At 30.1% G+C, this 108,659-nt stretch overlaps 5 protein-coding genes and 1 pseudogene across 7 annotated transcripts; 5 read left to right on the top strand and 1 right to left on the bottom strand.

Annotated features, from left to right (window-relative positions):
- Positions 1-3,504: 3,504 nt before the first annotated feature.
- Positions 3,505-12,128, bottom strand: LOC111031569 (dnaJ homolog subfamily B member 13-like). Its single transcript, XM_022311580.1, has 7 exons — positions 12,061-12,128; positions 11,667-11,888; positions 10,921-11,047; positions 9,934-10,072; positions 6,647-6,809; positions 4,948-5,287; positions 3,505-3,612 (listed from the first exon to the last, which is right to left on the bottom strand). The coding sequence occupies exons 1-6, from the start codon at positions 12,126-12,128 to the stop codon at positions 5,116-5,118; spliced, it is 891 nt and encodes a 296-aa protein (XP_022167272.1). The 3' UTR covers positions 3,505-3,612; positions 4,948-5,115.
- Positions 5,677-26,460, top strand: LOC111031568. Its single transcript, XM_022311579.1, has 9 exons — positions 5,677-5,792; positions 16,821-16,907; positions 17,037-17,267; positions 22,658-22,841; positions 23,920-24,079; positions 24,858-25,113; positions 25,529-25,639; positions 25,733-25,835; positions 26,036-26,460. Exons 4-9 carry the CDS (start codon positions 22,709-22,711, stop codon positions 26,188-26,190), a joined length of 918 nt encoding a protein of 305 aa, XP_022167271.1. The 5' UTR covers positions 5,677-5,792; positions 16,821-16,907; positions 17,037-17,267; positions 22,658-22,708; the 3' UTR covers positions 26,191-26,460.
- A 1,153-nt stretch (positions 26,461-27,613) lies between these two features.
- Positions 27,614-33,583, top strand: LOC111031555. The gene is made up of 13 exons (XM_022311558.1): positions 27,614-27,670; positions 27,732-27,842; positions 29,470-29,533; positions 29,802-29,854; positions 29,913-29,997; positions 30,368-30,455; positions 30,531-30,633; positions 30,706-30,813; positions 30,912-31,100; positions 31,461-31,639; positions 32,550-32,648; positions 32,846-32,995; positions 33,532-33,583. The coding sequence occupies exons 1-13, from the start codon at positions 27,614-27,616 to the stop codon at positions 33,581-33,583; spliced, it is 1,338 nt and encodes a 445-aa protein (XP_022167250.1).
- A 21,067-nt stretch (positions 33,584-54,650) lies between these two features.
- On the top strand, positions 54,651-65,467 carry LOC111031567 (alpha-tocopherol transfer protein-like). The gene is made up of 7 exons (XM_022311578.1): positions 54,651-54,783; positions 60,491-60,640; positions 61,688-61,847; positions 63,091-63,358; positions 64,345-64,455; positions 64,610-64,712; positions 64,794-65,467. The coding sequence occupies exons 2-7, from the start codon at positions 60,502-60,504 to the stop codon at positions 64,943-64,945; spliced, it is 933 nt and encodes a 310-aa protein (XP_022167270.1). The 5' UTR covers positions 54,651-54,783; positions 60,491-60,501; the 3' UTR covers positions 64,946-65,467.
- A 12,235-nt stretch (positions 65,468-77,702) lies between these two features.
- LOC111031565 (endoglucanase A-like) lies at positions 77,703-97,202 on the top strand. 3 transcript variants are annotated; one of them, XM_022311575.1, is made up of 9 exons: positions 77,703-78,195; positions 89,682-89,889; positions 92,776-92,871; positions 93,123-93,305; positions 93,447-93,624; positions 93,715-93,877; positions 94,467-94,631; positions 94,733-94,872; positions 95,534-97,202. In XM_022311575.1, exons 1-9 carry the CDS (start codon positions 78,175-78,177, stop codon positions 95,808-95,810), a joined length of 1,431 nt encoding a protein of 476 aa, XP_022167267.1. In that variant the 5' UTR covers positions 77,703-78,174; the 3' UTR covers positions 95,811-97,202. The 3 variants fall into 3 exon arrangements, with proteins under 3 accessions (XP_022167267.1, XP_022167269.1, XP_022167268.1); XM_022311577.1 differs by lacking the exon at positions 77,703-78,195 and adding an exon at positions 82,332-82,443; XM_022311576.1 differs by lacking the exon at positions 77,703-78,195 and adding an exon at positions 85,006-85,076.
- Positions 97,203-98,430: 1,228 nt separating this feature from the next.
- LOC111031554 lies at positions 98,431-107,333 on the top strand (annotated as a pseudogene).
- The last annotated feature ends 1,326 nt before the right edge of the window (positions 107,334-108,659 follow it).

The following is a 108,659-nucleotide window of genomic DNA, read 5'->3' as shown; positions in this document are numbered from 1 at the left end:
AGCTTAACAATTTATTATTAACAGGAGAGTAGGGAGATTCTCATTTCAATAAAATGAGCTTGTACTACCACAAGGATACAATGACGCTGTTCTTAAATTATATAATAAATCGAAGTATCTATTTGAAAATATGTTCCTTAAGATATACAAAGTGATTCATCAAACATGCTCGCTCCCTTTTTTCTTCAATAATGCAGTTATTCAATATTTGAGTTTTAAATTTTTAAATATACTTTAAGTCCATATTTTAAAATAATTGAGATTTTTTTATGCTACTTAAGGAGTGTCTTGTAGGTACAAAGTTGTGTTTCTATAATGAGAACACCACTTTTCAACTATAAATTATGCAGTAGATAATTTTTCTGAAATGTTTGAAGTACAAAATCAAAATTCGTAAGATCAATAGGTATTTTCGTACATTTAAAAATATTGTTTTGATAAATAATCCATTATTAAAGGAAATATTGGGATGAAGATAATTGATCCCCTTGCAGTTGTACATTTCAAGCAATTATATCGTTCTGTAAAATCTACTTTATTTATCTTCTTGTCTGATAACACTTCTAATTACATATTTTGCTTACTGCACGCAACACGGAGACATAAATACATTTTTTTAGTAGATATACGTTTCTAATGGAAAAATCTATTATCAGAGTTAATTTAATGCACGTAATCCGCGTTATAGACTATTATTATCTTATTGTTTTTATTTTATTCGTCTGAAAATTTCACCATATTTATAAAAATACAATGAAAATACAAAATTGTATAAAAGAGAGAACTGCCTTTATGTAGGTATAGGTAAGTTAATATCTTCCTTAGTTAATTTTAAACAATACCTATACACACACCCATGCAGTACACCTTTATGAACGAAAGCATACAAGAACAACAATTAACAACAAATTACAAACCACTAATATGACGTAATTAATAGTAAAATGTCTTGTTAATTAAGGTTTGTCGGAAGTAATAAATATAGATACCTACCTTCACAATTCGCAAAATTCTCAATAACAGAATAGGTTGAATTAAATTAATCAAGTATCAATTTATGTCTTAATATAAATATATAATAATTAATGTTATGTGTATCTATAAATAAAACTAAGTAGGTATATTATCATAAAACTGTAAAACAATATTGTAAGAGAACATGTAGATAATGATGAATAATATAATATTTATAGCCTATAGGTTACCTACCTAATTATTTTTTTTTTTAATTTATTAATTTAATTGTTCATTGACTGCTGTATCAACATAGGTAATTAAGTTGATGTTTTTAATGTAACTTAAAATGCAAATAAGGTGGCATAGTAACCACTCTGACGAGTCTGATGTACGACTAGTGTCGAGTGTTCCTCGAAAATTTGTCATCGAGTAATGTGTATGTAGATCTCAGGCGACTCAGTAATGACTAATGGATGTGGTCAGATTTGATTATTTGAATTCAATGATAAATCTGAATTATGGCATACAATAAACGATTGTAAGTCAGTCGAATTATATTTCATGTCTTTATGATGTACTAATGCTGTATTACCCGGCGTTATCCAGATTCCGGGGTCCGGGGATGTATATGTATAGTTAATCCGAGACGTCAATCCTCCTACGACGATGGGTGACTATTTTCTTATGGAACCAATTACAACTTACAAGCAGAAGTATACGAATAGGTATGCTGTTATGTATTTAATATTTTTAATAGTGGGTAAGCCACCCTAAAATGACTGGTTCAATTTATTTTCTAATATCTATAAACATTCCTTGAATCGTCAAAATCAGTCTAGTATTTTTTGATTCATTAGCCTTGTCAATATACTTACTGCCTTTTATATTATATTATCTGCATTTTATATAGATAAATGCCATATGGCCATATTTGCTTTTGTGTGTATTTTAACCGTTGCTTCTATTTTAATAGTCTCTATGAAGACGAGCATATGAGACATTTAGATATAACATGACTTATAATAAATAATAATATCTGTATTAGCTTACTATCTATTATAGTCGACCCACCTATCGTTTCCGTTTTGCTTCAGTTGAAATGCTTTCTCAATAATTGTTTTTAGTCAAAATCCGTCAGTTTATTTTTAGTATACATACAAACATTTTATCTACCCATACATATAGGTAGTATCTATATAATATATTATATAAGCAAAAATGTATTTCATTTTTATAAGTTGAAACCAAATTCATGGTTGGTTAATGGTTAATAATAATATAATATAGTACCATGACACATACCTATTGTCATAATGGATATACAGTTTCGTGTGTAAAGTTACGAGGTAAGAATATTATACGATAACCATAATTAATTATTATATGAAGGTTTGTACCTAGTATTAGTACCTTAGAACACAGGTTCTTAACCTTTTCTGAGTCGTGGACCCATTTGAAGCATAAATTAAAATCACAGACCACAAAAAAAAAAATCTCGTAAAAATAACAAATCAATATTCTTTATAAGTTTTTGTTAAAACCAAGTGCCCAACACATAAATATTACTGACTATTTTAATACCTTTTTATATTAAATATTAGTTTTCCGGAATAATAATTTTTTAATCGATGAATGCATCAAATTTTTATCTCTCATCCTTTTTTCCAAAAAATTGGTTTTATAGGCACCTACTGAAAAAAACACCGTTACCAGTATTACTCCTACAGTCGGCGCTCATTTATTGAATACCAAATATTTACGACTTTAACATAGACATTTGAAATTTTAGATGAAATATCTAACCGAGTGTGTAATAATAATCATAAACCCATGTAATTTGTATCAACAAAAAACGACATATTATAGTGATATTGTACTCATTTAATTTTTATTAAAAAGTTGTCTGCCCTAACCATTTTATCGAATTTGTCACAAACGCCTTGAATACCAACCATATGTTCACTCGGCTAGTAGTTGTATGAACTTGGGCTGAGTATCACATATGATATTCACTTTCATTAGACATTTGAAATTTTTTTTTGACATTTGAAATTTCCTAGATATAAATAAATCAATAATCTCAAACAATTTTGAGTATTATTTTTATAATATTTAAGACGAAATGGGTAAGTATAAGTAAAATGATAAAATATATAGTCATTTTTAATGAAGTGTTTTTCCAAAAGTATGTTGGTAAACAAACAAATAATAATATTTTAACATTTACCTAATGTTTAATTCATTATACTTTAATGAGTATCAGAGTGTGTATAACTGACGTACATGTGTCTATGACATTATGTTTCCCGTACGAAAATAAATGAGCAACAATAATATTTTACAACATAATTATTAGTGAACTATTCTATTATTAACCAATTTTTAATCTGATATTGTGCAACTAATCTTGAGCAGGAATCTATAGGTAAGATTAGGAAAGAAATCTGATTTTTTTAAGAACAGTAAGTTATATTATATACTAATATAATTATTATTTTAATTATGTTAATGATTACAGAATTCCTAAAGACATTTTTACTGTTTAGCCTTATTTTATCTCTAACGTATCAGCAAAACGACAGTGTTTGTGAACATTTGTATGAAAACTACTTGAGATCGACTTCCAACTATTTACGATTTGTTTGATTTGAGAAACTAAAAAACAAATAATATGTACAATTAAAAGTTAATTTTAATAATACCAATAAATATCAAGATTAAATCACATAAGCTAAAATGGTTTTAAAAAAAATCTTATTGTGCCTCTTAATTTATTAGTGGATTAAGTAATTGGTGTAACGACTTGCCCCCAAATACTGAACAAAGTATATTTTATATGGTATCTAATGTAATTTTTTTTTCTAGTAATTAATAATTTGGAACAATATTGAGAAAACCAATAGGATGAAGGCTTCAAAAGCAGATATGAATGCTGCAGCGGAAGAAGTGATTTCCAGTTTTTTATCAGAAAAGCAGTATATAATTATTGCAACTTTATGTCCCTTCATAGGTTTATAAAAAATGTAAAGATAAACACAAAAGGGTGGCCCACAATTAGGTATTAAAATTGAGCGTGTAAAACCACTGCAGATATTTTCTGAAGACCGACAAGAACAAGAATTGGCTGAGTATTTGAAACAATTAGCTAAAATATTGTTTATGGTCTTTCTAGAATGGATACTAAATGATTAGCATAATATTAAGGTTATTCAAAAGCAAATCATGTTTCTGTGCCTGATAAATGGCGTACAATAAATGAGAAAGCATCAATACAGATTGGTTCATCGGGTTTTCAAAAAGGAATCCATCTTTGTCAATTAAGACCCCATAAGCTACTAGCTACAAGATAGATCGGGACGAATGACTAGTATGAATAAACAAAAGTGTTTTATATTTTTTTTTCCAAAAATTTGTCTCAGGCGTATGAGCATTATGTTATGTTTTGTTGCCAAGATACCAGGGATATAGATGAAACAGGAGTTACTACAATGGAAATGCAACTAGATATACCCACGTCCTACATATTATATTAAACGTGACAGAATTCCTATGTTGCGTGTCTCGTGTTTGGATAATATATAGACAGCTCACCATCACTTCTTATTATAGTGCCTCAAGGAATCAAAAACAAATATTTTTACTAATTAATAATAATTTATTTATAATAAGGTGGTTTTGATTTAAAGCTAAAAAACACCAAAGAATATTTTGCTCTGATGTATAATATAGGTTTCGAGTATACCATTCGTCATTGAGCAGATCACTGAAATGAATGTGTTCAATTTTAATTCAAGAGGACGCTGTACAAACAACTTCCTCTTACAAGTGCGTAACAAAGCAAATTTTACCCTCAGGAGATCAGGTTTAACTCAACAAAGAAATGAGTATTTTAAAGTTGTAAATTGTTTGTACATCTTCAAGTATTCATAACTCACTTAAAAAATAAAATATAATAAAAAGCCCATGAGATACTCTAGATAATTATCTTACCTTTACATTTTATAGGTGGTCAATTCATTTTGATTTTTAAGCTTACGGAGCTAAAAGTGATCTTCTGAGCCTAAAAAACTAGTTGGAATTTGTTTATTATGAAAAATATTCTTAATAATCGGAGATATCTCGTAAATGCACTCTATATTTTTTTCACTGACATTTTTGTTAACATCCAAAATCTTCCATTTCCGACGGGGTCTTGCAAATCATTTTTTTTATTAACGAGTGATCACGTGGAATCTGAATTTTAAATTGCAGTATAATGTCACCCCTCTTTTTAGAATTGTCTCCGTAAACTGGCATTCCTTCACCTCGTATTATCTTTTGATATGATGGCCTATCAATAAGTATGACAATAATATCAGTTTTTTTCTTTTATAATATGTATTCTAAATAAAGTTTAATGAAATGTGATGCTCTATAATTGTATAGCTTTAATTTGTATGTAACAGCTATAGATATAGGTAGATAACCATTGTATCCGAAATATTATTGTTAGCAAAAAAAAAAAAGAATAACCGTATTAAATAGTCATTTCTATGATGATTAATACATTATATAATCAAAATCTAACAATATTAGGTGTCATGTATAAGTGTTCATTCCATAAATTCTATTGCACGTAGTATACAACGTCAATTCGTCCTTCGTCACAACTTGTAAAATAAAAACAGATAGGTAAATATTTGTTATATATTAAAACATGATTTTACTAACTATAATTATTATCAAAAATAAAATATTATGCCAACTCACGGGTCTGTCATTAACATATTTTAAATAAGTCAGTTAACTTGAATTTCATTTTAGTAATTGCCGAGAACAAATTCTATCGTTCGTACGTGAGTATTACAATTATAATATTAGTATATAGGCTATAGTGCACGGATTTCTATGTATTTTTATTATATTATAATTATTTTTCAACTCATAATTTATGAATTGTACTTCTAAAAGTTCTACATAATATTTTTAAATCTTAATATTTATTTAGTTTTTTTTTTTAAGTTTTTTTATAGGTTCATAAGAATAACAAATATTGACATATTTATTTAATGTTTTATATATTTTTTAATAACGTTTGATAAAACTTAATTTAATAATGACCCTGTATTTCAATATTTACCAAACTGCTCTGAATCTAAAATTACTATTTTTTTCAATATCCAAAGTTATTAATTATAGTGTAACCTGCTATAGAGATAGTAAATTATTCGCACATCACAACTGATTGTTAAATAATTTGTACTTAGATTTAAATTATTAGGAAATAGATTATGTTAATTTCAATATTAATGATTTATTTTATTTAGAATTATTGAGCATAATAACTCAAACATACATAAAACAGTTATTTTTTTTACTCTGATTTATTGAAACAGCTTGATAGAAATGAAAAGTAATGATAATAATGATATTATGGAATTCAATGAATTCAATTGTTCTGATCTAATAAGAGGCCATGTCAAGAAATATTATTGGTATTGAAACAATTTATAGCATCAACAATATCGTTGTAGATATTAAATACATAGGTACGGGTAATAAATTAGATTATCTACTTCTCGAGTATTATTAACTATCCAAAGTGTATGCTTAAATAAATCATGCTCCACATAATAAAGTAGACAAAAATAATTTATTTGAATCAAAACTAGCAAAAAAACTTTTTAGATAATGATATATAGGTACTTACGTTATCACTTGTGTGATATTCACTCTCAGTTGTTTGTTATCTAACGTGTGTACTACGAACTGAACGCCATACAGCATTTCTTCGATAGTTACAGTATAAGTGCTTATCAAATCGTGTCCTCTCCTCACAAAATGTTTGTGTGGTAAATCATTGGTGATAAAAACTATCGAACAATTTTAATTTATAATATCAAGATGATAACATAAATAAACAATTTATAATATTATAGGAAAACTATAGGTTTTGACATTTTAGGAATAGGTGTGTGCTATAATTTAATAAGTAATATAACTAGTAACGCATACACGTGTATACAGATGTAATAAATCGTTTTTATTTGTACATATATTTACCATTCGATTTCATGCTTCAAGTATTATTTTGTTAAATTACATTACTATCTGTCGTAGAAAAATGTTTAGAATCATGCCTTAGCTATTAAAGACTGCCACATGGGAGATAAAATTATAGATTAATGCAAAATAACAATATAAATATATTATTATGGTGTATATTCTTAAAATAAAAGTTGGTACTAGGTAGGTAGGTACATGCATAGTTATCGCTTATCATTTACTTACAACAATATTATATTAGTCTTGAGCTTTTTTTTTTGTTTGATTGAATAAATAAAACATAAAATAGGTTGTTGTAATAACTTATAAGCAAGGCTCGGGACTTTTGTTTATTTGACATTTGTTTATTTTTATAGTTTGACATAAAATCTAGCACAGTGCTATGGAAATGTATGTCATATTACAACACGTTAAATTATGAAATTTGAAAAGGCTTCTTTTTTTTTACAAATATTTTTTTAAAGAAATGCTTGTTTACAGTTTTCTGATTATTTTTGCTTTAATACATATCTATTTCTTCTTAACTATGATTTATGATGACACGTGTGACGTGTTACTGACCAAAACTGAGAAATTTGAGTTAATTTCTGTCTTTTTTTTGTTCAATTTAAAGCTATCACTAAAATTAATTTTTCTCCTTTATATCATATTTCTTAGAAATAATCACCGAATTCGTATTTGCTTGCCTATCTACTAATCGGCTAAATTAATACAATTGTTTTACTGTTAGAACATTTTTTCAGAAAATCTATAAGAAGTATAATATTGAGAAGTTAAAACGTTTTAAAAAACTCAAAAAGACTAGGTTTTTGATTTTTTTTAAGGACTAATTTTTTTATGTTTCTATTATTAAACTATAATATAGAAAAAAAATGATGTTGATAGTTTCTTTGATTATTTTAATATATTTAAGTGCATATTCGAGTGCTTATAATTTATAATTAAGTATTTAAGCACCTACTTTGATGATTTTAAGTGCTATAAACCCTGAGTCCTGCTAATAAGTAGCAACAAATGCCCATACAAGTATTTAGTACTATTTACCTACTTCATCCTCATAAATGTTTATATTTAAAAAAAAAATGATTTGATCATTTTACTAATTAACGATATCTACGAAAAATCATCATCGTTGTTTCTTTCTTTAAAAATCATGTTTAGATCTTAGTTTGATAATAGGGAAAATTCGTTTTTATGTGCCAATATATTTATAATGTAATTTTTAACCTTGATTTAAAAACGTGTTATTGAAGGATTCAACATCTTCTTAGCGAGTAGACTAAATTGTTATACTTTTTTTTCTGAAATTTCTAACAGGCAAACATATACCAACAACTATCATAATTGTTCAGTATTCATACATTACATCATACTGAAATATTTATCTTATTGAAGATTTATTGTCTTAAGCTCCTAATTATTTTATATACTGTTATAAAATAATTAAGAGCTAGTTATGTGAATCATTTCTTGGATATTGAATTCTTTATTTAAATGTCATATAGTAAAAAGGAAACTTTAAATTATGTGCCTACCCATTAAAATTTACATCAGTGCATGTGAATATTCCAAATACAATACCCGTTAAAGAGAAGTGGGTCCCAAATAGATGTAAAAATCCTTTCTTTAGATATCTTACAGAATTGGGCATCAAAAATTCGTTTAACATACTGATTACCATAATAACAATAAAAAAATAAATTCTAGAAATTGCATAATTAAATTATAAAATTTCCTTAGAAATTAAGAATCATTTTTCGTATAATTTGTTATTGAATTCAAATTTAACACTCCGAACTCACTCATTTCCTCAATTGATAGAGATCACTCAAAACATACAATATAAAAGAACAACTTTCCCAGTTAATAATTTAAAAAATAATTTCAAATATTTGTTTATACCATTTAAGAAGTATTATATGGCAACATAAAATTCCATTTTTCTGCAAATAAGAATTAAGAACCATCCATTTTTATTGTAAATTGTTAAGAGGACGATTTTATATAGTCTTCGTTATTTTACATTTAACCAAATTTTTTAACATTTGAAATTAAATGGTTTAAAAAAATGGTGAATATTATGTATTTTTGGCAGTTTCTTAAGTACCATAATATTGTGATGATCTTTGTTTTAATTTTTAATTTTTTTTACTAGAAACATAAATATCATAAACATTTTACTGTCCATCTATACGTAATGTATTCCTTAAAATGTATAAAAACTAAAAAGTCTAAATAAATAAATTTACACAACACATAACAAATAAATGAATTTGAAAATAATATGGTCTTTACACCTATACTTAATAATTCCGAAAATAGACATTTGAATAAATATTATTATATTATTTTATATAAATATAATAGTTTAGTGGAAGGGTGTATATGCTTGACGGAGATGTACCATGATACATATAATTTATAAAATGTAAAAAAAAATCATGGTTCATATTTAAGTACCTATATTAAAACTTTCAAAAGTAAGTAGGAAACGTATCATTCACTAATTTGAAAATTATGTGTTAACGATTTAGGTACTCAATTAAATTGTTTGCCTACTTTAATATTAGAAAAATATCATATAGATTTATTGCTAACCATCTATTTCTGTTTTATATTCTTTTGTACAGTTAATAAAACGTTAATCTATATTATAATCTTAAATTATATTTCCACTTGTAACGATTTTTCTATAATCATAGATTAAGTCACATACATGATACATAGATGCTAAATATATATACAGGTGTCATAGAAATACCAGACAACAAAACAAATGATGTTAACTAAATGTATGACAAAAATAATGAAGATTTTAAGGAGACCAAATAATTTAAGAGCTTATTGGTTTATTATTATTTAGTTTAATAATACAATACTACAATACTACAGGAACTTAAGTATCAGGTATCACTTACTTAATGAACTTACTTACGGTTCTTCCATCTGTTAAGTTGTGAACAATCTCACTGTTAACCGGTAAACCTTTAGCTATTTTTAGACTAGTAATACACTGTGTTCTTCCATCACTTTCGGGGATATTAATTTTTTTTAATGCTCCATAAAATATCTACCAAATAAATTGCACAATATTATTAAAATTTTTTTTTTTTTTTTTTTATTGATCTTCAGCTTCGGCAACTGAGGCCATTAGCTGTAGGTTGTGGTACTGTAGGGTTTTTGGGACTGTTGGGTTACTGTAGGGTTATGGAACACGTGTGTGTTTGTTTGGCAGAATTTCTAGTGGGCACCCGTAGGTTTCTGCCATACCCGGTTGGGGGATGGCGGCCTCTCTCTCCAGACACCGTGACTGCCCGGAGAGAAGTGCCACCCGTGACCGAGATTCGAACCGGCGACGGTGCGCGTTGCGACCGACGCGTTATCCACTCGGCCACTCCGTCCCCCATTATTAAAATTATCTTAATTGCAAAGACTAAAACTTTAATAATTTTTACACGATTGGTTGGCTTTGGATGATATGTAATAGGTATATCTATTACATTTATTTATGTATACAGTAGAGTATTGATAATTCAACCCTTGATAACTCGAATTTTTTGTTGCCCATTGAAGTGTTTTTAAGTTGTGTTTGAGCCTTTGAAGTTTAACTCGAAAAATAAATAAGTTGAATTTATTTTTATCCCTCTTGAGTTTTGAGTCATCTCTAGCATATACGAAATATAGGTAATAATAAATGTATTATATTGTTAGAAATATCTCAAAGCAATTTGAATCTGATATACCTAAAACCTTAATTATATGGGAGTTATGTACCAACCATATCATATAACTTCAGGCCCATACGGTATTAAATAAAGTGTTTCAATTTTTTAAATAATTTGTTACGAATTTGTACAACACCCTCGTACAATTTAAAAATGACGCAAAATCTACTTAATAATATTTTATTACACTTACTTCGTTCAATGTTAAGTTAATTGGAATCTTTTTAACCTCTAATTTAATACCAACATTTATAGTTGCCTTCCTGCTTGATAACGTGGATATTATATGAGTATACGGATTTGTGGATCCATAAATTGACCTTAAATCATAAAAAAAAGTAATATTTTATTATGTATAATATAGAAATACACAGAATCGTAAAAAAATATTAATTTTTATATAATTAATATACAACATTATTTTTTTCATAAAAACTATTATAGTGCTTCCTAAATATTTTAAAGAGTAAAAGCTACAGATTGTATATGTCTTGTCACTAAAATTAGACCCATAAATTGAAAGAAAAATTAATTCCATTATTTTTGAACAAGGTGGTTAAGCTTATTATTTTAAATATATCAATCTTTTGTACAGATTACTGTAAATAAATACTCCTTTGATCGAACTTTGAGTAAACATTTATTATTTAGTATAACATTGATTATAAAATATAAATACTATAATTATAATCACTTATATTATGTAAGTGCATAAAAGATTTTAGTTTCTATGAAATATTCTTTGTACCTAAAAATACTTTACTTGATTTAATATAAATCGTAAACACATGTTAATGCTGTTATTTATTTTTAACAATATGTTTGTTATAAACGAAAATACAACAAACTTAGGGGCTTAACGCAGTTAACACCAATCACCATGATAGTTATTAATTATTATAATTGTAGCATGTAGGTAGGTATGCTTGTTTTTCTTACTTGTACGTTAAAAAAATATCACCATGATACAAATACCGTCTAAGATCTTTTTTTTTATCATCAAACACGCCAAATTTTATGGCCTCAACCCCAAATTGATCATGCATTGCACGCCAAAAAGGATCACTAAGAACGTCATAAGCTTCTAATGCAATAAGCCTACAATTTGTTTCATCTTCGTTCAATTTTTCCATACCAAATTTATGTATGATTTTTCGAAATCTATACGTCATATATAATCAATATTAAATGTATTGGAATATTTAAACACATTTAAAAAAAGGCAATATAAATTGTGAATAACGAGGAGTTAATCCGTTTGCATTATTGTAATATTTTATAAATCGAAATTAGTCAATATAAATTACAATTATTATATAGGTAAGGTACATACGCGTTTAGTATATCAAAATTGGAAGAGGTTCTTTTTATGCCTAATACACTATAGTAATCAATATCCATGATAAAGTGTTACTTCATACAAAAAAAACAATGTATTTTTTCAAAATAATATATCAAAATGTTTGTTATTGATGTTTGTTATTAATATGGTATCTAAGCATATATTATATTATAAAATTTTAATAAACACGCATTTATACCAGAAATTCAGTTGTATAACTATAATTAGGAAAATAGGAATCTAAAAAGAATAGTACACAGACGAATATTAAATCTAGATTTATCTTAGATGCTAAGTATTCATTTATTGGCAAGACTAAATTCTGTATCTATGTAATTCATAAAACGTTCAGCCTTAATTATTATTAATATTTATCAAAATATTTATTTCAAGAATAGTATAAAATTGTGTATATTCAAATAGCACACGAAAGTAACAGATGTGAGAGTACCTGTGTTTGGAAAAATTATCCAAATGCGTTGCCTCAAGTACACCATTACACTATTGGCAGAGATTATAAATATATATTGTTTAACAATATATTTGCATGGAAGTATCAATAATTTTGGATATAGGTACACAATGTGTAACATGTCATGTAGGAGAAATGAATAATGATCGCTTATCGTTAGCTATTGATTCGAATTTTATATCGTTTTAGCCCTTAGATGTCATCGAAATCATGTAGTGGATTGGCTCTACGGCAATTTCGTTTGAGGGGTTGTGTGTTTATAGGTTTAAATTAGTCGCTGCAGATGATATGTTCATTATTGTATTGAACAATTAATAGGAAGGTTACAACTACACCGTATTTGTATTATTGCACTAAAAAAAATTTTAACTTATCATAATATGTTTTGGAGGAAAGAACACTTACAAGCAAGGAAAACTGCGTCTGGAAGTACACTGGAAACTAATTCCTGGATAAATACCATTTTTTTACGAAAACGTTCTTTTATAATAATTCTTATTGAAAGTCCTCGAAATAAACGTGCTCAATATTATGATCGTTAGCTTTTCTGCAAGTCGTAGTCAATTTATCAAATTTATTATATTTAAGATTTCTTAAAAACATAATATATGTGTTAACACTTAATGATGTTTTTGTCATTGCATTGTCTGTCATTACATTCTTTGCCTTATATAGTAAAGTAGTTTACAATACTATTATTCATTTTATAAAAATATATTTGTAGATTATAATTTTCATTAAATATTAGTTTTTTCATTGGAGTATTTTAATATAATATGATGAATGAATCGATTTCTATAATAAATTTATTCGTAAAATAAGTAGATAGTAAAGATGATAATAATAATGGAAATGTAATTGTATACCATGATCTATCGATAAATACGTTTTGGGTCAAACAACGCATAACCTATTTAGATACGCACAAAATATCGTAGGTTTGTAACATGCGTAATATCTAAATAAAACAATTGTTAACAAACTGTACGTTTTTTTCAAAATGTTGGTAATTTTAGAATCAGAACAGAGCGATGAAGATATATCGTCTAATTTTTTTATGGGGGTTTTTTATGAACCTACATAATAATATTATATTTTTCATATTTTGATAATACTTTTTTTGTTTGTGTATATATATTTTATATCACTGATCACCCCACTCTTTAAACGTAAAATATTAGAAAAAACATTTTTTTTTTTTATTAGCTATGCTCTCCTATTTCAATAAATTTATTAAATATTTAACTATGATTTTAACCCAAGATCCATTTATGACTGAGATTCATGAACAATCACTAAATATTTTAATGAATCAATATAGTGGTCGCTTAAGGCTTAAACGCTTAAATACGATTTAGTGGCCTATTATTTGTCTATTCAACTTAAGTAATAATTTCATTAATCATTTTTTTATGCAACTCAGCAATAATGACGTAAAAAAGGAACAATAGTTATTCTATGTGTCCCGTTTAAGAGACGATTAGACGAATATAGACAATTTCAGTGTAGCTTTCTGTTAGGCAATGAAGATAATTTTTAAATTAATTACTTTATGCATTATTATAATGGACGTGTAATATATTGACAAGGTTGACCGTGAAATGTGAATATAAATTAATTTTAGTCTAATGTTCAAAACTAGAGAAACACGTTTGAGCATGCATGTATTAGCAGAATTATTATCCTATACCATATAAGATTAAAAATAAATCCATTTACCTGATGACTTATAATGAGTAAAATGCTATGACGTGAATTAATGTTTAAATACAAGTTTATTAGTAATTAAGTATTACAATCGTTCAAGCTCAAGTATTCATTAAACATAGTATTACATTTATAAGTATGAGTAGTATTATAAAAAGCAATTTTTTTTGTAATTTAAAATGTATGAAATGTTAAATTGGTATGTTTTAAACTTAAAAATTTAGTATTATAAGGTTCCCCCATAAGCAGCTTATGCTGAAACCAAAAATCTAAAAAATATATTAACACATTTATTTTTATAGTTACCTATATTTAAAGTTTAAATTCAGACAAAATTATATATTTTTTTAACAATTTATAACGATTTTAGTTATTTTGTATTGTAATTCAAAAATATTATGCGTTGGGACTTGAAAAATTTACTTATATTATTTTATTTTATGTACACAACGATATTTTGAAAACATTTAGCAATTGCTTATTTATACCGTTTTATAATTTACGATAAGGCGGTATATTGACTCATAAGTTAATGACAGTAATACTTGATATAAATATATTATACTACTAGAACAGGTAACTAAAGATTGATGATATAATTAATACAGTGTTTTTGGAAAAATTAATTCAACTTACCCTGATACTCATATCGAAATAAATTACTTTAATAGCAGTAGCAAAAAAAAACATATAAATCATTATATTTAAATAGTAGTATAGACGGACAGCCGACACGCCGTCTTCGCTCTGAATAGTTTTTTGTATCCCATGATTTATCATTGAATTCAAATTTAACACATACACAATTACTTACTCAATGACGAAGTAATCTTGACACCTACTGTACACTGTATAGCAGAGAGGTTACCTACTTTCCCCTGTTTGTTTATTTATTTTGTCAGTATAAATAAAATATTTTCATACAAATATTAAATAATTATTAAGAGTAGTAGACCTAATTATTTTAAATACAAATTTAACTATGTTTGTTGCACTTATTGAAGTTATTGTACAAATTTAACATTATTATAATTTAGTATACCTATTATACCTAAATACTGATACCGATATATTATGTATGATGTGTGGTGTAGACTGTTTACCGGTAGAAATATACAATGCAATTCTTTTAGATAAACACCCATTTTATATAAGACCGTTTATTTTTGAAGTATATTTGGTTTATATTTTGAAGACAATTTTGAAAAGAATTATATTTATTTTTATCGTTATCAGTTTTTTAAAGTTTTCACCTATACGAAAAACAATACATATTTTATTAGATATTAATTCACTGCCTAGAAAATTATTTTTTTTTAAATTTAAAATCAAATTTCAAGATTTTTCTAAATTTATTTAGAAGAAACTCTTGCTGTTTTTGTAGAATTAAAAAAAAACATATTCAAAATATATTTATATTGTAAAAATCCTTGTTCTTATGTCTTACAAGTTATCAGGTGACACTGCTGAGCGCCTTCCTATTTCAATCGTAAATGTTATTAATCTTTAGTAGCTATTAAACTTATCAGACCATATTTTAGTATTGTAGGTATGGAGTGTAAATATATTTTTCTTTAATATAAATTGTTGTTTTTGTAATGACATACAGTCTTACAAAATGAGTGCATTCGAATTTATTGAGAAAATTACTATTTACGTTTGTCTATAGAAAAAAACCTGTTGCCTGTGTAATATCAACGTAGGTATAATGATTATAAATAAGCCTACAAACATAATAATTGATCCTTAAAATATAGCGCTGTGCATGCAACCCATTCGATTGGTAACAACAATTACAATCAATTGAATCCGAGTTTACCTCACAGCACATTTTGCGGTTTCTACGCCTATAGTCTTATGTGGGACACGGCCCATGAGGGGTCCACCAAAATAATATAATACGCACCAGCCGCAAATCAATACGCTTCGATCATAAAACCGTAGGTATCCATTTGACCACGCAATCTCGTGAAATATCTAGTTGTTATATGTTTCAGTGTTGAGAAAATTTGACTTACGCCCAACGAATACTTCTCACGGGAGACTCTTACCCACTTGCATAAAACAAATAGGTACGAGCATATATTATACTGTGCAGTAAATATTGTCAAGAGGGGATGATTGTTTGTTATTAAATCAAATGCACTTACGTTTATTATTTGGAGGTTTATTTGTTGAAAACTAGGTACGCGGCCGTGGTTATTATATTATATTATATTGCTGAAATACCTACCTATCAATGTTTTGTGTCCGTTCCTGCTTCTGCAATAGAGTGCGATGTAAAGCACTGCATGATGTGTGCGGGAACTTACGCGTGTGTTTGGAGTTTATTTCTTTTCGCAATAGTAAACCATACAATCTTCGCCAGGGTTATAACTTATAATGATACATTTGTTTGGCTGTTGACGCTCTCGGCATTTGGTATTACGAGACATGTTCTATTTAAACGATCGGACATTATAATACACATCGAAATATACGCACTTGCGAGTTCATACTATATAATAATATGATACATATTCAATAATTTTGTATAAAAATTAGTCAAAATTATTGTTCAATAACGTTTCAGAATTGCGGAACACCGGGATAAATAAGACAATAATGTGATAATATGAAAGTGACCCGAGGGCGACTGTGTGCGCGGAATAAAGTATAGGTAGCAGCATTATTAATTCTAATATTCTAATAATAATAATAATAATAATATAATGATACCACGAAGGTGGCCTGCGATTGAAATATCTATAATTGATCTAAATGATATTATTATGTATTTTTCGTCTAGCCTGTCGTCCCAAATCACGCGAAATATTATTTACGTACGATATTCTGCTGGGTCAACAACATTAGTCGTCCGACTTCCGAACCGGTCAATTATTATTGTTTTTGCGATCGGGGGGGCAGTAGAAACAGCAGCAGCAGGAGACACGCGAGGCGATGCTAGTGGCAGTCCTCTGTTATCAGCCGTACGTACATAGTCAACAGACCGAGCACTTTCAGAGAACATCGCGCTCAGGTTAGTACCGATATTATATCTTCTAATAAATAAAAATGAATGAACCTTTGTTTGTTTGTTCGTCCTAGCTCTATATAGACCCAACACCTATTAGACCATTTCCAATAAAAGTTATATCATAGTATTATGCAGAGAATTAGTGGCGAGCTTCAGTGAGGGTTTATAGCTTCGTTTCATATAAGTAGTTTATATAATATAAGGTGGTTCACACATGAATTTTGTTTTTTCTCATAAAAAATTCAATACTTTTTTGTTTTTATAGTCCCCACCATTAGGAAGTCTTAGAATTTTTAAATAATAGATCAAACTGGTCACTCTAGGGTGGTTTACCGCTATAAATAATACTACAATCATAACAACGGCATATTCGTTTATTTCGGCAGATCGCAATTATTATTGGTTTGAATAAAAAAAAAAGTTACTATCCGTCCCAGGTGGATTGCTCGTCTCGGATTCATCATCCCCCGCCTGCAATACAGCTATAAGTAGTAATGTAATTTAATATGCAGATATAATGATAAAGTATAATATTTTCAATTGTCTATATACGATATAGACGTCAATTTGTCATCAATATTACTTATCATAATAATATGACGTGGTGTGTATGGGTGCGTGTAATCATTTTTTCACATAGTTTGTTTGTCGCTTATACGCGTCATGTCAAAATCGCTGTGATTCTTTTTTGCTTGGACATAGCGGTGCCCCGCGCGTTCGTATGTGTTTTTTTTCTAAACAAGAGCAAAAAGGAATCGTCTATGTTTACAAACTCGATAAAACAAGACGTATGAAATGAAAATAATAAGTGCCATTTATTCACCAACAGACAATAATAATATAGTACTCATGTTTTATTCTCTGCGTTACCTACTTGCATTATGTTATCGAAGTAGGCTGTAACATATTGTTATACCGATGCATCCCGTCAGTATTTATAATACGCCTATCGTGATTCATGGAGTTGAAGAAGAATGATGTTTTTATGTCATCCCGCGTATACTTCACGTAAAACAGTATTTGGTGATATTATGCTTTTTTTAAAATAAATGTTTCAAACAAAAACCTATTGAGCGGTTAAAAAAGACGACAACGATTTTGATACGATCTAGCATCTAAGTTTTCAAAGAACATCAGTGTACCTCCTATTTAAAGGACAAATATTTTCATATAAATGTGATTTTTTTTACATTTTACATCCAAAACATTTGAAGTTTATATTCAATTTGGATCGTGATCAGATATGTATACATTGTGTAAATGATTATCACCCACAGGCCACAATACAGTAATGAATATGGCGTATGAAAACATTGAATACTAACAAGAACTAACAAGATGTTTAAAAATATGACCAATTTGCTTAATACAATATACAACCAATTAAATAATATAACGTGATGTTTTTCACTTCCATTGAGTTCATGATCGATTACAGAGTTTATTTGTTCTGAACAATCGAAAATAATACAATATTGCGTTTTTACAATATTATTATATTATGCTGGAGGAGTGTATAATTAAAATAACACGGATGCTGTGTCAAATTAATCAAATCTTATTGTTGCCTAAGAATAATACATTTAGTCATTATTAAGTAGGTAGCTACCTACCTACATTATATTTGCAAACATTTTTAAGTTAGGTATTTAATAAAATTCATCTTTACTCCTCAAACTTCGATTAAATTCTAGTAAAATAATATAAAATTCTTAGTGTAAGACACGATGATTTATTTTTTGGTACAGACTTCTTAAAGAGTTAAAATGCTTCAAAAGTTTCATACACTAAATCTGAAATACTGTTTTGAAACATGGCCAGGTCATTTATTGTAGATAAAAATTAAAATTTTAAAATTGTATTGAAAATTACCTTAATTATATTTCATTTTAAAGATCAGACAATTGAAAATTGATTCATTAAAATAGTTTTATGAAATATTTTAGTAATATATTGTTTTAAAACGTAAATGGTATAAATTATTGTAATAATACTTACATCTACACATTTTTGTCCAAGTTCCTCACGAATAATGAATGTCAAATTGTTTTTTGAAATTAATATGCTTATCTCAAAAATGAGTGATAAATAAAGAGCATCCACGAAATTGTCATCCCTTGATGCGAATATACTATATTAATATTATTTTATAATACTATATAATATTTACTATATGTTATATGTATATAATAATATATGTATAATATGGAAAATATACACAAAAAAAATGTATAACCATACAACATTTTATTAACTAGGTACTTTCATGATTGAGTTCAAAGCGATAACTCAAAATTACTATTGTGTAGGTAGTAGATTCGATACTTATAAAATAATACAAATAGATTTTAATGAATCATTTTTATGGGTATTATTTTAATTTTTGTAATACTAGTGCATTTAATCGTATTTTTTAAATTTATTTTTCTGTATTTTAGGAACTTTAAATCCGCATCTCCAATATAATTGCTCATTATACTTTAATACATGTTTTCACAGTTTATAATACAATGATAGATAATTGGATTATTATCAAATTATAGAAATATAGTTGTACGATATAGACATGAATATATACTTAAGTACCTAACTTAATAATAATAATAATTATTATTTATTGTTTAGGAAGTGCGCTTATTTTTATTAATTATTGTGCATAATATGAAAATTGTAGGTTAGTAGAGTAATAATATATGTTATAAATTAAAATGAATGAATTAAATCTTTTATGGGTAGGTTAACCTATGGCCGCGGACGCATTTGAGATTTATCCTGTATGGCTACATATCCACCCTTCTTATCGATTTTATAACTTTTAAACAAATTTTGTAGACTAAGACAAAGAAGACAAATAAGTTAACATTAAACCATATTCATTAATAGACGTAGCGTTTAGGATACCAAGCAATCAAATAAATTATAAAAAAAATCATTGAAAATGTGAAATTATACATAAAAAATCATTTTTACTAAAAAATAAAGCAAATTTTAACATATTATATATGTTTTAGAGCTGGTTAAGTTTTGTTCGGACTTACAATTTCCACCGAATTTCTTAAAAATACCATTGGTATTCTGCAGTTATATCAATATTAATCTTTATTTTATTGTATCGATCAATTTTTTAACGATATCAGGTAACTTATTTCGCGTTACAGTTTTGACCACTAAACACATATTATATACATTATTCTAATGATTTAATGTTTTTCCGTGCAACTGAAAAAAAAAATATCAATTTTTTTCTGTCATTACTAAATGACATGGCCTTATTATAATAATTGGAACTTTGATGAACTCTCTTATACCTATAACACTGACTTATACGAACCTTTTATCGGTCTTTCCCAATTATTTATAACTTATCGTCAGCATAGTTATACATTTTGGGCGTTTCGGCACCGTTGCAATTTTTATGAATTGATTATAAATTGATAATTTGAAAAAGTCAAATTATGTTAAATCGAATACGAAGAATATTTGCTTTCAAATCTTAACCATACATTAATAGCGAACACTAAACACGATATTTTTGTTTAACATTGTTCAAAATATACAAAATACATGGTAAATACATAAAAATATACGAACATTTTAGTTTATACCTATTGTAAAATACAAGTTTAGGTACTTTTAACTGGAAAAAATATTACGACTTTGCGGAGGAAGTAATACGACAGCAAGGTACCTAAATATAGTATATTATACTATATAGGTGTGTTGTATTTTAAGGTCACTGTCGACCTTTCCATGTGATTCAGGGTCAGTGTTGAGACGAGCATAATATTGGGCGCGTCACCATCAGAGACTATCGGATATTATGTTTCCCTTATGCCGAGAGTGGCGACCGTCAGCGAGAGCTGGTCACGGCTGCTCTGCCGTTGACGTTTGATCCACTTTCGCCCCCTCACTGTAGCAGCCTCTGACGTCGCTCACATCCATCACGGTGTGATCGCGACCCTGGTACTTCCATGTGGTTTGAAGTGGTGACGTCGTTACCACGGTTGTTGTCGCTAATCTGAAGTCCCAAGAACTCCGTCTAATGCCGCACGCCACGGACGTTTCTCGTAGACTCACGGTTTATCTCCATCTGGTTCCAAGTCAGTTACAGCTGACGACTCACCTATATGAAACGCAGCCGTTGCTATCGATGTGTCTAAAAATGCTTACAATACTTTCTGTTCAGTGCAATTGATGAGTTCAAGTCAATCGTGGACAAGTCACGCAGAGTGTCGTCTTTTCTTATAACGATTTACTTTTTCAAAAAAAAAAAAAATTTTTAAAAACAATTGTGCTGTACTGATAATTACTAGGTTATTGGCCTGTTCATTGTTTAATCGAAAGCTTATTATTTTATAAGTACGTTCGACTCCAGATCTGAAATGAAAATGACGACGTTTCTATTGTTTTCTCATGAATCTGAATTGTTTGCCAAATAAAGACACCGAACATAACATAAAATACCACGAGAAGTACCTGCTGGTTCAAAATAAGATATGACATTTTTTTCAAATAGTGGCGTTGTAGATTATAATATATTTAAATTAGAATTTATTCAGTTATTATAATATTTGCATATTTTTGCACTGGTATCCGGGGTATCACCATCCGGAAAATCATAACAATTTTCAAAATTAGATAGGTCCATGAATATTAGATGAAGATTTTATAGGTAATAATTATTATTGCCATTGAGAGCCAAGGGAACTGAACTTGATATTCATAAACTAATGATTTGGTATAAAAAAATAATTACAATACCACTTTTTAATGTTTATTTTCGGAGAAATAATCGATCGCAGCTATCTGCGTGTAGGCTTGATGTCACACTAGGTAGTTTATAATACACCAAAGTCACATTGAATAGTGTATAATTTACATGCAACAGACATTCAGATAACTATTTTTCCATTTTTTTTATCCCATTTATTGACATTATTTATCTGTTTGTATTTCATGATATTATATACCTAGTCATATAGGTATACATTACGGTTTTCATAATATGGTGTATAATTTATGTATAAATACGAATTATATTGTTTAATTAAAAACAACGTTCTTTTATATCTATTATTGGGCCCTGGGCTTATGAATTGTATAAACAAAAATATTAAACACATTTGCTATCCACCTATCCATCAAGGACAAATGCGACGATTAACCAAGTTTTCTTTAATACCAAAATCAACAATATTATTTAACATACACTGTACTAAATGTTGTGTAGTGTTATGGTCGTATAATACTTCTCCACACAAAGCTATTGTATACATTTCGTATAATAATATTATAGGCTACAGCATTAGCTAAATTACTAAAAAAAACATAATTTATTATATGACATACGATAAAAGTATATAACTATCGTTAATTTAATGGTGTATTCGCAGGGACAATTATTTACAAACTTTTTGGCGAATTCGAAATCACGTGTAATCATAATGATTGTACCACTCACCGATGCTCAGCTGAAAGCGATTCAAAACTCTTGTCCAAGATCAAAGGCCGAGATAGATCAGGATTTATCCATCGTCAGACACTGGTTGGATAAGCAGCCGCATCTGCCCAAAACAAGTAAGTACCAAGTTTACAACTATACATCTCGTTTTTCATTTATTGAACCTCTCATAACGTCTAATTAATGGGTGACAAACAGACTGCAAGACATTTAAAAGGCTAGCTGATAATATGTCAAGTGGAGAGATTATGGGGAAACTGCAATACCAAACTTATTGTTGATCACCGAAAGAAGAACGTCTTATTGTATCTCACGCTTATAGAGATTCCGTATTTTATTTTACCTAAGCAACCGTCGTAATAATTTAATATGTTGAATTACGCATTTAGTTTCGAGTTTGGTAACTACTGTTCGGTATAGGTACCTAATAGTAGGTATATTTCAAAAACACGGAATATTTATCTCCAACATAATTATATTATTACGGTCATCATAGTTTATATTGTCAGGATATTATCAAGGTGGCCAATATAACAAAATATGTGCATAAATTATTAATTAATCGATGGTGGTAAGTTATAGTATAAGTTACGACTCACAATAGATGTTTAATAGATACGTACTACGCAGAACTCGATTTAACACGAATCCACATATTTTATAAGATCGACAGCCGAATTGTATTTATAGAATTTAATTAGCATATATTTTTTATCGCTAATATATAGGTTTAAAATAACAAATATAATATATAAAAAAGACTCAAAAATGAAGGTCATTCCTGAATACTGCTGGTATCGCCTTCGACAATAAGTATACCCAGTGATTCTAAATGATAAATATAACATTACACTTTGTGTATTAACTTACATAAGTCATCATTAAACATATGGTATGGATTATCAATTTTACAAGAAATGTATCACTCCTGTTACGAAACCAATTGGGTGTGAAATAATTATTATTAATGATATTTCGGTGGAAGGTCGGATCAAACATAACATTATGGTCCATTCAGCGTGTACGCTATTCCAATTATTCCCTCTCGGATGAATAATAATATTATAATTTGATATCGAAAGTTTAACGCTTGAAGACAAAGTTGATAATAGGAATTAAAAAATCCTAAATAATAGGTATTTGTGTTACTAATTATTATGAATAATAAATTGAGTTCTTTATTTTTTATTTTAGGTGATGAATTCATAAAAAAAGTTTTGTTTAGCTTAAAATACCGCACGGACAAAGTCAAACTCGTGATTGATAATTACTATACAGTTAAAGAAGTATTTCCTCAAATTTATGGAGATCTAGATCCAACAACAGACACATTTCGAAAACACGTGGAAGCAGTGTAAGTATAGAAAGATTGATGTTTCAAAATAATAAATTAACATCAACTACATATAATTATATTATAAATTATATAATTATTATTTGTTTATAATAAATTATTAACTACCAAATATATTATGTAGCATGACTTTTGTGTATTTCAATCGGCATAGGTATGCAGTATACTATTTTAGTATAGTATTGTTAATTATGTTAAATGGTGTGAACTAAAAACGTTAATCACCTCAGTAATTTGTGTTTTGAATAAGCGTTAAAAGAATAATACAAATACCGGCTTATGGGTTTTCTGGTCATTTTCATTATTGTACGAAATGTATTATTTTAGTTCGTAACAACGAATTCATACTCCAGTTAAATGAACTCGAGCAGAACTTCTTTTGTTTTTATTTTTATTTTTTGATGCACATATGAGTCACGATTTATGCGTGTTTATTCCAAACACCGAAAGGAACGTTAATAATCGTGGCCCAAGGTAAAAGCAAGAACTGACAAACAAAGATGGACTCACAACTTGGTTCATCTGTGTATGCTTATAAGTTATGTTATATTATTATAAAGTATACAAAAATGTTAGGTAACTCTCTCGATTTTCTCGTTTAACACAAAAAAATTAACTTAGACAATACTAAAATAGTATATACAGAACATTGCTGATAAAATTAATTAATTTTTAAATTTTTTGATTTTTGATGGATTGTATAATTTGTTTAAAATCAAAAGCATTTTAATTTGTGAAAAGTATAACTTTTTCATTAGTCGTTTTGTATATATTTTAGTCACATGTTTCCACTGCCCAAACTCACCCCGGACTTCTACAGAGTGCTTTGTTACCGGATGGCGACAACAGATGCGAAAGCTTTTTTTCCTGATAGTCAATTGAAACGCAACGAATTAATGTGGAATTGGTTGTTTGATGAAGACACATTGACGTTAGGGGATGTTTGGATATTTGATCTAACGAATATGGATACGATGGCTCAATGGGCTCATTTCAATCTCAGTTTTATGAAAAAAATTCTCAAAATAAATATGGTAATTTTAATTCTATTGATCATTAAATCATAGATATAACATATAAATAAATAGTAGATAATTTCGTTTGCTAATACAAAATAAACATCCGAATAATAGCTTAGTTTTTTAGATTAAGCTATTGCTAACAAGATTTTAAACAGGGAAAACATTTTTATAACTACCCCGCTATCACAATATAATGTTTTTTTTTACAATATACTTAGTGTCAAATAAAGTAAATTAAAAAATACTTATTATGCTTAGTAAAATACTTTATAATAATATTACATGATAATGTTTTTTGTTTGATTAAAATATAATATTGTATGGATAATATGAACATAATATTTTAAAATATTACTAGACAAAATTGGTGGTCTCATTATGGTGCTATAACTTATATTTTTATACCTATTATCGGATTTTATTTCAGGAAGCGAAACCAGTGAGGATCAAGCGAGTTCATTTTGTAAACATAGCGCCAATAGCCGAAACCTCACTTAATTTTATCAAACACTTTTTCCCACAAAAATATAAGAACAGAGTGAGTAAATATAAGTAATATTATTACACATTTGTTCCAGTGATTTGACGTTATGAACAATTTAGGAGGACTATCGTTTTACATTTATTTCAGATCTTATTTAACTCGACTTTCGAAAGTTTGCAAGACCAATACCCAATTGATATGTTTCCAAACGAATGGGGTGGTAAAGCTGGAAGTATGGCTGAACTGAGTCGTAAGTGTTTTTCAAACCTTGAACAGTACTATTTTTGTCGTTTTACATTCGAATTAAATTTCTCTGAGCACCTATGGTACTTACCTGTACAGTACCTATTATATTATACAGTGTGGTTTTTTTTTGAAAATGTTGATGATATTTGATTTTTTAATAAATATCATATAATCATAGATACCTACGTTTATATTTTATTGCAGAACGAATGCACGAAGAACTCATAAAACGTAGAACTTGGTGCGTGACAATGGAAGAGTTGAAAGCCGATTCTAGTAAACGGATTGGTCAATCTAAGACCGCGGATCTGTCGATATTGGGCGTCGAAGGAAACTTCAAGAAACTATGTTTCGATTAAACGTATCGAGTCGAAGACAAACAAATGATTTTACCTATATACAGTGTGCATTATGATGTTGTTAAAAAATTTAATTTTAATTGTGTGATTATTTTTTGTACAATGACGCAATTAGATGCGATATTATGGTTTATGGTTAGAGAATCAGTGATCTGTAATTCGAAAAAATCTCTCTGTACTTACTTAAAGATAAGGTATAATATTATATAATGTGATCAATCTAATTTCTCCTCCCTTGTATCATAGATTGAACTATACTATTGTACCTAAATGTATAATATACTGTACATTATTATAGTTGCGTTTCTGATTTTGTTCTATACAGAGTTGTAAAATATTTAATTTAAAGTACTAATGAAATGATGTTTGTGACAAAATGTAACCTTTACGCCTTCTGTAATCTACGCACTAATATTTATGCCTGTTTCTATATGATATCATTATTGTTTCTTATTTTATTTTATTCAAATCCTAAGAAATTAGACTATTTAACAATTTTTCATTAAAAATGTTACTAAATTTGTTTTGTAAAAAGGTCTTAATTATTGCTTTATAAATAAAATAAATTCTTGAAAAATAAATAAATTATTGAAATAGAATAAATTTATTTTTAATTTAATTTACTTAGCATTAATTCATGATATCACATCTTTAAAATGCTTAAGTTTTATAAATTACTATTTTTTTTTGACATAACTATTTTTTACACGGAGTTGGACGGAGTATTTTTGTTGGGATATATATTTTATACCTACCTATAATATTATATACATATTAGTACATTTTAGTATTTTAATTAATACTAATTAATAATTTATGTTATTATAATATCTATGAATTCCATACATTAAAATATTAAAGATTTATTATCATCCATAATCTCTTATATTTTACTATATAACTTCCACAGGACTCAATGGAACTGTCAAATCTAGCGTTACTATTTTCTAACAGTATATAATATATATTATATGAGTCCATTGCGGCTGTTCAATTAAATCGATAAATCGAAATTGTTTTTAATTAATCGATTTTTTTGTTTAATTGTGTACACCTAATCATAATCGATTACTAAAAAAAATTATAATCCAACAACTCTTGATTTTTTACCTAATGATTGTGCCGTAGGTACACCTCTATAGGCCGTATAACATATATTATATAGAGTATTATAATAAACATAATATTATAATACACATTATAATTATAAATGTATATAATATAATATATTATTATTAAATGTATTCTATTATGATAAATCTATATATTACTTTGCTGGCCAAAAAAATTTTATTAAAGCATTTAAAAATGTGTTGACAACGTAATAAAAATCATTTAAAACCATTTTCGTTTCTTGGAAAACATTATTAAAATAAAGTTAATAATACAGTTTTTTCAATTAGTTTTTAATTACATCTCGAACATGACAGTCACGATTAAATTTGAACAGTTGATACATGTGGCAATAGATGCCGAGAATGTGAGTACTTTTTAAAAATATATGAGCATTAAATATTAAATAATGATCAACAATTTTTCAGGGATCTATTAACCAACATTTGTTAATCAAACTCCTCGAGTTTATCGCGAAGAAGTCCAACATCAATTCTCTGAGCGTCAATTTCAATGAAAATGACAAAACTGAGGCCCAGGTACTTAACATCCTAATGTACAATATGCTCGCCTATATTATAGTATCGTTAAAAAGGGTGTCATTTGGTGTGACGGGGTGTACTTTGGCACTCCTATTTTTTTGCGTTTTTGGCCTGTCATACTGTTTTTTTAATGATGATCACAGGGGCGTACCAAAGAGTTTATAGGCGGGTCCTATAGACAATGGATGGAGCTACTTTGATAATTTTCTGTGTCTAACATAACCCCCCCCCCACACTTGTTAGTTATTTTATAGTGATTGTGGTTACCTGAAATCGAATGAGTGATGGGGGATATGTTGAACACAGTTCAGTAACAAACAATATACACGTAGCTCCAAAGTATATGATCTAAGGGCAGGCCTGTAATGTTTGACCAACCCTAAAAATTGATCCAGGACAACTTTTTTTGTTATCTTGTCTGAGCTGTTTATCATTAGGCTGTTAATATTATGTTTTTATTATAAAATAAGTAAATAACATATTCGTGTTGCAATACCGATTAAAAAAAAAAATTCCATTTCCATTAATTACATAAAAGATGGTCAACTGGGTACCACTCCACCGGTGGTGACTATCCTATTGTCAAGGTGTTCCTCAATAAACACCTTTATACTAGAATAGGGATGGCAAATCCATGGCGCGCGTTCCCGAGGTGGCATGTGAAATGATTTTGTGGGCACGCGAAAACTAACATTTTTATACTAATACATTAATTTTACAATAAAATTATAGTATAACAAAATATAATATTTTTAATATTTTTTTCATGGCACGCTCTAAAAAAAAATTAGGTTATTATTAATTTTGGGCACGCAGTGTTCAAAAGGTTTGTCATCCCTGTACTAGAAGATACCCCTCTCCTCTCAGGGCTAGGCCAAGGGAGTTGTAGGCTAGTCACTACTGTGATTACAACTTTGCACATCGTGTACAGTTAATTGCAAGTGCATCATTAGTAACTAATACGATTACATTTGTCATAGGTTATACTTATACTGTTATGCATAACCACAGTCTACAGGAAACGTTGTCTTAGTTGGTGTAATATTTACATTTTTGTCGTTATAATTGCATCATCTGCATTAATAATTCTTCAGTCTTCTGTCGGTTACTTGTGTAGGTACTCATGGTTTTACCCATGTACCTTGTCTACAATTCTTTCATAATATCGTCATTATTGTCAGTCTATATTACGAAGTATGATATGCTTATGATATTATTGTGATAAAAGTAGTTTATTTTACTATTAGGCGTTAGTACTACAGTAGGTTGAATTAATGTTTGTCGAAAAAAATGCATTTGAAAATATCATTGTGTGTATAAAATATGATAGTATATATTAAAGTTTCATGTAGGTACCACGAATAATATTTTTAAATCACAAAAAAATAACTAAAAATATTATTCTTCATTTAACTTTATAGGTATATCTTATAATTTCCTCCAAATTTGAACTTCAAATATTCATAAAAAAAACTGTGTTTATACCTATATATTTTATATTTTTGGTGAAAGTATGATTTTTTTATGAAAAATCTTCTTTGGAATTTTGAAATGTTTAATCCTTAGCTAAATAAAATTGTGCATTTTATAATTAAAGTGTTTTATTTGTTTTTTCTTTACTTAGTGTTGCAAATTTATTGAGGCGTGTAATTATAAGAATAAAGAAGAAATTATACCGGGAAAAAATGGTAATATTAATAAATAATTCATTTTCAAGTTTTTTGAGCTAAAAAATTTCTTATGCCTATAAATAGTTTTAAAAAAGTAAAAATATTTTTAAAATTGTTTGGTACAATGAAAACGCCAATGTAGACATTCGGTTAAAATCGTATGCACTTATTTACAGTTATTATTTAAAAATAGTTTTGAATAAAAATTTTAGTGGTTCTTTATTTTTTATTTGTTTTTACTGATTTTTTTAATCTTATTAAATTACTAATACAATTTGTTTATTAGAAGCGGAGTCTGTTGAAGAGATAGATAATAATGAAGACAATAATTCTGCATTGGTAAAATATTGTTCAGTCTGTTAAATCATATAAATCACTATGTTTTTTTTTTGTTTAGGGTTGCGATTTTGAAGCATTGTCAGAGAGAGATGAGATAGAGAGCATTTACAGACTGCCTTCGGAAGGAATAATTTCGGAACATGGTAATATTAAATATATATATATTTTTTCTTTACTATTGTGATCAGGCATCCAATTGATGGCACCTTGCTGAAATTTCTTATTCAGCTTAACATGCAGATATGTAGCCTGGGAAGCTGGTCCCGCCTCATTGGATGTATTAAAAAATAATAGAAAAAATATTACTTATATATATTCATGGCTGGGTTAGTTGACTAGATTTTTAGGTTAGAACCTAATCTTACACAGTTTGTGGAACTTATTTATTAAGTATGTTATTTTACTGAATACAAATTAGTTTCCTAGATACATTTTAAACGCAAGAAATAGTATTTATTTGTTTGTTCTTCAAATATTTTAAATGCTTTATATGTATGTGTTATTTTTTAATAGATTCAATAGAAGAGGAAAAAATTTCAGTTCCTTCAACTTTGAATTTGGACCAGTTTTTAGAAGAAAAACACGAATATAATATTCAGACGTCTGTTTAACAAAATTAATTTATATTTTATTTACAATATTATACTTGTGATATATAATAAAAAATGTTTTATAGTAACGATCTACATGTGATAGCTACTCTTATTGAACAATTGTATGGTAAAATCAGAAAAATCAAAAGCGTGATTAAAGTACTGCAAAAAAGCATTAAGACATGTGTAAATAATTTTGTTTTTGAATTTAATATTCGGAAGTAATAAAGTATATTGAGTATATTGTCTTACTTTCAGAATGTAACTGATTCGGATGGATCTCCGGAAAGTGAAATGGATGTATTTAAAGAAATCGCTTTATCAGACCTGGGTTCGGCGTTTGAGATTCAAAAATATGGTTACGATGTAAATCATTATAACATTTAATTAGCATAACTGTTATTTGTTATTAGGATCATCACTATATACCGTTCTTAATCTCAAGTATTTTCGATTTGTTACAGCGGTCAAAACTAGACGAAAATTTGAATAAGTTGGATATCAGTGCTAAAGGAGATATGTTTAGAGAAATATTTGGAAGAACACAAAAGAGAAAGGATTTGTATTTAGGGTTGTCAGTTGGAAATTTTAGGGAATTCGACTTAGAATACAGAACGAATTTCCTAACTATCCACTCTTTTTTGGAAAAACACGTAATTTTTTTTTTTTTGATTTAAGCTTCGGCAACTGGGCCATTAGCTGTAGGTTGTGGTACTGTAGGGTTTGGGACTTTTGTGAGGGAAACACGTGTGTGTTTTTGTTTGGCAGCATTTCTATTGGGTACCCGTAGGTTTCTGCCATGCCCGGTTGGGGGATGGCGGCACTTGTTCTTCGGTCACCGCGACTTGTCCGGAGAAAAATGCCGCCCGGTGGCCGAGGATCGAAGAGCGACCGGCTGCGTCGCAGCGGACGGGTCAGACCACTCGGTCACCTCGTCCCCCTATTGTTTTTTATTTCTTTGTATCTATACAAAAATAAATCACATAATATAATGTTTGTGTTGTTAAATGTAGAGAGATATGTTTAAGAAGATTAAATCAGAAGTTAAAAAAATTAAGATGCATTATTTAGATAAAGAGGACTTTTTCGTATTTAAAAAAGCGATATCAGTGTCGCATAATAAAATGAAAAATGATATCAAAGAATACATTTTAAAGGATCCTGAAGCAATGGGTATCGTTAGATTTTTCAAGTAAGTAATACGTATTATAACTTATAAGATATTCAAATAATTATTTAATTTATTACCATTTTTTCATGCTTTAAATATAATGTTTTGAACAAACTAGGAATTAATATGTACAATGCACAAATCATGACATTACAAGTTAATTGATTTAGGAAAAAACATTAAATAATATTTTTTGTAACGAATAATAATCAAAAACTAAGATGGGTGTACATAAAATTAAATTATTTATTTGTTAATTAACACATACTTGTTTTATTCAAAAATTATAATTTTAAATTCTTAAAACAGATTATACCACCATCATTGATTTAAATTATAGATTCTAAAATGTTAATTTAAGATAATTAATTATTATTCATTTGATAGAGTACTAAATTGAAATATATGGTACTCGTGTAGTATACAACCTTTTTCCTACCTACCTATGTATAATATTTTGTTTACCCTTATAACTCAAGTCACAGGGTACTTTCTCGTAATAAAACTAAACAAAAATATAACATAATATATCGAAATATTTGTTATATTTTGAAATGTATGGTATGTAACATACTACAGGAGGACCAAATTGTTCCCTTTTGTAGTCAACAATCCATATTAATATTATTAATTATAAAAATATAAATTTTCAATGAGTCTTCTACAGTGCATAAAATAAATACCAAACTTATTGCCTAGTCTGAAAATTAAAAGCCCGCTGTCTAACGTAGTAACATACTTAGGTTAAGACCAAATCATGGGCGATGGGCGATGCATTTAATGTTCCGTGAATGTTTACGAGACGGTACATTAGTACATTAGTTTATATTTAATACTATGAAATGGACTTAGTAAATGTATTTCCATATTGAGTGTATCAATTTAAAATATTACAAGTTGTGGCTGAACTTTCATTGTTTTGTTTTTATAGGGACGGATCGTGTATGTCATGTGGGAAACCAGCCATGATGAAAATTACAAACACAGCTCCACTTTCAGCGAGGAAAGTAACACCCAAAAAAAGTTACAGGTAGACAAATTCAACCGTTTCCTATTTATATGAAATTTTAAACAGAAAATAATTTGTTAATTTTCACGAAAAAATTTTGTCTTACAAAGGCTTTATTAACATTTTTCTATTAAATTATAAATGTTTGATTTTTTTTGTGTGATGGTGATTTTTAAAATAACACATCTTTTATCGTCATTATAATAAATCCATTTTAGCCGTAAATCACGCAAGATTAGAACATCATATTTAAACCGGGCAACTCCCACTGGTCCAAAATGTGATGAGCCAACTGGGGAGGAAGAAGACACCCCTAAGAAAATCGATTGGGAATACAGATTAAAGAGGCTGCAAATAATTCATAAAGGGTATAAAATATATAACATGATATTCTTAACATTTCATCAAATACATTTACGATTACGTCATTAAGATGCTTGTAGTAGGTATAATAGTCATTGCTATAATAGTCAACTAATTTTAATTCAAAAAAATATATTTGAACTCTGATGTTAGGAATTTTTAAGTAGTTATGCTTTAAGACCATATTTTCAAATATTAGATTATCATTGTGGCGATACAGAATCTACCTATTACACTATAAATTATTATTATTTTTCTAGTACTTTGAGCCACCTATATACGTACTCAACTGTTTTATCCCGGTGTGCTCAGGATTTAATTACCTATAAACTTAAGTTAACTAAATTTAACACTTAACTTCATATTTTTATCATAAAAGTCATTATTCATTAAAAAATATGATAAAACACAAGCTAAAATATAAAATAATTTATTTTACCAAGATAAAAAGATACTGAATAGTAAGACGGTTACACTATATTTAACTACTAGAAACAAAATGTAATATAAAAATAATGTGATGCAATGAAATTGATTTCAGAAAGCCAAACATACTAGAGGCAGAAAAGGAATTAAGAAATATGCATATGTAAGTAAACATTATATATGTTAAGTACCAATATGTATTTATATATATTATATACACTATAATACACTGATGTAGGTATACGAATGCCTATAAACTAAATTTAGGTACTAACTACACTCGACGTCATCAGAACCAATCATCGGACATAATAATTAAATACATAATAGCATTTTCCTATATTTTGGAAATGTTGGATAACGTATTTATCTTTTAATATGAAAACATAGGCATGTCTGTGGCAGTAGCACTGTGGGCAGTTTTCTCTGTAGAGAGAGAAAATTAAATTTGAACTTATTAAGCATATAACAAAAGTATGCAAATATAATATTTATGACTGGATTTAATATGATTTTGAATTGCAAAGAGAACCACATTGAAAAACCTTGTGTGTGTATAAGAAAAAAAATATAAGGTTAATAATAACTAGTGTCTAAAACTCTAAACTCTGAGGACAATGATTTTTAATTTAATTGTTACAACACCTCACACGATGGTCTAGACTCTAGAAACGTATATACTATAAATAAAAATAATATAAATGTGCGAGTTAACTAGTACCTAGTTAGTATTTATAGTTGTTTTTTATACACAAAACTACAGTAATAACATTTTATATAGGGTTTTATTAAATGGCTAGTCACATATAGATCAATTAATTATATATATCATATGTATATTGGTGTATATATTATGTGTATGAGGTAGGTATTGTATTTACTTCATATTACAGTGGATACAATTTTTATGATTAATTATATTCTTATATTATATTTTCAGAAAACCAAAGAAAATATGGAGATGTTGACATATTAACTTGCAACCTATGATTATGTTCTATCCACATATACTAGTTAAAATATAAAAGAAATATACCTTTAATTTAAAAAAAAAAATTGTGATAATGCCAACGCATTTTTTCTCTCTCTTTGACCCTCACGCATACAGTAAATTTTAAGTTTTAAATAACGAATATAATCATAATAATTTCTAAAATTAAAGTGCACTAACCTTTTATGAAATTAATTTTGAGTAAGACTATTATCTTGCTCTAGCTAGGCTTTTATATTTTCATTTTAAAGCGAGTTATGATTATTTGAAAAATGTAAATTCCTTGTACATCTTAAAATGTTCATAACTCGTTTTAAAATTAAAAGACAATAAAAAACCTACGAGTTACCCTAGGTAATAATCTTACATTAAACTTAATAAGAGGTCATTCTACTCTAATTTTAGAATGTATTTTGATTACAATAATTATTGCGAACCTAAAATTTGCTATATTGCGAGTGGTCAAAGAGAGAAAAAAGCGTTGACGACACCTAACATATATAGAAAAACATTTGATTTCAATAAATTGTTGTCACAATCGCATTGTTCAATACATGTTGTTAATACATTTCTCTTCTATAGTCAATAACGAACTTATCGTCACATAATAATGCCACAATACGAGTGAAGTATATATTCCCATGTAAATGGCTCAATTCGAGAGACTCTTGATGTCAGTGAAGTTGGCCCCCCCCCCAACTTTTTCCGATTAATTTCAAACCTGAACAAATACTTTGCAAATACTTTGCAATAATTTGAAAATCTATTTTTAGAATTTGAAAGTTTCAAATTTAGCTGTGGCAATCATTTCAAAATTGGGGGCGGGGCAACTTCAAGTAGCTCCCACCCCACATCGTCAGATCGATCTCAATCCGGTGCCAATATTTTGTAACAATTTGCAATTTCTCTTTTAGAATTAGCAAATCAATTTTTTTTTTATTGGCGAACATTACGAGTTTTTTGTCAAGACTTTGAATTGTTCGATTGATTCAAAAATTATGCCAGTTTTTTGAAAATTCATTCAAATCGGTTTTTAGATAAATAAATCTAATTTAAATAAATTTAATATATTTATATATATATATATATATATATTATATTATATACTCCTTTATTTAAATATCCAATTTATAAATTCTTATTCAAATTGACTACGCTAAAAATCTAATAAAACTTTATTATATTAGTGTAGGGTTGACTTATATTAAAGAATACACATTTTTGCTACTGTAAAAAAAGCAACCGCGATGAAAAAAATGTAAAGTAATTAGTTATTTACGACTTTAATAATAAATCATAATAATAATATTTATTTTGATGGCTGCTGTATGTCAAAATTAAAATAATGAATTATGTTTGCTTTCAATTTTGAACTCATTTGTTTATCTAAAAGTTGATTTGGAATGCTTTTCAACTATTTTTTGAATCGATCGAACAAAGTCAAGATCCTGCTAAAAAACTTATAATATTCGCCAATGAAAAAATATTAGTTTCAAATTCTAAAAATGAGTTTGCAAATTATTGCAAATTATTTACAAAATATTGACACCAGTCCAAGATTGATCAGACAATATGGGGGAGATACGTGAAGTTGCCCCCCTGCTGAGTTTTCTGATATTTTATTTCTAGGCCTAGGGTACTAGGCTATAGCGGGTATAGTTTAATATTTCTTGGGCGAAGGCTTAAAAAAAGCCTTAAGTTTAAAACCCTTGCCCCGGCGAGCGCACTTTAATCGCTCATTATAACAGCGTTATAAAAAAAAAATAACTTTTTAAAATAAAAACACTTTAAATAAATGTAGACTCAGCGAAAGCGGAATATGTGTACAAAGATTTAGGACTGCAGACACACTGAATAATTGCTGGATCTTGAAAAGGCAAGATTCCATGTCAATGCAGTAGTTAGTGCACGCTGTTATAATGAGGGATCAAAGTGCACTAGCCGGGGGAAGGGTTTCAAACTTAAGAGGACGTAATACCCGCATGTGTTGTCTCCGTCTTACAAGTGCGTAACATGGCAAATTGTACACTCAGCGGAATACGTGTAACTCCGTTAGTTTAAAAATTAAAGTGAATTGACCTCTTATAAAATCTAAAGGATTATTAACTATTCAACCTCATAGGCTTTTTCTTTTATTTTTATTTTAAAGCGAGTTATAAGTATTTTAAAATTGTAAATTTTTTATACATCTTAAAATACTTATAACTCGCTTTAAAATAAAAATAAAAGAAAAAGCCTATGAGGTTGAATAGTTAATAATCCTTTAGATTTTATAAGAGGTCAATTCACTTTAATTTTTAAACTAACGGAGTTACACGTATTCCGCTGAGTGTACAATTTGCCATGTTACGCACTTGTAAGACGGAGACAACACATGCGGGTATTACGTCCTCTTAAGTTTGAAACCCTTCCCCCGGCTAGTGCACTTTGATCCCTCATTATAACAGCGTGCACTAACTACTGCATTGACATGGAATCTTGCCTTTTCAAGATCCAGCAATTATTCAGTGTGTCTGCAGTCCTAAATCTTTGTACACATATTCCGCTTTCGCTGAGTCTACATTTATTTAAAGTGTTTTTATTTTAAAAAGTTATTTTTTTTTTATAACGCTGTTATAATGAGCGATTAAAGTGCGCTCGCCGGGGCAAGGGTTTTAAACTTAAGGCTTTTTTTAAGCCTTCGCCCAAGAAATATTAAACTATACCCGCTATAGCCTAGTACCCTAGGCCTAGAAATAAAATATCAGAAAACTCAGCAGGGGGGCAACTTCACGTATCTCCCCCATATTGTCTGATCAATCTTGGACTGGTGTCAATATTTTGTAAATAATTTGCAATAATTTGCAAACTCATTTTTAGAATTTGAAACTAATATTTTTTCATTGGCGAATATTATAAGTTTTTTAGCAGGATCTTGACTTTGTTCGATCGATTCAAAAAATAGTTGAAAAGCATTCCAAATCAACTTTTAGATAAACAAATGAGTTCAAAATTGAAAGCAAACATAATTCATTATTTTAATTTTGACATACAGCAGCCATCAAAATAAATATTATTATTATGATTTATTATTAATGTCGTAAATAACTAATTACTTTACATTTTTTTCATCGCGGTTGCTTTTTTTACAGTAGCAAAAATGTGTATTCTTTAATATAAGTCAACCCTACACTAATATAATAAAGTTTTATTAGATTTTTAGCGTAGTCAATTTGAATAAGAATTTATAAATTGGATATTTAAATAAAGGAGTATATAATATAATATATATATATATATATATATAAATATATTAAATTTATTTAAATTAGATTTATTTATCTAAAAACCGATTTGAATGAATTTTCAAAAAACTGGCATAATTTTTGAATCAATCGAACAATTCAAAGTCTTGACAAAAAACTCGTAATGTTCGCCAATAAAAAAAAAATTGATTTGCTAATTCTAAAAGTGAAATTGCAAATTGTTACAAAATATTGGCACCGGCTTGAGATCGATCTGACGATGTGGGGTGGGAGCTACTTGAAGTTGCCCCGCCCCCAATTTTGAAATGATTGCCACAGCTAAATTTGAAACTTTCAAATTCTAAAAATAGATTTTCAAATTATTGCAAAGTATTTGCAAAGTATTTGTTCAGGTTTGAAATTAATCGGAAAAAGTTGGGGGGGCCAACTTCACTGACATCAAGAGTCTCTCGAATTGAGCCATTTATATGGGAATATATACTTCACTCGTATTGTGGCATTATTATGTGGCGATAAGTTCGTTATTGACTATAGAAGAGAAATGTATTAACAACATGTATTGAACAATGCGATTGTGACAACAATTTATTGAAATCAAATGTTTTTCTATATATGTTAAGAGACGTCAACGCTTTTTTTTCTCTCTTTGACCACTCGCAATATAGCAAATTTTAGGTTCGCAATAATTATTGTAATCAAAATACATTCTAAAATTAGAGTAGAATGACGTCTTATTAAGTTTAATGTAAGATTATTACCTAGGGTAACTCGTAGGTTTTTTATTGTCTTTTAATTTTAAAACGAGTTATGAACATTTTAAGATGTACAAGGAATTTACATTTTTCAAATAATCATAACTCGCTTTAAAATGAAAATATAAAAGCCTAGCTAGAGCAAGATAATAGTCTTACTCAAAATTTATTTCATAAAAGGTTAGTGCACTTTAATTTTAGAAATTATTATGATTATATTCGTTATTTAAAACTTAAAATTTACTGTATGCCTGAGGGTCATAGAGAGAGAAAAAATGCGTTGACATTATCACAATTTTTTTTGAAAATTAAAGGTATGTTTCTTTTTTATCTTAACTAGTATATGTATTATGTATGATAAAAAATATTCCCATACGAACACGACTGTCTAAAATAGAAAATAGAAATACCATCTTTGAGTATATCTTTCTTAAATATTCTAGTGTTATTTTTACATTGAGTGGATACATTATTTCGCTGCTATTTTGAAACAGCCTGCCAGATCTAGACTTACTCTGATAAACTGATGGTTGGGAAAGTGTAGATAGTATATAGTTTGAAGATTCAGGTTGTACTGATGGAACATAATCATAGCGGACCCGGACTTTTCGCCGCCGCCCGTTTCGCCGCCAAATAATTTTGAGTGTTTACGAAGAGGATGTTCGAAGGTAAATCTGGCCGGCTTCTCTGATATTGTCGACGGGTGCCGTTGCCGATCGGTTTTTTCAAAACACATTATCAAACGTTTTTTGTTAATGCTCAAATACATATGTTTAAATTGTTAACGATCTGTGTATCATATTATAATATTATATAAGCCTCATTTGCATTGCTTGCGCCTTTGTACATAAGTATTGTTCCGGCACCGTCTTTTGTGTACGGTGCTGTATCGTACAAGACGTCGTGACCCCCTCCCTGTCCCACGTCGTCGCACATGTAATGCAACAACCACTAGTCTCAAACCTATATAAATTGTTGCTGTACCCGTGCCGCCCACGTTTTTCTTTCGCCTCGTGACTCCGTTCGATTTTTGAGTCCTCCATAGCTTGTAGTCCTGAAAAACAGGTGCCCCGCTGTGCGCACACTAGTCGTCACGTGGCCGTACTCGCGCCGCCTCGTTTCCGGTGTCGTGTGACCGTGATTACCACCGGATTGATTAATTTGAGTGCTGTTACGTGCCCGTTCTTGGTGAGTTCACGTGATTGTGGTGTCACTTTCGCCTTGTCAACGTCACGTGGCGCCTTTTCTTGATTTGTTCTCACTTGCATCCGTCGCCCCGCTTTAGCAAGCATTTTGTTCCTTGGGCTCTCATGATTTCCACCAGTTAGGTTAATATTAATGTTAGGATAGTATGGACTGGAAACGAACAGGCGCGGGTAGGTGACGGTTAGCCGGAGTTTGTGAGCAGGCTTGTGTGTGTGTGGGGGGTTGCTGTGAGTGTGAATCTAGCACTACCTATATTTACCATATAAACTAGATGATGAATTTAGGAAGCACTATATTCGCACTTGCACCATAGACATTATAAGGCATATTAACTTGCACCGATTTCCTCCCACACGAGCCTACTGATAAGTCTTAATAAGCGGCCCGGTGATTAGGCTTTCATTTCCAGTCCATCCTATCTCAGTCCGGAATGTTCTTATTTACATTATAATATTGTGTATTATTGAAATCTCTGTTGGGACTGAGATACAGCGATCCACGAAGTGTGACACATATTATGATACGTCTTAAGATATTATATAATACTCAATATGAGTTGTTCAGCACATGGTGCGATCAAAGATAGTATGGACAGTATTGTTGCATAACAAATCTTGAACCGTGTGTACCGAAATGAAACGCTATAAGTAAACAGCTGGAAATTGAAGCACTTATTTGTGGGGGTGACTATAAATTTAGTTACCATTCAAATGTACATCTTACTTGTGCGATGTTCATTGTCAAATGTACCTCAATTTCCCTAGTACCTCCTCCACCTTTGAATTTTGGAGCCAGGGCTTCGATTGGTCTTCGCTTATTTTCAATCGTCCCGAAAATCTCGTCGTTTGTTCCATCTCTATTACCAACTTATAGCTTATTTACGGCGAGGGTGCCGAGGAAATGCCGACACCCCCACATTTGGTTAATGATCAAGGACCAATGCTTTCGATACTTCTTCAATCGTTCTCGTTTGTTCCGATTAGTTCGTATTTTGCTCCATAGGTACCTGTTTTCGACTTATAGCCTATTGCATGGCCATCACCCTTACTTTTCAGTGAAAATTCAAAATTTGGGGTGCCAGGTAAATGTACTTATAACATGTTAATTTTAGTAGTTTAGTGTGAAAATTTTCAACTGTTTAATACTTTTCAAGTATGGGAATTATGGGTGGATGGGCCACCATAATTCATGTACTATCCATGTATTTCTGTGGGTATCATCAATTCATCATATATATTATAATATGTATAGATGTTTATATTTAAGTGATTTTTTTTCATACAATTTGTCATTTATATTATTGATTAAGAATACCTCTTTTCCTGCTACTATTCTTTCAATTATTTAATCAATTGTAATAATAATAACGTTTCTAGGCCCAAATATTGTAATCCTATATAAGAAATCATAACTAAGTAAAAAATACGAGATTTTTTATGAAAATTTAAATGCCCATCAAAACTATTAATCTTATTTTCAACTATCTATGTACTATTATTTTAATATTTGATATCATTCATGGAGCACTAAAAATGATAGTTCAATCATAATACGTAAATATTTTTTTCATTGTGAATCATATAAATATGCATGATTATAATTAAATTTAGATGCTGTATCCAACATAGTTTAAAATCAATGTAAGCACCTAAATGGTAATTACTTTATCTTTTTAGGAAAAGTATATAAGACCGTATTTTCTAAGAACTTATTAATAGTTTAGTTTAAGAAGTTCAGGAGTAGCACCGGGTCTAAGTTTTGGTATTTTCAAACACATATTTTAACATACATTTGATGAATAATTATGTATTTTAAATATTTTATTTTATTTATATATTTAAATTTATCGACAGTTGTATAGCTTTTAATAAATCAAAATTCTTATTTTTTTGGAGTACTAAATTTTCTTTTATTAAGTTCGTTCAAAGTACAACTTAACACAACTTAACTATTTTGTAAGTAGCTATTAACAAATCGTGAGTTTTCACCAAGTCTAATCGCTAAGCTATCAAGCTAAGCATTCAATTAAATAGAATCTTAAATAGTTAAATTGGAAGCTACATACAATTTACCAAACGTCAACATTTGTGCCAAGAATAGGGCATTTAAAGATATACAACCTTTTTCGTTTCTTACAATTTTTCGGTGCAATTGACATGTACCTAAGCAGACGCCTTTTAATATTTTAAACCTGTGCCTATTAACCACAATATTAACGCATATACTGAACATATTATATTATTATGTAAGTGGTGAAATTCCGCCAGCCCTCCTCTCACCTTTGTTAATTACTGTTATTATTAAAACATTTTTTTTTTGTTATAGTCTAATTATTATATTTGTATTATTATTATTACCGTCGTGTGGGTTATAATATAATAATATAGTTATAATTGTTACCTAACGCACCTGCAAACATTCCAGATTTCGTCACTGCTTACCACCGTCGCGTAAATTACTACAATGCTATATTAATATTATTATTATCATCACCGTTGTCGTAATTGAACGGAATCACAATATTATTATTATCATTATAATGTGCACAAGTATAAAGAGATTCGTATCTCGTGTCTGACAAGCTCGCGGGGTGTGACCAATTATTATCGTTTTACGAATGTTACAGTTTTCTTTTTTTGTGGTTGGCGTGAAACGCACTTTGTATGTAATAAGTAATAACTACAATAATAATAATATAGTTTTAATGCGGGAAATAAGTTGCGTATTGTAACAATAATAATGATATAATATAGGAGCAGTATCAGCTCCGACTTCACGAATCCACGGCATCGCAGTGATGATAGATATACTCATACATAAATAAGAGTTTGTATATTTGATGACTTGGTGTTAATATAAAGTCTCCAGTTAGAGAACGGGAAACTCAGACTTAGAGAAGATCCTATTTAAAAAAAAAGTTCCGCTGGCAGGATTGTAATTGCCTGTTCATTTCTCGTCACCTTTTGTTTTTGTATGAAAATACTAAAAATATATTATTTATTAATTAGTCGTTATAAATTCAAAACAACGATTGAAATATTAATAAAAAAGATCAATTAACAATACAGCCTCCCATACGTCAGTGCGTCACCGATTGTGTTATTTAAAGGGTGTAGCGACATCGTTTATTCTAAAGAGTAAAAATTCGAGAGTCTATAAGGGTTATTAGTTATTATTTATTCCTGAACATGTACAAAATATTTATTGTTTATTAGCATTGGTACTTTTCTGTTATCATAACTACCACCCGAAGCAAGGTGAGTTGTGTCAATAGAATTCCGATATCTCAAACTGTCATATTGTGCTATTCATTTGATTTCCACGATGCCGAAGTTAATCTTTTGTTTATTTTCCGTGCATTTGAATAAAATTGTAATGTTTAAAAATTAATTTTATTATTTTAAAATTATTTTTAATTACTATAATAATTATAAAATATGAAAGTGAGAAATTTACCAAGTACTAAAAAACAACTATCTTAAAATTTTATCAAGTAGGTAAAAAGATAACTTTTTATATAACTACTTGCGAACAGTATATTTGGTTGGTATGGTGAAATTTAATAATGAAAAACTCGGAGACTCAGAAAAATATGTTGAAATTGGTGAGAGGTATATGTACCTATGTTTTCGAAAAGAAACCACAATAGACATTCGGGTATTTTATCTCCACAGCTAACACATTTTATTCCATGGTTTTGTAACATAAACGAAATTCTACCTCAATAGGAAAAACATTTTATTTTCAAGTGATGTCATGAAAATATAGAATTGTGAATTGCTATAAGATATTTAATACTTCCATTAATGAATATTGTGAATAACTAAAAAATAAAACAAAAATGTTATTGTGTTTAGCGATGGTAGTAGAGATGGCAGAAAAACGTACCTCATTATTTTAAGTAATTTTCATTTTTTTAACAACGTTTATGGCATCTTTATATTTAAATATTATTATGTACATTTTATAGCTAATAACCGAGCAATACGCAGCATTTTTTTATTTTAGAAAAGGTCATACAAATCACTCGTTTTTTCTTCAATTTCTCGTCGATTCAAAAACATAGTCTTGATGCATAATATAGGGTTTGAATATTTGCTCGACGCACTTTCGGATTTGTGAAAAAGTCTTTTATATTAAATGTCGATTACATACTATGTATTATTCAAACCTGTTTTTTAAAATTTATTTATAATATGGTACTGTGCAATAAATCACTACGGCTGTCAAGGCATCTATGGATTAATTTTAGTAGATTATTTAAGAAATTTCATCGGCATTGTGGTGACTCACAAGTCACTAGTGCGGCGCACACACGTACTGGAGTTGTATCAATTCATAAAAAATGAAATAAAAAAACCAACAAAAAAATGTTTAATCATAAATCAGAGGCGTCCTTTAAACAAACATAAAGAAAAAAATTCTTTTTATATTATCGAATCTAGCGTAATTAGGGCAACGACAGAGTATTGCATCGAGATCGTGTGTTTCGATAAATATTCTTAACCAGTGACACGGATTAGTTAACGCAAGAATAGGTACGAGACCTTGACCTGCAAGAGGATTCGTAACACTGAAGTCTGGCAAAGTACGTATGTTATCTCATTACAATAATTTACACATCGCTACAACGTGCTGTAATGTGGTTATAGATCCAGCCGGTATATTGGTAGGTGTAATAGTATATTAATATAGCTGTTCTTAGTAGTTGTTTTTATCTTTGGATCGATGTTGTTGTGTAAACCACGTGTTTAGCGTATGCGATAATGTTTCTGTAATATTAATTATTGGTCCAGTTTTTGACATTTTATGTAGAACACATTAATAATATTATGATCTTTTAACACCACCGAAATCTTTGATACCTACCTCTTCTTATTTCAATAATATACGTGTTTGAAGAAATGTAATATATAGTATATTGGATGTAAAGTAGGCTCAACGACTTCACTTGAAACTGAACCCTTTTTAATGATAAATTATATTTTGGTCAAGGCCTGTTTTATATTTATATATTTACCCCCTGACTACTGTATAATCGTTACCACTTTTCAAAAAAAAAATCCATAATTTTTATGCATTGCTAATTGTATAGCTATTATAAACCATTACAGTTCGATAAGTGTAAGCATTGCCTATGTACGCAAATTCTAGTTGGCCATTGATAGGTATAATATCTAACGAACCCCGATGATGCGAGTGTTTCCTTACGGGCCCCTTACACCGAGCATATCGTTATTGTCATGCATGATGTGTAGTCAAATTTCAACATTAATAAATGATAAAAATATAATAATATTATGCTGCACAATATTATATAAATTGTATTTGAATAATAAACATTTGTTATTTTAGGCTAAAATATTAGGTGCCCAGGTTGAAAATAAATTGTCAGAAAAAATAAAAAAATGTACACAGCTTCAGTAAAATATACACACTCATAATGGATACAATGATTTGGTTTCATTCATTTCTATGCAAATAATTATGTACTTGAAAGTACTTATATTTGAGTTTACTGTCAATATAAATTAGTTGGTACTTATTTAGCCTAGGCATTAAAATCGCTTTTGTTTGTTGTACTATAACTATTAGTTTATCTTTTACCCGAGGATTATAGTTAACAATTAGCAATAATTCAATATAATCTAAGGACATAGAAAATCGAGTTTTAAATTATTTTTATTCTATAATGATGTTAAGTGTTATTTATTTTTTTTTTTTTACAAAAAAAAAAAACATTAAGACGAATTTTAGTTTAAAAGCAGTGAAACTTTAAACGAAAAAAATAAAATTAATACGGAACGTACGCTTATAAAGTACCTACGTATGTACACAGTTTTCATGTTCAAATGTTTAGAATTTTTATTTCTAGTTGAGCGATATGGTTTAAATATGAATATTAAATTTGCCTATTTATTTAGGTATACGTGCCATATTATACGATATACCGTATAAAAATTACAAACAAATGATGTTTCTTTAATTTACGCTATAAATTATAGGAAATATCGTTGTTATTGCATACATTTATATCGTTCTAATAATTTTTATTAATATAAATTATATTATAATTACTCGAGCACAAATTATACATTTATACAAAATTATTGAATAACTCATGTTTATGAAATTGTATTTATATAATAATTTTATAATATCACCATGATAATCTGCTTTGAAATATCAATGTTTGTTTATGTATAATGTGAGTATATAATAGGATAATTATCTTACCTTACGCTGGTATAGTTTATTTATTAATAAAATGGCATTTACATAATAATATGCAGGTACTAACAGTTGACTCAAAATTTAAGATGATCTAAAAAACATCAGAATACAGTCAATGATTTAGATACCGACTGCCAAAGTAACTTTGCATAATTTTCAAATCAATCCAATAAAAACGTATTTATTGCTATACTGATGCAAAAATTAGAAAATATCAACTTTTATATTCGACTCAAGCCCGGGATGATGCAGATGTACTTATCGCAAAAACAGCAATCTAAGAGGTTATTATTATATACAATACACTAAGATAACAGTGATTATAATTGTAGGAGCATATTGTCTTAATTCTACTAATACCACGCACTCGATCGCATAAACAAATTATTTTTTAGAGATCCACTCTAGTGTTTGGCAATGTATACATCTGAAGACGACTATGTGTATATCTAATGTTTACCGAAACCAAAAAGATGTAGAAGAAGATATTAAAGATTTGCTATTATATGATGACGAAGACGAGGTCGAAGTTATTAGTTGAATAGTTGAAATATAATAGTTAATTACTTTGTTTTTACGAATAGATAATATACTATGAGATGAAAATTACCATCTATAGGTACATGGACTAGGCCTACCGGAAAAACCATGAAAAAAACGCGTCATGATTCTCATCAATGGTGGTGTGGAAACGAACGCTTATTTTTATGTGGGTACTCATCATTTTCTATGAACAATATTACAATTCGTAAACCGCAAGAATGGTTAATTGTACATACAAAAAAATACATTAATTTTGGAGATGAATGTATCCTTTACAATATTGATTGAAACTTTTTATCGGACAAACATTAAAAAAACTGTGTATTCAAAAAAAGGTAAATTTCGTAACCTTTGACGCACACATAGTCGAGACTTTCACACATTGTTTACCATGTCGTAATAAAGGTGTGTATCGAAATCCAGCTGAATGGGAATTTTTCCGAGCTGAAGCCTAATTTTCGTCTAATTTTACTGGGCTAGGAAGTACAGCAGAACTCATTCGTAATGCCGTTCTAGGGACCAGGACAAGTAGGTCATAATAACCGACTGTCATAACTACCGAAATTAATAAAAAAGTTGTACAAGACTCTTTAATATTATATTTAAATTCAAAAATGTTAACTTTATTAATAAATATAAAAAGTGTATTTTTTTCATTTTTTCATTTTCCTATGTAACATGTTTTTGATCTTCTTATTATTATTAATTGCCATATTACGCTTATATTATTAGTTCTAGCTGGTCGTTTAATATTTTGCCTCTCACGGGGACGCTTCACCGTCTACGTTCATTTACAAAAGCATATCACATAATATAAAATTGCGCCTACGTTCTGAATAACCCATTTTTGACTCGGCTATGTTTAATATTACAGTGAATTAATATAATGATCTATTGTCGACTTTAGAAGTAAGAAAATTATTATCTGGCGATCTCATAGGATTTTATTTGCTGTACATTCAATTTTAAAACGAGCTATGATCATACTAAAATCTTATAAACTCTTTGTACATTATAAAATTCTCGTAACTCAGGCAGTTCACTATAATATTAAACATGACAAGAGTTTAATGGATTATTGAAAATGTACAATATTTTACGTGTTATGCACTCATGCGTTTGTAAGACGGAGACAACGCTGCGGATGTAGAGTCGTCTTATCTTGACGTATTTATTGCTGTCATAATAACCATCGATAATATGTCCGGTATATCGCATGGTAATTATAGGTGATATATCGGCCTAAATTCACCAAAAATAAACGTCATTACGTCGTGACAACCGATAAAAATCAGCATAATATAAATTATAAAACATAGCTCGGGACCTTTAATTTCGGGTCAATAAACCCGATATGTCACTGCGACCGATGTCAACATAAACGGTTTCTAATATTGTATGTTATTTTATTAACCAGTATAGGGAATAATATATTAATATGCACGGAATACCTAAAAGAGTGAAATCAAAATTGCTCGGAACCCTGCGATCTACAACCACATGATTCTCGGCAACAATATTATTATTATAGGTATATCATCAATATTTTTATAATAATATTCTCAACTTCTGAACGCGTTTTACTAATTCTGGTAGGTTTTAAATATCACCAATACGTTCTAGGGCGTTATTTTATTAGCTTTTACTTTTTTATTATATCAGTGTTTATAATCTCAACGGTTCACTTGTCTTACACATTATTGTGTGTGAAGTACCTGTTATATTATACTGAAGCAATTTTTCTTTTTATGTGTAGGTACCTACCTCTTAGATTTTATTTAATTCTCAGAAGCGGTCCAATCTATAAAAAAAAGTTTTATCTTCTTACATAATTATTGTGGTAGGAAGTATGTAATGAGTGTAATTTGTAATATACATTTGTACATTTTTTCTAACTTGACTCATAAACAAAATACCTTTCATAAAATAGTTTAAGATGAAATTTAACCTTAGAATCGGTTAAATATTAAGTATACACTTGATAAATATTTAGACATTTCCATGTTTCAAGTTGTAGGCATTATTAAATTATTATTTTATTATTGATGATATTTTTTTTATAACTTCAGCAACAATGGCCGAATTAGTTACAATAGTTACATTATATTTACAGGTTATTTAAAACTAGCTTAGGTTAATTAGTGATATGAATGATATGATAAAAAAGTATATTAATTATTAAATAATTGTCATTTGAAGAACTAGATATTGCATTTTGCAAATTGTATTAAATTAATAGTTTGATTATAAAATAAATAAGAAATAAATGTTTTTGAACTGGATTTGGCCCAAAAGACGAGGCGAGGTCTTCGTGCACGTTTAGGTTAATATTATGATATTGTTGGGATTCAGTAATAATATGTTTTATTGTTATAGCCCAATATCTGCACAATCCACGGGCTTCATATAATCACATATTATGAATGTTTCATCCATAAGGAATCCATATTATGTTTGTCAGGTGTATTTTGTTTGTAGATGATTAATTTATTATAGAAACAATTTTTCATTTCAGTTAGGGTTTGGGTTTTTGAGTGAAGATTTTTATTGATTTGAACCAGTTTAGTTTTTCGCTCTTTTGAGAATATGTGCAATTTGTCGTACTTGTCTAAGTGAATGTGGATTTTTATAGAGATTTTTTATATATTCATAGGTTAATTGAACTAATAGTATTATATTTGTGTTGGATTTAGCTATGTTTGCATATATTTCATCTGCGGCCATAGTTTGCGTATGAATCAAATATAATTATTTTTAATCCAAATTTGTGATTTAAAATGACAATAACCATTGGTCGCATTGGACATTGCCAGTTATATATATTATATTATTTTAGATTAATAGATAATTATAATTTAGTTATTTTATAGATCGCCACCCAATTCGTATTCTATGTTTTTCGTATTGGATTATTATATATTGCTTAAGGAGTATGCAGTTAAGTATTTTCTAATTATCAATTTAGTAAAAGTGGTGTTAGAAGCCATAAAAACATAAAACAATAAAGATACCTAACTCGGCCAGGTTTTAAAAATACAATTATTAATGTTCTGATAATTCTATTAATTATGTAAGATGTATCTTATAATTTTATTCATTACACAATTTCCGTTAAAATTAATATGATACATATGTCTTGTTAAAGTCATATTCGTGAATGAGACTTTTCTTTTCTTTTTTCATGTACATTAATCAAGACGGTCGTAATTATAATTTTTTGTTCACAAGAATCGAGAGAGATTAAGGAGATTTCGAAATAGACCATTTATAACTGGTCACTACATATCTTAATGCGGCCGTGAAGAGAAATCATAATCATCAGATATTTTCCTCAAGTAATGTTCAACTCAATGTTGTTATAGGTACTTTAGTACCTTTTATATTATTTATATTATTATTTTCTACTGTATAAAACTATACATTTACGTTAAACTACAACACAAATGTAAAGAATTCCCTAGGAAAAGAACTCATCATCAATAATGTTTTAATTTTTTTGATTTTCCCATTTTAAGTGGTTTTTAATGATATTATTTTAACAATATATATTCTCATTAACAATAATCACAGATAGGTGTAGACACAATGTCATAATTTCTTAATGTATTGTTTATGTTGCTAAATTACCCCAAGTTCAAAATGTTAAATCATTGTCGAGTAATAAATATGATTTATAGACGAAAAATGACATGGTTGAATATTTTAAATGTACTCAAAACATGAGGACATAACATCATTAGGTACTAACATCGGAGATTAGAGTGCACTATATAAAATTATTTTGTCTCGTTAAGAATAATCGTATAGTTAAATTATATTATTATAAATTATAATATTTGAATAATATAGATATTATAAATTATAAATGCAGGCAAAAGGTTAGATTTAAGAGCTATTTTTGACTTTTCAACAATAGTCACTCCATTGTGTCATATATTTATTTGTCAAACCAATTCATTTAAAAATTAAATACAGTCAAACCGTTCAATGTTGCAGTAGACCAATCGTAGAATATAATACGGAACATACATGGTCACATTGAACTAGTATAAGGCAGGGGCTATACACGGCGAATATCGCTGTCGTTGAAAACCTATATGTTTAAATCATGGTGGCTATACGATATCGCCGCGATATTCGTTGCCGGGCGACGATTTTTTTCAAAATCGCACAATCCATAAAACCGCGTGACGGTCAATTTCCATTGCTTTTAATGGTAGCGGCTATACGGGTATTTTGGTGATGCGACGATTTTTATTACCATACGGTATTTTGATACAAAATTATTGTACTTATATTATATGATATTATTGTAAAATTGTAAATATCGTATTGTACTATTAAACATATTATTATTATTATTTTTTTTTTAATTAGCTTTTAGTAATAAACTATAATAGCTCAACAATTAATACTTATAGTGCAGAAACATATTATTATATTATTATTAGTTTTAAGCTATATTTAGTTTTCATCGGGTACGGAAAAGGTATAACATACATACTTATTTAAAACTGAATTATTATTGTCTCACGTGTCTTACCGTCAACATGGCTAATTTTGACAACGAGAGACTCTTTATGGAAATTCATATGAAGCCGTCTATTTGGGAAATTTCAAGTAAAGAGTACAAAGAAAGGGATAGAAAAATTCAAGACTGACAAGCTGTAGCTGTTGCTTTGAATGATAATTGGGATATAATAAGTGAAACTGAAAAAGATGACTTTGGTGAGTACCTAAATATTTAAAACCTTATAAATAATGTTTACACCACAGTTTTCACATTATTTTTACGAAACTTTAAATTCTATATATGCATATTTTGATTTAATTTAATGTTGGTGAATTAAAACAACAATAACTGTAATTTAAGATACCTATATTTTCGGTGTTATATAACTGGTGGCTCTACTGGAGCGATGGACACAACAAAAGTGACTGAAGAATGAATACGTGCATGTCCATGTGAATGTTCTCGAACTCACCCCTCAAGTTATTTTATAAAATTTTAACCATAGAATTACCTAACTATGGAATTATATTTATAACTTCGGAATAGTTTTGGAACCTATTATTGTATTAATATATTACTATTATTGTATTATTGTATCAAAATCGCGACGAATATATTGACCGAATTCGTCTCGCGAATTCGTTGTGTATAGCAGCACAGAACGATATTCGCCGTGTATAGCCCCAGTCTAAGGCGTAAGAATCTTACAATCGTCAATTTAAATATATACATTACGTACAATGTGTTTGGAAATTAATCGGCTATGTATTAAATTTTCAGTACTGAACAATATTATAATATTATATTTTGTTGTCATGGATATTAGTTTGAATATTTATTCATATAGGCCCCATTATTCATTTTGTGTTGGTTTAAATTTCACGACAAAACATTTATTTATTATTTTTTCGTCGCATAATATAATGTTCAATTTTTGAATTGAAATCATCTAAAATCAAAATCATGGAAAGTTTCACGGAAAAAATAACGTTACTAAGCGAGAACGCGATTGTATATTCCGGCTGTCGGGATCTTGCAACAGTGCGAGCATAGCACCCATAGCGGATACAGTAACTCGTCGGAAGACGACGAATACAGGGTGGATGTTGTATCATGCAAGACAGAAAACAACGAATACAAGGTGGAAGACGTAGCATGGATGTCAGAAGATAATGAATTCATGGCGGGCAACCCTACCACTGACTACGAGGCCGAGAATTGTGTGTGCAATCAGTATGAGCTTCGTGACCAACAACCAACGACGACGACGACGACGACATTGACTCCGGCAGATTTCAAGGTATTGGACGACCTAACAGAAGACTTACTAGTGGCTGCCGTTCGTGGGTCATATTGTAAATTATATGTCATGTGGTAAATTTACCACCCGTCTCTCGAGTCCTAACGACTAACAGTCGTTGTCGACTTCACGTGATGATATCAGTATTGCATCATCAGAAATGAATGTACCGTGGATTATTATACCGACGGTTTTGGACAAGTCGATAGACTTTGACGAAGTTTCATCAGAAATTCGAAACGCAAATACGGATTACGGTAAGCACATTCCGCCGTTACCGTCGTGTCTCAGCAGTGCGTCGGTTGTTGAACACTTGCCACTGATTGCACGGCATACTGAAGATAGTAATTGTGTGACATCTGGTAATTTGGCCAATAATGTGCAACCTTTGACAACGACGGACAGCCAGCGACCGTTGGATGTAGATTGTGAACCAAGTGTCCTGAGGGTCAAGAGACCGACGCTGCCTGAAAAATTTAGGAAATTTGAAAAACTTTGGCCAGAAATAACTGAGGAAGATTATAAATATTTGCCTGAGCATTTGTCACCGGTTATACAACTTGTCGAAGAGAAGACGCAATTACAGCCATGCGCGTCTTCTGACGTTGTTCAGATATCGACGTGAATAGTGAAAAGTGCGGTGACCGAACATGGCCAATTTCTGCTGGATGTACTGGTCGATCAGTACATAGTTCCGGATCAGACAGTAGGAAGCACGAACATAGTCGTGGCAAAAAGTGACTTCGACGGGCTGGAACCGGCTGCGACGGCTACGGCAAAGTCGGCAGTAGAAGCAACGGAACAACCGCGGCAAGGCCGCCGAGGGTCGTCCATGTCATCACTGGGGAGGCGACTACTCGAGGTCGGCAGGATATTGTGCTGCTACTGTTGTTGTCCAAAAAGTAATTATATTGGTCACTGGCGAGACTCCTGAGAGATGCTTTGACTGTTGACTCGTCGATCAAAGGAGCTTAGGTGGACACCGTCTAACCGTCATTCTCTTATATCGCTTCGGGCATCGAACAGTACCGAAGTTCAACCCCGTCCACTCCCACCCTCGTCAATCCTGTATGATTGTATGAACCTCTCTGCCGCCGGAAGTCGCCGCCAGTCAAAAAGTTTTTCTCACATCGGACCTTTGTCCCACCGCTGCAATGTTCACGTCTCCCCTATACCAATACGCGGTTGGAGAATGTTTGAATGCATATTTTTTTACCTGATCTATATAACAGTTTGGTAAATTTTGTTTGTATTGTGTGCTAGTGCTTTATTCTGGGTTGATTAATTTATTTTATGTAATAATTTCAAAATTATTTATGTGTTTCAATTTCTAATTTATTAATAGTATCTTCCATTTTTAATATTGATATTTCTTTAACTCTAAATTGTATACATCGTTACTGTATAAACTTGTTATTTCACTTAAAATGTAATAAACTTAACAATGTTAAAAAAAGGGTAATTTTATATCATTAAGATCCCGAACAGCAAGTGGTGTGGTCTACGTCATGATTCACCGACACGATATTCAAACTCACTTATTCTCACGTATATTTCATTTAAAGTATGTAAAGGTATTATAGTTAGGTACTCCTGCTCGAAACGGTAGATATACGAACCGTTTATACCACTGAATACCATATAATATATTTTGTGCTTGTACCATAAACATATACAACGTATTGGTGATTATAAATATTTATAATATAATATTATTGCATCTGTGTTTGATTTTAAGAGTTGACACTGAACGTGTTTTGGAAATTGGAATGAACTGTGATGAAATAAATAATAATATACAAAAACGCACAAAATAATATTTATTATTTCCATGGTAAATATTGAAACATTCTATATTGGACAGAAACTTAATAAAAAAAACTTAATATTAAAAACAATAAAAAAAAAACCACAAATAATCTAAAAATATTATCATAAGCGCATACTATATTTGGCCGACCGCTTTGTATTTATAACGACAACGACATACATAATATTTTTTTATTTCAAATATTACAGGTCAAGTTTATCGAAACGGTGAGCTTGTGATTATCAATGATACCGGTCTGGTCAATCGGACTACAGTATCTCGAGCCAAATTTCGCAGTTCCGAAGATTTGATCGGACCTCTCGTGCGACACAGACCTGTCGTGGAATTTTTATTTATTGTCATTAATGCACTCTATTATTAATATTCTATACATATTATATATTATTTCGTTTTCGTCCTCGGTTTGTGTTAAATGTTTGGTACCTATTCAATTATTTATCAATAGACGGAATTCCTCGCAATCGTGGTAAAAAGTCTATATGCCGTCGCTGCCCCCAAGGCGAGTGAAAGTCATCGATATCATATATATTAGTATTATGCATCGTTCCCCCCGTGGGCACTAATAATATTATACTTTTCCCTACTCCGTCGCACCATCGGCCTGAACCGCCGTGGCATATACCTTCGTACCGATCGACACTTCGCAGTCGTCCTCACACGGTGACCAACACGTTGGAAAACCACCGTCAGTATCCGGTAAACAGACAGTGCAGAAACTCGCTGATTTACGTCCAAGAAGTTATTCATAAAAGGTAATAATTATTAGTCGAGTTAAATTATAATAGTTTTAAGCGCATATTATTACCGTGACAGCAGTCCGTTAATCATTGTGCAATGTGCAATAGACAGCAAAATTGAAAAGATTTTATCGTTTCGTCGACGCGGGCACTGTCAAATCGTAATTCGATGTAAATTTTACATATTCGTTTAAAAATTATCCTAATTAAATTTAAGGGCCTCAATCGAACACAAACCATCGGTAAAGTGAAAGGTTTAGACGCGCGTCTATTCGATAGATTTTAATTCGGTAGCGAAAAACTCGATTCCGACTTGCGCGCAATATCATTATTATTTATTACACTACCTATATATAGTTGCATTACAATAAGTAACCTAACCTACCTGTTATTGTTATAATTGGTGCGCAACAATTGCTATAATGTTAACTTTTATTTCGGTTATTATACCTGTGAGAGCAAACTCACCCACCTGTTATTATGTTGTGCGTAACTTCCCGACAAATTTATTTACTCGTCGTTTTTTCGTTTATTTCCGAAAACGTTTTTTAATAATAATTGTTCTCCGTAAATCATGTGCCTATTATTATGTACGTCACGAGACATCACGCGGGGCGAACACGACGCGCCTGTACGGAGAGTATAACAACGTCATAGTTACATACGATAAAAAAGACACGAACGGAATAATCACGATAGCACCGAGTTTCTCTTTCTGCGTTCACACGGAAGCGGTACCTTCGATGGAGTAACATTTTTTAAATTGTTTGCATTTTAATTATTTTCGGTATATACTTACTCATACGCAGCGCATTACCTGACGCGAGCGAGTGTGTGTGTGTGTGTGTGTGTGTGTGTGTGCAGTGTGCGTATACACGCGATTTCGTACGGATTAATAATAATTATTTATTGTATTTCGTAATTGAAACTGGCGATGCGGTAATGACGAGCCTTCTAGTCTGTTATTATACAATGCGGTGGTATACTACAGAAGAAATACGTCATTCGGTTTTTGATAAACACTGTCGTCTTCAATAGGCCATCAAAAATGGAGACCGCCAAAGTGTGCCGAACGTTACAAAGTTCAAGATCAAACTCCATTGGACGGCTAAAAATTATGAGTCCAGGGCTCTGGGTGAATTGATGACATGCGTGCTATATTATTATCACGCTTTAAACAGCCTAAACCTGCGAGTTGAGGAATTTGCTCAAGAAAAAATTAAGATTAAAAAAAAAACTGTCAGGCTTAGACCAACTGCAGTAATAATTCTGAGCCGAAAAAACTCCGAGGTACCTCCCTACTGAAAAAAATTGGAAAAACATAAAATTTATAAACACTCGCCGCATTAGTACAATTATAATTGTCTATGGACAAGCATTTATAAGCATAACATAATAGTAATTATTATTTCCACTGAATGCGTTTTTAGTATTCATCAAATATACAATAATAATTATTGAGATAAAGGACACGATGTCTAATATATTTTATTAGAGAATATTTTTATTCATTGACAATGAATCGTTTCAATAATCGTACCGATTTAAATTGTCCCGGATTCATCAATTCCACCGACACGTGCCAGTCGGAATTTTTCTTTTCACGCGTGAAAGTGTATGTTTCCGCATTAATTGGCAATACATTGATATAAATAACAAAATAATGACAAAAAAAAACCCTAAAATATACAAAATATTTTTACTAAAAAGCAAAAACATTCGGTATTTGAATTACTATTAGTAATTAGCATAGGCATACAACGGATGTATAATGTAAACATTAGCGCTGTTGATCATTCCACACAACAAACAGCAAAAACAAAATAATATATGCATTTACCCGGTAAGTTTCGTGACACGATAATAATATATTGTTATTTTACTTGTTCGTACCGCAGTACGGTTCGTCTCGGTTATTACCGAGGTACCATACATAACTAGGTGTTATAAGGTATAGTATAATTACCTATATACCTATATATCGCTGTAGTTGAAGTGTCTTCCGAACTCCGTTGTTATCGATGTGCACCTAAAATAGCGTACGACGGGAGTCGAAATCGTAATTCACCGTATTATTATAAAATTATGTTCTTATTTTTCGTATTGAAAGCACATAAACTGTTTTCGTTTTCCCTGCTCCTTCGTTTTTCGCCATCGAAATCTATTTCTTCGATTGGCGGTTCATTTCGACACTACCTAATACGTGTTGATCCGTTCCAACGTATGGTTCATGATTGTATAGAAGACACTAAAGTTTTCGAAGATATTTAACATAATTTAAAGTCATTTTCTTAATCAAATTTATGACAAGTAGTTTATTTGTTGAAAATATTTAACATTTAGATGCAGGGAGAAGTGGAAAAATATCGATTTCTATGTATAAAATACTCATAAAATATTCTGCTTTAAAATAAGGAACTAAAACTGTACTTTGTCTTAAAAAATAAAACAATTGAAAATTTATAAAGTTACAATAGTAAACGTATTTTTTTTTTTAGAAAAATGTATTGTTTATCAACGTCTAAAAATTATGTAAAAAATATTTACAAAAACGTAAATAGTTTCTAAAATAATGAATGTCTCGCGTTAAATAGATCACCCGGAATAATAATAGTAATAATATATTGTTATAATTGCCTTTACATAATTTTCAATTATGCACGTCAAAGTTTTCGTTGCGATGTGCCCACTATCACTGACGATTCCGGTTCGTTCATATTATTACGAGTTGCTACACCGTACCTACACGTAGGCAGTGGGTACCTACTATAATAATAATGATAATAACGGTATTACATATCATTATTCTTCAATATTACGAGTATAATAATATGCATTCGGTGTGTTCTGCCAGTAAACCCCAAGCGTCTAAAATCGTATAGAAAGCTGCGCCCGCCACGGTGTGCACGCGGTCAGACTTTATAGTTACGTTTTGCACCCGTCGGGCGTCAGCGTTGGTCGTTAATTTTACACCTTCGGACAAGTTGCACAAACGTCGGATCGTCAGCGCCATCCCCACGATGTTGAAGTTTTTAAGTTTTAATTTTTAGTGTCGAATTCGAATTCGGGAGGTCTTCTGACCGCGGATGACTTCAATCGTCGTATGAATTCCGACGAGAAAGGAAAACGTCTCAAAAGACGGTACCCTCCCTGCGAGGACGAGCAAAATACTTTTGACAAATAAAATCGGAATACAAGACACGCATTAGCTACTTCAATTTTCACCGAATAAAATACAAGATATAAACGAGATATAAAATACATTTGATAACCTATAAATACAAAATCCGAGATTTCAAAGCATATTGAAAGTTCAAACCGGTCTTCGAAAACATTCGTTTAACCGCGGGGCAGCGAGTAGCACAAACTCATTGTATTGAAACGAATGCATGAAACCTTTTTTTTTTATTAATAATGCAGGTGACGGGAGAGTTGAAAATTTAAAAGTGTTTAGCATTTACTCGGCCAGTAATATCTCGATATCGAAAATACGGAGTACTTAAATGTAATTATGCACACCGAGTATAGAAATATAGTATACAGGACTCAAAACACTTAAAAAAATTATCACTCGGCGACGCAAAAATAAATAAACAAAATGATATTGCCTACAGTGCAATTGTGTATTTGAAATATTGACTGTGATGATATTGTACTAACGTCCGTCGATAACCCACACGTCCGTTCGTCCTTGGACAATGCAGTCTTCCGGCTAGACAATCTCTCGCGTGCCTATAATATAAATATTGCCGATGTTTCGACGACGTACGTTGGGCGCTAAAAAACTATTGACACAGGTCGGCTCTCGCGGACCATCGTGAAAAGCACATTTCCGCGCGAACCACTACCGAAGGACAACACATTATCGTATTAGACCATTGCCGTCGGTTTCGGCCATTTATAGGTACACACCACTTACGACCTACACATCGGTGTCGCGGTATAGGTATACAAACGCGCTCGAAACGTGCGCAATACAAATATAACAATACAGTAAAACCTCGCTAAAACGGAACTTCGGTAAGACGGAAACCCCGGTATTACGGAAAATTTTTTTGGTCCCGTTTCAAATTGCATATAATTTTATCCCGCTAAGACGGAAACCTCGCCAAGCCGGAAACGGACACGTTTTTGTAATGAAAGTTGATGAAAACCCTCGCTAAGACGGAAATATAACACGATTTTCGTGTAATAAATTTATTTTCGTACTGTCGTTACCCATAGATTATCGATATACGAGCGCGTACGATGACATTAAAAACTAATAAAATTGATACGTACCTATACACTATACAACATTATCTGAGTTGCTTGGACGCTTGGTTCAGTATCAAATCATATATCGTTACGTTCGTGTCGCTGCGTTTTTCCGTCTATCGTTTACATTTAAAATGTCGAAATATAAAAATAAATGAATAAATATAAATGAATAAGTATAAATATAAGTATAAATTGTATGTAATATGTACCAACTGGTTTAAAATAAATATGTATGTAATCTTTAATTATATTAAATTAACTTTTTTAAACCCCGTCAAGACGGAAACCCCGTCAAGACGGAAAAATGTCATGGTCCCATGCGATTCCGTCTTATCGAGGTTTTACTGTATTATTATTGCGTTGTTGATGTCATTATATTGTTATTCGGACGCTTAGCGTCGTGTGGCGATTTCGTCGATGGGACCATGCGATATCGAACAGGACCGCGACGAAGGAACGGTCGTCTGGATGAAAATTATTTGAACGCCCGCGGAAGGTCACCCGCCGCCGCGGACGTCGTCATCGGCAATAGTTTACGGCGATAACGTCTTGTACGTCGTACGACCTATACGTCACATCGGCTGCTTCAGGGTCGGTGCGATACAAAATATGTTCATCAGGCACACCGTGTGCAATAAAAAATATAACAATATTACTATATATTGTTAATATCACGTTATTATGATGGCTTAATGATTAGCGTCGTGTTGCGATTTCGTCGGTTCGGCGGTAATTAATTATCGAACAGGACAAAAAAAGGCCGCCTGGATGAAATTTCGGAGTCCTCCGAGGAAGGTCGTCCCCCGCGGACGCCGTCGTCGGTAGTCTGATCGCACCTATAATACTGTACGCATTTATCTGCCTATAATGGGTCGTATTAGGTGTACGTAAAATATTATTTTATTACACCGAAGCGTTGCCCAACGGGTCGGCGGCGGACGGTTGTGTGGGTACTCGATGATGGCCGTGGCGACCTATAGTCGGTTTTGTGGTCACTATGTTATGCAACGGACGATTACTATTACATATTTTTTTTCGTACGTATACACACACACACACACACACACACACACAACACGTCATACCTACCGTATTCCCGAGCGCATATTATGTACCTATCTAATGTATCCGCGAGCGCGAGACTTTCTCTTTCGTTTTATTATTATTATTATTATCTAAGACGTGTACTCGTGATTCAGTCGCGTAGTATCAGCTGGCAGTGCATTATTCGTGGACCGGATTTACTTTTGTAATAATTGTCGTTCTTTCACACCGCCACAGCGATTTTTATTCTCTCTCGTTCGTGCGCCGCGGAAGAGACGATATAGGTTACCATAGTTTAATATTGTATTTGCGCGCCTATACATAACAAAATATATTTACTGCTTCATCGCGGACGAACGACATCATCACTGAAGTTCGAAGCGGTTCGTATAATCTCGTTATCGGTTTATCTGTACAGCCGACCTCAAGATGACTCTCGTACAACCCACCGTGGAGATGCAACAGCACATCCGCACCGAGCTCAACGAAGACGTGTCCACCAGGGAGAAGGATCTGGAACACATCAAGGAATGGCTACGTCTGCAACCACACTTGCCGCAATTTCAAGGTAAGCTCCTCCGTTCACCCCTGGGTGTAATACAATAATACTTGGGTAATTTATGTGACAAAAAAAAAAAAATCTTCATAAATGTCGTTTTGCAATGACACAAAAATATGCAAAATTAGATTTTTTTAAAAAGTGAAAACGTTTTTAAACAATGAGTATAGACACTCAAATCGCCCACCTTATCAACTTTCAATTTCTTTTAAATAATGGTCACAAACTAATGATTTTGTTGAAAATGCTTCCTATGTATTTGCTATTCCTTTTTACTGAACAGTGGATAGTGAACACTATATCTGTAATGGTTAAGGCAATTACACGTTTGCGTCTAACAGAATTATTATATCAAGGAGGATTGATTATTTGTTTATTTTTATTTAAAACCATATTTTATACAACTTGATTAAAAAAATAAAAAATAAATTAGTCTAAATTATAATTATAAATAATATAGTTAGTTACAATTAATATGATTTTAACTTGACGTATTATTTTTTGAATTAACTAGAAGAAGTTAAGTTGTTAGTAATTATACGATGGCCATATTATATTAACTAGTCAAGCTATATTTAGTTGATTAGACAAACAATAAATTATCAAACTAGTTTAGTTCAAAAGTTAATTTATATCAACATTCTATATCAAAATATGTATTATATATATTATAATGTAATATGAACTGTAAGTTTAGATTTATTCAGATTTAAATTAGAATGAGTATCATATTTAATTAAACACCATGGTATGTAAAATATACTTCATGCAATCATGCGTATAGACAATAAATCAACAAACGCGTATGATGTAATAAAAATTAACGTAGCTAATCGATTCTCCGATATTGTATGTAAGGTGAATAATATATGGTTCCCTAATTATGGTATGTGCCAGAAAAATATTATTATGGATACCTGCAACTTTTTTCATCATTATATAAATTTTTTAAGTCTTTTTTTTCGCCCTTAATACCACTGAACGTTTTTTTTTCTTAATAATTAGACAGACATAGTGAGAAACTAAGTATTAAACCGTGATTTGTCTATTTTATAGATGATGCCCGCATCATGACGTTTCTCCGAGGATGTAAGTTCTCTTTGGAGAAGACAAAGAGGAAGTTGGACATGTACTTCACGATGAGAGCGGCTGTACCGGAGTTCTTCAGTAACAGAGACCCAACGTTACCTGAGATCAAAGAAGTGATGAGAGTCGCGTATGTACCTATATTTTAATACGTCGAACTTCTGCTTAAGGTATTCGAAAACTACGACGAGTTTTCCATTTTAATGCGAATAAAAAATTTAATGTATAGGCGAAAAGGTAATTTTAAGGTATAACAGTAGGTATATGCAGTAAAAAATATATATTTTGTATGGTGTTTATTGTTCGTCTAGCAATTACAATTAAATTCAACAAAACTTCTATTATAAATACAGATATTATAACTACAACGTATGTATAGTTACTACTTACTAATATAAGATTCAATTACCATGACATAATATTATATGGTTGACACATTGTACCGAGGTAGGTGTCATAATAATTAAATCTGTTATCGTTGCGGTCATTATATCGTTATTTCCTAACTACCTACTTTAAAAGTACAAGACACGGTTTTTTTCTTAATTCGTTTTTAAAACGCCTATTGTCATATTTTAGACTATTGGTTTTCGTTAAGTTTTATTATTTAAGTAATTACCAACAACACGCACTACTGTTATGTTATTTTTTGTCTATACACTCTCTGTTCCACATTTTTATTTTATATATTATTTAATGAGCGTTTCGATAGCATTACATCATATACATCTACAAACTATCTAACTCGACTCTATATTTTATTATATCGATGTACCAACACTATTCAATCTATTTTACTGATATACTTTGTGTCATCACGTTATATTATATAAGATCTTATTTATTGTGTATTTACAGTTATTGTCGTCGAATTAATGATGGTGTGTGGTTATTTTTGCAGTTCTATTGAATTGTTCGTATTTACAGAATTTGAGTCAATTGAAGTTGGCTCCATCCCACTTTTGACCTTTGTCAAAATTACACCTGAAATTATTGTTAAAACTTGTAGAGCTTATAATATTCAAGTAACTATTGTAAGTTGGTTTCCGGCCTAGTTGGCCAAATTAGAGTCCTTATATGAAATTAGTCCCTCAGTTAATTTTACCAATAATTTATTAGCCTAAAATAAATATACTTATAAAAATGAACTTTCAATTACTTAGAAATTGATTTATGCGATTTACAGTTTATTGGTAAGTAAACGTATATACTCCACAGTATATGTGGGCAAAATGGGCACATTATGACACTCGTGTATTTTGGGTCACTCGAGCTAGAGGAGTTCATATTATTCATTACTTCAACGCGCTTTATCTAAATGTCATTATTCAAGTATTGTGGAATTATATATTTTATAATTCGTCATTTTTCAGAAACGTACCACCACTTCCGGGTTTGACGCCGAATGGACGCCGTGTGGTCATGATGAGCGGTGTAGATTTGGAACAAATGGCCGCGACCGTGGCCGAAGGTATGAAAGTAGTGTTGATGATCGGTGACATAAGATTAAAGGAGGAAAACGTTGGCGTGGCCGGAGACGTATACATTCTGGACGCCAGCGTGGCCACACCGCAGAATTTTGCCAACCACTTTGCCAAGTTCACACCATCTCTGATCAAAAAGTTCCTCATCTGTGTACAGGTATGATATATCTTATATTATGTGTGATACGTAATAATAACATTTTGTGAAAATCTTGAACTTTAAAAAGGTCCATATAGATTTAGTTTGTAGAGAAACATATTTTGTCTATTAAAATATTAACACATTAGATTGTCTTCTGGTATTCGAAGGAAAGAGAAATCCGTTCATTTTAGAACCGAAATAAACACAATCATGATGTAAACTGCCGACCTTGTAGCTCAATAATAGCGATGATCCGATTCAGAAGAGAATTGTTTTTTTATGTTATATAATAATAATCCAATGAATTATTGTTTGTTTCGTAGTAAACAATATCATGCGTCGAAATGTTTGTAACGAAATTAATTTTATGAACTTATAATTTGAGGTCAAAATAGTGAAACAAAAATGTTTGAGTTTATAATTCTTAATGTTTCAAACATTTGTTCTAAATTCCACTGACACTCATTAACTTTACAAAGTATTGACCTAAGGTGATAATATACCAATAATTCTATTAGATAAAAAGGAGAGTTCGTAAATTTGGTCATAACTTTGAATATACTTATGACTTTCTAGACTTTAAGATGTTTCTGTAAAATGTGGTCTTCTTTAGTTTGATCGAGACTAGCAATGCTTAACGATTTCTATTACTTTTTCATCATACTGCCCTATTGTATTGCTGAGTCGTTGCATGGTACAACATTTATAAATTATTATAACAAATATTAAGTCATGATTTTTTTAATATGTATATTACGAGAACATCATTAACATCCATGAGTTGCATTGTTAGTCCTTGTTAACCCATTTTTAGCCAACTGATTACAATTCCTTAATCGTGCTGAATAAACGGCTAGATGATCCACTATAGATTACTACAATATACTACTTTGTTGTATTATTTTCTTATCAACCATGTACTTAATCGTTGTAAATAAGTTTGTTTTAAATAATTTCAATGCCGCCTATTTACCGATTTTCGACTTTTGTACATATTATAGGAAGCATATCCGGTTAAATTGAAGGAAGTGCACGTCATAAACGTTTCACCACTTGTCGATACAATCATCAACTTTGTGAAGCCATTCCTCAAAGAAAAAATACGTACCAGGGTAAGTAACTGTACTCACTACAGTCTAAAGTACATGTAATAGTCATTTTTATTTTATATAGATTTGTTTTCTTTATTGAATAAATCAATGAAATATGATATTGTTATATTATAAATTGTATTCATGATCTATTTTTTTTCTGATCTCCACATAGATTCACGTGCATTCTTCGTTAGATTCATTAAACGAATTTGTACCAAGGGACATGCTTCCAGAAGAATATGGGGGAAAAGCTGGACCGATTGCTGAAATTAACCGTAACTATAAAATAATCATTCATTAAATTGCTATGTAGAACATGATAATGATATATAATCATTTTTTTTTTTACTTTATAGGCCAATGGTACGAAAAAATGGTGACTTACAAGGATTGGTTCAAGGATCAAGAAAAAATTAAAGCTGATGAGTCCCGGCGCCCTGGAAAGCCGAAGACACACGACGATCTATTCGGAATGGAAGGTTCCTTCAAACAACTTTCTATCGATTGAATGCATCAACATCGTTCTTAAAAAATAAATTTTTATACTCATTCACCCATATTTTTACTTTGTTCAAAAATATGAACACTTCACAAACTGGGTGGTAGCCTAGACAATTTTTTTTTATATATAGATTTCACATAATTTGGACTATATTTGATGCAATTTCCTTGAAACCAAAGCAATTAAACAATTTGTTTTTGTACGAGTAATAGGTCTTAGAATTTTGAAATAATCCTACAAGTGATTTTGTTTTTATAATAAATGTTTACTTTATACATATGTGTTTGCAGAATAATGCACTTCTCTTCACAATATTAACGTCAACATATTTTAATTTTTGTTATTAATGTAAGGATATCTAGTTTATTTTTTAGTTAACTGTTTTTTGTATTCAATTTCAAATAAGAGAAAATATGTAAACATATTTTTATTATTGTTTTATACCTACAAACATGTTTTATATGTATTTTTTTTTTTTCATAAGACTAAATGTAATGAAACTAAATAAATCGACAACTTTCTTTCTATGATTGCATACTATAAAAATATATTTGATAATCTAAATTATTACAGTATTTATGTAGTTGAATAGCATAACGCTTGGTTCAATTGAGGTGAATAGAATAATATTATATTCAAAACACTACGTGTTTCACAACAGTGATTAAGTCCATGTAACAATAACAAATTACAGAGATGAATATTTTGTATCACCCTAAAATTTTATACAAATATTAATGCATTCGTGCAGAAGTATCTGACCTTCCACACGATTTAGAATGTAATATGTGATTTATCGTGTTCGTGTAGGTACTTACGTTTATTTTACTATTTTAATGACTGGGTGGGCTTATCATTACAATGAGATGTACCTATCCTGCCTTTGTATCGTGTGTTCCTAGTACGAAAAGATGATATTGCTATTGAATTGTATTCAATAATTAATTCTGAAAGCTTTACTTCGGTAGAAAAAAATGTAAAGCATGAATTAGTGCCTGATACTAACAAATTTGCTAAATTTCATCAAGTTCAACAACAATAACAAGATGTACGTATGGAAAAAATATTAGCTTAAGAGAAATACGTGAAACTAATAGTATAATGTGCGGAAAAAAGTGTGCCAGAAATATTAGTCTGTTTGAAAAGCCATTGGCTTAGCGGAGCCAACAAATTGTTCACATAATATTATACAGAAACAAAACTGAATAATTCAAATTTAAAACATCTCTAATACTTCAGTTTTTTGTTTTATTGGTCTGAAGACTTTCCAATCATATTATTACCATTTAAAATTAGTTTTATATTACTTTTTTTTCAACATTTTTTAATAGTATAGGTACCAATTACTTTATTTCAAAGCATTATTGACAAGCAATTAAATAATAATATTTCGTACCAACTTGTATTATGAATAATAACCGTTTTATAAAGTTTGTAAAATATAATATATGGTAGCTGATCACAAGTTAATCATGAAAAGATTTTTCAATGGCAATTCGATGGCAATATGCGCAAATGCCAATCTTATTAGATAGTAATACATAGAAACCAATAGAAACATTTTCACTATGCTAGATTGAGCATTGAAGTTGTTTTGTTTGTGAAAATTGTTTTAATAGAATATTGCTTTCGAGCTTCAAATAAATAATCATGTGCCTATTTTTTGAAAATTATTTACGATATAATAGTACAAGTTTGAGTACAAATTTAAATAATATTTGAATTTGTTATTTAAGTGGATTTGCCCGTTTTAAACAATATTTTTTTTTAAGTTTAAATATTTTAAACAATACATGCTTAAAGTTACTGGATTTCTAATATTTTTTTGTAAGCTATATTATTAGTTTTTTAATCAGGTGCATAAATTTATCATTTTTTTCTCAGTTTACACGGTAGCAATCAACATAAAAATGACCTAGAGTAAAACAGACTCACTTTATGAAATAATTCGGACGTTTAGTTTTTGATCGAATACCATAGACCATTAAAATAATTTTTAAATTTTATTAACATTTCGGGGGGGGGGGGGGGCTGCAGCCCTTTCAGCCTTCCCCCTGGCTACGCCACTGTTCAAACCTGTTCCAAAATATCTTCTGTAAATTAAAAAAAACTACATGACGATTTGAACGAGTAGTTCCTGCAGAGCTAAACACTAAAAATAAAATAATCATTTCATTTTTATATTATATTATATTATATTATATTATATTAATCCCCTGACTTTTTTCTACTGATAGGATCAATGATTTCAACGGCTTAAAACCTGTGACTGACAACGTGGACCATTTTACAAAAAGCAACGTAAAAATCTGCCAAGTAGTTTTTGAGCTTATAAATCTCAGATATAAAAACATCCATTTTGGTATATCTAGATAAATAAATAGTTAATAGATCATTACTCTATACAGTAAAAAAATATTTTTTTATGAAGATTAATAAAATAAAATTTTTATAAGACAATCACTATTATTAATTCCTGTTTGTGTTCAGAGTTATTTTTCGTTTTGAAACTATGCATATTAAGTTATTATTATTTCTACTTCCCACAAACGGTGAATATTTTAAGTTTGCACGATTGCACAGGTTCTACAATGAAAAATGTCTTCGATAGTTTAATTTTATGAGATATAAGGAATATATTTTTTTTCGGTTCAAATAAAATAGTATAATTTTATCGAATTAGTAAAATACAATACGAAAATACAATCAATATTTATCCCATAAATTGCCAAAGCTACTTATTACTAGTAATTGTAATTAATATTTATTTTTAATTTACTAGTAATTAAAAATGTAAATAACATTAAAGTTTCAATTTTGTCTTGATAAGTTTTAATACAGCTATTGAATTAATACGCACTAAAACACAAACATAGAAGCACATTCGTAGCTAGAAATTACATCAGGGTAACCAAGAGTATTTTAAAATTGTTACTCGAATTAAAAATGTCCATGAACATTAATGTATTTATTAGCTATGTGAAGGGGGGAGGGCGCTGAGAAATTATGTTCCTACAACATACAGATATCTTAGTCAACTCAACTAAATATACATATTGTTAAAGCAAACTAAATTAAAAAGTATTAACGCTAGATAAATACAGCAAAATAGCCTGCATATTTCAGTTCGAATAACTGTAATAACTTGACGACAATATTTTAGTTAATCTGACTAACCTTAGCTATCCCTATAGTAATTATAAAATACAGCCAATCTTACTATTTTTGTAGTATAAATAACTGTTTTGTTTTTTCAGTTTACCTACCTATATAGGTAACATTTATGTGCGAATAATTTAAAATAACAGATTTACGCTTTTTTTGAGATTTTTCATAACTATATTATACTGTAAAAATAATATTGTTTTTGTTTTTACATTCAAATATTATTAACATTTGGTAAATAGTTATGACGAATATTATACATCTCATAGGTGCAATTATTTGAAAAATCAGAAAAATTGATTCATATTAAGTCATCCTGATTCCTAATATTACACGCATATAATTAAAACGTAGGTACACATTTCGGTTTAAGAAATTGTTATCGTTTGAAAGTGCACATTTTGTTCGTTTAACGAAAAACCTAAATCTAAGTTTTGTATAACTCCCATATAGACAAAAGATCGCGTGCTTTAGCCATATAATGTTATATTGTACAGTATAGAGCATACACCTATGAAATGTGAAATGATTACTTTTGCTAATCGACCACAATAAAAGCAAGTAGATATTTAAATATTTTTGTTATACATATTCATAATTTTTAAGTTCTTAAAACCGTGTTAAAAAATGTAGTTTTTAAATACAAGACGTTGGAATAATCGGTGTGTTGTTACTTGTTATAGGTACCTAGATAAAATAGTTGCCGCGTCAGGGAAAGAGTTACGAACCTATTTTGAGACACTCGATACTCTTTAATGTTAACCTTGAACATTTTTATGATATCGCTTTTTTTTGTTTGAAAACTAACCTTCCTCACTAGTCACTACCCATATTTTTATTTTGGTTCCTTTTTAGAGTACCTATATTTTGTATGAATATCAGATGGTATTATGTGAACTATTTTGTTGAAACTAAAATGTAAATTGAGTTTATATGGAATGAACTTTTATTTTCAAAGTTCAAAATATTTCTAGAAGTGAGTCCCAACTACTATCAAAATATTATAATTAGTATCAATACTATTACATTCAAAATAATAAAGAATTTTTTTTCACAGTTAATTTGTATGAAATACAAAATGTAACAATGATATAAAAATATTTTCGTCTTACATGGGTTAGCCTCCTCGAGCTGGGGTAACCGGCCATCACCATACCCGCAACGGCCATAATACTAGACTGCACCAACCAGAGGTTAATTTAGTTTACTACGATTCGAGGAAAAAAATAATAGTGGTTAGGATGACCACTGACAACGGTGATTTCATTTTAAGATCATTTGACATTTCAATATTATAACACCTAAAACAACATAGTATAGTAATACGCAATGTATTATGTAAACGGTCTGTATATTCGTATAGTTTATGGTATTTTCTGAGTATACAGGGTGAATCAACAATCATGCTCACCTCTTTGTTCATCAATGATACAGTTATTTAAAATCTGATTTTTGGAATTTTTAAATATACTTGAAGACTATGTTTTCAAACTCTTGTCATGTTTTGTACTACTTAAGGAGTGTCTTGTGCGGATACAAACTTTTGTTTTTCAAGCGTCAGCCCTCCTTTCAGCTGTAAGTTATTCACTGGATATTTTTTCGTATTTAAATCAAATTCGTACCAGAAGTTTTGAGTTATTTAACTTAGTGTTCTAAGGTTAAAAGGTGCCTGGTAAAGTGTTTATACGGGTATGGTGATTTTAAAATTTTAGTAATTAGTATTAATCTATCAACAATTTGTAAAAATGATCTAAGTATAATAAATAATAATTCCAATATTTTATATTTTTGTAAAACCATTTTTAAGGACTATATTATCCTTAGTACAAACATTTTAATAACCAAAAAAAAACTACTTATTCAAATTTTGAATCAAGTAAATCAAATTTTTCAAAAAAATATCCACTAAATAATTAACAGTAAAAAAGGAGGAGTGGTTCTCATTGGGAAAACAGAAGTTTATATCGTCATTGAATACTTCTTAATAAGTAGTACAAAAAAAAAAAAACCGAGAATTTGAAAAAATTGTCTTTCAGTATATTTAAAAATCGGAACAAGTTAAATATTGAAGAAAAACATTAGGGAAAACATTGCTCGGTGAATCACACTGTATATCAAATAATAATATGTTTAACTTGAGCATTACTTTATTACCAATAGACGTGCATCAACTTGAACATATTGCCCAAACGTACGGTAGTTTTATATGTGCGCACGTAAGCATGCAAGTAGGTACCCAAAGTGCAATCAATTTTATCTCCTAAACGGGTTGTCATCGTCATTATTTTCGTCAGGCGAATCGGTAGCCTGCCCGCTGTCGGTTGTCGAGTTGTTGGCGCATTCGACGAGACGTCAGCCTTAATGCCCTGTCGTGCAACGGGCGGTCGACACTATTTCCAAGAATCCAGCTGATGGTTTTTGATTGCTTTTTGGTCGGCTGACATAACGAAAACCGGCACCGATAACAGTGTATAATAATAATAATAATAATAATATAATATATTGTTGCGCGTCTTAGTATAATATAATTTTTTTCAGTCGTGACTTAAGGTTTTTTGACCGTTTGTTTTTTTACGATTATTATTACGCACTATTAATAGGAAACGCTGCTGGCTGGCACAACGAATTCGTTGACTCCTCTATCTTTTGACACGGTGATGGATCGAGATTGACTTATATAAAACCTATCTCTATAAAAAGGTCAAGTTCTATAATTTTAATTATCGCCTTCCTAGCAAAGTTCCGCGAATCCGGTAGTGTCGGATTTGGTCGGAAACATCGTCGCCACACTACCCGACGCCGACCACTAATCATTCTTCCCGTAGACACCGTCCCGACGTATACACAACGCCGGATAGGTTAGTCTTAAGGATGCAATACAATAATATATTTTCATATTATGTTACTCATAGCCTTGGGCAGTCTGCAACCGGGCAACCCGATCTAACCTATCGTGGAACCGTTCTCGAGCAACTTTTTTGCCTGTGATATGATAATTTTTCAATAGAACACCGTGATTTGTTGCCCAGAACATGGACCATTTGCGCTTAAACCAAAATTTGTATTTTAAAGTCAGTATAACAATTGCGTTAGGTAAATTAGGTATGTTTATGAATATTAGGTATATTATAAATATACTAACTATTATTGACGTTAATTTTATAACGATTGAAAAAATTGAACGAACAAATCGTTTTTGTTAAATCTCAAATAATCTTTTTATTTATATTTCAAATGTTATGAATCATTTTTAATTATTCACCAAAAATATACTTTAATATATAACAATATTATTATAATAGTGATTTCTTTAATTGTAGTATGTATTATTATTAATGTTCATGTTCGTTATAATATTCTAATGAAAATATTGTTATGTATTGTACCATTGAATGAAATTAATATTACTCTGAAAATTACCTGGTGCAATAATTGGTAAATCGACCAGAAAATGGCCGAGTGCAATATTGATATAATATGAAAAGGTCATTTTAACCGCAGTATAGTCAATATATATTTTTGGCAAGCGATAAACAAAAACACGAAAATTAGGAAACACATGGGTTATATTGTGTTTTCGAACAGGTTGCAGGACGATCAATAAATGCACTGGTGATATTTATCATTATCTCTACATCTATATGTATGATACTTTCACACATCCATTTAACCGACGTGGTCAGGATATGAACTGTTTATTATACGTTTAAATTTGATAATCGTTCAATTAATATCAATAGAGGTATTACTGCAGTTAACAAATAACAATACATAAAATGAGTTTTACTAGTGAACCAAAATGTGCTAGGTATATTATGCGTTTGTAAAAACAACACGTCATGTGGGTATGGAGCTCTCTAAATATAATAAAATGTTATTGGTGTAGTTATAATAATATAATGTTGTATCAAAAATAAGTAACGTGTAATGATAAAACAGTTAAAAAGGATTTCGCAGGGGCTACGAAAGATTTTGGAAGATAAGCCCTCCTCCGCCGAGCTTTCTCCCCTAATGTAAGCCTGTTATGTGTAATACCATAATTTAATATGAAATCTAGTCCATCGTCTGAATTTAAAATTACTTCGATGACGACGGGTACCTGAATACTTTGGTCAAAACCTTTACGACGTTCTTGGGTTAACCGCATTCAATCGATCGGCTTGCTCGGATACATATCCGCCTTCCGAGTGGCGGAGAATCGAAAAGTTACGCATAGGTGCCGGATAATAATAATGATAATAAAAGGTAATATAATAATTTATTAATAACAACAATGAATTAAAAAATGTACTATTGCGTTCGTGAACTGCATAAACGATGAGTGCGTTAGGCAATCGCGATTTAGACGTGAATGATAATTCGCTGCTTTGTTTGTGAAAGTATACGTATTATAATCATCTATAATCTTTTGAATTTTCTTGTGAGCTCCTTGTTCTGAGAACTCTACGGGCTCCTGCCTGCGTTTGCCTTAAACCTATACGTACTGTGCACACGTCTAATGCATATTATGTGTGTAATGTGTTTAGTCGGTAGTAGCTCTTGCTCTCTCACTCTCTCTCTCTCTCTTTCTCTCCCTCTCTCTCTCTCTCTCTCTCTCTCTCACTCTCTCTCTCTCTCACACACACACACTTACTCCCTGGTTCTCACCAGGTAAATGTTATACATAAGTACATATAGGATAAAGGTAACTTAATCGATCCGAAATTAAATTCCTTCGTACCGAGCGTTCTCGATTTGTCTCGAATTTTATAGTATATTTTATTATGTTAAGTATATACAGTGTGATACTCCGAGCATGCCCAATCATTTTTATATATATATATACATGGACACAACAGTATAATTATTAAAATTCATATTTTTGGAAATTTTGGTTAAGCTTGAGAGTTATATTTTCAAATTCTTAGTATCTGTATACAAGAGTTAAGACTTAAGGATTGTCGTGAAATAAACTTCTTTGTTCAAATGAAAACTTTTTATTGGTAAATTATTTTTTTCTAAAATGTTGACACATTTTAATTGATTTTCGAAGGATTAATTTTTGAGTTATTATACTTATATTGAACAAAAGGACAATAGTCTGTAATAACGATTTTACATACATTTTAGATATCATATCTATATGCAATATTTAGACAACAATAGTTATTGTTCTTGGGCAATTTTAACAAATTATAAAATATCGTAAAAAATAATATTAGTTACTGTAATTTTCAAATCATCATAACCACCATATTATTATGTTGTAACCACCCTATTAAAATAGACTATATTACATTATTGCCTCAGTACGATAACTTGAATTTTAACAACTCGGAAATTACTCATTTGAATGTCGATTTATTGGTAAAAAACGTGACACGTATTATATCCTTAACCATTCTAAATAAAAAAGGGTGGTTCTCATTTCAGTTTTCAGTTTGTATCGCCTCATCATATTATTATGGGGTGCTCCTCAAATTTCATAAAAAAAAAACCCGAAATAAAATTTTGAAAACTTGGTCTTTGGTTGGGTATAGGTACTTAACATTTCCAAAAATCAGAATTTTAACAAATTCACATTATTGAAGGGAAAACAGGGGTGATGAGCTTGCTTGGTGGATCACCCTGTATAATATAACACATCAGGTTCTACAATAATACGTAGATATAATGTATATATACGTAAACAAATTAAATTAATAATTATCTCGACCCGGAATGCCCCGGAGGACGCACGGCGATTCGAAGACCACTGCAGCGGCGTTGCGTCGGACCGAGTGAACACGACCGTTCCCCACCCCGCTTTCGAAAACCATCATCTCTCGGACGGAGTGATGCGGAACGAAAAATACCGGCTGTGCTAAGCTGGCGGTATAAGTACGGGTATAGTGCGCGGATAATGGACGACAGAATAAAATAAATCGTGTACCATATAATATAATAATATAAGACGTAATTATTTCTACATATATATATATGTATATAATATACCATGAATAGCGTAATAAGGTCAAATCGACAAGAGCTGGTGTTTGTAGTTGTCGTCGCTCGCATTATTCGTATTCAAAATATCGTGCATTATATTTATATCGTCAAAATATAATTATATTTCTACTGGACGAATTCAAAATTGAAACGCTTTTTATTTTCAACCCGAGTTTTCGTCCATTTTCTCGACAGGTTGTAGTATAATATTAGTGTCACTAAACGAGAACTATAAAACGATTGTTGCTAGATAGTACAATATTATGTGTTTGCGCCAGATCAAAATGTATTTATTATATTTTATTATTATAACATGTATATTTTATGGTCATAGAATATGTTGTACGTTCCCGCTCTGGCCGTAGAAAAACGAAACGAAATGGAGTGGGGGCGCATCGTATATAATAATATTATAATATATTTAAAAAAATACTATGAAGATATTAATATTTATTATCATCGTGTGACGTATAGACACATTGTGCGTTTATAGTGTCCAGGTTTCCACTCGTGCAACGTATAAGTAATAATAATAATAATAATAATATTGAATCGGAGTGCCGACCTCGGTAGTCGCGGGACTCGAGCCAATCATCGATTACCGTGGTATATAATAGGTCTCAATATATAGTTATATATATAATAAGACATAATATTAATGCTACCGTAATACCCCATGACGTGAATAATTGGTAGGTTTATCGCATGTACAATGTGTAATTATACCTATTACCGTGCATCGCTTCTCGGCAAAAAATGAAAACAATATCCAATCACAGCACTCCGTTAATACATACATCTCAGCGTGTAGACATATCATTGTACAATATAAGGCACACCGCTTTACAATGAATATCGCAGGGTCGAACGATTTTGACACATGTCTTGGCATGATTTTTTGTGAAATACTGTTTGAAATCAGAAAATGACTGTATAGCCCGAAATTATATTGTAGTCAATGTATATGGTGATTTCGGGTATACATGGCTATTAAAATTGACAGTTAGAATGTGATTTTTAAAATATTTCTACGTCTCCTAACTATGATTGATGCGCGACCTGCAGATGACCAATATTCCAATATAATACATCGTATTACAGGTATAAATGGTGATTAAATGGAAAAATTGAGATGTGATTTTTAAAGCTGCATACTAATTTCGTCCAAAGATAACACTAGAAAAAATGTCTGATCCGAATTTAGGCTCGATTAATGTTTTCTCTGAGATTCCTCTTAATATTTGTCATATGTGTCATACCTATGTATAATATTATTATTGTTATCCATTCGATTGTAAATACAGCAAGCAGTAATAATTTAGGCTTATAACAATATATCATATTCATTTGAATTAGTTAAAGATAATTTTTTATCTTGGCTGGTAATATTGACAATTTAACGTAAATACAACACCAAAATACCAAAAACCTTAGTTGTCACTTTTCCACCGCTAAGAACGTTTCATCGCTGACAGATTTATTTTCTGAGTTTAGGTTATAAGTGCTAAATATATTTTTAGTCGGTACTATGAAACAGTTAAAAGAAAACCAAATTGACAAACTTGAATTTATAAAAATAATATCATACAAGTTTGTATACCAGTGCAATAATATTAATTAAACTATTTAATACAACCAACTTTTCAAATTAAATCAAAATTAAACTTTTAACATAAAGAATATCACATATGTTTTTACCTTTTACCAGTGTCATAATATTAATTTGAAAAAAAAAACATTTTTAACCTACTTGCAGTTGTAGTACCGATGCTACAGGCAGTCCTAAGGCTGTACGAAAGTGGAAAGGAACATACGTTTAGAATGTGTATGTGTAATTTTATATTTCAAAAACTGTTGATTACCTACCAGTAGTATTATGCAGTATTATATATACTAAAAAACAATTAGTATTTACCCCGAAAGATAAACTAGAAGAAATTTGTACAGCGGGAAGAAATCTGCCGCCCATTTTTAAAATACCTTTACAAATGGAACCCTATACTCACCCATGTCTCTGAACTATGATTGATGCACGACTTGCAGATGATCAAATGTAAAATACGCAAAGGACGTCACTATACTATTATAATATAGTCAAATGTGCGCCAAATCATCAGGTACTGTTAATATATTGCTTACTGCTATTTGCCAAGACCGATGGATACATATTATTTTTAATATTAATAGTATAACGATTTAAGCACATGTGTAATCATCATAATATAATAGCATACGTAGCCCTGAGGGGTCGATAATAATATAATTTATTATTGTTGGCTGACAAGTGAACGACCCAAGATCGATGATCCACGGCAAAATTTTCTTCTGTTTTATCGACAGCACTCGAGTTTGCTTTGTATACTTGAATACCTACACGCTACATAGTAACATTGGTGGTTTTCATAAGCCCTATTGACTTTCGAACGTTTTTATATATAGCGCATACACAATTATTTTAGGACGTTTTTTAAAAAAAAATTCTCATTTCAGTGATTTTCGAATGAAAAATAAATCAAGATAGCCTAATTATACCTAACAATGAGCCTCAGCTTAAAAAATGTTATGTAGTGGGTGAGACGGAGACGCTATTCTCAAAGTAAAAAAAAAATGTAAATGGTTCACTTATAGGTAATTTAGATAATAATTTATTATGCCTGATTCAAAATCAAATACGACATATTATTATAACTGTTTGTTGACAATTACCAATGAATAACCTAATGTCTATGACATTGTACCCACAGGATGTTTCACCAAGCGTTCTCACCGCTTTTTTTTTCATAATAACGAATTTATTAAAGTTCTGATTTTTTAAAATTGTTAAGTAAATTTAAGGACAGTGTTTTACTGTGTAAGTCCAGCGGCGATTCAAACTCATTTTTTCTTGAATAACCTTTTTAAGCAGAAGATTTTTTTTAAAACGTCGATGTACCTAAATCAAAATTTGAAGTTGTAGTTTAATATGGTAATTATTTTATAAATATTAAGTGCCAATATTCCGAGGATAATATAGCGCTTTAGAAGAGTTGAAAGATATATAAATAGAACAAATATTGGATGTAGTATTTATTATTAAGATTTGTTATTTGATTCAGATACATCAATATTTTGCGTAATATTTTACGTCACAAACCGTACGATTTACAATCAACAAATCTTTTACGATTTTTTTACCACCTCTCCTCCAAACAATAATATAACATTGCAATAATAACATTTTAATAAAGCGCACATCGTTGCAAGTGTAATGACGTGATACTACTATTATAGTAAAGTTATCCGCTCAAAGTCTGCAGAAATCGTGACTTATAATAAATTATGTCTTGATTCTAACGTGCGATTTACAGCGGGTAATATACGATAATTGTACGCAATAATCGGTGATATTAAATTGTTCACATTTTCGGTGTGGTTTATGACCCGATAATATATTATATTATATATATTGTAATAATCGATCGTCTCGATCTCGCCGCCGAACCACCGTTTGCGTTTGCCGATTTGCCCGTTTCACCGCCCCGTTCTATAAAAATAGTCAAATACCTACCTACCTACCCACCTACCAATCTACCTACCTACCTACCTTTCCTACCTTACCTAACGTTCTGCAGGCGAACGGACTGCTTTGTGTTTGACAGTTCCGACGCCGCCACCGCAGCCGCCGCGTCTATTATTTTTTCTCCCGTCGCCGCCGCCGCAACAGCGTTCGATTATATTTTACTCGTCCGTCTTCTCGACGATACTTAAACGCTCGTCGTCGTCATAATCATTTGGTCGGGTCTATCTCCGTCGTCGTTCGCGATTTTTCTATTTTTTTCATTTCATTTAATCCTCTCCCCGACCGACCGTCTTCATCGCCGTTTTTCTAAAAATCATATTAATAATATCGAACGGACCGCCGCGCCGTATGTTATTTCCGCGCGTCATGCAGCCAGTAATTGTATCGCCTTGTTCGCTACAGCTGTCTTCGTCTACAAACAGCCGCGTTAGTGACTAATTATTTACTGGGACAACGCATTGTTTTCAAAGTTTACGTCAAAGTTGATTCTGTATTGTTATTGTTTCGAGAACGTCACACCGCGCACCAGCCACCACTCGCTGTCATGCGGTACGCTACGAGCGCGGTAAGTCGTATTTCAATCATCTTATCATCATGTAAATAACACATCAATAACGTGCAATAGACGTATTATAACAGAATCATATTATAATCATATAAGATTTGGGACAACTTTAATCATACAAGTATAAAATGTATTGGAAAATATCAATATCAATTATCTTTTGGCGTGTATTAAAATATTAATGGTATTCCATGCTAATTTGTTTGGTCGTTAAATGAATACACTTTTGATAAAGCACATTGTCTCTTGTCAATAATATATTATGTACATACCGTAATTCTCATGCCATTAACATATTATTATTAAACAACTCTTTGAATATACACTTTTCTCCTGTCGCGATTTTGATTACATTTTTTTATCATCGAGGATGCAATAAATTTATATTTGTGGAAAATTCGTGGAAACGTTTTTGTTGAACATTAAATTGACTTTTAAAAATCGTTATTAAACGTAGATACAAGTCATATAGTTACATTCCTTTTTTAAATATTGTATTATAAGTAACCTAAATATGACCTTCGAAGTTGTATTGGAAGACTAAAAAATAAATAAAATTATAATAACAAACTCGATAATACGTTTTTATCAACTGAAAAATACTTTCATAGGACTTCAATTCTACACTAGTTGAAATGTGCAAACGTGTGTACTTATTTTTTTTTTTGATATTAGTTCAAATTATAAACTTGAATCGAATGTACTATTTACTATATAGAATACATCATTGAATTTTTTTTTATAGGTCAGGTATAATATACATATTTAAATATTGTTATCAAAAAAACTACATTATATTGTAAAAACTTCAAAAATATTGTATTCTTTAAATGATTGAAAATAAATTGTAATTTATTTATTTAAATTGACTGTCACGAGCAATATTCGATAATGAATTCAATAATTTTTAACAAGGAAGTTTGCAAAGAGGGATAAAAGCTAAATTTATTGTAAACAGCCACAAAATATTTCTGTCACATTCGTCGTCATGAAGTTATGTTGCTTAAGCCCGTAAAAAGTAAATACATGTATGAGAATATATTTTACAAAAAAAAAATATTTAGGTATTATCAGTACTAAAACAATAACGATTGAATAATCAAAATTATTTTCTACTTTCCCATTTGGCATTAACATTAAAGTTATATCTTAAAAAAACATACAATGTAGTTATAGGTGAACTGACCATTTAATGACATTCTTAAACCTGTGATAACATTCTGTAATAACTATAAGATTCATATCACAATATAACAAATAGAAGTTTTCTCCATCAACGGTTTGATAGGTAGATTAAATTATTTTTGTATCATCGGTCGGACATTTCAAAAATCACCTCTGCGAGGTTAATATGCTAAATATTTTGTTTACTATTATTTCATAACAATTTCCGAGAATTGTTTGCCATGTACGTCTCAGACAGTCAGACGAGTTTCGATAATCTTTTATACTTTTACTACTCTCGTACAGCCAACTAATTTATATTACCTACGTTATTACGACCTAAAATCGAAATAGGAAAGAAATTAATGAATATATTTTTTTTAAATAATCTATGTAAACTGTGTAAATAATGCCTCGTACGTTTTGACGATGATCTTGAACACTTTTACTATAGTTGTTGTGTGGCCGGATAATAATTATATTAATATACCAATATGAAATTATGTAAAAGTTTACACATTTACTTTAAGAATATTCAAAGCCATGATGATAGTAAACCAATTTTCCTGCTGAAATGGCTTATCAAAAAAATTATAAATTTATAACGGAAGTTGTCATCAATACATCAATACAAATTAGTAATCGTAAAGCACTTTAATTTCCTTCAGTAAGTATAATTCTGTATAGTAGTAAAATATAAAAAAAAAAACACGTGACTAAGAGAAAAAAGATTTGAAGGTTTTGAGAATGGTTTGTTATTTTTTTAATTAACAGTAAACGGGTTGTTAAAGCTCAAAATCAAAACGTTGATACATTTTTTAAATTTCTGGATCAGCTAACGAAAATAATAAGTAGAAAATAAACTGTAGGAAGTATTTAGGAATTTCCAGAGGAATTTAAGTTTCATAAAATTTAATAATTAGAATTTGTTATACATTTAATGCTATGTAATATAATATAATTTCGTTTCTCGTATTTTATTTTTCAACAAAGAAGTTAAATATTAAATTGTATTCATTTTTTATGAATAAAAATAAAGAATTCATCAAAAAAATGGATCTGATAATATTTTAAGTTTTTAATAGTATACAAATATATAATGGACAACCACGCAATCTTAAAACGACTTAAGAAATGGGAAAATAACAGTAACGCGTTTGCAGTTATTCTCCTTATAGCACTTTATTTGTATGACATTTTTGTATAAAAGAAAACTAAAAACATTTTCTTTTCATTATAAGTGAAACTGTCTATACTTTTATAGTATGCCTCTGATCTCAGTCACATCAAAAATAAAAGTTAGAGTGCTCATAGAGTTGATAATTTGTGTTTCAGATATAGGTTATTGCAATTTTCTCACTCAGTGGTCACTGCATATTAAAATATTATTTATTGGTTGTATTCAGAATGTATGACAGTACATAATCGATATTATACTGAATTCTTTTTCATCTACCTCCAATATAGTTTCTGGAAAAAATCTTCTAGTCAGTTTTTTAAGACACGATTCACAATGCCCAATTGTCAATCAACTAGAACTAGAAAGAAATGAAAATACATCATTAATTGAATCATAAACTCACGGACTTAATAAAAACAAAATTACGTTCTGATTCCGTAGACATTTTATCTGGATACTATATAATACACTATTTGATAATATTAATTATCGACATGACAAAATATACCATCGTCAAACGATGATTAGGACGCGATATAAAAAACAAATATTATTTTAAAGGGTTTTTCGTAAACTAGACTTAACAAAACATTCGGAAATATTGAACGTTTCGAGTACTTTCACGAGACATGTAGATTGTAGCCTGTAGGTATATACTTATGTATATGTTATTATTTTTTGTTATTGTTTTGCATTGCTGGTTCTAAAAATGTAAGTAATTTAGTGAGATGATATTCATAACTGTTCAATACATTTCAAGTTTTAAAAGTATCCTCAAAATGTTTACACAAAAATACTTTCATTGTAGCACATTTACAATTATAAGACATAACTTATAAGTACATTACTACCTACTATAATACTAGGGAAGAATAGTGTATAGCAGTTTATTTGTTTGTCTATAGTTTTTACTTAAAAAAAAAAAAGTAATACCATTTTTTTTAGCTATTGACAGGTTTTTAAATTTCAGTTTTTTGGTACTTGTTGACGAGGTAAGGAAATGTTACTCGTAGGTATTCAAACTGTTGTTAGAAATAAACTGTGGTTAAATTATTAAAAAAATAATAATTAAGCCTGTGCAAGAAGACTTATCTTTTAAATTATAGTATTATTTACTTACAATAATGCTTGCTTACTTTATCGCTCCCGGTATTTAAACAGTTGCATAGTTTTTAAAACAAATTAATTTTTTATTTGCCGAAAGTAAAAAACAAAAACTGTACAAATAAAAGAAGTATCATGTTTCTAATATCACGATTTCCGTGAATTTTTAATATTGACGTGAAATACGAACATCGTATAAGGTATAATGTATAGCGAACCTAGTGAAACTAGAACGGCGATAACTAGATCTCCTATCTTCGTCCGTAGTATCAATTTCTTTGAAATGTAGTCAAATACACGAATCAGTTGTTTATTTCTGGTTTTGTTCATTTTACGTTCCTACACCTCAGCTGCATACAGCATAGCTATAATAACTATTAAGTAACTTTCATAATTGAACTGTTCGTTATAATAATATGTGAAATCGAATAACTATGTACATAAATAAATATTAATATACAGTATGAATATAATATTGTATTTTACCACTTACGATGAAACCTAAAAGTTGCAACGTAAATGTGATATGACATAATATTATACAAGTTCACGTGTAGGTGTTGAACTGGAATCTGCTGCAATTATTATTGTAACACAATTGGTGCGGATAATAATTAATTAATATTTCCTCTCGACTTCTCCAGAAATGGCAAATATTCATCATTCGCGACTGTACGACTGCAGTGCACAAGCGTTTATTAATGTTTCTAACATTAAACGTTAAACTCAATCACTTTCGTCGCAACATCGCGAACAAGTAAACAACAACAATAATAAAAGTTACTGTAGTTCTAAATTAGGTAAGTACAAACAATTTTTGTTCTGTGTAGATAATGTTAATATATTATGAGACCACCATGATGTTGTTAGGATCTATGATACCTTGACACACTAGAACTTCGACGTTCGCGTTTAGCTATATATTTTTTATATAAGCTCTTCGCGGGAAATATTTATGTCCTGAATTTTTAAATCGTTTTTCCTTCCATTCTCCTGTTCGTAATACTAAGTCTCCTAATAAATTTGATCTTAGCACAGAAGAATGTTAAAATAAAGAATTAATTTAATTGTACGAACAATACCCCTTCCCCACACAATAGAATTATGGAAACCATTGGAGGATAAAAAATCGATTTATTCATGACACCAAACTTTGACTCATTAAAAATATATTATAACTTTAAACGTGTCAATTAATAGCTATATAAGTAACTACTATAAATTACTTGTACATTGTATTTCATTTTTTTTCACACACGATTGTTATCTTATCTTATTTATATAAGTCTTGGTTTCAAAATAGCTGAGATGATTCTTTTATCAATAAACACTCATCACTATCTCGAAAAGAACTAAAGTTTTGGAAAATAATAATTACATAATACACTTGAAATTCTACCGAAACAACATTTTCGAAACACAATTAAATTGTATTATTATTTCTGTTTAATGACAACTTATCTGAAGCAGAATATTTTTTCTGATAATTGTTGTAGTTTATAGTATACAAATTTAATTTTAAAAGGCTAATAAACACATTTGATATCTTATATTATAATATATTATTTAAGTTTTACGTTTTTAAAGTTAAGATGATCGGACAACACGTATCTCGAAATAAACATCAGCAATATTTAGCTGGTATCCCTTTAGTTAGTATTATACTTGGCGATGTGCTCAGCAAACCGTATTTACCGTCACTCAAAATTCAGATAAGTAGGTAGTTAATGTAGACATTATTTTAATGTAAATAATTGAAAGCATTTAATGCATTCAATCAAATCAATTTTTTAAAAATCATTTAAGATTGCTTAAAGATCTTAATACTTCATTTTTTTACGAGTTGTTGAGAACATTGCACTGATGTAGATAAGTGGTATTATTAGAAAACACATATTTTAATGTTAAGTTAAAACTGTACTGCGTTTTATACTTAATGCATATAAAATGATTTATAATTTACATGAAATGCTTAACAGTTTGATACGGTCAATGCTAGAGGTAGCGAAAAATATATCATAAAATATATCCTGCTGCTGCCTGCTGATATTAAACTTACAAGACAAGATATTATGACAGCTGATTTTATTTATTTAGAACCATCCCTAAGTATAGAAGAATTTTTGCCACTTAAACCAAATGCGCAATGTGATGATAAAATCACATTTCATCCTAATCATATTTAAGACTTTCAGGAGAAAACATTGCTAATATTGCCTAATATTGTTAAAAAAAATATTTAAAAATTGAAATAAATAATGATATTAGTAAAAAAAAATTAACTTGACAAAGATCCACTTGTTGTGACTATTATTCATTCTTCATTTTCTGACGACAATGAAAATAATGCTATTAATTATTGATCAGATGGGGAAATATTTATAAAAGAATATCTAGTAAACTATAAAATGAAACCTAATAAAAACAATTTTAAAAATAATAAAATATTTCTTAAATAATTTAAAGATAAATCGTAAAGAAAAAAAAATGATTTCTAAGAAACAGTAGTTACTTACTTGGGCTATAAATTAAAATAGACAAATTAACAAAAAAAGTTAGCCCTAAAAAGCTTAGAAAAAAAAAGATTTACAAAATAAATTCATCGCATGTAATATGTATGACGTATGTATAAAACTATATTACTTGTATTCGAATATCATGCTATAAAGATATAAATAATGTTTGATTTGTAGTCGTATAAAACTTTTACTATTCATTCTGAAAATCACATCAAAAAATTGTATTTAGTTTAATTTTATGTTAGTTTATGATAAGCAAAAAAATAAAATTTTGAAATAAGAATTAATCTTATTATCAAGGGAAATGAGAAAATAGCACTTATCTTATAACTTGTCTTCATGAAGAATTTCATGTATTTCGAAAACATTTAACCAGTAAGACGTAAAAGTAGATACCGGATAAATTGAAATTTTTACAAAAATCGATTTTTCAAAAATGTGTAAAATGAATATACGTCGTGTAAGCAACACGTTATGTTATGTTACAACTTACATGGATGAAACGAAATCAAAATTCTTAGAAAAATATTCTGCTTAAGCATTCCTATTTAAGAATACGAAATTAATAATATATGTTGTTCAAAAAATAAGAAACTTAAAAAATGACAAAGATAAAAAAATATTGTTTCATAAAAACTTAAAAGTACATAAAAAATATATTTCAAAAAATGTAAATACATAATAACTAATTAGTGTTTATACGGTCAAAAGAATCTCCCCGTACACAATGTACGCGCTTCGGTGTGATTATCTATAACATAATATAAAGACCACGTCATAGTACCGTCGTCATTATTATTTTTTTAAACACACTTCGTTCCAAAAACAGATAAATAAGAATCACAATTTCTCTCCGTCATTTTAAATCACTAGTACAATATTCACCTCGTTAGCACGTCGAATGAACACATTGGGTAATATTATAATATTTTTATTTTATTGTCATACGCCACACCATGCTCTAAACACCGGAATTTCTTTTAAGTTTTTTTGCTTTATATTGCGGTAAACCATGTACATATAATATAATGTAATATATATGTAATACAATATGTGAACGGTTATTATATGAGTACGATTATAAAAAATAAAATAAATAAATACCTATAATGTCGTGTACTTTGTGCGTGAGTTTTTTTCTTCTTCTCAAGTCTTGTGCTACGATGGTCGGCGTTATTGACAATGCGGCGCCCATCTCAGTAAAATTAATCGTATATTTAATAGAGGTAGGTAATAGAGTAGGTATATGTTAGGTGCGCGTAAAACGTGGAACTCGAGCAGAGCCCGGTCGATGTTCGACTGATTTCTAACAGCAATTGTTACTCAATTAAAAATTGTAAATATCATAAAAACCAACGGCAGGACAGCGATAATAATATATTCTTTCATTTAAGTTTGATAATAGATTAATTCATTCTAATATTAAAATTAAGACACAATACTGGAACTCTTGAAAGATTATTTTGATATGTTTAACGATCGTAGTATAGATAAAAAAAAATTGCAAATGTGATTCTTTTTCCAGTCATTTTCAGACTCTCCAAAAGTATTGACTTTTTTGGTAGTTTTCTTTTGTGTATGATTTTAAATTTGTACAAAACAATATTTTGACTTTTGATCGTTATAATTATTTGTAAGAACATTTTCGATTTCGTAATCCCCTCGTTGGATTTTTTAAAATTTTTTTTATATATTATGAGAAACTTAATATGTACTTACGTAAAATGTATGCTGGCATTCAAAACAGGAAAATACTTCAAACAAATAACGATAAAAATAGTATAAATTTAATTTTTTAAAAACGCTGTTTCATTATAATTTAAAATCATGTGAAAATTGTTTCAATAATTTCAATACTTTTCGAGAAAATAAAATTAGCTAGGTAGGTGAACCTTTAGGCTAAAAATATCACCTTGTATATAATGGGATAGCATTCAAATTGCCCGTTCCCTGGACATATTATTATACTAGTCTAGCTATACTTAGCTATTGAGAATTAATCTTCGTACCTATATTATGTGATGTCTCGACAATGTATACTTTTGCCATTTCCCTATTTAACTAACATTGTGAGATGATCGAATTCAGCTGTGTGTTGGCACTTATACAATTATTAAGCGCCGTAGTTTGGGGCACATTTAAAACCTACTCGTGTTAAATCTGACGAGCACATGCCACTGGGCGATCAGAAATCATCCACTTTAAACGCAAATAATTACATCCCGATTTAATAAGCATGTGCCGAGTCTGTAAGGTTAGGCGATTAGGGTATACAATTATTATTATGCCATGCTAATTGATGGGCGATTTCCATATTATGTTATTACTTATTATCATAGCGATCGTCACATATCCACCGAAATGGTTTTTGGTTTATAATGTTTTGAAGACTTATTTGAAAATTCTACAATTCCATTTTCAATAAATTGAAGTTTTCGAACCAATCAGACAAAGTTGGAGGCCAATTTCACAGACATAAATCATTTTTAAAAAACTTTAAAAACTTTAAAAAACTAGGCTACAATATTATACTTAGCTAACGATCGAGTAATTATTATTCAATTATATGTGTGAAAATGTCTGTAGGTGAATTAAAATGTCGAATACAATTAAAAGAAAATCTTTCTAATTTTTTTTAAATTTTACTTATAGTAATATTATTATATTCTTTCAGATATACGAGTAGCTATACCTATATAAAGTCCCATCCGAAAAATTACTTAATTATGCATATTATAAAATTTCACTACATAAAATGTGTCTTAATATGTTGATTTAATTTTGAAGTAGCACATTTTCTGAATCCTCGTTAGTTTATGCAGTAATGTTATAAGCATATATTATATAACTTATTATTAATTAAACCTACGTGCTTATATCAGCTTCGGTATGTACGTATTACGATTTATTTTTAAATTTAAAAACGTGCGCACTATTATTACGTACAGATATCTATTTAATATTTCTCGAATATACTTTTGCTGTATCGCAAATAATTAATTTTAGATTCACTTTTGTTGTTTTCGTATCAACGATGGAGTCAATGACATTTGTAAATGCGTACTTATTGTATGAAACAGAGGTTTACCGTCGGGGTTACACGGAAAGGTCATAGATGGTATTATACTGGTATGCAACTTAAGATGAAAAATATATTGGAACTATAAATAGTATCAAGAGGATGTCAGTGCACCAAAATGTTTTCTCTCTCTCCGACCCACGCACAGCAAGTAGCAAATTTTCGTTCAGCAGAGTCTATGTTGTATATATGGTTTACTTTAATATAATAGTGAATATTAACATATGAGTATTCAAATTAGTAGGTATACAAGTTAAATGGCACAAGCTTTTATTGATGTTTTAATTTTAAAGCGAGATTATTTCGAGTAAATTAACTATATATGTATCGTGCTGATTATTTATACATAACGAAAATTCGCTGTGTCGCGAGTGGGTCAGAGAGAGAAACCAAATAGTGTACCGAGTTCTCACATCCTCTTAAATATTAAGGCGATCTCGGATTAAGGGGGGAGGCAAATTCCCCTAAAACGTTTAGAACGTCATAATCATAATATGGTGTTCGTTAATTTTGTTCGTATTCAACACAATATTTCAGTGCAAAACACTGCGTGTAAGTTGTAGTTGTACGGCGTTGACAAAATACAATGTTATATTATTATTTTACTCGAGAGTTCGAGACATGGAAGCAAAAGTGTTGTAAATCATCATGAATCATGATTGTTAGTCGTTATGTCACATTTTATGGTAGTAACATTCCATCGCAATAATTAATCCTATTGGGTTTTATTGATGTGTCTCTTATTTTCTTACCGTGTAGGTGATTAACACTTTACTAGGAAAACGTATAGTTTCGGTCAACGGGCCATGTACGATTTTTGTTTGTGACCATTGTAGCTATCGACCATCGAGTGCCAGCGAGGGACACGAATGAGAAAAAAAATATTAAACGATAATTAATCACTGCGCGCTCCGAACGTTTTCGTATTTGTTTTACGTTTACCTGATATATTTGTAATTAAGACACTCGTACATTAATCATTGCGTTAGGTTCAATAACGTTCCGTGAATCATTAGTTTGGTGATCTTTAAGAAAAATTCTGTATCGGTCATGTAGGTGGTACTCACTGGCATGCGTCTAACAACAAATACTATTTCACGAGAATCACAGAGGTCCGTGACACTTACGATAATTTCTATAGTGTGACATAAATATGTTTTAATTTTTAAATTAAATTAAATTTAGTAGTGACTTGAACAATCGTCGAATTTAACCAGAAATTGATATTTCCTATGTCATTGGAATGTATTATTCTGTATTATATAATATTTTTATTCTTTATCTCATTCTAACCAAATATTGGATTAAGTAAATAAGAGTGAAAGCCATAATAATAATCGTAATGTTTATATCTTAATTTTTCTTTTTTGTACATAGACTATACATTTCAACATGTAGGTAAATATTACAATAAATGAATAGTAATAAAAAGATATAATTATGATAATACTAGTTCGTAAATATTTGTAACCCTCTGAGTAGCTGAAACTTGTGATAGAGGGTTTTTAGATTAGTTTATACAATTTCAACATCATTTAAGAAAAAAAATATTAAATTATTATTAATTATATATTAAATTAAATATAGCTTAAAATGTCTTAAATTATGAAAATCAAGTTTATTCATTTCAAGAATTTTACATAAAATTTATACAACAAATGGAATATAATTTTTTACACCAAAGTGTATGAGTGTTTGTGGAATTCAGGAATTCTTATGTTGATACTTTTTGCTTTTTGCTTTTGTTAGTTATAGTGCTAAACAAAGTCATTTGGAAAGGCCTTAAAATAATTAATTCAGAAATGTTTTTTGACATTTAGTATAAGTACCTAAGGGTAAAATTAATTTTCTTCTAAAAATTACAATACATGAAAAAACTCTGAACGTAGTAATTTTACAACCTACTGTTTCCATAGTAGAAAATATACTCAAATTATCAACTTCGATACAGGTTTTTGGTAGCAAACTCTATCTGGTTAATACCTTTAGTTGGTTATGATCGAAAACGTTGAGTATTTACTTTTTATAATAATCGAGGATAAAAATACGAACATTTTTTAAATTTTAATATTATTTAACAAAAAATATTTTTTTGGTAACCTTGGTTAAAAAGCTTAAAAATTGAATACACGGTTCCTGATAAGCTGTGATGTTGTTGTATAGTTATTAATACTATTAAATATACAAAGGCACGGGTTTTTTTATTAGCATATAATTAAAATTAAAATTAAAATCGCTTGCAATTACAAAACTATTTATTAAATGAGATTAAACAAATGGCATTTGTTTTACAACTTTAACGATACTGCAGAAGGTCTATTATAGGTCTACAGATATCTATATAACATTGTGTTCCTTTTTATTTTAGCCATAACTTATTTGACAGTAACTTACCCATGATTGTTCAGCATTATTATTCATATCAAATCATGTTCTACAGATGAATCGCGTTATTTTGGCATCGTTCCTCTTAGCCGGTGTAGCGAGGTGTTACGATTACGATGAGGTATTGCGGTTGTCACTCATGTTCTACGAAGCCCAGAGGTCGGGTCATCTGCCTGCCAACAACCGCATCCCGTGGCGGGGCGACTCTGCGACCACAGACAAAGGGCAAAACGGTGAAGACCTGTCCGGAGGATATTATGACGGTAAATTTACAACTACAGTATGACGATCACAGCGAAACGTACTAAATATTAAAAAACAAATGAATGCTATATCTAAATAACGCTATACGAATAACCATTTATTTCAATTATTGCAGATTGCGACACGACGCAATTCCGTTTGATAAACCACAATTTATTGTTAAAATACTAATATGTTAAAATATCGACACGGTGCAGGTGAATTAATAGGTATGAGGTATCGCAATGCCGTAATTAAAAAACATTTTCGGGTGGAGGGTCTAACATTTTTTTTGATTTCAAACGAAAACGTCATAATCACAATAATATATTATTATATTAACGGTAAAGAATTTAGACTTCAAAAAAAAAATCCCCCATAGACCCTTCGGGTTTACGGCCTTATTATATCATAATAACGTCTCGTAGGTCGTATCCACCAACCATAGCCCGAGTTAGATATTGAATGAAAGTGCATATTATTTGTATGCTGTTATTGTTAATACACCGCAGTTTCGCCCAAGTTTTGCTTTGGGACATTATTGAAGTAAACATAATATTTCATATGCAAATTTTCATTGAACATTGGCATTTTAATGATTAAATTATGGTGTATATTCTTACCGTAGTAAACGTGAGATAACTCTAGCATTTCATTCGTTCTTATAGAAATATGAAAATCGCATATTCGCATGAGAAATCTTTGACCAGGAAGAATGTCAAGGACTTGATCAGTAAAATATAATCGCTATTATAGGAGTATAAAACATCAGAATGCACAATAATAATAATAATAATTATTGTTTTTTATTTGCAATCGTGTTATTATATTCTTGCGTTATTATTGAGGATGCGTTCATGACATCGTGTTGTTTACGGAGAAGACGTTCGCTTTTTACACAATTCAATTATTATTTCATCAAAATGTTTTCAATCTAATTTTTTACCGACATACTTCATTATAAATAATAATATATATTATACAGATGAATGAGGTGGAGAATATCAACACATATAGAACACAATATAAACACATTTATTAATAATTAATATATTCATTTAATAATAATAATAATATTCTATAATTTATACTAATTAATTAACGCCATTGTTTAACATTAAACACATATTATTAAAGGCAGGCAGGCAGCATACACAGTACAATTAATTTTATAAAACAACGGTTTAGGCACGTGAAATATGCACTTGCGTCGTAGTACTTAACCGTCCTTACCATAATTTTATATATCCGATTAAATTGTTGATTTATCTAACTCAGTGCAATAATTTTTTTTCTGTAAATCCAATTTAAATATCAATGATGAGGTCTAGCTATTACTTATTGAATTAATTGTTCGTATTCAAATAATTAAGCTTTGAAGATTTAACAATGGATAAAAGACGCAACATTTAAGGTATCTAAACTATTGAAGTTATATTGTAGTTTGTACGTGTGAATATAATACCTTATAAATATTGTTAAGTAATTTTCTTTGTGATTTAATGTGATACACAATAATAATAATTTACTCTTATTTTTTTCATGAGTATTTGCACTATTTTAAGACGATATGCAGATAATAGCATGATAATATAGTAGGTAGTAGGTATACCGCAGTTACAGGAATAATCTACAGCTACTGCTGCACATTTTGCATCTTTTTCTAATGCATCGTTTATAAAATATTATTATATCCATAGACTAAAATGAACATGAGGCACGTCGAAATATTTCACGATATATTGGTATTCGATTGTCGCTAATAGTGGCTGGTGATTCCCTCCGTGTGCGTTTATTGAATTTACTCGATGAATTAACATTTCTATTAGAAGATGCGTACCACCATTCCACGAATATAATGTTTATTGTATAGCTACCTATATTTATAATATACAGGGTGTAACATAAATAACTGATAGATAATTAACCAACTAAATGTAAAAACTTTTATTTTTTTTTCACTTTAGTAATCTTCGATTTTAAAATTATAGTATACTAATAAATAATAATAAAAAAAAACATATTAGGAAAGATCACTCTGTGACCGTTCTAAATTCCTGGATGCTATAAATGTATTTTAATACGGTGCAATAAATTATAATTCCATACACTATGTATGTACAGTATCGTCAGTATCTACAGATTATAAATAAATGAAAATCAACAATATATTAGTATATTACATCAACAGTCATAACTATGCACTGGTAGCTAACGGGCGGACGGGCAGACTAACGAACACAACGGGGATATAAGATGTTCTAAAACATATGTTTTCTCCGGAAGAAATTATTTTTTTATAATTTAATTTAAAAACATAAAACTATTTTTTGGTTATACAAATAATACAACGATTATAAAATAAAAAAAAGAAAAAAAAAAACAGACACAGTTATCGGTGGATATATTAAAATAATTGGTAATTAGTTAATTATTATTATTATTATAATGAGGGTTCAAAACCGGTTTCCTTCGTCTCCAAAATCAAGTTAGATTCTTATATATATAGATTAGATTGGCCTCGCTGGCCGAATCTCCTAATGTTGAGGGAAATTTAAAAAAAACTTTCTGTATACTGTGAAGTGTGAACATATTAAGTAAGATGTTATCCCTCCCTCCTCAATGTATAATCCTGGCGCCTCTACTCGTTTATTATAATTTATAATTATTAATAATTACAATAATAATGATTATAGATATTGTTAACTTAAAATAATAATTGCATAGGTATTATGTAGTGCTCATCCACCAATTAATTAGAGTTAGTATTATTTATGAACAGTATACCTTTATTAGGAAGAAATCTTAATCGCAAACGGCTAAATATTTGTTTCGAAATGTATTATATTTCATATGAATAATGAACGAAAACAAACTAATATATTATTCAACTATTATTTTTTTAGCTGGCGATTTTGTGAAATTTGGCTTCACAATGGCAAGCACTACAACTATTTTGGCATGGGGATACTTGAGTTATAAAGACGCATACGAGGAAGTTAGTAAGTATAATGTTTTTGTATTCCCACATAATATACTACCTTCATAGTATATTTGTGCACAAACTACATAGGACCTTCCATTGAGGATATTATTCAGACATTTTACGTGTCGAATCATAATACATCAATTTTCACGACTACTTTAATGAAATACTATAGTCTATAACATTAGAACCAAACAAATAACTTCTTAAAACTTTATTATTAACAGTTTTTTTTTAATTTTTAATTTTTTAATTTCATATAATTAGACGAATGGGAAAACGCATTAGGCTCGATACGCTGGGCCGCAGAGTACTTTATTAAGTGTCACGTTAGCGACTACGAGTTCTACGGACAGGTGGGTGACTTCAGCCTGGACCAAGGTTTCTGGGGTCGACCAGAAGACATGAACATGTCTAGGCCGTCGTACAAAATCGACAAAAATCGACCAGGTATAGACACCGAACGTGTGTTAGAATTTGTCCGAGGGTCACCATTTGGTGACTCCTGTATTATACTCTATAATATATATAGTCTATATAATATAATTTTTCGTGGTTGATATCCATTGCGACTTACCCAATTATCTATAGGTTCCGATTTGGCCGGTGAGACGTCCGCCGCTCTCTCCGCCGTATCGATAGTGTTCACCAAAATCGATTCCAATTTTTCGGCCAGTTGCCTGAGTCACGCTAAGCAACTGTACTTATTCGCCACTCAGTACAGAGGGCTGTACCACGACGCCATCAAAGGGGCTGCCCAATACTACGAGTAAATAATTTATTACACGTTCTCGGTTTATATTATTCGATCGGATGTGATATACCAACTCAAACGTGAAATTCTGTTGTTTTTTACCAGATCGACAGATTATGGTGATGAACTGACGTGGGCCGCAGCTTGGCTATACAAAGCCACAAAGGAATCACAGTATTTGGACGACGCAGAATACATGTACATGAAGTACAGACTCAAAGAACGGCCTAACGAATTTTACTACAACAAAAAAGTCGCTGGCGTACAGGTGCGAAATTCACACGGCCGTATAATAATGTATTTTAAAATATTGCATGTTATACGACACGCAATTTTCGTGCCGTAGATTGATCGATACGTTTTAAAATATTATTAAATTTTACGAGAGAAAAAGAAACAACGATCGTTGATCCTATAATCGTAAACATGATGGATGTAACTATTTGTGTAATTGGTGGTGATGAGCCTCCTTAGAATATTTTCATAGCTTCCCGGATATATTACAATATCATGGTATTTGATAGTGACATATTAATAAGTTTCTTCAATATGACAAAACAATGGTCAAGAAAAAAGTTCAAACATCTTACTTTTTTATTTTCATTTTTTTTCGATTCCGTATATAATCAACATTGAAAAATCCTTTAATTGTTACTTTAATAACGTAACGTTATAAAATTACATTTAAGGGGACGCAAAAATCGAAATTCCAAACAGTGATTGAGTATAATTGGTCTAAAGAAACCGTCAGTATCGAATCCCCGCAGCACATAAATAATATCAATAATAATATGATATATTGATAATACTCAATTACCGATGACTAAATAAGTCTAATTTTATACAATTTATTCCAGGCACTTCTAGCCGAGTTAACTAATCAATCTGAGTACACTGAAGCAATTCAAAATTTCTGTAACTACAATTTATACGTACAGAAGAAAACACCAAAAGGACTGTTGTACATTGAAAAATCCGGCACACTGTGTCACGCAGCGAACATCGTTTTCTTGTGCTTGCAGGTATGATACACTCTTTCTAGGATGAAAAGAATTAATATCGCTCTATATAATATATTTATATATGTTTGGTATTCATTTTTTTTCGTATTTCTATTACGTAGGCTGCTGATATTGGTATAATGTCAACGCAATACCGAGAATTTGCCAAAGAACAGATAAACTACATACTGGGAGACGGAGGACAGAGCTATGTAGTAGGATTCGGTAAAAACTACCCACTACAACCACATCACGCAGCGAGGTAATATGAAATGGACATAAAATATGAGTAATTGTTGAGGATCTCATTAAAAAATATGTATGCAGCTATTAATACTATTTGCCAGTTTACCTGTCGTAACTCGTATCAGTTGTCAGTTGTGTATGATATTATTATTTAGCATTTTATTTTTGATGATTTAAGTTGGTAAACAAATGAGAATAATGTGACATTAAAGTTTTGTTTGTTAAAGTTTGTGATAAGAATGTACTCTTCTTGCCGAGTTAACAATTTATTTACGTCCGTTATAATGCGTATAATAGAAGTACAGGAAACGTTTGCGCCTTAAAATCGGATAAATACCAATTTCTACAGTCGTACGTATGTGTGGTTGCCATTGCCCGGGCTGTTCATTTTCATTAAATAATTTTTCTTTATCATATTATACTAAGGGAAACTATCGTGGAATAATTTTCGCGAACGCGTTTATAATCTATAATAATATTGTTCTGTGCATAAATACTGAAGTAAAAAAATAAAATAAATATTTATGAACGGTATTTAGTCGTCATCGATTTGAACGTAGCCCTTGCGCTATAAACTAAATTTTAAACCGAAAAAGTGTCAAACAGCACGTCATCTACCTACGCGATATTACGCTATTACGGTATTAACATGAGCATTTTTTATCGTCGGTTCACAGCTCCTGCCTGGACCGACCGGCTCCTTGCGACTGGGAAGCGTACCGGAGCACCAAGCCCAATCCACAGGTGCTGTACGGCGCGCTGGTCAGCGGACCCGACGAGAACGACAACTACAAGGACCTGCGGGAGGAGTACATCTACAACGAGGTGACGTTGGACTACAACGCGGGCTTCCAGTCGGCCGTCGCAGGACTCAAGCACCTGGAGCTGCGGGCCAACCGGCGCAAGGCCATGCTGAGCGCCAACGGTCTGCTGTCCAACTCGACGGGCGCGTAATCGTCCCCGGGCCGCCGCCGACCGAGCTCGATCACAACCGCCGCATTTCACTTCTGTTTCATAAAATTACAATTTAAAAAAAATATATATATATATGTGTTTTCTTTGAGCCGGAGACGACAGCGACCGAAAGACATCACCGCCGCGCAGTTGGCACACACTTGTTGCTGCAGTCATCGCTATAATATGGTGTCCGAAACACTGCAGATAGCTCCCATTACTTACCCAACTATAACTAATATTATTGTTCGGGCCGAGTCGCATGATATGAGGGGGAGGGAGAGCGAAAACGGATTTTGATTGTGAGCGCGACAGCTCTCTATTTTCCGCGGTCTATAACGGGTTGTGCTTGGGGGAGGGGAGGGGGGGTTGTCGGCTATCGATCTTCGCCGGGCCGCGCAGTTCCGACTGGAATAATATGATTACCATAACACTTCGTAAAATTAGGGATGAGTCAAATTTAATGTTCCACGAACTCGCATTCGAACTTTGATTTTTTGTCACGAACTGTTCGGAATCAAACACAAACTTTTTGAACATTTTTAACTTTCAATCTTTAACCTGATAACAACACAATTATAAAATCGCGTAAACTAACAAGTACTATGAATAAAAATACAGTATTCTACGGCAATGATATTTATAACAATAGTATCGTTAGAGCACTTGATTTTCCTCGAAAATCCTTCCTCTGATATTTCCGAGTTTGAAGTAAATATTGAATTCTGAGCATTAATAATTTCCAACGAAATACTAACTGTTCGAGGAACTATTGACCAATCCCTCATCATAATATTATTAATATTGTTTTCGCAGACGACGACAGTATCGGTGGTGTATGGCCAACGAATCGATTTCATCAGAGGTCTAATGGTTTGTGGGCTTATAGGTCTATGGTCGTGTATCGAAAAAATAAGTACTATATAACAATATTAAAACCTCAGTCCATAACATGGAAAGCATCGCCAGTGCCGAAGTTTCTGGAATTCGGTGTTTTTGAGAGATAGGTATCGATGACTCGGGGATTTGGCGTGAGCCGAGGGGGTAGGGGGTGATGTATATAATATTGTGGCTGATAGACTGGCTAGACTGGCGCTCTAGTGGATGATATTACGTTTCGCATTAACGATTTCGGGGAAACATGCCACCCGGACACGTTGTTTCGATACACAAATATAAGCTGTGGGTTCGACACGATGTGCAGAAGGCGAGTGAGTGTATTATTTTGTTCGTCCCGACTTAATAATATTATATTACTATTATTATGTTCAAGTCTTCGGTGATTTCAAAACATGTCAGATAATTTTTATTTTGTGTTATTTATTTATGTGTTGTAGTAAAACTTTAGACTATTACGAAATATATTAAATTACATATTGTATTTGATTTAAACTACACTGTTATGTTTCTGAAGTATACTGAAGTTTTTGTAAATTACAATTTACTTTACCTTTGGTTTCTAGACACTCATATCATTTTTATGTTGATAATATAATTCCATTGTCTGTTATACACAATAGGTACGCGGATACCGGGCCCGTATTTATTGAAGCAACGATGGGGGGTCTGTGACCCCGAGCGACTGATTTTGAAGAAGTGGTTTATTTTTTTGTGGTGATTGTCATTGTTTAAATCCTCTGGTATCTATATCTCCCATTCATTTAATTCCTAAAGTAAATATTGTATTTTTAGTGATGAATGTATTGATTTTACAACGGTGTGTATTTTTATTCTATTTTTATTTTGGATACTTTTTCTAGTAGAAAAAAAGGTCTAATCGTAAACTTGGGTAGAGGTAGCTTTTAGCAAATTAGATCTAGTAAGTATTTTAGGAAAGTCACATGTGAAAATTATAAGTACTTTTAAAAATAATCAGGAGAAACTAAAAAAAATTAGACCATTAATTGTTGAAATTGTCATATTATTATTAAAATAATTAATTTAAAAGGTTAGGCATCTACACTCAGATTTCATTGTATAGGTACAATGATTTATCGTTTAATTAAAATGTAACATCCATTACAGTTCCTTCTCAATATCGAGGTACATGCGAATCCTACTCGGTTACCTACTTTCCCACTTTTTACACTTTTATGTTTTACAATTTGTTACCATAATTTATTATACATATTATATTACATAATAATATTATTGTTGGCTTAAGCATAAATGTCTTAGCCAGTATCCGCATTTAACATCGAAAGTGATCCAGCCTTACCTAACCAGTCCTCCACCATCGATAATATTTTGATACCTTGAAACCTTTAAATACCATATACACTCTCGGTCCCTGAAATGTTGTTTACTTTTCTGTCATCCGGAGAAGTTCAGATCGTTTAGTTTGTAAAAATGTGTAAATGAATTGTTACAAAAAAAAAAAAACTTGAAAATATTCACTATTTAGATGCGGAACCTCATCAGCTGCAATATAAGTGAGGTTTCACTGTAATATCAGCATTTCCTGAGTCACAATCCAAAAAGAAAAGGTATTTTTTATCATTTAAATTAATTTTATATCAAACATCGTTGTTGCCTCTAGTTGGTAATTCCTTACTACGGCTCAGCCGCATATACACTTCAATACCACTCCAATATCCAGGTAAACCTATTAGTTAACATTATGGACAGGCCAATTTACAAAGTATTGCTGAATTATAAATGGGATGGCTCACACCATTTGGTGGAGCCCCGATGGTCCTTAGTATATAGTAGGACGCAGGAAGAAACAATGTTTCAGGAATATGTGCTTGACGCAGCTGTAAGGTGACTAATTATCAGAACAATTATTAAGCGTAACGACTATGTGGTATATCATTTATGGTTTATCTTTTACAATAAATGTAAAAAAATGGGTGATTTGTAGGTTTTATAATTTTGACATAGAAATAATGTATTATGATAGTGCCCCCCCCCCTCACACTATACAAGAAAACAGTCTCAGTTATATTGTAAAAATAATATTTTAAAATGCCAGAGCAATTATATATTATAATTGTGATGCAGGCCAAATATGTGAATAAAAAAGACATGGAAAAGTATACGCCGATTCCCCTAAATGACACCCCTGATTTTCAAACTCATAATGTTATCCGAGACTTCGTGCTATGGTTGCAAACATGGGATAAAAAATAATAATTGCCAATTAAACTTTGCAAAGGGGTATACCTATAGTATACGTGAAGTCAATATTATGCTGTGTTAAAAATATTATCGTTTATCTTATCAACAATATTATCTGAGTGGGGAAATTATCATAGATATGAATTTATTCAGGTTTTTTTACCTAGCATTAATTCTGTCACAAACTTTTATTTACTTATTATTATTTAAAATATGGTAGTACTATTTTTTTCAGCAGTCATTAATTACTTGCCCACTGAGAATTATGAATGAATGTCTCGTAATACAGTGATATTTTTAACTATCCCTAACAATTTAGTGCATTTTAAGTACTGCGATTGGTTGCTTAGTCGAGAAGTGCTGAAGTCTGAAAAAACAATAAAGGAAACTATTTGTGTAAGTACGCATTTGAGCATTTCACATGCGACCGAATATATAGTTCACGCCTTCCACAACTCGAGTGGTTTTCATTACTTCGTCCACGACTGTAGGAAATATCTGTATCAGATTTGGGTAGCATAAAAATATATAGATCATTTAGGTTTGTCCATCCACTCCATCCACAATTGTTATCAAAATGCTTGAAATATGTACAAAAAAATATTATTTATTCAGTTGATGTGGTATTCAGATTACTATCTGCGTGTGTATAAAATATTATGATTTAAATTAACTATTTAAGTACAATTTTAGTTTTGTTATTTCTCAATATAAAAAAATATCGAGACATAACGAAGTAATTTGAGTTTTCAAATACATATTTCGTAACACTATAAGAGCTTATATTATTTAAAATATTGTGTTGTGAAATATTTTACCATTGTTCACAATTTACGTTTAAGTAAATTGTTGGTATTTCTCAGATATATATGTTTATACATTATTAGTTATATTTATTAGTAGTTATTAGTTATTAGTTATTATTAATAACTTATTACGCTAAGTTTTTTCTTTAGTGTCAAGATGTAGAATGTTAATGAAACATAGTGGCAGTGTAATTATAAAATTGAAAATACGTTAAAGAACTCGATTTTCAACATTTTATTTTTCTTTAATTAATGAATAAATATGGTTTTTCTTTAAGAAAGTATGTATAGGGATTGAAGATCCGGTATTATTAAATACTTTTAAAATTATAAAATTACAAAAATAATTTATAAGTTACTACTAAAACTATATCCTTACATGAGCAAATTAACGGTGGGTACAAATATTATTAATTATTTTAGTGAAAAATGCTAACTAGATAGTCCGAATGTGCAATTGAGTTTACAAACTAATTTAATACTATAATTGTATCTACTCAGTGTCTAGTTATAGTAGTTACCATAGCCAGCCACCGAGGATGCTGTAATTCTATAAACACATGTTTAATTATTTAATCGGCTCCGCCTGTTTTAAAGTGTCTAGGAAAATGCAATTAACAACCAATCCACTGTACTATTTTGATTTAATGATAGGCATAAATTGTATTATAATTAATTGATCTGTAAGCCCAAATAAGTACATAGGTACCTACAAAAACATAATATGTTATTAGAATCTTGACTGCACATCAAAGTCATTTATAATTCATCTAAGGTCAGTAGAACAAAAAATAAACGATAGGTACACAAAAGAAAGCTAAGTGCAAATAATAATTGTGAAAAAATCTATAGAATGGAGAGGTACAAAATCGTGTTTTCATAGTTTCGACTGTTTATTTTTCGTCCGCCACTTTCGCAGTTATTGTTGACTAATACATAGATCCCGGGTGGTGACCACGAGATCATGAAATTCCTAAATGTTGCTCCTTAAATAAATGTCACACTTACTAAATATCGTTCGATCGTAGTGCAGGATGTGTCAACACAATAATATAACAGAATAATATAACACTATAGAGGATCTAGAACCGAAACAAATTATATTATCACGTGTCGATATTTGCAGCGTAATAAGAATACGTGAAAAATACGCCTTAAGCTTTAAGTCTTCAAGGTCCGTTATTATTTATATTATATTTAAAAATATTTGCACTCCGGTTTTCTCGGGCGAACAAAATCGCATGTACCTACGTCATAATATAATTACGTTGTGTCGACTTAAAACGCAATCGAGTAATATATAATAATATAATATAGTTCACTTGTAATCTTCACCGGAACAACAGTGCGGAGAAGAAGAACACAGGGCAATTTATTATTAGGCTGCATAATAATAATAATAATAATAATAATAATAATATTAATAATAATAGCACAATGAATTATAATATTCGTACATAATGAATCAGAGTGTCACTGGACAAACAGAAAATATTTATACCCTGGTTTTCTCGTGCAAACAGATTCGATTGTCCGGCACATTATACTTTATCATAATATGATGACTTGAAGCACAATCGAGTACATGGATATGTGTTTACTTGAAATATTTATCAAAGTCGAAGAACGCAGTGTAATTTATTATTTGACTACATAATAATAATAGGTAATAATATGAATTACAATATTCGTACATTTTGTAGTAGTGTGTCACTGGAGAAACGGGCCAGGGTCGACAGTTGTCAACGGGCAATTATTGTGTTCGAGTGCAATAATTTTACGAAAAATAAAAATAATTCTTAACAACAACGACACGACGACAGCAAATTATTATACAACTCGATGCCTTCGTAATGTTTACATTCTCCATTACAGATAAGACATGGTGTCACAATATTTATTATGGTAGCCAATAATTACCTACGTATGTTATCAACCATTTTTTTTCAACCGTCCCGATTTATTTTTATACATTGAGTACCTAAGTTATAATAATTGATCGGGAGTGATGAAAATGGACAAAATATTATATAGTTTGTGGTATTAGATAAGTTGTATTGATTTTTTTCAAAATTTCAATGCGCCTATAGTTCTTAGACCTGCCCATACATATTTTGACTGCAAATAGATTTATGTGGCGTGGTTTGAATACTCGATATTGTACTCAACCATTGGGGTTTGTTTGTATTTCAATAAACACAACATGTGAAGATCACAGGTGAACATCTGGTCGAATTGTCGGGGGACATTATCCAAAGGCGCCCACAACCTGATTCCAATTGAAATGGTCAACGGGTGTACATACGATTCCATTTGTTTGGGATAGAGGATAAGCTTTCAGTTGCCTACACCGATATGCATCTATGTAGATTGTTGAAGACAAAAAGAGCAATTGACGAATGTAAGCTTGAACCGAAAAAAAAATATTCAAAAGGTTTATTTTAAACTCAGCCTGGGGTTTTCAAATAAAAATTATTGCTGTGTAAACTCGATCCGAATAAAAATTATTTTCTCAGATCTTCTCATATCATCTAGTTTAAAATTATTTAATAATATTTTTGAGACCCGTTTAACACTCCCAGGGACGCAGAGGACACCACGAAAACCGAGGAGGAGATTCTTGTTACTCTAAAAAAAAGTAATTTTGTTTTATTTTCATTTTAATATTGTTAAAAAGTAAGTACTTTCGTTATAGCAGAATTAAATTATATAAATGTATATTATTTATACAGAGTGATCCAACAAGTATGTTCACTCACCTCTTTTTCTTTAATTGTGAAGTAAATAGTAACCTCAACATTTAATAGAACTTAATTATTTTTTACTGTGTACCTTTATATTTAATTACCTATTTAATTAATTATTTCTACACATACATGTAATGTTAAAAAATAATTCAATGATTTAAATATCCTGAAGTTGAGACCATAATAAGTTGTGATGAGTCCGATGATGATGATGTTTTTTAAAACAGAGAAAATATATTCAAATCTTTTTTTATTATGTAATAAAAAATAAAAATTAATGCTTGTATATATTTTTAATGACACAATTCTAGTAGAACAAAATCATACAAATGATGAAATAATTCCAGGAGTTCAGGTAGGCTCAAAAGTGTATGTGGACAATCTAAATTATAAGTACAACAAAAAAAGTATAGTGCGAACCCGTTTGTAAGTCTACAGGGTGTCTCGTGAGGATTTAATCATTGCGATATCTCTTGAAATAATGTAGATATCATACTTCTTGTTTTTTATCAAGACTCACGGAGTCTTTTATTAAGACACAAAAACCTATTTTATTGTGCTTATTATTATTTTGACATTAGTCACTTTGAAGCTGCTGAACACTGAACATGTCTTCAAACACAGCACGGAGTGAAAAGGCAGAGACACTCTAGATGGCCCACTCTTCCATACTCTCTAAATCATTTAGTAGAAATATTAAATGACCCCACCCACAACAAATACAGTGAAACCGTTCAAAGACCTCCAACTAGGTAAAACAAAAGTATAAATTGTATTATAATTTATAGCAATAGCAAAAAACGAATCAACTTACATGATTAAGTGTACTAGTATGAAATATAAATTGCAGATATTTCCAAAGAGATTGGTCTTTAATTATTGTTCGGATCCGAATAGGAATTATATTGCCAAATCTCGAAGCCATATCTAGGTATCGAGAATAATTGGTAATTTTTTTAGTGGCTGGCACGTTCTAAACACTTCCAAAAAGTCCACCAGAACTGAAAAAAGGTGCTTTTGTTACGTTTCAGATAGTTAACAAAAACGTAGTAAGTATATACATAAAATATAACAATAACAATAATAGTAACGTATTTTCTATTACTTGTACTTTGCAGTCATTCCCAATGGTTTACGTATTCCGCATACACATAATCAGGATTCTTATCACCCGCTTTTGAACATCGTGCTCAATATTTTACCGTTACTTTATGAACATCTATGTATCATAACTGACTTTAAGATGCCACTGATGAGCTCTGTTCCAAATGTGATGCCTGATAGTAAGTTGATGGGTTGTTGGTTTCATTATTGTAAATAGGTATAAATAAGAAAAAAAATGCAAACTTTAGTAGACTTTACATGGGTATCATTTTACAGGCAGTCATACGGTATAATGAACGAAAACTGAACAGTGTATACCATCAATTTCAAACTAGTCCTGTAGCAGCTAGAGTTTTTAGAATGGTTGTATAAATTAAGTGAATCAAAAACTAAATGTAAACAAAAAAATATGTTAATTATTTAATAAAATGTATTTTATTTCACAATTTTAGTTATTAGCCAAACCGCATTTATCGACCTAAAGAGGGAATCCAAAATGTCCTCAACATGTTAATATAAATGATGGATTTAGGGCTATCATGAGTTATGTTCGACAGTTTCCAGACATTGAACTATAATTGAGAACTTTTCTTGTTGGATACATTGAAAGATTCTGGCTAACACAAGTTAGACCAACACAATTTTAAGTGTTTTTTGATGTGAATTTAGGACGAACAATTACTTGAAGTAATTTTATTCGACTTTGTTGACATAAATGTCAAAACACCCAAATATATGGGATTTATAATAATTTATTGTTAATAAATATGCTTTACACCCTGATGTTTGATATAGTGATATGTAATTTAAAAATAATGAATTCAATAAAAATCCAGTAAAAGAAAACAGAAAGGATAGCAAAGATAAATAAAATACAAATATTAGTTATAGCCTATGGCTAGTTTTGTATATTTTATGTGTACCACTGTCCCATGTAAATATAAAATATGATTTAAGACTGTAAAATAATGTAAAACTGTAAAAGTAACACTAAGACATTAGAATTTTGAATTCAGGCAGGGATGCCCGAAATGTTAATAATTTGGATTACTTCTCTACTAATTTATGTTCATGATTATTGATTATGCTCAATTTTGTAAATATTCATTACCGATTTTGAGAAGCAGTCACCATCACATTTTTTTCTACTTGGGAGCCCAACTCCAAAAGACAAAAAAGGCTTAATGTCCAACTGGGATTTTATCATTTATATTATTTTTAGAACAATGTAATAGTTAATATCGATTCTGATTGAGTCTGATTGAGTATGGATTTAAAACATTTAATATAGAATTTTATATTATCACTTTTAGTTTTTACAACAATTTGATTTGGGTACGTCACATAAACTTCATTTACACAAATTTTAATTGGCTTTTTTCTTCTTTTTGTTATAGCCATTTTATTTTTTACATATTCTTCAATATGGGTCAGGCTTTTTTTAGAAGATATTATTGTGTTAAAACTATACATTTGTAAGTAAAAAGTAACCCTAGCATCAACACCTTCATTTAGACCAACCCTTTTAATATGTTGATAATTTTTAAGCCATTCGTTATAATCAACTTTTTAAATATAAAATAACTATTGAGAATTTAGAGGTTGAGACATTTATTATTTTCGGAATAAGATATTCGCAATTAATTAACAATACAAATAAAATCATAATTACATAATTACATCCCGTAATTAAAATCACAATTATTATCTTACATATTTTATTTTGTTTGTGAACTATAATTATATTGCGTAATAACTAATAATAGTATATCTCAGTGGCGGTCAAATGATTTTGTCATGGGGGGATGTGGCTGATTTTTTAACATGCATGATTAAGTAATCATTAAAATATAATTTATGGTTTGCATAATGTCAATTGTTTTAATTAGTAATTTATTTTTAACAATATTTGTATTACATTATTAAATCAATTTTTTTGTGTTTGTTGCCAATTCGTTCAATACTTCGTTGGAGGTTATATATTTTATGAACATTGAACAGCCATAGTGGCCAAGCCATTGAGACGACATGTTGATCAAAAAGGATATTATAACTTGCTGTTGAATTGATTGTATTTTGTAAGCAGTAAACCTAAAGTGTTTACAGTGTTTCACAAAATAAATATTAAATGATATATTATTTTATGTTTGTATGTTATATGTATAACAACTGTATAACCATAATATTCATTATTATAAACTATTATCCTTATTCCTTTGAGCGCATAATGTGTAATACCTAGGAAACTACTGGTCTAAATTTTGATTTCTATACATCGAAATTTTCAAAAAAATTATCCTTTAAATAATTTACAGTGAAAAAGGGGGGGGGGTTCATTTGGAAAACACAAGTTTGTATCACCATAGAACACTAATTCAGTGGTACAAGAAATCTCAAGAATTTGAAAATATGGTCTTTGAGTACATTTAAATATTCCGAAAATCAGATTTAAAAAAACTTCATTAGTAAAGAGAAAAAGGGGGGGGGGATGAGCATACTTGTTGGATCACCTTATATAATATGTATTATGTATTATATAATGTATAAAGGGGATCGGTGGCGGACAGTTATTTTAGCCAAAACATCTAATTTTTATTCCATCATACTGATCGATGTAGTAATGCGATAATACTTTTTAAAACTGATTTGAATTTGTTATTATGTCTACTTGAGATCGGTCAGTCTATTTTTCCTAATTTATAAATTATTATATTAACTATTTTATTATGTACTTATTGGCCTTTTTCATTACTTAACTGTAATTGCCGGTGACTCAGGTTTCTAATACCCCCAAATATTTTTACTCCTGTTGGTAAATTTATTATCCTGGGATAACTTTACTGGTGGTACAAAAAACCTAGGATACTTTTACCCCCTTAATATTTTACCGAGGGTAAAACATCCTAGGATATTTTTATTGCCCCGGTAAAACGATTTCAGAGATAGTAAAACTGAGCTAGGGTATTTTTTACCCCCATGATAAAACGATGCCCAGGGGGTAAAACTAAACTAGGATATATTTACCATCCTGTAAAACGCTTTTTGCAATAGTTATCGTAATAATAGTATTAATATTTTAATTTTTAAGTTATAATATATTGTATATATTTTATGTATACGGTAATAGTATTGTGTACTGCAGTTATTAAAATTATATCGTAAATCAAATGTATTCATAATAAAATTAATTTTTACTACTTTATTTATAAACGGTAGGTAAAATAATACACATTTAAAAGATTATAAAGTAAATGATAAAATAAAATGTATATAAGTACCAAGGAACTTATAGGTTTAATTATGGATCACAACTTTTATGATATATTTATTTTCAATAGTGTATATACTATATAGTTTAACAAATCTTTTGTCTTTTTTAATCCAAATTATTAAATGCCTATTGAATTAGTTCTAGATTAATATCTGCTACAACTGAGTAAAGGTTTCTATTTTCGAGGCACATGTATAAACAATTCTTAATTTCCTTAACTTCGTCTTTGTAGTTACTATGAATGTACTATTCTTACTAATTAACTGATACGATTTAGGTATTTTGGATTTTGTCAATTCTGAATATTTTAATATATTTATTAGGCATCACTAATATTAGTAATATATTTATATCACTTATATTTTTTTATAATATCTTTGGCACTTCTGACTTTATAATATGCATCATTTTATATTTGCGCTTATATGCTACTAATTTGTATGTATTTTTATGCGTTGGTGCTTACGTCATATAGAACAATACACTGGGTTTGTTTTACCCCCACCTCTGGTAAAACTTTCCCAATAAAAATTATCTCATTTTTTTATGTAACTATCTATTTATGTTATATAGGTACTAGGGGTAGTAGAAGAATAATTTATATACCAGCGGTTTAACTATTTTTAAATAATATACTTATAATTATATAATAATAGTAAAGATATCCCAGGGTAAAGTCGACTGTTACACTTGGCCAAACTTACAACAAAACAACAAAAAAAGACAACCATGGGCCCAGATTATATTTGTCTGACAAAATATGTGCGACAAGTAAGAAATTATTGTATTATTTTACACTCTGTTTTAATATAAAGAATATACACCAATAATTATTCATATTATTTATGTTACGGGCAAAGTACGAATATTTAAGAAGATTATCTGGATAATGGATACATTATGAATGAGGATGTACAATGTACCAATATAGGTTCAAGTGCGATGAAAAATAATACATATTTATATCAAAATATATTTGTGTTCTACATTTGTGGCACAATCTCTGGGTACCCTTTAGAAATGTATATTTCATCTGTGGGCCAATATCCGGGTAATAAAATGTAAACAAATATTGTATACGAAGCAGGTTGATAATATGTAGCCCAATTACCGGCCGACCCACTGTTCATAATATGGTTAAGGCTTATATTACCCAGATAATATGTAGGTACATTACCTGGTTAATATCTAGGTACCTACTCTACGCGTTTTCGGACCTTACCCATCACATGTTTAATAACTTCATATACGGTTTATGTTGTTATTTCAGTAATTTAATGTCTAATATTGTATTACTTATTTAAAATTAAGGTACACTGAAGGTCCTAAGAAGTAGTACAAATATATTTCAACGAAATTTTAATCACAGGTATCAACGATAACCATACTATAATTACACAACAAATTCGAATTATTCTGGTCGTACAATTATTTGAACTTATCTTTGATAATGGCTGGTATGAAAAATAATCATACATGTGGATTAGGAGTTACCTACTATTATGATTCGTTACGACAATTTCTTAATATGCTGAAAAATATGTTTCTATTAAGAACTTTATTCTGCGCTCAAGGTTCAATAAAATCAATACCTGTATAATATTCCGGATAGTGCTAACCGGAGTAGGTGTTTATTTAAAGTTTAATTTTGTTTTTTTTTTGCAACAATTCTAGGTTAAGTACTTGCTTGCTCCCGTTTGTTTCTTATATATTAAATTATACAAGGTCATATTTTCCTACAATATCGAGTGGGTGGTTCGGCGAGTCAACATAAAAAGCTTGGACAAAGTCGACTTTGGAC

This window comes from Myzus persicae, unplaced genomic scaffold (genome assembly GCF_001856785.1).
Source record: "Myzus persicae strain clone G006 unplaced genomic scaffold, MPER_G0061.0, whole genome shotgun sequence".
Classification (NCBI taxonomy): Eukaryota; Metazoa; Arthropoda; class Insecta; order Hemiptera; family Aphididae; genus Myzus; species Myzus persicae.
Note: the sequence above shows the minus strand (reverse complement) of the source record. Positions and strands in the feature narration are given on the sequence as shown.

Excerpts from the sequence above, each read along its gene's own strand:
- LOC111031568 (XM_022311579.1), top strand. The coding sequence starts at position 22,709 with ATGATTGTACCACTCACCGATGCTCAGCTGAAAGCGATTCAAAACTCT. Across the intron at positions 25,114-25,528 it reads AAATTCTCAAAATAAATATG|GAAGCGAAACCAGTGAGGAT; the intron begins GTAATTTTAATT and ends ATTTTATTTCAG. Across the intron at positions 25,836-26,035 it reads AAGTATGGCTGAACTGAGTC|AACGAATGCACGAAGAACTC; the intron begins GTAAGTGTTTTT and ends ATTTTATTGCAG.
- LOC111031565 (XM_022311575.1), top strand. The coding sequence starts at position 78,175 with ATGCGGTACGCTACGAGCGCG. Across the intron at positions 89,890-92,775 it reads GTCCGGAGGATATTATGACG|CTGGCGATTTTGTGAAATTT; the intron begins GTAAATTTACAA and ends TTATTTTTTTAG. Across the intron at positions 93,878-94,466 it reads AAAAAGTCGCTGGCGTACAG|GCACTTCTAGCCGAGTTAAC; the intron begins GTGCGAAATTCA and ends AATTTATTCCAG.
- LOC111031569 (XM_022311580.1), bottom strand. The coding sequence starts at position 12,128 with ATGGATATTGATTACTATAGTGTATTAGGCATAAAAAGAACCTCTTCC. Across the intron at positions 11,889-12,060 it reads AATTTTGATATACTAAACGC|ATTTCGAAAAATCATACATA; the intron begins GTATGTACCTTA and ends TATGACGTATAG. Across the intron at positions 10,073-10,920 it reads TTAACTTAACATTGAACGAA|ATATTTTATGGAGCATTAAA; the intron begins GTAAGTGTAATA and ends TTTATTTGGTAG.
- LOC111031567 (XM_022311578.1), top strand. The coding sequence starts at position 60,502 with ATGACTCTCGTACAACCCACCGTGGAGATGCAACAGCACATCCGCACC. Across the intron at positions 61,848-63,090 it reads AAAGAAGTGATGAGAGTCGC|AAACGTACCACCACTTCCGG; the intron begins GTATGTACCTAT and ends GTCATTTTTCAG. Across the intron at positions 64,456-64,609 it reads AAGAAAAAATACGTACCAGG|ATTCACGTGCATTCTTCGTT; the intron begins GTAAGTAACTGT and ends ATCTCCACATAG.
- LOC111031555 (XM_022311558.1), top strand. The coding sequence starts at position 27,614 with ATGACAGTCACGATTAAATTTGAACAGTTGATACATGTGGCAATAGAT. Across the intron at positions 27,843-29,469 it reads ATGACAAAACTGAGGCCCAG|TGTTGCAAATTTATTGAGGC; the intron begins GTACTTAACATC and ends TTCTTTACTTAG. Across the intron at positions 29,998-30,367 it reads AGGAATAATTTCGGAACATG|ATTCAATAGAAGAGGAAAAA; the intron begins GTAATATTAAAT and ends ATTTTTTAATAG.